Here is a 144,179-nt window from a genome sequence, read left to right on the forward strand (position 1 = left end):
TTATTAAGGACCTAATGGAATCATATTCAGAAGTCAAGGTAAGGGTCTGAGCACTGCCAGACAAGGTGATTAAATAACAAGGTGATCAAACAGGCATGGGTCAAAATAATGAGAAATCTCAAGGGAATATGAAACAAAAAGCTCAGAAACTGATAAAATACATCTACAAGACATTGAAATCAGACATAAAGTACATTCATTCATTTTCTACTGCTTATCCGAACTACCTCGGGTCACGGGGAGCCTGTGCCTATCTCAGGCGTCATTGGGCATCAAGGCAGGATACACCCTGTACGGAGTGCCAACCCATCGCAGGGCACACACACACACACTCTCATTCACTCACACAATCACACACTATGGACAATTTTTCCAGAGATGCCAATCAACCTACCATGCATGTCTTTGGACCGTTGGAGGAAACCCCCGAGGCACGGGGAGAACATGCAAACTCCACACACACAAGGCGGAGGCGGGAATCGAACCCCCAACCCTGGAGGTGTGAGGCAAACGTGCTAACCACTAAGCCACCGTGCCCCCCTACATAAAGTACATACTAAATCAAATACTTATGCACCATACTGCACCATTTTATAGTATAAATAGTCTGACTACAACGAGTGCAAGAATAAGTGATGATTCACTTATTTAACTAAAAAAAAAACAAGTGTGGAATGTTGGGCACTTCGTGGACTCAACGTTTGTAGATTTGCTTACGTAGTGGGAGAGGGGTGGGGCTACCTGGCGCTGGAATGCTATAAATGAACCCACACATTATGTGATTTATTTTTCAACATTTTAAATATTTAGTGTATTCTGCTAGAAGTTAACAAGCTTCGCATTACATGCATTTGACATTGACCAAACCGTTGTGACGGTGTTCCATCTGAGTTAATATGACCCTACAAATGGTGCGTAGTGTGTCGTACGCCATTTGGGATGCACACTTGGGTATAAGTAGACAATCCAGTCACAGACTAAAAACAGAACTGGTCCACACACTTTGAGAACAAACCAATGACAGGACAAAGGGCAGAGACAGGATCAAACTGGAAAAGAAAAAACATCTAATACTAAAACGATTGTTGTCATGTGAAGTGTGCCATATAGGTTAATAGGTGAGTAAGAACAAAGAATTTCCTATTAGACATTTATGTTATATAGTGCTTATGCTCTCTTTTAAATACTTTAGTACCTAGTGATTTGATTTGAATATCTGCATGTCAATTTTGCATGATATGGAATATAATATAATTTAATGGCTACTGGTTGAATGTGTTGAATATGTAACGCTGGTAATGGAGATAATTCATAGTTTTTGTAGTCAGCAGTCAATTGCGTAAAAGTCCAAATAGCGTTTTTTTTAGACACACAGATTTTCATGCACATGTCTATACCAAGATCTTATGAAGATTTTGTACCTTCATTGAGATATGGCAAACCCTGTGAGGATCCTGAGGCATCTAAAGCTGTACCAGCTCCAGTTGGACTCTGCTTCATGAAGTATTCTGACATTCTATGGCAACTCCATGTGGTCTACTCCATGTGGAGTTTGCATGTTCTCCCCGTGCCTCGGGGGTTTCCTCCGGGTACTCCGGTTTCCTCCCCCGGTCCAAAGACATGCATGGTAGGTTGATTGGCATCTCTGGAAAATTGTCCGTAGTGTGTGATTGCGTGAGTGAATGAGAGTGTGTGTGTGTGCCCTGTGATGGGTTGGCACTCCTCCAGGGTGTATCCTGCCTTGATGCCCAATGACGCCTGAGATAGGCACAGGCTCCCCGTGACCCGAGGTAGTTCGGATAAGCGGTAGAAAATGAGTGAATGAATTAATTAATCTTCGTTTAATATTAAATTTTTCTGTGTTGTTATGTTATGTTCAGTAAAGCTGCTTTGAGACAATGTTCATTGTTAAAAGCGCTATACAAATAAATTGGAATTGAATTGAACTTAGAAAGTCTAGAAGATAGTTGTATAGAATTACAATTAGCATTTGTGCACTCTGAGTTTTTAAATATCTTTTGTGCCTTGATGTAAATCACATTCTATTTGTACTGGATTAGTTTCACATGTGAAGGTGAGATAATGTAATCATCCCAGTATCTTTACCACAGTATAAACATCAGAAATCAAAGTGTCTTCAAAATGTATCCTTGGTCATTATAGCAAAATTCCCTAAGCGCCACAAACACCTCATATTTATTAGAAAATGTTTATTTTGACCTTTATCATAGACCCTTTTTGTAGGGCTTCTAGCTGGATGAGTTGTGGTTGATCATTAAAGACTAAACTAAACTAAACTGAACCCCCAGAAGCATCACTTTTCTGACAAGTCCATTTAACTGTAGTCTATAATATACTGCTCTGAATTTGGGTTCTGATCGATTTATTATCTGTGGGAGGAGAAAGAAAAGAACAAGCAATTCATGTCTTTATACTGAACGAAAAAAGCATATGAAGAATAAAATTTCTTTCCCTACAGGATATAACAGAATCTTTACCAATATGTCAGTTCAGGGCTTTTTTTTTTTAAGTACTTTTGTAGAAAGATATTTTCATGTTGTAAAAAATAGTTGTAAATTCTGCTTTATTTCATATGACACTGCCTTAAAGTTTATGTTGCATGCATGTACCCCATGTTTGGAAATGTTCATATAAATCAGCCCATGACAGAATTATACTGATAAAAAAAGAGAACATAAGTATAGCTATAAGTAATATTTATAATCTTTAGCGGCCCCCATTATAAGACTCCATAAAGGGGTCTCGTCTCTACACCACTTCAATTTGAGACAGATTTATTTATATAGCGGTTTTACCAATGCTTGTTGTCATAAAGGGGTTTTATGGGAATCAAATATAGATTTAGATTTATCATTACCATGAGGAAGAACACTTGGGAGGAATCAGATTCAAAAGAGAAAACATCCTCATCTTCTCATCTACAAACATTAATCTGTTCTTGTCTATGGGGGCCATATGGGGTAACAACACCCGATGAAGTACACAAACACTTGGTCAAGAAACAAACCTACAGTAAATTCCACAATACACATAAATAACATCTTTTTTTTTTTTTTCAAAACTAAACCTTATTAATAAGCATCATTCCCACTACCCTTAGCAACACCCTTAACAACATTATAAACACTTTTTCTCAAAGAACAGTGAAAGAACCAACAAGACAGTAAGCACTAGCTATAAAAAAATATTACAAAAGTGTAACATTAAATGATTGCTATTCCTATGTACTGTATTTAGAATGAGGCAATCTTGATCTTTTTATTTCAAATAGTATTTGTATAATGATTTCAACAATGGACGTTGTCTCAAAGCAGCTTTACAGAACATAAATACAATACAAAATGTTTAATATAAAGATTAATATAATACAAAAATTCAAGATTAATATTAGACTTATATTTAAATGTGTTTGTATTTATCCCCAATGAACAAGCCTGAGGTGACTGAGGTGACTGTGGTGAGGAAAAACTCCCTTTGATGGAAGAGGAAGAAACCTTGAGAGGAACCAGACTCAAAAGTGAACCTCATCCTCATTTGGGTGACACTGGAGGGTGTGATTATCAATATACAGTCTGACAATTGTGTATTGATTGATATTTCATGAGTCAGGATCCTCAGAGGGTTGCTCTCGTCTCAATGAAGGTCCAAAAACTTCATGATACAGAATACAAGTGGAGCTGGTACAATCTCTGGATGCCTCGGGATGAGTAGAAAGAGAGAAGCAGTGGAGAGGAATTAACGTAGCTGCCGTTTATAATATTAGCAAGCACTAGATGATAATGTGCATGTACTAGAGCACCAGATTATGTGACGTATTATGTGTACGCCTGACTAAAGTGTTAGGTTTGTGATCTACATTTAAACTGGGAAAGTGTGTCTCAGTCTTCTATCCCTTGTGGATTTGTGCCACATAGGAAGGTTTTTTATACAATCCGAGAGATTTTAGCAGTACTTCCTTTGATTGTTTTAATCATCTGACCTTTGTTGTAGTCAATCAAGATGGTTTCATGTGGGATCCTTCATTTCTTTTTAGACAAGCGAGCACCTTACCAGAGTGAGCAAACTGCACCTACAATGGCATGTACATATCACCTTTAGCACTTACGAACAGATTATATGTTAGTTAAGGTTACCTAAGTCATCAAATCACAAAATTTCTTGTTCAGTAATTCAATAAAAAGACTCAGAAGGAGGATAGGAGGACCGGGAAAGTGAATTCCTTTCCATTAACAAACAGCTCATGAATCTTCAACTACATGGGTGTTCAATTACCTGGATATTGAAAATCCTCAATCTAGTAAGTACAATGCAGCAGTTATTCAAAACTCTTTAGCCTGTGTCCATTGTCTTGCTATCCATGAAGAACTATTCACCAGCTTACCTGATTCATTTCCTTTTCCCTTTTCCTTTTCACTTGTCCGTGTCAAGTTAAGCCATAGCTATACTTGAAGAGCCACTGAAATGTTTGGTGAAGAAAGTCCCAGCCTGAGTGTTGCGGGAATCATGCCCAGATGCCCAGAGTCTGGATGTTCAATTAAAAAGGTGTTTGTTATGCCCTTGATTAGAGAGACAGTATGCTCTCAGTGAATCTACTACAAGAGACTTGTCACTTTATACGTTTTATAATTCTCACACATGATTGGTTTTGGAGAAAAAGAGGATCAACATCTTTAAATGAAAGAACACATCAGTTAAGGGGGCACGGTGGCTTAGTGGTTAGCACGTTCGCCTCACACCTCCAGGGTCGGGGTTCGATTCCCACCTCCGCCTTGTGTGTGTGGAGTTTGCATGTTCTCCCCGTGCCTCGGGGGTTTCCTCCGGGTACTCCGGTTTCCTCCCCCGGTCCAAAGATGGCATGGTAGGTTGATTGGCATCTCTGGAAAAATTGTCCGTAGTGTGTGATTGTGTGAGTGAATGAGAGTGTGTGTGTGCCCTGCGATGGGTTGGCACTCCGTCCAGGGTGTATCCTGCCTTGATGCCCGATGACGCCTGAGATAGGCACAGGCTCCCCGTGACCTGAGGTAGTTCGGATAAGCGGTAGAAAATGAATGAATGAACACATCAGTTAATGAAAAGAGGAGATAAGATAAGGCTATGTGAAGATACTAGACTGTAAGTGCAACATAAAAATGTTCCGCCACAGTTCAGAGAAATCAGAGATGAAAACCTTGAGCATGGATTAAAAGGACATCACATCACGGACAGGGTCACTGTGACCTCCGAAATACGACAGAGACTAAATCGTGAGGTAAATAAGCGCAAACTTTAGTCAAAACAAATCGAACGTACAAAACATTCAGGTTCGTAACAATACTATAGGTTTTAAAATTTCGCTTCACAATATGTTAACGTTTAGCAAGGAGAAATATGATGAAGAAATGGATATTGATCTAGGATTTCTCATAAATTAATATAAACACATTAGCATGATTAAGTATATTAATAGACAATTTTACTTGATAGCTTGAAATGGTTTTATTCTACTGGCAGATTTTAAAAGAATGAGATATGGAGAGGGGGAAGAGATAGAGTAAAAAATTAAACAAAGAGAGGAGGTTAAATGGAAGATATGGAGAAGGCAAATGAGTCCAACTGGGATAATCCAACAGATACAGAGAGAGAAAGAGAGAAAGGGAGTGATGGATGATGAGTGCTGTGGAGGGGTGAACAGAGTAATGTGGAAAGGAGGAAGAAAGAAAACAAGAAGGATGGAGAAAGCGTGAAGAATGGAAGGAGGTGTTGTTGAATGTCATTGTGCTGTTCAGCAGACTCAGCATGGAATGTTATTGTGTGTGTGGGGGTGGTGGTGGTGGTGTGTGTGTGCATGTGTGTGTGTGTGTGTATTTGGGTATAAACAGGACTTGCTGAATGTAGACATGGATGCCATGTATGAGTGCTCTCTGGCAAAAGGGAATTTAATCTCAATGGGGCTCACCTTGAAAAATAAACAATAGATTATACACAAACACAAACAGAAACACACACACACACACATATTAATATATTATCTCTCATATATAAATATTACTCTCTTTCTCTTGTATTCCCTTGTGGTGCTTTTTCAACTGACATTATAGTTCATTATGATTATTAATGTCAGACAGTAACCTGCTGAGACTCCCAAGGGAAACCAAATGTGCTAATACTTGAATCTAAATGCAAATAGAAAGAATGTTAACATTAAATACATTGTTAAACAACATTGAAGTACAACCAACATACAAGGAGTTTCATTTGAGGCTTCAGTTGTTGTGTTTGTAGATGTTCTTGTGCTTGTAGTGTCTTACTGCATCATGTTATTTCTTATGTAATGAACATATCTAGTGAACAGAAATCCATTTGTTGAAGGTTCATGGGTGACTCTGTGGCATGTAAATCTTTCTTGCATAAAGTTTTGTGGGTGGAATTTGGATTGGTTTGGTTTGTCTGGGCAATGCTTTTCTATAAAATTCTACCAATTCCAACATTGCAAATACCCACACAACCTATAAAATAACAAGATTCACTATCTTGTCGAAATGAAATACCATCAAAATTCACCATCAAAAAACAACATTTATCATTAAACATCATGAGCCAACATTGTCCATAAAACACTTCACCATTTTTTTCATTTATAAAACATAAAACATCTACATTTTCTATTAAACATCTATATTAACCACCAAGCACCTTTTTCTATAAATATCAATATCCACGATTAAACATTTATATTCATCACCAAACACTACATTCACCATTAAACACCAAGATGTTCTGTAAAACACCAACAAATACCAAGCTTCACTACCTACCATTGCGTTCACCATCAAACACAAACATTTTCAATAAATGCTAACATTCACTGGCAAAAAATCACCATTAAACATTTTAATTTTTTATATAAAACCATCAAAGACCAATATTCCCCATAAAACATCCACATTCAACAGTAGATTCAACACCAAAGACCAAAATGAATCATTAAACACCGTGATTTTATATAATTCACCACCAAATACCAGATTCACCATTGAACACCAAGATTTTTTTAAACACCATCAAACGCCAACTTTAACATTGAAAACGAAGATATTCTATAAAACAGTATCAAACAACAACATATCCAGTCCTTATTCACCATCACCAGCCTGAAGCTCCTGTAGTGCATGAGGGAATTATACGCTGTCCCACTCAGGGGATTGATAGATCAGACTAATCTCAAAGCAAAACATGACTCTAGGCCAGTTTGAGCCACAGCAATTAGTGAGGATGTGAATTCACTGTAATGTAATTTAAATTGCCATTTTGAGGGAAGCAGTAGGATGTAAATCAGTGGTTTGTGTTTCCAGTGAGCTGGGCCTGTATATGTGTGTGTTCTGGGGGTCTGTCTGTCTGTCTGCCTGTGTCTGCATTCTAAATTACATGAAAAATAGAACATTTTTACATTGAAACATTTATTTTTGCAACATTCTCAATGGGCAGCATTTTAACTGAAGAGGAAGCTGGCCTTGTGTTCAGGGATTCGTTTAATCTCTTTTAGCATATTGAGGATGTCTGCTCTCAGAAAAAATACCAAGCCACTTACTTTAAGAAACATACAGTAGCTCTAGGAGAGTGATGTAATTACAACATAACCACAATGTAACCACAGGAACAATAATTATAATCTAGAATACCAAATATAACACAATCTTTACCACAATAACACCGCAACCTCATCCACTGTGAATACGGAAATGTTTCAAACACACATATGGTTTCCTCTAAAAATGGAAATCTGTCAGAAAAAATACTTTCGAAAAAAAAAAAAGCACAGAGCTAGACTGCAAAAATTTTTCTGACCAAGTAAAAAATCTATTTTTTAAAAAGTTTATTCACCCTGATTTTATATGCTGTTACATATTTAAAATGTTAAGCTTTAAATGTCTTCTTTAAAGAAGCATGGATAGTAATGTGAACAGAGTAAATTTATTAACAGAACTGCAGGAACATTACAAACAAGAAAACCCTAAAACATGAAGCCAAAAACAAGAGACAAAAGACGCTAGGACTCAACAAAAACACACAAGAGAACAGGTAGGTGAGATACTACGGCATAACAAGCAATCTAGTTATTATAACTTAATCTGCTTCCCTCTGGCTGTCAGACTGATTGGATAATTGAGAATCCATCTGTTGAAAACAGGGACGTCGTGTCATAATTTCAACCGAATGTGTCTTTATTTCAAGACATTCTCGTGTTATTCTGAAAGATATAATTTTGAGACCTGTCTTATTTCTTTTGAGATATAAAACGTGCTCAATTTTGTTTGTTCATTCACTAATCTCAAATAAGTATGTAACAATTTCCCTGTTACTTATGTACCTGGAGTACTCTTAATGCAGTTATGTAATTACCTACCGGAGCAGTAGGGGGCGATCTGTCCAGGTGATACAGAAGACCCCTATTTAAGGTAACCAAGAAGGCGTCAGGCAGGAAGTAAGTCTCTATCTCATTTGGAGTAGCTTACCTCATGGTGGTTTGGGCCTTTGTACCCTGGTTGAGGAACTTAATAGTTCTAGACTCAATCGTAAGTATGTTTAATGTGTAAATATTAATTTTCTTGTGGCACATGGTAAGGGTTTTGTTTATACAGTATGAATGTTTTGTTTGCAGAGGGTTTGTGTTCGGAGCATGGTGGAGTTAATACTAGCTTAAACATCTGACAAGTGTGAAAAAAGAAGTTGAGTTACATCATTTGCTTAACAACCACAACGTTGGACTTCAAAGTTCGATACGGACACTCTTTCTGGCTGAATGGTTATCGTGAAACGTCGGATTATTCAAGTATTGTTTCTATCACACACTTGGTGACCATGGATGTTTATTGCCTTACAAAGACTACGCAAAGAATACATTTATAGAATGGGGGGGGTTGTTGCTTTATTGTAAACTGTGGGATTTTTGTTGTGGGGATTATTGGTGAAGTGTAGGATTTGCATATGCAGGTTAAGTCGTTATTACACTTGACTCATGAGTAAAATTGGTCTGCTGAGTCCTTTCATTTATTGTAATACTTAAACTAATATCAACGGAATAGGTGTTAATAATTTGGCGCCCAAACAGGGACTTGAGAAAAATCTAAAACCAAATAGTAGAATTTGAATGAGTTTGTAAGGGTTTTAAAGGGGTCAATTTTGCTTATTAGTCATCATATAGATTGTGTAGAAGTCTAAGTGAATTTTATGCTTGGGTGAGAGTATTAGCATTCTGCACTACTATTAAACCTTTTTGGTGTAAGAGTTTAGGAATTTATATATAATGGCTAGCCCAGGTGATGGGACAGAGCGTGAGAATCCTACGGAGCCAGAGTATTCCACTTCACCTTTCCAAACCAGACAAGAACCAATGCAAGAGCTTATCCAATCACTCAGACATTTGTATTTGGATAACGAGGTAGATCTGGAAGAGTATGAAGAGAGTTCTCAGTACTTGCCTTTGCCACCACCACCCCCTCCTCAAGAGGAAGATAAAACCACTACCAGTTTTGACTCATGAGTAAAATTGGTCTGCTGAGTCCTTTCATTTATTGTAATACTTAAACTAATATCAACGGAATAGGTGTTACATAATTTAACTTGATCCTGGACAGGACCATGGTGGATCAGGAATCTGACAGAACATTGGACATGAAGCAGGAATACTTCCTAAATAGGATGCCAGTCCATCACGGGGAATCTTACACACTTGTTCTAGTAGGAGCAACTTGATGTCACCAATCAATCTACTTGTATATGTGATTGAAGTGTGAGGAAAATGAAAAACCTGAAAGAAAGAAATGTAGACATGGGGAGGCCATTAAAGGTGAAGATCAATTTCATAAACATTGATATTATCATTTCATTCAGTGTCTTCATCCAGGTTGATGATTGGATCACAGAGAAGCCATATGATGAAAAATAGACATAGGTTTCCTGTAAATAAAGTTTATTAGAATGCTGACAGGTAAAATAACGGCAAAAACCGACTTGCCTACTGTAGGTTTTTTTATGAAAAGGTATAAAGAACTTCTGTGATAAAGTTCTTCATACTTATCGTCATATGCCGCTGTCAGTCATCTAGCTATTTACCAGTACATGGTTTCTTGTGCAGGAGCTAATTACTCATGGCTGCATAACACTGTGCCCTTCATGATGCTGAAATGCACAGCGTGTAAGGACCTTAAGTGGAATAAATTCAGCCTGCTGTGTTCCATCTAATGCGGCGTATCTCTGCACACAGCAGTGGTGTGTGTAGGACTGAGTGAGCACCAGAGTATTGCACTTCTTCCTCCAAGGAAGCAAATGTTGATTGCATTTAAAAAGCTTCCTGTCTGCAATTACATCTCTCTCTCTCTCTCTCTCTCTCTCTCTCTCTCTCTCTCTCTCTCTCTCTCTCTCTCTCTTTCTTTCTTTCCTCCCATACACCACTTGCTGAAAATAAATATTGACTTCCCCTGTTTCCTCCCTGTCTCCTACTCTCACGCTCTATATCTCTTTATCTTGCCGTCTTTTTCTTTTTGCTCAAACACACATACACGCACACGCTGTAGGGAACGAGACTAAAGGGAATAATGGATGCTGAGTGAAAGAGATCAGTGCTGAGCATTAGAGCTAATAGCTAAAAGCTTTTCTATTTTTTAGAATGCAGTACATGATAAAGTGTTTATAAAAGAAAAAAAAAATGCATGTCATACACAGACACAATAACCTGTACAGTGTAAACTGGATGCAGTTAATCACACTATAGCCCACATAAAACGTGGGTGCAAATTATACAGGGGTTTGGGGAAATATCTGATAAAATATTAGCTAAACAAGCAGTTCTTTAAAAACGCTGTGTTTTGTGTAAAATATTCCTCTGTGCTACTTTATTACATTTAATCCTAATGAATTTTCAAGATACATCTCAAATTTTCATTTAAAGGTCAAAAGATTCTTATAGACACTAGACCAGTAATCTAGTCTTGTGCTTTAGACATTAGACCACAAAGTTAACATGCTAGCTAGCAAGCCACTAATTTGCTAGGTAGCTGTATAATGGTCAATTTATTTGTGCATAGAATTTTATTTAAATAGCAGTTTAATTAAATAAAATATCAGTGCTACCAGGAACATTTTAACTTTTTTTTATCACAGGCGAAAATGCAATTTTTCCCTGTTTTGTTGTCTCCGTGTCGATCATTGAATGTTTTTTGTCACGTCTCACTCCACAATGATGGTATTTCATGAGTATTGCTGTTTTTCTCTAGCATACTAAGGGCAATATGTTCAAAGAAATGTTAAAAAAAAAAAAAAAAACAATATATATATTTTTCACACAAATGTTTCATGTTTGTTCATAAGCATCTAAAATTTGTAGGCGTTATCTTCGACCACTAAAGTTCTGTGTAAGGTTATCTCAACGCAGGGAAATATTTTCAGGCTGAAAGCCAACAGAGTTATTTTATACCAGTTTTGTGGCAAGAAAATTATTCATTTGTTTATACAGATAAAAAATGTGTGTTAACGTCTACCAGTGTCGGAGTGAAACGATTAATAAGGATATTTATTTACGTTTTATTATTGCTGACTTGTTTTTCTTTGAAATGGAAAAGCATTTGCTTTTGACCTACATTTCTTTGATTACCTACATTAACATTGATAAACATTTGTGGTTGATTTTATGATTAAGTTAATGACTATTTTATCGTTTCTATGGTAACAGCGCATTCGGTTCACAGGGACTTTTACGACGGATGCTCATTGTAAACAAATAATCGAAAATGTTACAAACAAATAAGTTTGTATCTTCAAAGTAAAAGGTGATATCAAACCAATTTAATGCACCGAGTTCTTGTTCATAAGCACCTGAAATTTGAAGCAGTTATCTTCAACCACTAAAATTCTAATACTTAAAGTGCAGATAAATGTATAGAGAAATAGATAATCCTAATTATAACATTAAGATCCACATCCACATTATATAAGGCATTAGAAGGATTCAAGAGAATTATCTTTTTCCCCTAATGGGTTGGCTGTAAATGGGCTCTGAACTAAAATAGGCCAAGAAAGACTTAACATTTTGGATTGGTTCGTGTTGTGGGGTGAGGTTGGTCTCGATGAATAGCTTCATGTTCTTTGGCCTAGTATTTATTAATCCATCCCTGAGTGTTCCATTATTATGTAGCTTTGTAGAAGCCAACATTCTGTTTTCCTATTTAAGCTTAGACAAAAATTTATAAAATTTAATGCGGCCTAGGGCTTTCGAGCCACATGCACCAAATACGGATATGTTGTAGACCCTGGTCTGAAGTTTGTTGCTATTACTTTTATAAGCGATCCGAGTACCAGTACTTCCGGTACCGGGTCTCAAAATGGCCTTTTTTCCCATAGACTCCCATTATAAACTTTGGAGGTTTATAACTCGGCACGCTTTCGAACTATCTACACCAAACTCGGCCAGCTCCTTTAGGGTGATACTCTGAACAAACTTTTAAATTGGTGTACAGACTGGCCTTTCGGTTGTCCCGCAGCCCCGCCCCCAAAATATGCAAAATCAAAAAACTTTTTACAACATGGACATGTGACATATCAAAAAACTCATTACAATGAGGGGAACTTCCTCACATGTATTCTGACGTGAATATTCGTCACGTGACGTCACGTGAAAATAAAAATTTTTGCACAACATGGGCATGTGACATCAAAACACTCAGCCCAAGGAGGGGAACTTCCTCAGGAGAATTCGGATGATGTCACATGCTCGTCTCCACTTGCCTCCAAATGTTTTGGCACCCTATCTTTCAGTCCACTTGCCTCCAAAAGTAACACTGACCCTTATGTCCACTCGCCTCCAAAAAGCACCAGCCTTTGCGAATACTTGCCTTGTCAAAGCCAACATCAAAGTTTGTCGCGACGAACTTTACAAATCTAGTTATTATTGTTTTACCTCATTAGTTGTTCTTTTTTTTATAAGTTGGCCACTCTGCATGGCTTGTCTTGTGTTATCCTGCAATTGAACCCCAACTGGTTTATTTAATGGTTTAAAAAGTGACCAGTATTCATGCATTTCAGAATCTGTGCATCTTGCATCTTGAACAGACTCGTAAGAATGGGCCTTGAGAGATTTTGAACAAAATGGGAGATCCCACGTTCCCACCTAGATATGGGAATGCTTAAAGGGGACACAAGATCCATGTACTAGAGGCATTTTTCAATCGGAGCAAGTCATGCTGTCACTAACACATTGCAACGTTTTAGAACTGGTAAAAAGAACTTGATGGACCATCTTCAGATCTGGCTGGTTGATGTGTTCTGATTTTAGAGGGCAGAAACCCTGATCCAGAGTGATTTACATTTGATCTCATTTATATACCTGAGCAATTAAGGGTTAAGGGCTATGCTCAGGGGCCGGGCAGTGGTAGCTTGGTGGACCTTGGAATCAGTATTACTACATTTTAATTATTGAGCCTAATGGTGTTTTGAACAAATCCATGTATTTTAACAGGAAAATTTTAGGGAAAAGTACAAGTAAAGACTCAATGATTCAGCCTATTGTTAGTATTTTACAATAATAATGAAGACATTAATACTATGAAATTACACATATGGTATTGTCCACAATAGAAAGTTATGTAATATTGTTTTTCCAGCATATCTTACATGCAGTTTGACTACCATCTTAATGACTGAAAGTAATATTACCATGCATCTAATATTTTCATGAAATCCTGCTCTCCCTAATAAAAATGCAGAACATTTCATACATCTTTTTAGAACAGGGAGTTGCATCATCAAGGTCGTTTTTACCATCAGACCTGAGAGATGATTCAATTTTCTCACTTCATTTTCAGTATTTTTATAGAAATTTCAGCATCAGTTGAATTTGTCATACTCAACCATCTATCCCTGTTAGTAAAATTGTGTCACAGTGGGAATAATGACATGCCAGATATGATAACATCCCAGTCTGTGATGTTTCTGTGAACTCTCTGTGTGCAGTTGGTGTGGTATGAGCATTTAGGGAGTTTAGTGTAATGAACTATATTTTCCTGTTTCTGATAAGATTAAGGCTAAATTAAGGTTGAGGAAGTGGAAAGATTTCTTTGGTGTGAAAAGCAAGCTGTAGGCGCTTTTTGCTTAGCGTGAAAAAGCTTCTAATATATTAATCTGCTTAGAGTGGAAAAGAGTAAAAGTCCATAAAACCATTGGTCTGTTTTCATAAAAATAAGAAAAACTCAAGTAAACTGTTAAATATGAGATTTTTTACAGGTCTAATTTAGTTTTACTGTCCTTGTGTAATTCAGATTAGTCACAGTTTATATGAAGATCTTTCTCTTTTTCTCTTACTTTATTTTTCATGCCACCATAATTGCTTATCCAATTACCTGTATGTACCGATATATAGGTAAAAAATGGGAGCACACTTTGGACAGGCTACCAATCTCTCACTAACACACTAACACCACAGGGCACTTATGAGAAAGCTAATCCATCTGCAGACATGTAAAGAGCTCAGAATCAAAACCAGAACCCTGGAGCTGTGAGGCTGCAACACTACCTGCTGTGTCTCCATGCCTCTCTTTCAGTGCATTTTAGGTTACCTAATAATAGTTCAGAAACCTGACATGTATACCTTAATACATGACTATGGCATAGAGGACTCAATATTAAAGCTGCTGGATGTGGTATCTGATGGGATTTTTACACCTGGTCACTTCATGCATTTTCTGTGATCAGATAGCTATCCGATGGTAAAAAGACCAGGTCTAAATGCCCTCCGAAACGTTTTCGAGACGGATATAAATCAGATCGTTCAAACCACTTCAGGAGGTGGTCTGGGACGCATTTCAGATGAAACTGGACAGGTGCAAATGAAAGTGGTTGTTCAAGCCACATACGTCAGCGCTATACTCCTCCCAAACAGAAGTACATCACTCGCAAATGATCTTTCACCCAGGCGTCTCGTTGGGTCTTAAAATGCACTGCTGCTGCCAGCGAAAATGCAGCAAACAGTAAATGCTGTTTTTTGTAACATAACCGTCGTAACAAGTTTTTTTGTCTTCTTTTTGATTGCATTCTGAAAACCGCATACACCAAAGTATGTTCCATTTCAATTACCCCGGAAATGAGGTAAAATATATTTGCATTTTGGGCGGGAGTAGAAAGATTGGATTGATATCCGATTCGTCAAGACACATTTATGTGGCCTAATGTAAATGGAACAGTTTTAACAAATCAGATAGCTATCGGATCAGAGAAAACACATGAAGTGACCAGGTGTAAAAAGGCCCTGAGATAGTTGAAGCTCCTCCTGGTTTATTGCTCTGGTGAAAAGAAAAAATGGAAACTGTTAGAAACTTGTATAAACTGTTTTGCATCCATGTGACATGAGTATAAAGTCGGTAGAATTCAATATTATTACATATTAGATAGTAGGTCTAAATAATTGTGTGGGTCTTTGAAGAGTCACATGTACCATGTGTGTTCTGAATCACCTGGATACATTACAATATGATACGGTTTGTGCAGTAAATACCATAGTCATAAATCGGTCCTTCTCTAGATCCTTTTAGCCAAGAGCTCATCAGGTTGCGCCTAGACCTGGTGGTCATCTGGGACTCACAGAACCACAGGTACGTACATAACTAGCATGCTATTCAACCCTTTCTAATTTCTATGGTTGATGAGGATCATCTGAATAACATATACCATCAAGAATGAACAGACCTATCCACAATTTCTGCTGAACTCTCACTAGGCAGTACAAGAATTACGTTGAAGAATAACATTGGAGAAAGTGTGCAGTGACCCCAGCACATCAGGAGCGCAGACCTCCTGGAGTGATAAGTCACTAAATCATGGCCAGAAGGTAGAGATACTCCTAATAGTGTGGCATGCCACAGTAGGGGCTGGTTGTCCAGCCTGTCTGTAAGCCATGGTGATGACATCCATTACACAGTGGGCCAGACTCTGTTTACACAAGGGAGCCCTTTGTGTCTTGTGTCTGAGGATTAGATGGCTGCTGTATGGTCTAAATAATACTATAGAATGCAAACAGCTCTGAGGGTTTGCTCTAATGAAATGCTGCAAGGTCAACTGGCTGATTTACAAAATTGGGTAATACAATCTAGGGCATGAAACCCATATTAAACCACAAGGCATTTCTCCCACAACTTTCTCCAAGTGTTTCTCCTGAATTAATCATTAACCAAAAAGGCATTTTCCAGAAAGGCATATAGGCCTGCATAAGGATTGGCCTTGAGAGATTCTGAACAAAATTGGAGATGGACTGTTCAAGAAATGTGATGGATGGAGACAATTCTCCCCTTTGAAAGGTTGTCATAGGTTTTTGAAACAATCGTGACATGGTGAACAAATACCCCTTTTCCACCAAAAAGAACCGGGTGCTGGTTCAGAGCTAGCGCTGATGCTGGTTCATAGTTGGTTCCACTGGCGAACCTTCTAAGAACCGGTTTGCCTTTCCATCGGTTAGAGAGCATCACAGAGCCGAGTCTGACGTCACCGTATACGAGTCACGTTTCCCAGCAATGTTAGCGCAGCAGCGGCAAACACAAACAAAACAACAATGGCGGATGTTGCTTTACTGTTTAATGCTCATGGCTTTGTGAACCTACATTAACATCCAAACGCGGTGAATCCAACATGTATGTGCAGCTCCATGTAATCTGTATAAACAGAGGTTGTAATCGAGAAAGTACATAACGTTATTTTATCATTAACACAGAAAAAAAGTTAGCCTTAGCATGTAGCTACCTACTATCGTGTGCTGACAATGTATCATATTGCGGTAAAGTAAAAGTGTATTAAACATTAGTATACTTAAGGTACATTATTAAATGCGCTAACAGTAGCACTGCCCACAGCCCCGCCCACAGCCCTGCCCACAAGCGGTTCTTAAGTCTAGATCAGCAACGTTTTGGTGCTACTTAAGAACCACTTTTCCTGGTTCAGAGCCGGTGCTTTGGCTGTTGAAAAAGAAAGAACTGGTTCTAAATTAGGCTCTGGCTCCGAACCAGCACTCAAACTGCCTCGGTGGAAAAGGGGCATAAGATTACTGTCTAGTAATATGAGAATGCTTAAGGGGACACAAAATCCATGTACTATAGGCATTTGCATTCAGAGCAAGTCATACTGTCACCAACATTTTGCAACATTTTTGAACTGGTAAATAGAACTTGATGGACCATTCTCAGAGCTGGCTTTTTGATGTGTTCTGATTTTAGAGGGGCCACATTTACATTATGGCATTTGGTAGACAGATTTATCTAGAGTGACCTATATTTCATCTTATTTATACAACTGAGCAATTAAGGGTTGAGGGCTTTGCTCAGGGTCCCAGCATTGGTAACTTGGTGGACCTTCCAATCAACCCCCGACACATGGTCCCTGTACCTCTCTGTTGTACCACACTTCTCCCCAGCATGTAAGCCAATGATCTATGCTGACTATCTGTCTCCAGTCCCATTTGATTGGAAAAGCTTTGTATCACTCCTTAAAAAACATATCGTCGCTGTCGGGCGGAAACCTCGTATGTCCAAATTTGGTCAATTTCATATTTTTCACATATCGATGCTATTGGTCAGTCCCCACATGGGTCTGTTATTTTTACAAGTTATTAACCAATCTAAAGTCTTGAAAATAGCTTGAGCGCAAATCTCATAACTCCATTGGACACTTCAACTGTCCACCTCTTCCTCACTCCGCGGGAGAGCTTCACGGCATATTTCTCCTTAATAAGAGTTGCAACGAATCAACACGTCTTCTGAGGTAAATGTCTTCAAAACACTGGGCTCAAAGAAAAAAAAAATCTTGACCCCTGCTAGTTCTGGTGCTCCTCTGAGGACAGGAATTTAGCACAAGACAATCCAGTGCAACGCGGACTAAACCCTGTGCACTGCAGATAAGGTACGGCGTTTTTTTCATTTCCTGAAAAATAACGGTTTTGGAGATACGAGGATTCCTCCGTTTGATGGTCCAGCTGAAGGATGATAAACCACTTCTAAACATAGCTGTCTAACTTTGGTAATATCCTTATGCCTCTGTGTAGATATGGGCAAATGAATGCATATCAAAATGCCCATGGTGCTAGATAGAGCTTAAAAAGTAAAAAGTTCAACTTTAGAAACAATGTGTACTCTGAGAATTAGCACCATGCTGGTCCGCCTGTTCTGTGGTACAACTTAATTCTCCTGAAGTCATTTATTTACTGCACAGTAAACGATACAGTTTCAACTGTAATGTATCCAGTCACCAAGGATTCAACCCGCAAGTCGACAGCCGCAACATGCCTGAGAGCAGAACTCTCCCAGCCTAAGGCTTGTGCTCAGGAAGCAGGTTGTTTTAGGTGCTGAACCATAGAACCACGGATTTTATGAACAGGCCCTAAGAGCACCCCTTGTACACAGGACAGATTACAGAAGCTTAATTTGCACAAAACTGGCAGAACATGCATAGACCAAGCTTGTTGAGACGTGCCCAACATCCTGGCTTAGGTGTCCCTCTGCTAGGATCAAGTTGTTGAGAAGTTCCCTCAATGAAGTATCATTGTCTCTAGATTTGAGTAAACAATTTGACATTTTCTTTTGGTTTCTTTTCTAGGTTTTTTCTTTTAATCTGAGAAAAACCCAAATCCTACTGGAACATTTACACAGACAAAGATTTTGTCACTCGTTCCTTTGTTGTTCTTTGTTGTATGCATATTCAATGTGGCATATTTATTATAACTAGGATGCCTGCACAAGACATGGGTAAAGATGAACATGACAGGGGTTTATTATCCAAAACAATGACAAGAGTTCAAACACTTAAATGTTCCAATAAGGAACCTCAATATCAAAAGGATTTGAAGGTTTGAATGTGTACAAAAGGCTTTGTGCTTCTGATGACAGATGTAAAGATTTGAACTTGACATATTGTGAATTAAATAACGCAGCTTTGATGACAGAAATTTAAACATTTCAAGATGTGAAAAATGCTTTGGTGCCGCGGTTTTGCCAATTGTTTTGCTTTGCAGCTGTGCAGCCAATTAAGTTTGAACATTTGAATAATTATCTTTGGTGGTGACCAAATCTGAAGGTGTATCTGATGAGATATTTCACATTTAAAATGTGAATATTTACTTATTGAGTTTGAACATTCAGTACCAAATTTCAATGATGAGCCAGATGTAAAAATAGACATAATATTTTCCAGATCCAGATGTTCTACTGCTGCTCAGGACCTTCAACAGCATGTACACAGTCAATGCAACTGAACAATAAAGTGTAGATTTCTGTAACATTTAGTATTTACTGTATAGTTTGTAAAATGTATCACTATATTTTATAGTTCATTGTGTGTATTTGAGATACAGTACATACTGTATAATCATTACTTTCAGAATCTGCAATCAGACTGAATTCGTTTGACATGTGAACCTAACTAACAATAGACATGTGTTTTGTTATTATTTGCATCATTTCTTCCATTTGAAATATTTTGACAGATTATAAAACAGAATCATTCAGTATATTCTACTACTACTATATTTTACTACTTCGCTTATAACCTAAAATCAACAGAAAAGGCCATTAAACTACTAATCATAAATGTGTGTACTTTTACAGGTCTACACACAACTTATGTTGAAATAATTTTAGGTTAGCATGATGATAAAATTTTTAAAGATCCATTTGAGTACTAAAACAAAAATTGAACAAAAACTCTAATGGCAGAGGTATCTGAATGCTTAACTTGCTCACATTTACATTTACAGTATTTGGCAGATGCCCTTATCCAAAGAGATGTACACAAGTGCTTCTCTATCATTGAATACATTAACTCTGGTTCACTAGGTTACAGACTTAAGATACCATGAGCCAAAGTCACTATTCAAAGTTGTGTTTTTTTTGTTAATACACACATACAACAAACAGGGAAGAAAGTGTTAGTTGAAGTGTTTCATAAATAAGTAGGTCTTGAACTGTCGTTTGAAAATAGCCAGTGACTCAGCTATCTGGACCTCTAGGGGAAGTTCATTCCACCACCTTGTTGCCAGAACAGAAAAGAGTCTTGTAGTATACTTATCTCTTACCCTGAGAGATGGTTGGACCAGTTGAGCAGTGCTGGTAGCTCTGAGGGTGCGAGGTGCAGAGCGAGGAGTGATGAGGGCTTTGAGGTAAAAGGGAGCTGCTTCATTTTTGGCTTTGAAGGCAAGCATCAGTGTTTTGAATCTGAAGTGTGCAGCTAAAGGATGCCACTGGAGGGTTTGCAGCAACGGGGTGGTATGGGAGAACTTGAAAACAAGCCATGCAGCTGCATTTTAGATCATTTGCAGAGGATGAATTGTGTTCATAGGTAGACCTGACAGCAGTGAGTTGCAGTAGTCCATTCTTGAGACTGAACAAGTACCTGAGAAGCCTGTGTGGACAAAAATGGCCGAATCCCTCTAATGTTGTAGAGAAGGAACCGACATTAGCAACATGAGAGGAAAAAGACAGTTGAGTGTCCATGGTTACCTCAAGGATGCGAGCTGTGACTAAAGGGGAGATCAGATCGTTATGCAGGGATATTGCAAGATCATGATCTGGGGATAAATCACCTGGGATGATCAGCAGTTCAGTTTTGCTAGGATAAAGCTGCAATTGATGAACCGTCATCCATGATGATATGGCTGCCAGATATGCTGAGATCCGAAAAGAAGCTGTGGTATCTGAGGATGTGAAAGAAAAGATAAGTTGTGTATCATCAGCATAGCAGTGGTAAGAGAACCCTTGTGAGGAAATAGCTTTATCAAGAGAGTGACTATAAAGAGAGAAAAGAAGAGGACCAATACTGAGCCCTGTGGGACACCAGTGGAGAGTCTGTGTGGAGCAGATGTCACTCCCCTCCATGTTACCTAATATGAGGTAGGTAGCAAAACATTCCCACGCTGATCCTCAAATCCCAAGACTCCTGAGGGTGGAAAAGAGAGTCTTGTTTTTGACCGTATCTGAAAAATTTGAGGGCAATGAAGACGGCTTAACTGATCTAGCAGCATGTATTTTCTCAGAGACATCCAAAAGGGCTGTCTCTGTCAAATGTGCTGCTTTAACTACCATTCTGTAGTTACTGATGCCTGATGGATCCAGAGCAGGTTTCTTCAGGATGGCAATAACACCTGCTCTCTTGACGGTAGTTGGTACATTACCAAATGTTATGGATCCATTGATAATAGTGGTAATGAAGGGCAGAAGGTTTTGCAAGATGGTCTGGAGCATAGTGGAAGGGAGTGGATCCAATGGCCAGGTGATAGCATTGCAAGACCGGATGAGTTGTAAAATCACTTCTGCTGCTATAGTTGAAAAATGGACAATGAAGGAGTAGGAGAATCCTGACTGTCAGATGTAAGTGCAGTCGGGGCAAAGGTGAAGGTCCTGCATATTTTCCTAATCTTCTGGTAAAAAGAACCAAAGTCTTCTGCAGTCAGGGAGAATGAAACAGGTGGAGCCGGTAGGTTCAGTAGAGAAGAGAAGATGTTGTGGAGCTTCTGAGGGTCTTGTGCCAAAGCTTCAAGCTTTTCCTTGTAGAAGAAAGTCTTGGCAGACGTCACATCTGAGGAGTCAAGAGCTGCATCAAGTTCTTCCACTTTCTCTCAGATGATCTCTCAGAGTTCTCTTCAATTGTTGCGCAACACATCTGAAAGCCAAGGAGAAGAACAAAAAGTTTTCCTGGGTTTAGTGGATGGAGGGCAGAGAAAGTCCATGAAATTGTCTGTGGCTGAGACCAAGAGTAGTGGGGAAAAGGACTCAGGATCAGGAAGAGATGAAAGAGTGCCAGAAGCTACAGAAGAAGGGGAGACAGAGTGGAGGTTGGGGCGGGTAAGATGGAGGAGGTGAGCGTCAGTTTTAGGTACTGTAGGATAGGGAGAGTGATGGTGAAGGATACCAGGTGATGATCGGAGATGTGATGAGGGGTAGCAGTCATGTGTGTAGCTGGGGAAGGATGGGTGAAAACCAGGTCCAGGATATTGCCTCCTTTGTGTGTGGGGAGGTATCTGTCAGGGCAAATGAGTCCAGAAGAGTCAGGAGAAGACAAAGTATTTCAGATTAAGTCAAACTGCACCTAAACATATAGATGTGTAGTGCTTTAGCAAAAGTTTGTGTCACAAAGCAGTTGTGTGGTTATCAAATTTGGTTAGTAATGAATAATCTAAAAAACATAATAACTCCCTGAAATAACATCATGGGAAAGAACCCTTGAAAAAAAAAATAATAATAAAAAGCGCACACACATTCACTGCTGAGTTCTTAGGTACATGTTATTTTAGAATTAAGAATTAGAGATGATGATAATAAAAATAATAAAAATAATAATGTTCCTGGAGCACATTAGTACTGAACATTATTTTGCTCTCATTTAATTCACCAGCTGTTCAGTTATGTCCTTGTCATTTGTCCTGTGTTTAGATCAGATGTGTCTTTAGTCAGCTATTATTACTTCTTTTGCCGTGAGGGAAATGTGGACTGCGGTTCCTGCTGTGATTACAGGGAACCATAATGAGCACTTAAAGGTGGGAAATGGTGGTGTGTTTTCTGTGTGCTCCGTTGTGCATTACAAGTTTGCAGGTTGTGTGATAATTTTCAGAAGTATTCTCAGTGGAATTGTGCTTTGTTGTTCTTTCGTTTTGCTTAACTCATAAGCTCTTTTGTGTCTGGGGCAGCTTAGTTGTGTGTTTGATTTAGCAGAAGACAAACAGAGAAAGCCTTTAGAGACAAACAGACAAAAAGATATGATAAAATCTGCTTAATGGAGAAATAGAGTAAGATAGAGAGAGAGAGAGAGAGAGAGAGAGAGAGACAGAGAGACAGAGAGAGAGACAGAGACACAGACAGAGAGAGAGGCCAGTGAAAGATCCTAACTGAGTCTCAGTCTAGCCATATAAACGGCCAGCAAAGATAAACATCCAGCTGCTAAAAGAGAGGTTTGTCATACAAATTGACATCAAAATTATAAACCTTTAAAATCCTCTTGCTGGGTGAAGCTCTAGATTTTCCCTTGAGAGTCTGCTACCAGTTTGTCTCTAAATATTACCAATTACAAATAGAAGACTTCTTTGGAATTTGTTGGACAATTTTGGAAATTTTACATGAAAAAGTTACAGCAATGACATTGAAGACACTTTCTAATTATGCAAATCATGCACAAAACCTGGGCTCATCTCTGGGTGAATGACTAGATGAATGGATGGATGGATGGATGGATGGATGAATGGTTGAATTAACAGATAAATGATGGATGGACAGAATAAACAAATGAAAATGAATAAACAAATGGATGGATGAATGAACTGACTGATGGACGAGCGAACGAATGAATGATAGATGAACAGATGGACAAATGGATGGATGGGTAGATGAACAAATAAATGAATGAATGAATGAATGAACAGACGGATGGATACATGAACAGATAGATGAATGAATGAATGAATGAATGAATGAATGAATGAACAGGTGAATGGATGAACACATGGGTGAACCTATGGACGAATGAATAAATGGATGAATGAATGAACAGATGCATGGATGGATGGATGGATGAATGGTTGAATTAACAGATAAATGATGGATGGACAGAATAAACAAATGAAAATGAATAAACAAATGGATGGATGAATGAACTGACTGATGGACAAGCGAACGAATGAATGATAGATGAACAGATGGACAAATGGATGGATGGGTAGATGAACAAATAAATGAATTAATGAATGAATGAACAGATGGATGGATACATGAACAGATAGATGAATGAATGAATGAATGAATGAATGAATGAATGAATGAATGAATTGACAAATGAATAACAGGTGAATTGATGAACACATGGGTGAACCTACGGACGAATGAATAAATGGATGAATGAATGAACAGATGGCTGGTTGGATGGAAGGATGGATGAACGGATGGAATTCATGACTAAGGCTGAATGTGAAGTTTGGTATTTAGACCCAATGTGGTAACATTTGATATGAAATGTATTGTATGATTATTTACATGGGGTAATATTTTGTATGAGGATACGCATTAGATAAAGTTCTATATATGTGTGCTTGTTAAACAGTTGAGATCAGTGTCACTACAGCAGTGTTACTGTCACTCTACTGCTCTGTGTATGATCATGAGCAGTGGGTTGTGAAATTATAAGGACAGGCTGTAAAACTGATGTTCCTTTGCAGGGTTGCTGGGTTTCCTTTCCATGATGGAGTGAGGAGCACGATAATTTGGGATAGTGTACGGAGCACAGGCTCGTCTTTATATTGACATCTAGTATCTGGCTGGATGGAAACCTTGGAGTGTACCCAGGACCTGACAAAGTGATTATATCTGTCTTTGGATCCTCTTAGCCTGTTGTCATAGCGATCCAAATCAGGGAACGTGAAAGGAGAGTGAGTGAACAAATGAATGAATGAATGAATGGATGGATGGATGGATGGATGGATGGATTCATGGATGTATAGATGGATGGATGGATGGATGGATGGATGGATGGATGGATAAGTGTTGATTATTGTGTTGTTTTAACATTATGTTACGGCAATGTTGAAGTTTTATTTTTTATTATATTATTTTATTGTGTTTTCACATAAATCATAGGATGATTTTAAATGGATGCTTTGTGAAGCTCTGCCCAGATTACCAGTTACATCTTTAGTCATGGATTCGGATTTGAAGAATGTAAAATTTTTAAGTGTATTTTTAATGCTTTGCTAACACTGTGCACACACAGTCATGGCAATAAAGCCATACTGGATTGAACTGAACTGTACTGAATGGTACGACTGCAAACTGTGGAATGAAAGAGAGAAAAAGATTAAGAAAAAAATAGCCTGAGAGAGAGAGAGAGAGAGAGAGAGATCCTCCTGGGTGTGGTGGCAGGGGGGAGGGTGGTGGTGGGGGGGTGCGACAGATTGTATGAAATATTTATAAATGTGAAGTCGAGTGGATCGGAGACGCTGGGGTGAGAATTAATTTCATTGTGCTGAACCGCTGCAGGAGAACAGCTCTCACACACACACACACACACACACACACACACCTTGAGTTTAGGTCTCAGAGGAGAAACTTAACCGAGTGAACAGAAACATTTATCCTCTCAGGAGACATGAACATTTATAGAACAGGAAGCTCTTAGTTTGGCATGTAGTGATATGAAAGTCTAACATAATAAAACATAACAGGACATGACAAGATATAACACATACCTGATTTCATGCTTCATATTATTAGGTCATTTGTCTTTTTTTTTCTTTTTCCTTTCTTTCTTTCTTTCTTTCTTTCTTTCTTTCTTTCTTTCTTTCTTTCTTTCTTTCACACTGTATCTCAGCTTGTATTGTCTTGTATTGTCTTTTTATGATGTTTTTCATAATATCATAATAGTCATGTCACACTAACCTGGAAGTAAATTTTATATTTAATACATTTCTTTTGTGTCATGTGTGTTGATATTCTGATAGATAGATAGATAGATAGATAGATAGATAGATAGATAGATAGATAGATAGATAGATAGATGGACAGATGGACAGATCAGATTGGGTATTTATACTCATGTCACAGCACAGTCAAATTCTCAATTCTGATTGGTCAAAATGTGTTTATTTATTTATTTATCTATCTATATTAGACGCAGCTCTGGCATTAGTTTACTTGTAACTTGAAATTTGTAACAAGTTCCACCACAACATATATATATATATATATATATATATATATATATATATATATATATATATATATATATATATATATATATATATATATATATATATATATATATGGTATAGAAAGTATAGAGGACACTCCCACATAAACATAAAATAAGGTGTCATCATTAATGTTGTGAAGTTTTCTGCCAGACACTTATTCAGCATTTAAGGAAGGAGTCTCCATTGTCAGCATTTACAGTCTGTACATGAGCTGGGAAGACACTCATTACACCTAAACTACGAGTCGTCAGTCTATGTACATATATTTGTTTGAGTGGTGACTTCTTCATATGATTTCTGCAGCTCTTGTATAAGACTGTTTGGTCGTGTAATGTTTCTAGAAGCTTGCGAGTTCAAATCCCAGTACTGTTGTACCCTTGAGCAAAGCTTTTAACCTTCAACTGTTTAGCTTTTTTTCCTTTTGTTTTGCTAGGACTGGATATTGGCATGCTGGTAAGTTGGTTTGGATGAAAAATGTCAGCCAAATGAGTGTCCATTTTGCCAAATACAAAACATCCGGTTTGACAGATGCCTCTGAATGAACGCTTTTGCTTGCTGTTCTCTGTGAACAATGGCGTCCTGTTTACTGCGCATAAGTGTCATGGATTAGGACTCAAGTTGACTCATAGTGTCCCCTTTAATCTAAATTTTACCAGCTTAAAATGGACATCTGTGTGAATAAGCTTGCTATGTAGCAGCCAGGTCGAGGTGATTACGCCACTGTCCTTTACCAAACACTACACTTACACACACAGCCAGGAAACTCCGTCATTGCAGGGATACACTCCATAATGCAGCCATTGTTAAAGAAGCCAAATGTACAGTAGGCTGAGTAGTCTGTGAGCCAAACGGACATCTGTGGGTGTGTGGCATCAAGGGCTCCCGAAAGGACTGGCGTCAGATGGATGGATGCTTTCTGCTCTTATGAAATATTTATTTCATCCAGCTGGTGAGGAGGGAATGATTTCAAACATGAGGGAACATTATGTTATAAGTTAATAAGCTTACAAATTGCATTGCTCAGTTGAGAAATATTAATACGTATCTTACGTGGCATAACGGCTCTAATAGTTTCATTAATCCAGAGATGGTTTAGTGTTTTATAAAATAACCCATTAATCAAATAAAGCATCAATCAATATATTTTTTAATTTTAATCAATTTATTTAAGTATATAATCAGAATAATGTCCTATAAACATATCCGTAGACTACACTTCCCAGACCAAATAGATTTCTCTACAAGAAATAATAGAAGGGAAAAAATATATTTTTTTCTATTATAGATTGTTGAGTTTTTTTTTAACTGTATTAGTATTTTGTCTTTACTAAAAGCAGATTCAGGGAGTATTCATAAATTTATACAATCATAGATTTTAGTATTAGGAAGAGGATTATTACAATATAGATGAATGCAAAGGCATTTTAAACTGGAGTGCTGGAATTTTAAGTAGCATGCATATGTATTATTTTATATTCATATATATACAGGGGCAGTTCTAGAGGCCCTGGCCCCTGCTGAAATCTGATTGGCCCCTGATTGGCCCCCATTCCATCAATCATCGATGAGAAGAGCAACCGGAGAATTTTTCACAACGATCACAGATGCAATTCCACTCCTGAACAATTGGCGGCACTCAAATGTATTTGCACCGGACTGAATAAATTATTTTGTGTGCTTGAATGTACCCTGTACTCGGCCCCTGAATGTAACATGTGGCCCATATATATATATATACATATATAGGCGGATCTAGGATTTTTCTGTAACAGGGGCCATTGAGGGGCCACATGTTACATTCAGGGGCCGAGTACAGGGTACATTCAAGCACACAAAATAATTTATTACTACATATATTATTTATATATATATATATATATATATATATATATATATATATATATATATATATATATATATATATATAGTAATATTTAGTAGACATCATGTTCCATATTGGATTTATCAATTTTATGTAATGTAAATATTGTTAGCACTAAGACACTAAACTATATTTCCCATCAGCCACATCACGTCTAACAACATTATCCTTCACCTCTGTTTCCTAACACTTTTATCAGCTTTGCCTGTGATAGTCTGTTCATTTTGCTGTTTGGTGTATATTTTATATCACTTTAGTTATTTTAACACATTACACATTAAAGGTCTGGACTTGAATCCACTGCATCTGTGAACCACAGACGACTGATGCTGAACAACGCTGGAAAACAGGGAGTGAAATACATCCCCAGATCTGAATCATCCAGTTGTTCCACCCTTACTAAGCACTTTACCACAAACACTTCAGTAGAAACGTATTAATTATTTATGCTTTAGTTTGGAGCTTTTCTTTTGAAGAAGTTATGTGTTGTTATAGTCGTGGTTTCATTTCAGTGGCTACGGTTCTCTTGACGTGATAAATGTGATTTCAAACCTCTGGACTTACGGAGAGAGCCACTTCTGGACTCATGAGCAAGACCTCTAACACTTTACTGTATGCTCAGATTATATTCAGCCTCGGTTGTAATTTGTCTCAGATAAAAATGTTTTCTACACTCTGAAAGGAATGTCTGTAATGCTGCGGATCACCGATCCTAAAGATAGACACCACAACTCCCATATTCCCAGATAGAAGACAGTTTTGGGCCAAACATGACTGAATTTAGACACATAAAGTTCAGTTATGGGCAAAGACAACTGTATTCTGGGTAAAAAGTGGATTGACTGGATGGAGCCACGCTGATGGCTTGAAAACTGATGCGAATATATTTAGCCTGTATGTCGAGCTTGTGTAAAATTGGCCTGACTGCAAGATATAACGTCATCACCGCTGTGTTCTGGAAACTAGATTTGGATGAGTTCCTTAAAATTGTCCAATTGTGATGTGAGCCAGATGAGATAAGTACAGAACCATACATCAATTGATGTATTAAATCATTCCAGACAGAAGCCTATATCATTTAATGATATAAGTGTCTGTCTTACTTTTTACACAAATGAGCATACAGTATAAGGGTTAAAAGCCATTGCTTAAGGGCCCAGCGGTGGCAGCTTGGTGGACCTGAGATTTGAACTCACAACCTTCCAATCAGTAGTCCAACACTTTTAACATTAAACTACAACATCCCTGACACCATCAATGCCCCAAATTCTCATTTCTTACTCTCCATTCTTCTTGTGTTTTCTGCTTTTATACTTTTACACATGAACAAAAGGTCAACATGTTCAACATAGTGAGTGCACTAATATCCAGATATAGGAATGCATTTTTTATACAGAGTATGTTTTCAAGGTGGATAGTGACATAGAGTTTAGGATGTCTGCCCAACAACTCCATGGTTGGGGGTTTGATTCCTACCTCCACCCGGATTGTGTGGAGTTTGGATGTTCCTATGGATGTGGTATCTTAAGCTTAAGGTGTTAGACTACCGATCACGAAGTCAAATCCTGGCTGCCACTCCTGGGCCCCTGTGCAAGGCCCTTAACCCTAAATTGCTCAGTCGTATAAATATGTAAGTTGCTCTGGATATGTAAATGTTGAGCGTGCAGGTGGTCGCTTTCATGCCTACTGTCCATACCTATGTACAGCAGGTCTTCTGTGCTAGGGAATGTTCCTATTACCTATAGGGGTTCTTCTGGGTATTCCAGTTTACGGAAATTAGATGGATGTTGTTTTTTTACAGTATGTATGCATGGAATAATCTGAAAACTGCAAAACAGAATCAGATTACCATTATACTGATGTAGTAATGAATTAAAGGTGCGGTCAGGGATTTTAAACCTCAACATTCAAACTGTTAAAATAATAACCTTAGTTATATTAAAAAGTTATAATAATAAGACTATTTAATAAGACTTGTTACAGCCCGGGGCTTTACAGACACAGAGATTTCAACAATCGTTAAACCCACTTGTAAATGTTGAGCGAATAATCCAATTGTTGTTGTTAAATCCAGGGGCTTTTTCAGGTTCACTCAAATTCTTGTTTCATTTTATTTTTTTTATATTTTTTTTTCTAAAAAGAAACTCTAGGCTCAATGGCACCCCATACTGGAAACTAAAGAAATAATGAACGATGTACACCGACATCCAACCAATAAGGAAGCTTGCTTTAAGTCATTTAGGAAAGCTCCGCCTCTTTCCACTGTCATGTCACAAGGTTTGTGGGCGTGGCTTTAAAGAAGCTACATTTCTTTAGATTTTGATTTTTAAAGACGCTTCAGTACCCTAAAAGTACTGAATATTTATCCCTTAGAATAAAGACCAGAGGAAATGTGAAAACGTGAGCCATCCAGGTAGGTTTTAAGGTAAGAGAAGATGGATTAAGAATATCGTCCCTGTCGGGCGGAAACCTCGTATGTCCAAATTTTGTCAATTTCATATTTTTTCACATATCGATGCTATTGGTCAGTCCCCACGTGGGTCTGTTATTTTTACAAGTTATTAACCAATCTAAAGTCTTGAAAATAGCTTGAGCGCAAATCTCTTAACTCCATTGGACACTTCAACTGTCCACCTCTTCCTCACTCTGCGGGAGAGCTTCACGGCATATTTCTCCTCAAGAAGAGTCGCAACGAATCAACACGTCTTCTGAGGTAAATGTCTTCAAAACACTGGGCTCAAAGAAAAAAAAATCTTGACCCCCGCTAGATCTGGTGCTCGTCTGAGGACAGGAATTTAGCGCAAGACAATCCACTGCAACGCGGACTAAACCCTGTGCACTGCAGATAAGGTACGGCGTTTTTTTAATTTCCTGAAAAATAACGGTTTTGGAGATACGAGGATTCCGCCTGACAGCGACGATATATATTTGACTTGTGAATGGATTCTCTGTAACAGTTTACAGAAACAGAAGGAACAGAAATGAATGAGCAAAGTAAATAAGCAAAGTTATTAAAAGTACACAACAGAAGAAACAATACAATATATATTAGCCATAACATTAAATCAACCTGATTAATATCGTGTGGATTTACTTGTGTTGCCAAATCGGCTCTGACCCGTAAACCCATGGACCTCCACGAGACCTCTGAAGGTGTTTTGTGGTATCTGACACCAAGATGTTAGCAGCAGATAAGTCCTGGAAGTTGTGAGGTGGAGCCTCCAGGGATCAGACTTATTTGTCCAGCACATCCCACAGAAGATCGATCGGTTTAATGTTATGTTAATGATTGGCTCATTGTGTGTGTGTGGAGAGAGAGAGAGAGAGAGAGAGAGAGATGCATTGTGGTTCTGGACTAAAAGGGATACTCTGGAAGATCTAAGGAAGTTCCAACTGCCCGTAGTGTGACGTCCCCTGTGGATGTGTTGGCTTGTTGGAATTCAAGAGTTCTGAGGTAAAGAAAGAGAATCTCTTCCTCATACCGACGCATAGAGAGATAGAGAGCTAGAAAGAGAGAGAGAAAGAGAAGCAGTTTTTAATTATTATTCTCTGAATGCTTACAGAATTTAAAGCCCCCTGTCTAATCCCTCTCTTGCCAAGGGTGCTCAAGATGAGAATCATTATTCACCTTGCTTTTTCATCTCTCTCTCTCTCTCTCTCTCTCTCTCTCTCTCTCTCTCTCTCTCTCTCTCTCTCTCTCTCTCTCTCTCTCTCTCTCTCTCTCTCTCTCTCTCTCTCTCTCTCTCCTTCTCACTCTCTCTCTCTCTCTCTCTCTCTCTCTCTCTCTCTCCTTCTCACTCTCTCTCCTTCTCTCTCTCTCTCTCTCCTTCTCTCTCTCTCTCCTTCTCTCTCTCTCTCTCTCTCTCTCCTTCTCTCTCTCTCTCCTTCTCACTCTCTCTCCTTCTCTCTCTCTCTCTCTCTCTCTCTCTATCTCTCTCTCTCTCTCTCTCTCTCTCTCTCTCTCCTTCTCTCTCTCTCCTTCTCACTCTCTCTCTCTCTCTCTCTCTCTCTCTCTCTCTCTCTCTCTCTCTCTCTCTCTCTCTCTCTCTCTCACTCTCTCTCTCTCTCTCTTCCACTGCACACTCCAATGTTAAGCTCAACACTACGTTTATATTACAAGCCACTCTGATTTATCCAAAGATTCCCGTTTCTATCTATTTCAATATTCTTTTCTAAAATGCTTGAAAGAAACATTTACAGTCGCAACAACGATTTTAATAAACCCACTGAGACACAAATTCCCACCTAGAGAAAGGGGGTTGTTTTAGATGAGATGCCGTATATAGCGTATGATGCCTCAGTAGAATTAAGATGATGAATTACAGTATCTCGAGAAGGAGGACAGCAGAGACGACACGTCTGGTGTTTTTGCAGCTCAAGCTGGAGAGCCATACATGAGCACCCTGTGATTATGTGATCTTCTGGCCTTTTGTGTTTATAAGCTGTGAACCGTGGCTCGGCTCAATGTTCTTAGACACATTTTCAGTTCCTGTGGTGCCGCTCAGTCACGGCTGAATGTGTTTTCAGGTTTACAGCCATGCTGCATCAGGACTCCGAGGTGGCACAAAATGTGTCTTTATTCAGTTTTATTTATTTATTTATTTTACCGATCCCGGTCAGATGGTGTATTCATTTATGTATTTGAACATGCGAAGGCAAACACCCACTGTTCAGGCGATCGAGAACAGTGTTGCTTGGCAACCAGGAAACATGAACGCTGAGCATTAGCTAATCAGTAATTGAAGCTAACACTGTAGCTAGCATGAATAAAACACCAGACACCAAGCTCTTCAGGAGAATCAATTCTGTAATTTTCCTTAATGTTCGGTGTTCTATAGAACACTTAACTAATATCATCATTAATCCAGCTGGGAGGAAGCAACAACACCAGAAAAAAAATCCTGCACGTTGTGTAAGGCTCCGCTTTTTTGGTCCATCCAAGATATTGAAAGGTTTATTTGTTTTTTGTGGAAAACTATTGTGTGAACTGGTGAAGCTACAAGCAGAGGATTGTTCGAACCACCAGTAAAGACACATACTGTATGTACTGACTTACTAAGAAAGCTGTTGTAACGGATCTCACTTCGGTGCTCCGTCCGTCCGTCCGACCTGAGGCCGCCGTCACGCGGGTATTGAAGTGACACTTCTGGGATTTTAGAATTTATAAGCCATGCTGGAGGTTGGCGTGAAGTATTGTGAGTTACTTACATCCCAAGCCGCTCTCTTGTTCTTTGTTTTTGTATTCTTGTGTTCAGACCTGGCTGAAGGAGCCAAATCGAGCTTTGTGATAATTCCATGTTTCTTTCCTGTGAATAGTAGTGAGTGAATGATTACACGACCATAGGGCTGTCTACCCCACCTAAAGGACAGTTGGGAGGCTGAAGGTGAAGCCCAAGGGAAAAGGCTTTAAAGACAGGAAGTCACAGCATCTGGGCGTGGCTGAGAGGGCAAACAGTCTTTTGACCGTGTGGTGGTGTGCCATATAAGAGACTGCTTTAATTTAATTGTATATTTTATTTTACTTCAAGTTTTCTGTAACATTATAACAACATCAATAAATGGTCATTGGACAAACTGGATCAACCTCTATTCCTCATCTACACAACTGCACGCATCAAGATATATCCAGCTCAGCCACTAGTATTAGCAATTCAGGGAGCAAAGGAATGACCAGAAAAGGCTGATACACTGGCCATTGTGTTTTCTGATCAATGAGTTTGTTTCTGCCTTTTGATTTGGATTTGTTTGCAACATGGGATGTCTTTTCTGAGTTCTGGTGTTTAATAAAGTGCTTTAGACCCATTATTACAGCTATACTTATGTTTGATGCATGCGAATCGAAGAGGGTTTTGGCTGAACGAGTGTTGTTATCACGTCACACTACGCATCTCGGCCCAGTCATTTTAAAATCCTGTGAAATCCTGCGCTCTAATAATTTCATGTGTTAATTTTATATATATCACTTTAGAGAGGGATAAATGTTAGAGATATATAGTATATTAACATTTAAATGAATATTTTAAAATTAATTTTAAACATGAAATGTATGTATGTATGTATGTATGTATGTATGTATGTATGTATTTATTTATTTATTTATTTATTTATTTTCTGTTTATATACTTAATGTAAAGCTGCTTTGAGTATGTGAATTACTAGATTACTATACAAATAAATTGAATTGAAAAATAGATGTAGAGTATGTGAGGTGTGAGCAGAACTATTCTCCTTTAAAGCTAAATGAAATTGAAATAAATTCAAAAACAGCTTAGAAGCTACCACTCCTGGGCCCCTGAGCAAGGCCCTTAACCCTAAATTGCTCAGTTATATAAAATGTAAGCCGCTCTGAATAAGAGCATCTGCCAAATGCTGTAAATGTTGAGCGTGCAGGTGGTAGCTTTCGTGCCTACTGTCCATACCTATGTACAGCAGGTCTTCTGTGCTAGGGAATGTTCCTATTACCTATAGGGGTTCTTCTGGGTATTCCAGCGTACAGAAAAGAGATGGATGTTGTTTTTTACAGTATGTATGCATGGTCCAAATGCTATAAATGTAAGCCAGTTGCAATCCTGCTAGCGGCGTTAGAGCTTTTGTGAGAACAGGGTTAAACACCATGTAAAAACCTCCCCGACACAAAGAATGGCTGGTTATGTCGATATAAAGACATGAGCATGAGAATTAAGAATTTCTACATCCATAAATATCATATGAGACACAGATTTCTGACTACACATTTGTTGCACTTATTTATTTCTTTACCTACCTACCTACCCATTTATGTCACCATTTGAGCCTCACTCATTTTGAGTAACACACTCTTTTCTCACTCACTCATTTTCTACCGCTTATCCGAACTATCTCAGGTCACGGGGAGCCTGTGCCTATCTCAGGCGTCATTGGGCATCAAGGCAGGATACACCCTGGATGGAGTGCCAACCCATCACAGGGCACACACACACACACTCTCATTCACTCACGCAATCACACACTACGGAAAATTTTCCAGAGATGCCAATCAACCTACCATGCATGTCTTTGGACCGGGGGAGGAAACCGGAGGACCCGGAGGAAACCCCCGAGGCACGGGGAGAACATGCAAACTCCACACACACAAGGCGGAGGTGGGAATCGAACCCCTAACCCTGGAGGTGTGAGGCGAACGTGCTAACCACTAAGCCACTGTGCCCCCCCTCAAGTAACATTGAACCTGGAAATTGCTGGAAAAGCTGTTTATTTATTTCTTTTTTTCATACAGTATGTTACAGGTATAATAAAACTGTGTATTTAATCAATACACAGAATTTTGGTGACAAAATTAGTTCAGAAAATGTTGCAAGAGTAAAATATTTATTTCACTGAATGTAGTTTCCCCACAAAAAAAGCAAACAGGAATATAACAGGACTTTTTCATTTGTATCAGACAGAATAACTGATAGATAAACAAGAGCTACTTTTGTAATAAATAGCAGATTTCAGTCGCCTTGACAGACGCTACTAGACATTCCTGTGTTGAATACGGTATTAAAGCTTGAAGCATTTCAGCATTCGTGGATCTCAAACGTTTCCTTCGTCATCATTAATGCAGCCTGAGGCATCGTTTTTCAGAGCTGTTTAATGAGCAGTGCGATCCTCTGCTCCTGCTGTTTCACCATTAGGCTCCTTACAGGACAAAACAACCCATTTTACATTTGTGCTTAAAAACACACATGACTTTTGCTCGACTCGCTTTTCCTAATGAGCATAAAAGGTTATTTTTGTGTAATAATATTTAGATTAGACACTATAGTTAAGACTGAACAGTGTGTGTGTGTGTGTGTGTGTATTTTTGTGTTGCCTGCCATCCAATCCAGCATGTATCATGTATACTCACCTCATGCCCACTGTATTCCTGGGATAAGCTGCTGATCCACCGCCTTGACCAGGAATAAGTGCTTACTGAATTACTTAACAAGGTGAAATAAATACATGCTGATAAAGTCTTATAAGAACCTACACACACACACACACACACACACACACACACACACATACAGTATATATATATAAACCTTGACCCTATATATACTCTCTCTCTGCCCTATATATAATCTCTCTCTCTCTCTCTCTCTCTCTCTCTCTCTCTCTCTCTCTCTCTCTCTCTCTCTCTCTCTCTCTCTCTAAACCCTGATCCTAAATATAATTTCTCTCTCTCTCTCTCTCTAGCTAATATATAATCTCTCTCTCTCTCTCTCTCTCTCTCTCTCTCTCTCTCTCTCTCTCTCTCTCTAAACCGTGATCCTAAATATAATTTCTCTCTCTCTCTCTCTAGCTAATATATAATCTCTCTCTCTCTCTCTCTCTCTCTCTCTCTCTCTCTCTCTCTCTCTCTCTCTCTCTCTAAACCCTGATCCTAAATATAACTTCTCTCTCTCTCTCTCTCTCTCTCTCTCTCTCTCTCTCTCTCTAAACCCTGAACCCATATATAATCTCTCTCACACTCTCTAGCCTATATATAATCTCTCTCTTTCTCTAAACCCTGACCCTATATATAATCTCTATCTCTCTCTAGTTTATATATAATCTCTCTCTCTCTCTAGCCTATATACTGTATAATCTCTCTCTCTTTCTCTCTCTCTCTCTCTCTCTCTCTCTCTCTCTCTCTCTCTCTCTCTCTCTCTAAACCCTGATACTAAATATAATTTCTCTCTCTCTCTCTCTCTCTCTCTCTCTCACTCTCTCTCTCTCTCTCTCTCTCTCTCTAAACCCTGACCCTATATATAAGTTCTCTCTTCTCTCTAGACTATATACATTTTCTCTCTCTCTCTCTCTCTCTCTCTCTCTCTCTCTCTCTCTCTCTCTCTCTCTCTCTAAACCCTGAACCCATATATAATCTCTCTCTTTCTCTAAACCCTGACCCTATATATAATCTCTATCTCTCTCTAGTTTATATATAATCTCTCTCTCTCTCTAGCCTATATACTGTATAATCTCTCTCTCTTTCTCTCTCTCAACCCTGACCCTATATATATTCTCTCTCTCTCTCTCTCTCTCTCTCTCTCTCTCTCTCTCTCTCTCAACCCTGACCCAATATATAATCTCTCTCTCTCTCTCTAACCTATATATAAAATCTCTCTCTTTCTCTAAACCCTGACCCTATATATAATATCTCTCTTTCTCTCTCTCTCATGCCTTCTCTTTTTATCTCTATTTGCACAGTAACATACTTACATACATAACATTTCACCACATTCATTTTCATCAGTTTTATGGATAAAATTTATTTTGGTGGTTGTTTATTTAAAGAAAGATATGACTTTGTATTGTCACAGTGTGGGACTTTTGGAAACTTGGAAAATTGGAAAATTTGGAAGCTGACTGTCGCTTCTCGAAGGATTTTAGGAGATCCCGGGTAAATGAGTGGCGTTGCGGCTGCTCCTCTCATTCACGCTGGGGAACTTGGTGAAGCACAGATGTGTTTCTCCCATCTCTTTCTTTTCTTCTGTTTTAAGAGGGCTAGTAATGTGTCTACCTGCCCTTCTGACCTGTAACACTACTCCACCCAAAATGAAACCGCTGGTTGTATTGCCATAAAATCTAACACAATAACCACAGTAATTTGACGTCTTTAATAAGTGAACCAATCGTTCTCTTCACTCACTGCTCAGCAAATAAGTCATAGAGCTGAGTGAGTTACACATCACTGTGTCAAATACAGCTATAAATCACCAGCTTGTTTTTTTTTTCTTCACTCAGTCATTTTATATAGAAAATGCAGAGCCAGGAACAGCTACTGGGGACAATCATTCAAATGAAACATACCAGTGTGCATTTATTCAGAGCAGCAGGCTGACAGCTGCAAGTTTTAATGCTGTTAATATTAAATAACCGTGATTTACCGAGGCCTACGCACACACAAATCGTAAGAACGGAGTTGAGAGGAAAAGACGGATTAGAGACATTTCTAGATTCTAACTGCATAGATAGATAGTGTTAATTTCGTTACCTATTTTTAATTTAGTCTTAGTCTTAGTCTTGTGCCAAATGTCCTTGTTAGTTTTAGTCATATTTAGTCATTCACATATCTTTTTTTGTTAGTCAAGTTTTAGTCGACTAAAAGTCTCGTCATTGTAGTCTAGTTTTAGTCAAAAGAAAACTCAAGGTATCTTAGTCACGTTTTAGTCGACTAAAAGTCTTTTAATTTTAGTCTAGTTTTAGTCAAAAAATTGTAGTCTTTTTTTTAAAATAACACATTATTACTGAGATTATTACTGATAAACATTTCAGTAAAAAAAGTGTTTCACACATGTTTCACTCAAACTTGACTGCACATCACATTTTTTACATTATTGATGCTGCTTTTAATTGTAATGCAAAGACCGGTCATCGGGACATAAGCTGTCATGTACAATAAAAGAGCCTGCGCAGCGACAGGAAATGTAATTTAACACAAAAAGCCTGTTGTAGACGAAAATGAAGAGAGATTTTATCTAAGTTTTTATTTTATACAAAACATTTTCGTCTCGTCTTTTTTCGTCAACAATAATGCATGTTAATTTAGTCTTAGTCAGCGTTTTTGCACAGTGGTGCAGTCTTGTCATCGTCTCGACTTAGTCATGAAAAAAAAAAGGTTGTTGACGATCATATTTCATTTCGTCTCGTCTGATGAAATTAACACCAATAGATTCTATTGCTAGTGTTTGGACTTAAACCAGAAGTGGGTGTGGGTTTATTTATTTATTTATTTAAATTAACTGAATTTTATGATGCTTGGACAATTTCCTGCGTGGGGCGTTCTGGGAACATGTGTTTTGCACCCTACACCTGGTTGGAGGCTTGTCGCCTGGTGTTCACTATGCTGGGGTTTGATCTGCATGGACAGCCAGTGACTCATGGGGTTGATGTGGATGGTGCTGACTGGAGATTGTCATGCCTTCTTTAAACCACTGTTGCGTCAGTCAGCTTTATGGTCGGGTCTTTACCAGTGATCATTTGAAGACTTTGAAAGGAAGGAATTATTGCTGGGTCTGTGGTGAACTCGAAAATTGCAAATGAGGATGAGGATAAGGTTCAAATGAGGATGAGTTTCCCTTCTGAGTCTGGTTCCTCTCAAGGTTTCTTCCTCATATCATCTCAGGAAACTCCCTGAGAAAATTGCGAATGAGGATGAGGATAAGGTTCAGATGAGGATGAGGTTCAAATGAGGATGAGGTTCCTTTACAAGTCTGGTTCCTCTCAAGGTTTCTTCCTCATATCATCTCAGGACACTCCCTGAGAAAATTGCGAATGAGGATGAGGATAAGATTCAGATGAGGATGAGGTTCAAATGAGGATGAGGTTCCCTTACGAGTCTGGTTCCTCTCAAGGTTTCTTCCTCATATCATCTCAGGAAACTCCCTGAGAAAATTGCGAATGAGGATGAGGATAAGGTTCAGATGAGGATGAGGTTCCCTTACGAGTCTGGTTCCTCTCAAGGTTTCTTCCTCATATCATCTCAGGAAACTGGACAGGAAATAATGTCAATGTAAATAATGTCCTTTCTACAACAGTTTATAATATTGCAACCAAGAGCTCCTGAGGAACTTAACCCTAACCTAACCTAACACTAATTCCTACCTATCTTCAAATGATTGCTACAAATGTCACTGGTTATTCATAAAATGAATTTAGAACGTGAATGGCGTTCAAGGAATTCAACATCATTATAAAAATCTAATAATAATATTTTATCAGAATTTATTCATTTTGGGGGATTTGTTACATATTAGAAAGATCAGAAATGTTTATTGGACACATGATTCTATAACAAAGTGCTGATGTGAGTAAAACTTGAGTTCTTCCTATTTGTTTTCTGGGAATTTTTTTATTTATTAATGATGAAGAATGATGGCGAACATAAGAGCTATAAATAAAACCAGGATTCTTTTTGTGAATACTGGGCCGGTTTATAAATATGGTTTATTTTTGGAGCTCTATAAGGCAGTGGGTTGTGTCTCGATCAGCTCTCTAGCTCCCTGAGACACTGAAGACTTTTTCTGGATTTCTGGTGACATTCCACTTGCTTCTCTTTTTGTTCTGCCCATACCGAGGCATCTAAAGATCTACCAACTCCAGTTGTGTTCTGCTTTATGAAGATTTCAAACCTTCAGGGAGAATTTGGAACCCTGTGAGGACTTCAGGGAGAACAACCTCTTAATCAATACACAAAATAACATTGTACAAAGGCTGTATCTCCATCATTGAGCATTTGAAGACCTGGGCACAGAGTTAGTGTTGAATCTATAATGAACTCAGATGTGGAGTTAATTTATGAGTTGCACAGGAGCTCCTGGCTACACAACGACTGTTGACTATATATGACTGTAGAAAGGACATTATTTATGATCACACTCTCTGGTGTTAATAATAATTTATAATCATTCTCTGCTTTTTGTAATAATTTATATTTACACTATCTGGTGTAACCCAAAGGTTCCTCTCATGGTATTTTCCTCATACCATTTATCAATGGGGATAAATATGGATAAATTAAAATAAATTTTAATATTCGTATTCGGAGGGAGTCCGGTTTGGGGACCACAGGATTTCGTCTCTGCTTTTTGCAGATGATGTTGTCCTGTTGGCTTCCTCAAATCAGGACCTTCAGCGTGCACTGGGACGGTTTGCAGCCGAGTGTGAAGCGGCGGGGATGAGAATCAGCACCTCAAAGTCCGAGGCCATGGTTCTCAACCGGAAAAGGGTGGCTTGTCCCCTTCAGGTTGGTGGAGAGCTCCTGCCTCAAGTGGAGGAGTTTAAGTATCTTGGGGTCTTGTTCACGAGTGAGGGAAGGATGGAGCGGGAGATCGACAGGCGGATCGCTGAATCTTCTGCAGTGATGCGGTCGATATACCGGTCTGTTGTGGTGAAGAAAGAGCTGAGCCGCAAGGCGAAGCTCTCTATTTACCAGTCGATCTACGCCCTACGCTCACCTATGGTCATGAGCTTTGGGTCATGACCAAAAGGACAAGATCCCGGATACAGGCAGCCGAAATGAGTTTCCTCCGCAGGGTGGCTGGGCGCTCCCTTAGAGATAGGGTGAGGAGCTCGGTCACTCGGGAGGAGCTCAGAGTAGAGCCGCTGCTCCTCCACATCGAGAGGAGTCAGCTGAGGTGGCTCGGGCATCTGTCTCGGATGCCTCCTGTATGCCTCCCTGGGGAGGTGTTCCGGGCATGTCCAACCGGGAGGAGGCCCCGGGGAAGACCTAGGACACGCTGGAGGGACTATGTCTCTCGGCTGGCCTGGGAATGCCTCTGTATTCCCCCGGAAGAGCTGGAGGAAGTGTCTGGGGAGAGGGAAGTCTGGGCGTCCCTGCTTAGACTGCTGCCCCCGCGACCCGGCCCTGGATAAGCGGTAGAAAATGGATGGATGGATGGATGGATGGATATTTGTATAATATTAATCTTTTTGTATTATAATTATACCCCATGTAGAATCAAATAAAGTTAAAAATTTAAGTAATTATTTGATAGTAATAATATTTTTGAATTTCTCACAGTAAACTGCCAGCGGAATGGATATTAATTTAAGATTAGCCTGATTAGTTGTTGTTAAGTGTTCGGTTTCTGTATGCAGAGTATCGTGACACTGCATTTAGCTGACTGTGAGCAAGAGGATGGGAAAGAAATCTCTACTGTAAGTAATTATTTGCAACATTACAGAAATTTCTAACAATTTCATCTAACAATGCCTCAAAAGGGACATTAATTTTACTCTGATTCTAAGCAACAACTGAAAAAAATTCTGCCTGTCAAGAACTCGCACATCCAATTACACACGGCTCTGACAGATTTGGTCATTATATCCACCTGGTCGTCACAGTAGAAGTGGAAATTACAATGCATTGTGGGTTGAGAGAAAATCAGTAGCTAAATGAACCCACCTATGACAGATCTGTACTCATGTAGGATCAAAAAGAAGCCATAAAATCTGTGCTTGATATTACAAACTTCAGTTGCTCTCTCATCCAAGGCTTCCTCTTTCAGCTGAGACCAGGAGGCTGGGAAAAACCTTCAGAGCCTGAAACCTTTCTCAAGAAGCTACTGTTGTAGAGGTCGTTGCTGTGTAAGTTGTTAATCATTAGTAGGTTACAGGCGGTGGCATTGTGGGAGTGGGCCTTCCAGGGCTTAATCTCCTCATGTACTCCTCAAAGCGCCTTGTCTTTTAAAGACTGAAAACATTTTGCATCACAAATAAAATACAAGGCTTACCAGGACAAGAAACCCCTCTCTCTATTAGCGCTTATTTTACACGTTCTGTTCGCCATTTGCAGTTTTAAAACGTACATGTTGAGATGTTAAACAGTACAGTATCTATTCTGGTCAGCAGGTGGCTCGGTTGTTAGTATCCGGCTATTGGACCGTCATTCATTCATTCAGTGGAAGAGTTGGTGAGGTAATAATAATGCAGCTGTTGGTGAGTCATAGTTTCAGGGTGCTAAGCCCAACATCCCTTACAACCCTAAAATGCCCCTGGTTACATGCCATAACATACTAGGTAGCTCATGCATGCTAGTAGCTCAATAATATTTTCTTCTCTAACAACTCTATTAAATTCAGCCAAGGGGTGCATTGCATATCAATGGTTCGTGTTAAGCGCTTTTGTCTTGCACCTTAGGTTTAAAAAATTTGTGTGTCCAGTTCCAGCCTTCTGTGTGTGCAGAGATTGCTGGGTCTCCTTGTGTTCATCTATGTTCATCCCTATTTCAAAAACAACATTCATTGTAGGCATGTAGAAATACACCATAGTGTGTGAATGGGTATGTACTGTAAGTGTGTGATTGTACCCTGTGATGGACTGACACTATGTCCATGGTGTCCCCAATCTTGTGCCTCAAGTGCACAGGGATAGATTCCAGGCTTCATTTGTACCAGAAATTTGGAAGGATATAAGGAAATTTTGCCAGTTGCTTTCAATTTAGTTTTCACAGGAGATGATAAAAATAGCACTTCCTGGTGTGACACTGAAGAAACAGAGTTTATCTGGTATTTTTATATTATGGACACAGTGGATCTGGCGCATGTGGTTTCCTAGTGGTTACACTGTTGGACGGTAATCAATCAGAAGGTTGTGAGTTTAAATTCCAAGTCCAACTAGCTACCAATGAAGGGCCCATGAACAAGGCGCTTAACCCTCAGTTGTATGAATTGAGATCAATTTAAGTCGCTCTGGATAAGTACATAAATTGGGATTTACCACTTTCTCTCTGGTAGCACAATGGACACCAACTTATCAAACATTTTCAAATAGTATAAATAAGTTTGTTATTTTATCACTGTAAGTTTGTTACAAGATTAGTCAGGACACTGGTGGGTTTCTGTACATAGAGTATCATGACTGCGTTTACCTGCTTACGAGCAGGACGACGGGAAAGAAAGACAAATTCAAACATTTCAATTCCCTTTCAAATAATTCACACTTTTCCACAATAAAAGTGGTACAGAAATGAAACGGATAGCACAACTCAAGATTTTTTGATAGCTCAGCAACATATACGACTGCTAGGCTGGGAAAACTTAAGTTCAGCAAAATTTTGAGTGACTATTTTCATATTCTTAAAAATAGTCGTTAACTCTCTGTGGAGTGTGAACATGTGCACCCCAAAACAGGTGGACCCCTTTTTTTAACCTTAATTAAAAAATAAAGGCTGAGACTAACTGAGACAGTTAAAGACTGGTTGTAAAGTTGTAAATTTAAATAAAATATAAGCTTTGCTTTTACGCAACTTTAGTAATCCATAGAATATCAGATGTGTAAAAAAGGCAGTGCATCAACACACACGCACACACACACACACACACACACATACACACACACACACAAACACACAATAATGCTCTTCCCTGTCCATTACGGCCTCTGTACCCTCAATCTTACATAACAGTTAGAAACAATTATTATTATTAATTAGGAGCACAGCATGGGGTGTAGCTCAGCCAAGGCCCTGTACGGTGCTGCAGGTTATTGTCCATGTTTTGATTTTCCCCTCTAACTGCCGAAGCTGAGAGATAATTTGAGTGTGTGCTGGACTGAGGCCAACTACGCAGCGCTTGTGTTTAACCAGCTGTGGCTGGACATCATGTTTGAACAGGGTGTCTCCTTCTATTAGAGATAGAAGGATCAGAGGAAGCTTCACAATGCAAACAGGCGTCTGTTTTTTATGCTCCTCTTTTTAGCCACATTTGCTGCATTTGCACTTAATCACAAATGAAATGGAAAAGAAACAGTGGACTGACCCCGACCAACAAAGTTGGGATATGTAGAGGAAGTATTTCACTAAGCTGTAATGCATATGTGACAAAATAAAGGCTTCTATTCTACCAACTTCTCCTTTGTCTTTTTTTTTTAATTCATTCATTCATTCATTCATTTTCTACCGCTTATCCGAACTACCTCGGGTCACGGGGAGCCTGTGCCTATCTCAGGTGTCATCGGGCATCAAGGCAGGATACACCCTGGACAGAGTGCCAACCCATCGCAGGGCACACACACACACACACTCTCATTCACTCACGCAATCACACACTACGGACAATTTTCCAGAGATGCCAATCAACCTACCATGCATGTCTTTGGACCGGGGGAGGAAACCGGAGTACCTGGAGGAAACCCCCAAGGCACGGGGAGGCGGGAATCGAACCCCCAACCCTGGAGGTGTGAGGCGAACGTGCTAACCACTAAGCCACCGTGCTCCCCTTCAAACATTGTATTGTAATTTATTTATTTATTTATTTTACATTTTTTCCTCCCAACTCTTGATTAATTTTATTAACTACTATTAACCAAAATTCAGCATCCTGGGCAAAAAATGGATTAATAAGAGAAGTAACAAAGAGGCCAATAGTACTGACTGTAATGTCAATACAGTAGTTGGTAATGCTACCGACATCATGTTTCTCTGTGTTTATGGTGTTCTGAAGGACTGGTTTCAGCCAAACATAGTGCTTTGTGCTAAACTAATCAGACCAGAGATCCTTTTTTTCTCCATGTTTTCTTGTTTAATCTCCAACATGCTTTTTGTTATGTGACAAATCTTCTCTAACACCCTGTTATCCTGTAAACAGCTTCACATTAATCCCTGGCCTCTTGATTGCATCTTTGTCTACTATCATCTCTAATTGGTCCCCAAGATCTACATGAACATTTAGTCTTAATCCAGTACTTTTTCGACTCATATTCTGGTGTCTTCTGGTTTTAACCTCTGCATGTACGATGCATGGCTTGATCATAATTATGTTAACTCTAGCTATTGAAGACCAACGTTCTCAACAATGAACAGGGTCAGAAGAAATATTCTTGGTGAAGGACAAATGGTGGAAAAAACAGCCAGTCATTTGTTTCAATGGTGGTGAGTTATTCAGGAGCCTTAAATCCCCCGTTCGAGCGTCTCCGGTTTGATTTACGAGTCCGCTCATCGAGCACGATCATCTATCATGCCGCTTCATCATAAGTGGATTAAACGTTCTGTTCCGAGTCATTAGTGCTATTATTCAAACCTAATGAAATCTACACTCAGATTACTGTAATGCCTCTGAAGCTGAATTTACTGACATGAAATAACCTCACTGTCACAGTACGAGTCTTGACTGTCGTGTTAATTAGGGTAATAGATAGCAGGCTAATGCACTTTGAATGTGCTCAGTGTGTGTGTTAAGGCTAAGGCTGGCCCTACTGATTGCTTGTCTGATGAGGATGATTAACAAGTAGATGATGCAGCCGAAAACATTTCAATCACACATAATAATTGGTCAGACAACGTAATAACTGCTGTTATGCAACACTCTGTAGTGACTCAACTGAATTGGGATTGATGATCAATAGCTTAACAGGCAATAGCTTTAATTAACCACAAAGATTTCAAAAGAAATGGGAAATAAATCAGCTATGAGCAGTCAGGGAGATAAAACAAGACATCGTCCACCAATTAATTAAAGTCATTACATAATTGATCTATTATATTTTGAAGAGAGAATAAGAAGGAACAATTATTTGGCTGTTACACTACATTTAATAAAAAAACGACATTTTTTTTACAAATGCAAATGAAATAAAAACACTCGTGCTTGCGGAACATTAACTGAAACATGCAGAACATTTTATTTTGTTTCTAGATTGATTAGAAATCTATCTCAGGGCAAGAATAAGGACTACAACCTCTCTCTGTCCCTCTCTCTCTCTCTCTCTCTCTCTCTCTCTCTCTCTCTCTGAAGGAGTCATAACCATTTCCTTGAGGTAATATCAGTAATAAAGTTGAAATAGAGGCTCCATAATTTTACTACACTTGTACAGTAGGTGTGAAGAGTGCCTCATAAACGGAATATCAGAAGTCAACTTTAAAGATGAAGGTTACATATTTCACTGTTAACTTTTTATAGTTTGCAACGTGCAGCTCGGCAGTTACGGTTTCTAAAAGTTCGTTTCGAGTCTTTATTGCCAACGTGAGCAAAAACAGACAGCGTAGTGTTAATAGTGCTTGAGAAGAAACCATCTTTACAGAGTTTTATTACAAAGTGTAATGAAATAAAATAATCAACTACAGAGTGGTGGGAGGAAGACTGACAAAGAGCAACACCATAGTTGAATATTTTCCAACAAACATGGTTTATTCCTCTTATACTATAAGAAAATGTGCTATATCATTCATTCATTCATTCATTCATTCACTCATTTTCTACCGCTTATCCGAACTACCTCGGGTCACGGGTAGCCTGTGCCTATCTCAGGCGTCATCGGGCATCAAGGCAGGATACACCCTGGACGGAGTGAGAACCTATCGCAGGGCACACACACACTCTCATTCACTCACGCAATCACTCACTACGGACAATTCCAGAGATGCCAATCAACCTACCATGCATGTCTTTGGACCGGGGGAGGAAACCGGAGTACCCGGAGGAAACCCCCGAGGCACGGGGAGAACATGCAAACTCCACACACACAAGGTGGAGGCGGGAATCGAACCCCCAACCCTGGAGGTGTATGTGCTATATAATTTTTTTTTATTTTAATGAACTAGATATGAGTTTCAGTCATTTATGGTGACATTTGATGTTGCGGAAGGTCGAAATAAACAGTCATTACTTCATCAGCTTCTTTTCAACATTTCTCTTGAACTTGATATAAGCGTGAAGACCAATCTCTCGTGCAAACACTTTTTGTATATTTACTGTATACACTGTATATTTATATATTGACAAAAACAACACCCCTGAACATAATTCTAGGTTGATGGTATCCTAAATGTGTAACCTAGTGAACTAGTGTTAATTTATTCATTGACTTAAAAGCACTTTTGTACGCCGCTTTGGATAAGAGTGCCAGCCGAATGTCGTAATGTAAATATAAAGAAACCAGAAAGTTCAGGAAAGTGCTAAATCTCAAAGCCATTGCTGGAAAACCTGAAGTTACAGCTCTACCCCTGACACTGGAGACTTCTAAACACATCTTTAAATCTGGTTGTTATGTGAAGCATCATTCATACAAGTCCCTGTGGATGAGCTGTTACTATAGAAACAATATGTTTATCCTATCATGATAAAAAAATGTATTTTAATTTTTTTGTTTACTGACTTGTGTAATTGTTCATTTTTTGTGTTCTTATGTTGTGTTTTCCTCTCATGTTGCTAATCTGACATCATCTCATCAGAAGGTTTCATCCATTTTTAGCCACACAGGCCACTCCTGCTCATTTTAAAACTGCACTACTGCAACCCAGTCTCCCACACTACCCCATTGCTACTCTACTTCCACTGGCGTCCCGTTGCTGCCTGAATCAGATATAAAACACTGATGTTTGGATCCAAAGCCAAAAACAGACCTGCACCTACTTACCACAAAGCTCTTATCACTCCCCCTACTGCACCACACTCCCTCTGATCCTCCAACACTGCTTGACTGATCCCACCATCTCTCAGGGTAAGAGGAAGGATTGCATCAAGACTCTGTTCTAGCACCTGGGTGGAGGAATAAACTTTCTCTAGAGGTCTGAACAGTCAAGTGACTGTCTGTCTTCAAACTTCTAAAGACCTACCTCTTCCTGAAGTACTTAAAGTAACCCTTTAATTTAAAAAAGTGTTGACTGTGTGCTTTTCTTACTATATTATCTCCCAACAGAGCATTTATGCCCCTTTTCCACCAAAAAGAACCGGGTGCTGGTTCAGAGCTAGTGCTGGTGCTGGTTCAAAGTTGGTTCCACTGGCGAACCTTCTAAGAACCGGTTTGCCTTTCCATCAGAGAGCCGTCACAGAGCCGAGTCTGACGTCACTGTATACGTGTCACGTTACACAGCAACGTTAGAGCAGCAGCGGCAAACACAAACACATCAACAACAATGGCGGATGTTGCTTTACTGTTAATGCTCATGGCTTTGTGAACCTACATTAACACCAAAACGCGGCGAATCCAACGTGTACGTGCAGCTCCATGTAATCTGTATAAACGGAGGTTGTAATGGAGAAAGTACATAACGTTATTTTATCATTAACACAGAAAAAAAGTTAGCGTTAGCATGTAGCTACCTACTATGATGTGTGCTGATAATTGATCATATTGCGGTAAAGTAAAAGTGTATTAAACATTAGTATACTTAAGGTACATTATCAAATGCAATAACAGTAGCCCCGCCCACAGCACTGCCCACAGCCCCTGACACAAGCAGTTCTTAAGTCTAGACCAGCAACGTTTTGGTGCTACTTAAGAACCACTTTTCATGGTTCAGAGCCGGTGCTTTGGCTGTCGAGAAAGAAAGAACTGGTTCTAAATTAGGCTCTGGCTCCGAACCAGCACTCAAACTGCCTCGGTGGAAAAAGGGCATTAGACTGGTATTCTTAGTCCATTATCTAGTGAACCAGTATTCACTGATATAATCACTACTGTAATGAAACTGGAAGTATTCAAATTATTTTAACCCACACAGGCTGCTCAGGTACTTGTTCAGTCTCTTGTCATTGCAAGACTGGACTACTGCACCTCACTGCTGACAGGTCTACTGTACGTATGAACGCAATTCGTCATCTGCAAATCTGCATCTTTTCAGCCTGCTTAGGTTTTCCCATACCACCTTCCAGTAGCTGCATGCATCAGATTCAAAAATGAACCAGCTCCCTCATACCTCAAAGCTCTTCTCAGTCCTCGCACTGCATCTTACTCCCTCTGAGCTACCAGCACTGCTTGACTGTTCCCACCACTCTCAGGGTAAGAGGTAGGTATACAGCAAGACCCTTTTTGTTCTGGCACAGAGGTGGTGAAATGAACTTCCACTAGGGGTCCAATGGCTGAAGACCTACCTCTTCCTGCAACACTTAAACTAGCACTTATCTTCCCTGTTTGTTTAATGTGTAAAATTAAAAAACAAAACAACCCTGAACAGAATTTTAGGTTGATGGTATCCCAAGCCTGTAACCTATTGAACCAGTGTTAATGTATTCATTTATAGAGTTCAAAGCACATAAGCTCCGGATTGCACATAAGCACGTTGCTCTGGATAAAGACGTATGCCAAATTCCGTAAATATAAATGTGATTATTAATATTAGGATAAAGCAAACTTTTTCTTCAAGGTGAGTTTTTACAGCTTTTTAAGGGAGCAGGTCAACTTTCCTTTCTAAGTTGAACCACCTTGAAATGTCTTACGGTGCGACAGGACAGTGTCATAAAAGAAAAATTAAATTTTGTGGAAGCAGAAGAGGTTTCAGGGGGACACGGTGGCTTAGTGGTTAGCACGTTCGCCTCACACCTCCAGGGTTGGGGGTTCGATTCCCGCTTCCGCCTTGTGTGTGTGGAGTTTGCATGTTCTCCCCGTGCCTCGGGGGTTTCCTCCGGGTACTCCGGTTTCCTCCCCCGGTCCAAAGACATGCATGGTAGGTTGATTGGCATCTCTGGAAAAATTGTCCGTAGTGTGTGATTGTGTGAGTGAATGAGAGTGTGTGTGTGCCCTGCGATGGGTTGGCACTCCGTGCAGGGTGTATCCTGCCTTGATGCCCGATGACGCCTGAGATAGGCACAGGCTCCCAGTGACCCGAGGTAGTTCGGATAAGCGGTAGAAAATGAGTGAGTGAGAGAAGAGGTTTCAGTCGGATTAGCAGTATGTTGTCAGAAAAGAGAAAAACGAAGAGACCTCGCAATAAAAAACAAATGTTTCCATTATATACCCCCAATAAAAAGTTTAGAACAATTATTTTCTCATCCAAAAATCTTTGCCATGAAAAATGTTGGATCTCAAAAATGCAGCAGTGGATATTTTTATGACATCATAGATGGCAAACTAATGCTTTCACACCCTTTATTTTCATCTAGACCCTCTGCTTTACAGATAATCCTTTATTGGGATGAAATCGAAATTTGCAATCCACTTGGGTCTCATGCTTCAAAGACTAAGTTGCTCATGTTTTACTAACTTTGGGTAACATTAATCCAAAGTACAGGTCAAAATTAGCTTACCCAGAATATTCCTTGGATAAACTTTAATACTCGTGTTAAGTGCTGTCTGTTTTGACAGCCCCAGGAATAAATAAATCTGTTACTGTTGTTGTAGATAAGAAATATAATAAATCAGAATAAAACCACTTTTTGACCAAGTGTTTATATTCACACAAGCAATTTGTCTTATGATTTTTCAAATACATGAACAGACACAAAATAAAGATCACTAAAACAACAAATACAAATCTTTGACCTTTCTTAATTAAGATTCTTGAAATTAGAGTTTTTAGGGGTGGTATTATTCTTAAAATTAGCACAACAATTTAATTGAACATGCACCAAAACTTGCACTTCATAGCTTTTACTTGTTTCTGGTAAAATCTACCTCAAAAGGAGTTAAAATTTACTTCATTTTAAGACCAATTTTCTTAAATTAAGATTTATGAGCTAGTATGCAATGTATTTTATAAGACTTTTTATCTTTTATGGCAAAAAACAAGACATATTTTCTAGAAATAAGATTTTTTTTTACTTTCTTAGATTTTGTTTTTTGCAGTGTAAATCTTTCAAATCTCTAATCTAATATTGAAATGAATGAATAGTTAAACTAAAATACTTGTTTTAAGCGGAATTTTTTGTTTGTTTTTGTTGATTATTTTTGTATAAATTAATTCTGTCTAAAGCAAAACTTCCACAAATTAATGCAGCTTGCAAAAATTAGCCGCAATCAAATTATTACAGTGGAGCTATAGTTGCATTTATGTTACTTGTGTAGATGTTTACACAAATCTGTTTGTATATAGTTATATTCTAATAGGCCACACCTTTCAAGGCTGGAAGTGATAACAGTTATCGATTGTCAGGTGAGCGGGACTGAGATGGACAATGTTATAGTTTTTCCAGAGTTTTAATGAGATCAACGCAAACAAAACCAACCCGTAAGACAATGTCAAGGTCAAAGTCAAGCTAAGGTCACGGGAGGAATAAACACGGGATCAATAAACACAGGGCAGGGAAGTCGTGGCCTAATGGTTAGAGAGTCTGACTCCTAACCCTAAGGTTGTGGGTTCAAGTCTCGGGCCAGCAATACCATGACTGATGAGCAAGGCACTAAACCCCCCCAACTGCTCCTCGGGCGCCGCAGCATAAATGGCTGCCCACTGCTCCGGGTGTGTGTTCATGGTGTGTGTGTGTGTTCACTGCTGTGTGTGTGCACTTTGGATGGGTTAAATGCAAAGAATGAATTCTGAGTATGGGTCACTGTACTTTGTCACTTTGTCACTGAGGCAAAAACCTGAGAATCAGGAAACAGGCAAACAGTCAAAACCATAGAGCATGTGGATATTTGTGTATTAGCTCAAGTTCAAATCCAAAGACACAGCCATCACACATCAAATATATCTTAGCTGTTTCACTACAGGGAGTTTGGGGGAGAATTGTGTATATTGTATTGCTCAGTGATGAGTTCTTTTAAAGTAGTGTGTGTTTGGTGCAATTTTGTCATGCTGAAACTTTGTGTAACTGTGCAAATTTTATTAAATTGCATTTTAATGAAAAGGTGCTGCTGCATGGCAGCCAAATGTGATTATGTAATTACAGCAAAAGTGAAGCAACAGCAGAGCCACACAACACAGTACGCACGCACACACACACACACACACACACACACACACACACTTCATTTTCATGAGAGAGAGAGAGAGAGAGAGAGAGAGAGATAGAAATAAATGCTGTGACCCTCAAACAAATAAAGGATTAATCATTTTTACACTGTTATTTTTTCCCCTCTTTATCTGTATTACTTGTTTTCTGCCATATCAGCCTTCATTTTTATTTGTTTTCTTTCTATATCAGTCTCTGTATCTTTCTCACTATTTTTTTGTCTTGTTATTATCGCTCCCTCGTTTTCTCTTGTTCTCCTTTTCCCACTATCTCTGTCTCTTTTTCTTTCTCAAGAGATCCTTCTCTCTCCCTAGACCTCTGTTGTATTTTTAATATATAAATGTTCTTTTATGTTTCTCTTTCAGTTCTCTGTCAGACGCTGTCTGTCTTACATTCTTTCATGTCTCTCTCTCTCTCTCTCTCTCTCTCTCTCTCTCCCTCTTGCTCTCTCTGTGTTCCCTACTTTCTCAGTAGCTTCATGTCATATCCAAATCAATTAAACTTTACTTGTATAAATATTTTACTTCAATTTGTCTCTAATAATCAAGCCAGAGGTGACAATATCAAGAAAAATCTATCTGAGATGGTGTGTCTCTTAAGAATCCTTAAGAGGAACCAGACTCAAAGGGGAACCCATCCTGACTGGAGGGACGTCAATATGAAGGTTATCCAAGAAAGATCATCTACAACCATCTTTATGTGTCTGTGGGGTAAGGGTCTGGAATTGAGTCAGGATCACTGGTATCTCTGGAGGAACATGTGCAGCAGAAAGGAGCAGAAGATGTATGGTATGGTGATGTACTACAGTATTTTACTGTAATGCTTTAAGGTAATGCACAGAATGCAAGCAAGGAGTCTGCAAGCAAAAAGCACTATCTATGCCAGCATAAATAAAAGCTTCCTTCAGTCACAGACGCTAACCCAGACACAAGGACACCCGCTTACATAAAGCAGCCAGCCACTTCACTGTTAACTCACCACCATAACCAATTCTTACAGTGGGTTTATGTATGAATTATCAGTGAATTCATCAGCTCAATGTCATTTTCTACATTTAATGCAAATTGAAGGCTTGATGTTTGAGGTTTTTTCATAACTACTTAACTACAAAAAAAATTATTCATAGAAAAAGAATTATCCACCTCCATACCTCCACAACATCATAGCACCTCATCACAACACCACAACATCCAAGAATTTCAGCACCTCCCACCCCAACATCCCAACACTAGAGAACCCCAAAACCTCTAAAAAACAAAAACACCTCCACCTAACATTCAAAAACCAAAACTTTCCATCCCAATGTCCCAACAACATACGCCAAATGCCGCACAAGAAAAATAGACCACAACGTGCTCCTAAACCACTCACTCCAATACCTCAACAATGTTTACCCAAAAACCTCAACATTACAACCTCCACCATTGCAACAGCTCCTCCAACAGCACTACAGTTTAAAACACTCCTACAACCCTTAATACTGCAACACACCAACACCGCATCACCCCAATAATTCTACAGATGTATGTTGTAGTGCAGCTATAGGATTTCAGTCTTGCTTGTTCTTGTAGATGGTCATTTATTTACAGTACAGTAGGTGTATGCATGGTGCCTGGGCAGAAACATTTTCTTTATATTTACAGCATTTGGCAGATGCCAGTATCCAGAGCCACTTACATTTATGTCTTTTGTATATCTGAGCAGTTAAGGGTTAAGGGCCTTGCTCAAGGTCCCAACAATGGCAGCTGGTGGACTTGGGATTTGAACATAGAACCTTTTGATCAGTAGTTCAACACCTTATCCACCTTAACCTTATCAAATTCCACCATTTTATTCTGAATCTGCTATATACAAAATGTTTCTAGTAAGAAAGATTGATGGTATTCTTTGATTTCCAGTTTCAGAGAATAGCTATCTTGGTGAGGGTTATTGCTGTAAGCAGTCTGTGTTTTGTCCCTGCAGAGCAGATGAGGTGATGCCTGCTCTGATGTGTTTAGGCTAAATGATCCTCTGTGTGCTGTTTATGCAGGATGCTTTGAGTAAATTCTTTGTTAAAAAAAAAAAAGTCTTCTGAGTGATGAAAGAGATTCCAGCAGGCTTTTTTTTACTTGGATTTGAATGTGTTATTCAGATCACCAGAAACCCCAACAAACATACGTTTGTTGACCACCCCAAAACTTTTCACCCATACAGCCCATCTCAGTACCTGTACATGCCAAGAAACACACACCCTACCCCAAAACTTCCCACTACAACACCCCTCACCAAAACACAACACCTCATCTCCCACCTCAATAACCATATACCCTCTCAACACCCCCAGTGAACGCTTCACAGACAACCCGAGGAAGCAATATACTATGCAAACAATATTTCCAATAAAGTCTTTCGAAATCGATTGGAAATTGCTCCCTTAGTGAAAAGGTTTGAACCCTGCTTACAGAAAAAATTTAACATTCGGTAGTAAAAAACATGCATCCCAAACCAAACAACAGACTTACAGCTGTACAGCTGATATGTACAACCACAAGACTCTCTTGTCCACCCTCAGGAGTCTTGGGATTTGCGGATCAGCTTGGGAATTGTTCGCTTCCTACCTGGAAGGACGCTCATATCAGTTAACATGGAGGGGAGTGACATCTGCTCCACGCAGACTCTCTGCTGGTGTCCCACAAGGCTCAGTACTTGGTCCTCTTCTTTTCTCCCAGTATACTCACTCTCTTGGTGAAGTTATTTCCTCACATGGGTTCTCTTACCACTGCTACGCTGATGGTACGCAACTTATCTTCTCTTTCCCACCCTCAGATACCAGAAACTTTTGAAACTTTTTCATTGTAACTTTGAACAATGTTTTAAACTTATGGTATCTTAAGTATGTAACCTAGTGAACCAACATGAATGTATCCAATGAGAGAGATTTAAGCACTTATGTACTTCGCTCTGGATAAGGGCATCTGCCAAATGCTGTAAATGTGAATGTAAATTTGTATGTTGCAAACAAAGAGGCCAGTTTCGTAATGTTCTGGTAACCTCATAGGGTACAGCTGCAATGGCCGAGAGGTTAAGGCGTTGGACTCGAAATCCAATGGGGTTTCCCCGCGCAGGTTCGAACCCTGCTTGCAGCGTGAGAAGGTGTTTTAAAGTCCTTCAAAATTCATTAGAAGTTCCTCCCTTAGTAAAAAAGGCCTTAGTTATAACCCCAGTGATTTTTTGTATGCCACAACCAGGTCTTAGTTATAACCCCAGTGATTCTTTGTATGCCACAAACATTTAGTACCAATCTTGGCACAGCCGTAATGGCTGAAAGGTTAAGGTGTTGGACTCAAAGTCCAATGGAAGTCAAGTGAGTTTCCCCATGTAGGTTTGAACCCTGCTTTGAGGAGGTTTGTGATTCCTTCACAGACAACCCAAGGAAGTGATATTCTATGCAAACAATATTTCCAATAAAGTCTTTCAAAATTGATTAGAAGTTGCTCCCTTAGTAAAAAGGTTTAAACCTTGGTCACAGCAGGATTTTAACACTCTGTAGGAAAAAACATGCATCCCAAACCAAACAACTGACTTACAGCTGATATAGTACAAACACACCTGAAATAGTTTTAAACAGCTGTTAATTGTTTAAGGTGTTTAATGCAAAATCTAATCGGGTTTCCCAGCACAGTTTTGAACATTCTTTACAGTGAGAGGAGCAGCTTCAATGCTCTATAAATAAGACGTTGTACCCATAAAACAGATTCTTAGTTGTGGCCTCATAAAAATCAAGCGTAACATTAGTTCTCCATTTCCACCAGTGGATCTCCATATCAAAAGAGCAAAGGCTTGTCATTAAAATTGAATGAGCAGCTGTGATTAACTGTGTAAACAGGTCTTGAACGGGATTTCCCACTGCAAGTTCGAATAGCAAGAGAAGTTTTGGCACCCATTTACCCCAACAAGGGGTCTACTCTGGAACCATTCTGTGCATATCTATTTCTAAGAAAAGGATCTCACCAGTAAAACCGGTTGAGGTCCAGCAGAAGACTCTGAACTACTCTATATTTAGCATCAAATTTATTCTAGTGTAGCAGCAGATACTGTAAGGAAAAAAAAATGAGTTTTGCTGAAACAAAATACCACAGTACAGTACGTCCAAATGAACAATACATATGTGGAGAAGGAAGGAACCAGGAAGAGGAAATACAATCTGCTTAAAATTTACATTATTTAAATGAGTAAAGTTAGGTTTATTAGCCAATAGCTTGGATTGATACTGTGTTTAGATCAAAAACGCATTCTAAGCATTTACAAGTAGCTGTGATGGCCGAGTGGTTAAGGCGTTGGATTTGAAATCCAATGGAATTTCCCACGCAGGTTCGAGCCCTGCTCACAGCGTCAGAGCCTCCAAGGGATGTCATTTAATTGAACAAAATTAGATAAGTATATAAATAAGTTCTCAAAATTCATTAGAAGTTCCTCCCTTAGTAAAAAGGGCCTTAGTTATAACCCCAGTGATTCTTTGTATGCCACAAACAAAATGTCCATTTTAGTACAGTTCAGGTACCACATCTGAGCACAGCTGCTATGGCTGCAAGGTTAAAGTGTTGGAGTTTCCCCATGCAGGTTTGAACGCTATGTAAACACTTCCCAGACAACCCGAGGAACCAATATACTATGTAGGGATGAGCGAGTACAGCATTATCTGTATCTGTATCCGTATCTGTTAACCATATGAATTATCCGTATCTGTATCTGTACTCGGAGTGGGTGGGGCCTAACCCGGAAGTAGGCGGGCTTGTCTTTAAATGGGCGGGGCTTTAACTGTTAATAATTAATTTCTAATGTTTATAACACTAGCTTACTACCTTTATGTTTTACGTTTCAGCCGAGTATCCGGCTCATCTCTAATACTATGCAAACAATATTTCCAGTAAAGTCTTTCAAAATTGATTAGAAATTGCTCCCTTAGTAAAAAGGTTCAAACCCTGCTCACAGAAAAATTTTAACACTCGGGAGGAAAAAACATGCATCCCAAACCAAACAACAGACTTACAGCTGTACAGCATATATGTACAACCACAAGACTCTCTTGTCCACCCTCAGGAGTCTTGGGATTTGCAGATCACCTTGGGAATTGTTCGCTTCCTACCTGGAAGGACGCTCATATCAGTTAACATGGAGGGGAGTGACATCTGCTCCACGCAGACTCTCCACCGGTGTCCCACAAGGCTCAGTACTTGGTCCTCTTCTTTTCTCCCAGTATACTCACTCTCTTGGTGAAGTTATTTCCTCACATGGGTTCTCTTACCACTGCTACGCTCATGATACGCAACTTATCTTCTCTTTCCCACCCTCAGATACCACAGCTTCTGATCGGGCAGAAATATGGCAGAAATATCATCATGGATGACTACTCATCAGTTAACGCTCAATCCTAGCAAAACTAAACTGCTGTTCATCCCAGGTGATTCATCCCCAGGTCATGACCTTGCTATGTCCCTGCACAACGATCTGTTTATCCACAGACTGTTTATGACTCATTGTCAATTGTGATGACATACAGTCACGTCATTCAGCTGCAGGAAGCTATATTCAGTACTAAATTTATTCTAGTGTAGCAGCAGATACTGTAAGGAAAAAAAACTGGGTTTTGCTGAAACAAAATACCACAGTACGTCCAAATGAACAATACATGTGTGGAGAAGGAGGGAAACAGGAAGAGGAAATACAATCTGCTTAAAATTTACATTATTTAAATGAGTAAAGTTAAGTTTACACTGTCGCTGCCCACATGAGCGTTGAAGTCCCCCAGTAGAACAATGGAGTCCCCGGTTGGAGCACTTTCCAGCACCCCTTCCAGAGACGCCAAGAAGGTCGGGTACTCTACACTGCCATTTGGCCCGTAAGCACAAATAACAGTGAGAGACCTATCCCCGACCCGCAGGCGCAGGGAAACGACCCTCTCGTTCACCGGGGTGAACTCCAACACATGGCTGCTGAGCTGGGGGGCTATGAGCAAGCCCACACCAGCCCGCCGCCTCTCACCGCGGGCAACTCCAGAGTAGTAAAGAGTCCAGCCTCTCTCAAGGAGTTGGGTTCCAGAGCCCAAGCTGTGTGTGGAGGCGAGCCCAACTATCTCTAGTCGGTATCTCTCAACCTCCCGCACCAGCTCAGGCTCCTTTCCCCCCAGCGAGGTGACATTCCATGTCCCTAGAGCCAGATTCCGTGTCCGGGGATTGGGTCGCCGAGGCCCCCGCCTTCGACTGCCACCCAATCCACATTGCACCAGCCCCTTACGGTCCCTCCTGCAGGTGGTGGGCCCACAGGAGATCGGCCCCACGTCGCTCCTTCGGGCTGAGCCCGGCCGGGCCCCGTGGGGTAAGACCCGGCCACCAGGCGCTCGCATGCGAGCCCCAACCCCGGGCCTGGCTCCAGAGTGGGGCCCCGGTTGCGCCATACCGGGCGACGTCACGGACCTTGTTTTTAAACCACTCATAAGGGGTATTTGAACCGCTCTTGGTCTGGCCTGTCACCCAGGACCTGTTTGCCTTGGGAGACCCTACCAGGGGCAGAAAGCCCCAGACAACATAGCTCCTAGGATCATTCAGGCACGCAAACCCCTCCACCACAATAAGGTGGCGGTTCGAGGAGGGGTCAAGCTGAAGAAGGAGTCCTATCAAGCCTGGTTGGCTCGGGGGACTCCGGAGGCAGCTGATAGGTACCGGAGGGCCAAGCGAGCTTCAGCCCGGGTGGTTGCGGAGGCAAAAACTCGGGTCTGGGAGGAGTTTGGTGAGGCCATGGAGAAGGACTATCGGTTGGCCTCGAAGAAATTCTGGCAAACCGTCCGGCGCCTCAGGAGGGGGAAGCAGTGCCCTGCTCACACTGTTTACAGTGGGAGTGGGAATCTGCTGACTTCGACTGGGGACATCCTCGGACGGTGGAAGGAGTACTTCGAGGTTCTCCTCAACCCCACCGACATGTCTTCCATTGAGGAAGCAGAGGCCGAGGGCTCGGTTGTGGACTCGTCGATCCCCCAAGCTGAGGTCACTGAGGTAGTTGAGAAGCTCCTCAGTGGCAAGGCACCGGGGGCTGGATGAGATCCGCCCTGAGTACCTCAAGTCTCTGGATGTTGTGGGGCTGTCTTGGTTGACGCGCCTCTGCAACGTCGCATGGAGGCTGGGGACAGTGCCTCTGGACTGGCAGACTGGGGTGGTGGTCCCTCTGTTTAAGAAGGGGGACCGGAGGGTGTGTTCCAACTACAGGGGGATCACACTCCTCAGCCTCCCCGGAAAAGTCTATGCCAGGGTACTGGAGAGGAGAATTCGGCCGATAGTCGAACCTCGGATTCAGGAGGAACAATGCGGGTTTCGTCCCGGTCGTGGAACACTGGACCATCTCTATACCCTCGCCAGGTTGCTGGAGGGTTCATGGGAGTTTGCCCAACCAGTCCACATGTGCTTTGTGGATCTGGAGAAGGCATTCGACTGTGTCCCTCGTGGTGACCTGTGGGGGGTGCTCTGGGAGTATGGGGTCCGGGACCCTCTGCTAAGGGCTGTCCGGTCCCTATATGACCGGAGCAGGAGTTTGGTTCGCATTGCCGGCAGTAAGTCAGACTTGTTCCCGGTGCATGTTGGACTCCGGCAGGGCTGCCCTTTGTCACCGGTCCTGTTCATTATCTATATGGACAGGATTTCTAGGCACAGTCGGGGGCCGGAGGGAGTCCGGTTTGGGGACCACAGGATTTCGTCTATGCTTTTTGCAGACGATGTTGTCCTGTTGGCTTCCTCAAATCAGGACCTTCAGCGTGCACTGGGACGGTTTGCAGCCGAGTGTGAAGCGGCGGGGATGAGAATCAGCACCTCCAAGTCCGAGGCCATGGTTCTCAACCGGAAAAGGTGGCTTGCCCCCTTCAGGTTGGTGGGGAGCTCCTGCCTCAGGTGGAGGAGTTTAAGTATCTTGGGGTCTTGTTCACGAGTGAGGGAAGGATGGGGCGGGAGATCGACAGGCGGATCGGTGCATCTTCTGCAGTGATGCGGTCGATGTACCGGTCTGTTGTGGTGAAGAAGGAGCTGAGCCGCAAGGCGAAGCTCTCTATTTACCAGTCGATCTACGTTCCTACCCTCACCTATGGTCATGAGCTTTGGGTCATGACCGAAAGGACAAGATCCCGGATACAGGCGGCCGAAATGAGTTTCCTCCGCAAGGTGGCTGGGCGCTCCCTTAGAGACAAGGTGAGGAGCTCGGTCACCCGGGAGGAGCTCAGAGTAGAGCCGCTGCTCCTCCACATCGAGAGGAGTCAGCTAAGGTGGCTCGGGCATCTGTTTCGGATGCCTCCTGGACGCCTCCCTGGGGAGGTGTTCCGGGCATGTCCAACCGGGAGGAGGCCCCGGGGAAGACCTAGGACACGCTGGAGGGACTATGTCTCTCGGCTGGCCTGGGAACGCCTCAGTATTCCCCCGGAAGAGCTGGAGGAAGTGTCTGGGGAGAAGGAAGTCTGGGCATCCCTGCTTAGACTGCTGCCCCCGCGACCCGGCCCCGGATAAGCGGTTGAAAATGGATGGATGGATAAGTTTATTAGCCAATAGCTTGGATTGACACTGTGTTTGGATCAAAAACGCATTCTAAGCATTTACAAGTAGCTGTGATGGCCGAGTGGTTAAGGCGTTGGATTTGAAATCCAATGGGATTTCCCGCGCAGGTTCGAACCCTGCTCACAGCGTCAAAGCCTTCAAGGGATGTCATTTAATTGAACAAAATTAGATAAGTATATAAATAAGTTCTCAAAATTCATTAGAAGTTCCTCCCTTAGTCAAAAGGGCCTTAGTTATAACCCCAGTGATTCTTTGTATGCCACAAACAAAATGTCGAGTTTAGTACCGTTCAGGTACCACATCTGAGCACAGCTGCGATGGCTGCAAGGTTAAAGTGTTGGAGTTTACTAGTTACTTCATTTAAAAAATAACTCAATTACTTTGTTGATTACTTACACCAAAAAGTAACACGTTACTGTTAAAAATAACTTTTTAATTACCCTTTTAACACATAATGTTCCCATTAATGCCCTTTTATGCGTTATGGTCTATACAAATCTGTCCCTGGCTAACAGTCCGGTTAAAATCTAGTCGCTGTTGTTTGGCTGGAGGGGCTTGACTCACTTTGAGTGTGTCCACCGACACCGGGTTAGCTTCTAGCTTCGTCAAGGCATGTAGTTACTACCTCCAGATTGGAGTTGCTGTTTATCACAGTAGATAGGACCTTCGAACCAGAAAGACACAGCTTACATTTGACTAAAAGTTTTTTGTCTTTATGCTCAACTAAAGTGAAATAATGAGCATATTTCCACTTTGAGAAACTCGTCTTGCTCTCACCTTGACTCGCCATTACTGCCGCATATAGTTGAATAAACAGAAACATGCCCACAGTGAGGCGTCTTCGTGTTTACAGTGTTTGGCATCCACCAATCCTACAATGCGTCGCTGCTGTAAACAGGTTAGGCTGTAGGCTACACTTCAGCTAAAATTAATTAATTTAAAAAAGTAACGGACAAACACACCGTATGGTAACAGAGTTACTTTAAATAGTAATGCGTTAGAGTATTAGTTACTTTCAAAAGTAACTGCGTTACAGTAACACCTTACTGCCCAACACTGACAATCACACACTCCACCTCAACACCCCAATGTTTCCTACCCCAATAAACACGCAGCCCATCTCAGCATCCCCTACTCCAGTAAACCATCTACCACCTCAATACACAAACACTCCATCTAAGTACCCCAAATTGAATAGTCCACCTCACACCAAACACTCCAAAACTCCATCATGCCTCAACACAACATCCAAACCACCCCACCACAAAGACTCCAGCATACCTCCCCCCACAACAATATTTTGTTTATTTACTGTCAGATTTTTATTTAGCCTAAGGTAATGTCTTTTTTCTCTGACACAAACCAATTAGCATCCCATAATAGTTCATGTAGTGTATCAGCTTCCACCCTGTTGTATTCTTGTATGTCTCTCTATCTGCTGTGCAATATCTCCTGAACATTGGTTTCTTCAAGAAAGCAGAAAGATTGATTATTTAAATTCATAATTAGTCATCTTCAGCGCACCGCCGGGAATCCTTTGATAAATCTCTCTTTGTGTGTTTTCCCACAGATCAAATAACTTGTCACTTCAAAGCATTTTTTTCCTCTGGCCTTTGTGTATTGATTTATTGCATTCACAGATAAACAGAAAACCATTAGCACAAAATGTTCCGTGTGCACCGCCACTGTGTTAAATTTGGCTACTGAATGACTAAGACCCCCCCTTCTGACATCCAATTATCTGCTATTCTACCCCTTTACCATTTATTTAGACTAAAACATCAAGAAACTGTGCAGAAAAAAAACAAATGCATTTAAATGACACGAGAGTGTTTTATTAGAGCGTTTTTGTTTCTGGCACACTCACCTCATCTTTGGGTTCGGGTCGATGAAAAGTTAGCGAGGTTTGTCACGTTACTTGTTTTTTATACAAGGGAGTTTTTTATTAATGCGTATGAGAGAATGAGTCAGACATCTAATCTTAGCCATTACGTTCACTCATCACCTCTTTCACCCTGTCTCCCTCTAATTTCTTTTCATGTGTGTTTAAAGTTCTGAGAAATATTGCAGTTATTAACTTCTGTTGCTAATAATTAAGAAATTCTTTATACCCGAACAGTTTTTTCTGGTGAATAACGACATTATTCAAAGCATTGACGGATTTTTGATAACTGCAGTGACTGGAAATACATTCTCATTCAGTACAATTAAGTACATTTAAGGCTGGCATGATTTTTTTTTAAGGGACAAGTTAATTAACACGGGTAAATACAATATAAACGCTTTTAGGTAAAATGCACTTTCAAAGACAAATTGATCTCAGGAGAAATATCTACTTTGGAATGATCGTTGTAACGGCGAGGACATATGACTTTGTGCAAAATGTAAGAAATTTGAGTCCTTGAAAGATAAATGCTATGTAGACATTAAAAGGACAATGACGCAATGATTCAGAAACAGTCATGAGATCTTGCGTGCCAGTTGACAGCCCTCTGGTCTAGCTGATTGATGTGTTCTGATTTTACACCAGGGGGCCGCATACCCTTTGTGCCCTTATGGCAACATGCTGGTCCCTAGCCTGTGAGGGAGTGACCTTGAGGTCTATTGCTTTTTCCGACAAGGCACCATCCATAAGTGAATATTTTTGTCTCCCCAACAAGCTAGAATCTGTGGAACTCTTGTCAAGGTGAAGACAGTGCGGTTTGGGATCCAGACAAAGACTGTTCATTTACTTGTAAAAGGCTTGTATTTTGAAGCAAAATACCACTGTAGTTACTGCAGTGAGTCCTTACTGTACATCCTAAACAGAAGGCAAAGGCTTTTTTATATGACAGTGAATCTATGACACCCCAGAATACTAACACCACAACAACTACACCCCTAACACCTCAACACCTTCTCCCCAACACCACAGCACACCTATTACAACACCAAAAAACCCCACCAAAACAACCCAACACCCCTTCTTACATTACCCAGGTTTTTTAATACCCCATTACAACACACTTACACTCCAAAATACCAAGACTTTCACCCTAACACAACAATACCACCAAACTACCCCGACAGTCCATAACCCCACCCTAGAAGCCCAACTAAAATACACCCTAACCCAACACCTACACCACAAGGTGCATAAATCAGGTTAAAGAGTTTCCCATATTCTTGCCTTGGTGTCCCAACACTACAAGCACAGTGTAGGTTCTTTAAAGAGGGATCAGATAGTATATTTGCAGTGCATGCTCCAAGCAATGCAGAACTCTTAGCTCCTGTGTCTTAGCTCCTGTGAGTTCATATTAAGATGTAGCTGAGACTTAAACATGGCGGTTCTGCTGCTAGATTATTACCAGCCTAGAAGAAGCTCAAGGATCCAACCGTAAAAAATGTATCTTCATGCTACTCTGACAAAGGATAGGTTGAAAATTACTTAACAATGCTAGCAGCACATAGCCACAAGCACCAAATTGTAGTTTTGGTGGCGGTTTGTTCTGTCCCAAGCCAAGCATCACTCTTATGTTGTATAACATTAAACATGTTTTTCATGGCTTTGGGATAATGCAAATGCAAGGCATAAATAAAACAAGAGGCAGATTGCTTGAGGTAGGTTTTCAAGATAGTCCAATACAATACATCCCTCGACAATGATGGCACGGACTCGGATAACGATTTATCTCTATAAGATTTGTCGAGAGAGGTACATCATCAACGACAGTCAGCAACCCAGCAGATATAGTACATGTTCCCAGGTCACATCAACATCAGATGTCTGTATAAAACATAAAAAACGATGTTTACAACAAGTAAATGTTGATAGGCATGATCATCTGTCACTGTTAACTGCCTACACATGGCTTTTCAATGCCTTTAAAACGAAGGCATTTTTTGACTCATGTTATGTATGCTGTGTGTTTGTGTGGTGGTATTTTTCTGTGTGTTTATGGTTCCATTGGTTTACCAGTCAGTCAGACGTCATCAACAAAGAGGACGCCACCGTTCGTGTAGCCAATCACCTCTTATCAGCCTGTTAAAAATCCTTTGTCCATAAATTTTTTTTTAGTAAACTCAACGTTTTTGTTAAAATCAAGTAAACATACTAGGTTTACTATAGAGGAGAAAGGATTGGACACTGTCATCAGGTTTAATGGCACGAGTCCTGTAGCTCGGATCTTTTTACATGAGATGGATCATTGGTTCCATGAGTTTGGGAACACTGCACATGAGGTGATGTGTATTGTGTACGGTTTGAGTTGGGGATATACTCTATCTGTGCACGTCTATTCCACCACTATTTATGCTTACATAGTTTCAGTTTTCTGTCCTGCACCCTGTTTCCTGGAGAACTATATTTTAGCTTTCAGACAGTAAAATGCTTCGATACGATGGAATGGACATGTCTTTATTCTCTCTCTCTCTCTCTCTCTCTCTCTCTCTCTCTCTCTATGTATATATATTTATATATATATATATATATATATATATATTTTCTTTTTCTCTCTTCCTCTAAGCTGTGATCACTGGAGCGTGCTCTGTATCCACAGGTCAATGAAAGAGGAACTCTCAGTTATGATCACCATGTTCTGTTCATTCTAGCTCTTCCATCAGAGGGGAAAAAAGCCATCCAACAAGATCAGACGAATCATTCAGCCTTATAGACCTTTGAAGAGGGAGTGTTGGAAAAACATATTGTGAGATAAAAATCTACCAATTTGCTGAAGGTATTTTGATGCCTACCCTGAATTTAGTTTAGTAGTATACCTACAATATATAATTGTGTGCAGAAGGTTGCATAGCCCTAGAATAGCACTAGCAAAAGAAGATTTAGTGTGGTATTTTTTTAGAGGTTTATTTTGAAAAGTAACATAAACGGCAGTGAAAATGACCAACCTTGGTGAATGTGATATAAAGATTGTGAAATAGCAAATATGACCAGAATTTTCCTTTCTAAACCAAAGCCTGGAACATAGACAAACATATCAATGGCTAAACACAGAATATATGAAACGATTAACAGTAAGTAACAACCCATTGAACCAGGACTAATACAGATACAACGGAACATAGAAATGTAAAAAAAAAAAAAAAAAAGAATAAAAGGAAATGATGTGAAGAAATTCATAATAGCTTCTCCCTGTAAGATTCATTCATTCATCTTCTACCGCTTATCCGAACTACCTCGGGTCACAGGGAGCCTGTGCCTATCTCAGGCGTCATCGGGCATCAAGGCAGGATACACCCTGGACGGAGTGCCAACCCATCGCAGGGCACACACACACACTCGCATTCACTCACACAATCACACACTAGGGACAATTTTCCAGAGATGCCAATCAACCTACTATGCATGTCTTTGGACCAGAGGAGGAAACCGGAGTACCCGGAGGAACCCCCCCAGGCACGGGGAGAACATGCAAACTCCACACACACAAGGCGGAGGCGGGAATCGAACCCCCAACCCTGGAGGTGTGAGGCGAACGTGCTAACCACTAAGCCACCATGTCCCCCCAATTTCTGAAGTTCTATATATATTTTTTTCTTTACTTGTATCGATAATTCTAATTTTATTTTTATTGTAACATTTAAATTTGATATTTTATTTTATTTTAATTCTATTTTTATTTTCATTGTAACATTTTTTTTCGTATTCTATTTTCTTATTCTACTTTTTTATGACATGGAAACCATTAAAAAGCATTTCATCAAATCATGACAAATAAACTTTTGAATGTCCCTAATTTTGATTCCAAAGTAGGTTCTAAGTGTCTAAGAACACATTGTGGATATTTCTCTGGATCAGTAGATGGCAGTGTTGTCTTATAAAAGTGGTTATAATGGCTTGTTATAACCCCTGCTATTTTTTAAGGGAGATTCTGGGTGATGCATTGATGATGTCATAACACAGAATACACATCAGCATTAATTATTGACCTCATACTGCTCACCTTTAGTCAGTGCTGATTACATCGTCAGAGCTTGTGAATTCATTCGTGCATATTTTGTTGTTTTCTGGATTATAATAATATTAAACCTAGTCGTAAGCAGATATCATCAGGGTCCGAGCACATTTAGCAAATATGAAGAATGCCTTTTATTACACAAGCGGTCCACAGTTACAGCTGTAAACTGTAAAATCTTGAATGAATATTTAATAAGTGGGCCAATCTCTGTTGTTTGCAAATGTCAACAATATTTATAGTGATAATGAGAATTAGAAGCAACGTGAAACCAATTTTGTGACATAGGCCAAAACTCAAAAATATATCCAGTAAATTATGCATATTTTTGTTTTTCAATTTGAGTCAGTGTGGCTCAAGCGGTTAAGGCTCTGGGTTGTTGATTGGAGGATCAGGGTTCAAGCTGCCACTGTTGGGCCATTGAGCAAGGCCCTTAACCCTCACTGCTCCAATGGTGCTGTATCATGGCTGACCCTGGGCTCTGACCCAAACCTTCAAACTATAAGAAGATAAGAATTTCACTGTGCTTTAATGTGACAAGTAAAGGCTTCATCTTCTTCTTCTTCTTCTTCTTCTTCTTCTTCTTCATCTTCTTCTTCTTCTTCTTCTTCTTCTTCTTCTTCTTCTTCTTCTTCTTCGTCCAAAAGGTTCCATTATTATCTTTCATTATCCAGATCTATCTTGTTTTTGTGTGAGGAATATCATGAACAGTGGCCCCCATTGCCGACTTCCTAGTGTGTATACAGAGGAATGTCGTGTTTAATATTTATGACAGTATGTCAGCGTATATAACCTTGTTAAACACCTGCTAAAAGCTGATTGACTGATGACTACATACATATTCATATTAGCACAGATATAAGATAAGATAAGATAAGATAAGATAAGATATACCTTTATTTGTCCCACAATGGGGAAATTTCACTGTTACAGCAGCCAAGAGTAATAAAATGCAAATATATAAAAGAGAATGGAGACATAATATAATATACAGTATGTACAAAACAAAATGTATAAAAAGATGTATATTGCACACAGGTAATATTGCACTTTTTTCAAAATTTCTGTTATTGCACATGTTTAAAATACTTTGTTATTGTTATTGAGTTTGCATGTTCTCCCCGTGCCTCGGGGGTTTCCTCTGGTTTCCTCCCCCGGTCCAAAGACATGCATGGTAGGTTGATTGGCATCTCTGGAAAATTGTCCGTAGTGTGTGAGTGAATGAGAGCGTGTGTGCCCTGTGATGGGTTGGCACTCCGTATCCTGCCTTGATGCCCGATGACGCCTGAGATAGGCACAGGCTCCCCGTGACCTGAGGTAGTTCGGATAAGCGGTAGAAAATGAATGAATGTTATTGTTTATTATTGCAGTGAAACAGTAATAACAGTGTGTATTATGGTGACTGGTTCAGTGGGAGCAGCTTTGATTGTAAAGTCTAATAGCAGCAGGGAGAAAAGAGCGTCTGTATCACTCCTACAGACACTTAGGATGTAACAGTCTGTCACTGAAGGAGCTGCTCAGAGCTGAAACCGTTCCATACAGGGTGTGAGAGTCGTTCTCCAGCAATGATGATAGTTTTGCACCCATCCTCCTTTCTCCCACCTCCTGTACAGTGTCCAGAGGAATCCACAGGACTGAGCTGGCCAGTCTCTTCCTTTCTGCAGTAGAGATGCTGCTACACCAGCATACCACACCATAGAATATGTCTGAGGCCATTACAGAGCAATGAAGCTTCATATGCACTCTTTCAGTGTAAATCAATAGGAATTGTGATTCCTGAGAAAAAGCTCTGCCCTCTAAGACCCCAGACTTTGCATTTGGCCTCACTGGAACAGAACGGTTAAACCTTTATTAGCCTTTACAGGTGTATAAACTACATGCAACCTCAATGAGTTAAAACTCTTTAAATCAGTTAGGGTCATGACAAGAGCTCAGTGAAATGCCTGCTGAAAACCGACTGGCCAACAGTCATCAACGGTCAACGTGGTTTTACGTCATTAGGTCATAATCAAAAATCCACTCACAGATAAGCACGTAGATGGACTATAGCAAATCTGAGCTCGAAAATACTGAGCTGATGTATGATACCTGAGAAACAGTTATCTGGCTATAGTTCCATGCTCTTTGTACGACTTTCTTATGAAGCTTCATGTGAATATATGCAAGCACTCGTGCGTTATAGCTGGTAGTAAATTATTACAATTATTAGAATTGAGTAAATTATTAGAATCTATTCACCTGTGGTGGCCATATCGCATACAAACATGTTTTTGATTATTATTGATTTGTTAAAGAGTCTGACACCAAATTATTGAAGATTGCTGAAAAATCCTATGACTAGTTTGCAAAAGTGGGTTTCGCATATTATGTGCGTAATTAACAAATGTAAGTGGGTGGAGCTACATGGGTTTGAGGGTTTTTTTTGTTTAACAATACCTAAGAAATCAGCGGGGGAAAAATTTGTTTGTATGTTTACAGAGTTGATGATATATGATGAGATATTGTCCATAAAGAAAAGAAGAAAGAAGAAGAAAAATATAAAAATATAAAATAATATTTTATATAATACAAATGACAGTACAGTTATGGATCCAGCACTTGTGGTGCTTAGACCCCTAAAAAAATCCTAACAAAAATGGTCGGAGGAAGAGGGATTCTAAGCATTACATGATTTGCCTCCTATTTCATTCATTCATTCATCTTCTACCGCTTATCCGAACTACCTCGGGTCACGGGGAGCCTGTGCCTATCTCAGGCATCATTGGGCATCAAAGCAGGATACACCCTGGATGGAGTGCCAACCCATCACAGGGCACACACACACACACACACTCTCATTCACTCACGCACTCACACACTACGGACAATTTTCCAGAGATGGCAATCAACCTACCATGCATGTCTTTGGACCAGAGAGGAAACCGGAGTACCCGGAGGAAACCCCTGAGGCACCACTGACCCTGGCGGTGTGAGGCGAACGTGCTAACCACTAAGCCACCGTCCCCCCCCGCCTCCTATTTATTATTATTAAATCAGTTAATGGTATTAAGTTATGAAATCTCAAACGACAATGTTTCGCCATTTTATAGTTCAAGCTATGAAAATACATAGATGTTATAAATGAAATATGTGCATATGCAAAACTAAGGCTATAACCCTAAATATGATAAAGGTGAAGGATTTGCTATGCCTCTTCTCAGTCTCCAGGTCTGGTTTAAAAAAAAAAAAAAAAAAGGATATGATATCTGACAGATTTATAACAGCTGTGAAGAAAAATGAAAAAAGTGTGAGGAGAGGAACATTATAACTCAGAGGATCTGAAAGTGGTTCAGGGGATATGAATGAGGTTTAGAGGTACAAAGGCAAAGGGGGAGAAGGTATTTGTATGCTGTACAGCTCAAACCCTGCTCCAGCATGACAATTCTCCTGTGCACAAAACACAGAGCTCCATGGAGACATGGTGTGTGAAGGTTAAGGTTGGAGTGGATGAACTCCAGGGTCCTGTACAGAGCCCTGACTCTGACTCAACCCCACTGAACACCTTTGGGATAAACTGGAACATTGAATGAACCCCAAACCTTCTCACTCTTACAACATCAGTGTCTCACTAATTTCACTAATGCTCTTATGTCTAAATGAACACAAATCCCCACAACCACATTCCAGCATCTAATAGAAGCAATGAGTATCTATCTATCTATCTATCTATCTATCTATCTATCTATCTATCTATCTATCTATCTATCTATCTATCTATTGGAAGTATGAAAGTGTATGAATGCATTATTCATATTAAACCAATGCAATGTTCAAAATAAATATAGGTCTTGAGCTGTTTTATATTTATAGAGCAGGTGTCACCCCTTAAGAGGGTTGCCAGGTTTGGAATATATAAGTAAATAACAATCAAATAATTAAAGAATGAAAAAATGTCTCCTTTTTCCAACTAGCTAGCTATCAATATTCACACAGGATTCATACATTCACACAAATTAACATTTGCCTATTTTGAGCCCTTTAGCATCGGCTTTGATCAGCTGTTCTCTTTGTGTATTGTTTAATGAAATCGTTGTACGTCATCATCTCGATGAAATATTGCATGCTTTTTCTTTCTGCAGCTGACATACGAATGTCTGATCTGTCACGTCTCAAAGTGAAGCGTCATCTGAAAACTGCCTCTGTGTGTGTGTGTGTGTGTGTGTGTGTGTGTGTGTGTGTGTGTGTGTGTGTAAACAAATCAGAAGTAGGTGTGTGTGGTTTGTTTGCTGCTTGATGACTCAGTGTGGAGGCATCGTGTTTGTGTTAATCAGCCAGCTTTTAGAAATGCACTTCTGTTCTGTTTTTAATTTCACCAAAGTGCAGGAGGAAATAAGGAAATGCATCTCAGGAATGCAGAGTATACACCAATATTTTTGTCAACTAAAAGCTTTTTTTCTCATAATAACTCAAATGCAAAGTAAGCAGACAAAGAAAGTGACATATAATAAAAATAATAGTCACAATGAATTTCAGAATTCAGGGCTGGTTAAGAAATAATGGTGGTCGGGTTAAATGTGTATAAAAATCTGATTCAAATGAATTATATTTAATAATAATAATATTACTACTACTACTACTAATAATAATAATAATATTATTAATACAGTGATACCTCGAGATACGAGTTTAATTCGTTCCGTGACTTTGCTCGTATCTTAAATTGCTCGTAACTCAAAGCAATTTTCCCCATTTAAATTAATTGAAATCCCATTAATCCGTTCCAGCTCGCAAAATTCCACTCCAGTTGTTTTGTTTGTGTTTTGAATATGAAAAATGTACAGTACCTGTATTTATAAATGACAAACGTTGTATAAAAACATACAGTAATAAAAGAGAAAGTTAAAAAAATAAACTGGTTTTACTTTACGGAAGATGCGCAAGGTTGAGGGAGGAGTAAACAGGCGGAGGAGTTAGGAGGAATTACACTTTCACTTTCGTTCACTTACTCGCACTCTTAATGCTACTTTACACTTAAATGGAACTTAACTAGTTCTTCATTTAGAGCGGGGAGAGCAGCAACTAGAAAATAGAATAGACCCCCGTATAACAGAACCATTAATCATGCATAGAGTTACAAATAGGAAAGGAAAATAATAAATGAATAAATGGATAAATAAATAATTAAATAATTAGAGAGAGAGAGGGAGAGAGAGAGAAAAATATGTGGAGATTTATGACGTAAACTGGTACAACGAACACAGGTTCCGGCATGGTGGAGTCGGGGTTGGAGGAGGGAGTTTAGATCACAGCAGCAGCGAAGCGCTAGAGCGGCTCAATGAATGGGAATTTAAATGGTCGGGTAATATGGATGTCGTAACCGGATTGGTGCGCGTCGTGGACAGCTGATTAACAGCTGATGCACGCTTGACGACGTGGCCTGCCAGAACTAACGCGATGCTTGATTTCTCTTAACTTAACTGAACTTAATTGCTACAATTTCTGTTTTCCTTACATTAATTTTGTGTAATTTTCTTCATCGCTTTTCTCTTCACTTGTTTTTGCCTTTTTTGTCACTCTTTCCTCACTAACATCTGCCGGTCGTTTTGATAAAAACCTGTCCAGTCGTCATATCAGATGCGGTGTAGTCGCACAAGTTAAAAATTTTTTAACGGATCCAACACTCAAAACGGATACGAAAATTACGGATCCGCAGATGGTCGGCACCTCACCTTTGCGACTCTCCATAGGAAATGAATGACTTCCGGTTTATCGGCCGTCGTTTGTCGAGTTTGACGTCGACGTTGGAAGCTGAGGCGGGGGAAACAGAGCACACGTGGTTGTTGGGGATCTTTGTTTCGGTGGCTCGGATGCTCGTATCTCAAAAATTTGTTCGTATCTCAAGGCAAAAATTTGGTCGAATCACAGCTCGTATCTCAAAAAATTCGTATGTCAAAGCACTCGTATCTCGAGGTATCAATGTAATAATAAAAACAGGCAGACAGGCAGATTTATGTACCTGAAAATACCATGAAAACATGAAAGTTATGGGATCATAAGAAGCTTAATCTTATGATACATGTGTTTAATTTACCAAAGTGTTAAACGTGATTTAATTATTTTCACCTCATAGGCTCCAGAATATCTTCACACTCTGTATGAGTAGTTCAGTGTCTCAAATGTTTTCTGATATAGTTTATGACAACACATAGAAATGCACAAGAACAACTTTCTTCTTCTTCTTCTTCTTCTTCTTCTACTGTTATCTTTTCCAGCGAATCATCAGTTTCCACCTAACTCTATCCTCATCATCCTCTACTCTCGCACCAATTACCTTCATGTCCTCATTTAACACATCCATATATCTCCTCTTTGTCCTTCCTCTTGACCTCTTACCTGCAGCTCCATCTCCATCCTTCTACCAATATAACCATCTCCCTCCTCTGTACATGTCCAAACCATCTCAATCTATCCTCTCTGACCTTGTCCCCAAAACAGCCAACCTGAGCTGACCCTCTGATGTGCTCCTTCCTAATCCTGTCCATCCTCGTCACTCTTAAAGAGAACCTGAACATCCTCATCTCTGACACAGCATTGCTTTTTTTTTTTTCTTTTTGCACACGCTGTCTCACATTTCATTCAATTGCTGTTTTGCACAATACTTTACAATACCTCAGGTAACTGCTGCTATAACACTGTGTTCATTCCAGTATTACTGCACATGCAATATTGTTTGAACATACAGTATTTACACTGGTCAGCGCTGTTTCTGTTCATTGTCTTTTGTGTATTGTCTTGTTTTTTTTTTTTTGTTTGCACTGTCTTTTGTCCCGCACTGTCTTGTTTACCTTGTTTGTCTTTTGTCTTGCACTGTTTGCACCAGGTCACACAGTTGCACTTTATGTAGAGTATCTTTGTTCTATGTAGCATCATGGTAGCGGAGAAACGTTGTCTCATTTCACTGTGTACTGCAACAGCTATATATGCTTAAAATGACAATAAAAGCTTCTTAACTTGACTTGGTCTCACTAGAGAGAGATAATCACAATCAGGTTTATTGGCTAAGTGTGCTGATGCTAACACACACAAGGAATTTGGTTCCAGCTGTTTGTGACTCTCAAAAGTATAGACATAAATAACACTATACTATACATTTAGCTTGGACTATACAAGACAAAACACACAAGACAAGACAAAACAGAACAGACAAGACAATACAAAACAGACAAGACAAAACAAAACATACAAGACAGGACAATACAAAACAGAAAAGACAAGACAAAACAGACAAGACAAAACAAAACATACAAGACAGGACAATACAAAACAGACAAGACAAGACAAAACAGACAAGACAAGACAAAACAGACAAGACAAAACAAAACATACAAGACAAGACAAAACAGACGACGAGATACAATACAGACAGCATGAGTATTAAATATCAATACAGAATATATGACTGATCAGTTATGTACAACATACATAAAGTGTGAGTGTGCATGGTAGTGCAAATAACAATATCGTGTAACATTATGCTTTTTGTACAATATACCGCAGCAGTAGTGTGTGTAACATGTACAGATGATGTGATGACTGACAGTTATGATAATGCAGCACTTATAGATATGAAGCAGGGAATATAATTATAATGGTGAGTTGTTAATCAGGGTGATTGTCTGTGGAAATGAACTGTTCCTGTAAATCTTTGTACAGTAAACATGTATAATGTGACTGCATTTGGTAAAGTAACGCGAGCTGTTTTGTGTATTCTGCACTTTTTAGTGTTTCTGACTAACTAGTATACTTGAACCAAAAGCGTTTCGCCTTTTTTTTTTTTTTTTTGAGGTACCTCGCCGGCTTCCGTAGCACCACTTCCGTAGCAGAACAGAAAGGAAGAAAGATGGCGGCGGAAAACGAAGCGGTTGTGGATTTGAATTCGCCTTTAAAAGACGAGGTACTGTGCCTGGGTATCGGGTTTTATCGGTTATATATCGTGAACGGGATACTAACGGCTCGTAGAGGTGTTAAATAATCTGTTAAAGTTGCTGCATGGTGTTGTTATGGGCCTTTGGCTAGTTAGCATTGAGCTAACACGCACGCGCACAGTGGGGATAATGGCGTCTAAGAAAGATCACTTTTTAGTAGAGTTTTAAATGTTTACATTGAATCGGCCACCTTTTATTGTTTTAGGTTAAATTTAGTTTATTGATTGTTTTGATATAAAGTACCGATATTACAAAGTTATAGCATTCGGATGATAGGATTAGCATTTAGCATTTAGCCTTAAAACAACATGTTTATCTGAGAATTATCTTTTGCTCAACTTCTTACCAGTTTGTGAGCGTTTGTATGTCTATTATTATTATTATTATTATTATTACTCATACTATACACATTTCCCTGTATCACATGTGCACACTGTTGTACAGCACTGATTACTGACCCTGACTGTATTACATACTGAAGCTTGTCCAACTTCTCTGGGGAAAGTAGTTAAGGGGATGTTGTAGTGATTAAGGTGTTGGACTACTGACCAGAAGGTCATGGGTTCGAATCCAGTGACGTGGTTAAGGTGTTGGACTAGTGCAGGGCTCTTAAGTTTTGAAGACAGGCAAGAGTGACATTTCCAACCTCCCAGCAAACCCCCCACCCACCACCACACCAAAAAACAAACTGTTTCACCAGGATTGATGGTGATGAGTTATTGGTCATTGAGATGAAATGGTGATGAGTGAGTGGTTGTGAGGAACACATTTGAAGAGTAATTGGCATTTGGAAATAACGATGTTGAGTGATTGGGCTTGATGGTGATTTCTGTTTGGAACTTATGGTGATGAGTTATTGGTCACGAGAGATAACGGTGTTAAGCGAGTGGTTGTTTGAAACAATGGTGATCAGTAATTGGCATTTGGGAATAATGGTGATGAACGATAGGTCGTAACTGGTGGTGATCACAGCTAGGGTTGCAAAATTCCGGGAATTTTCAAGGCTGGAAACTTTCCATGGGAATTAACGGGAATATATGGAAGTAAACTGGGAATTTAAAAAAAATGCAGAGTTGCCTATAACAAGGAACTTAAATGTAGTTAAAAAAAATCTTGCAGCATAATTTTGTTTAAAACAACAAGATTTAATGCAATTTAAGTTGACTTGTACCCTGCGTTCCTCAGTCACTTGCACACAGCACACTGTTTACTGGAGGGCCATCGAGGCCAAACCCCCTGCATGTACGTGCATTCTTCCATAACATGCACAGTAACACTTTATTTTAGGGTCATTTAACTTGTTGCTTATTAGCATGAATATTAATAGAATATTGGCTATTTATTAGTACTTATTAAGCACGTATTAATGCCTTATTCTGCATTACCTTATTCTACATTCTTAATGGTGCCCAATACCTAAACTTAATAACTACCTTACTAACTCTTATTAAGCAGTAAATTAGGAGTGTTACCACATGCAGATAATTTGATGACCCTTCCCCATGCACTCGAGAAAAAATGCTTCATTTTACATTTTGATCGGGACTTTTTTTTTTAGAAGGGCAAGGGTGGGGGATGCTTTAATTTTACAGCAATCATAGGGAAATATGTTTATTACAATTAAGTTTATTATGTTTATTACAATCATAATAATGTTTATTATGCTTTTGCATTACTCAATGAAATAATCAAAGTTCTACTTACAATTAAATCAGTCAAGACGTCATTTTAAAAATTTGTATTACCTTGCATGCATGTCAGCTTATGACCAAACAAAATGTTTGTTTGTATATGATGTAGTTTATATACATTTCCCTATATTTCCAAATAATTTCCATAAATTCCTGTAACTTCCCATAAATTCCCTTAAATATCCATAAATTCCCGTAATGTTTCCAATTTGGAATATTTCCAAAATTCCCCAGATTAAGTTCCAGTGGAAAGTTTCCGGAAATTTACCGGAAACTTTCCGCCCCTTTGCAACCCTAATCACAGCACATGTGATGTACACCGGACAGTGGTATCATATTTTATATATACAATTGATAACGCTAAATGGGTTTTAAAGTTTGCTAAATCTTGCAACAAAGCCCATAAGTCATGAACAGTGCATCTGGACCACAGTCTGCCTATTTAAGAGCACTGTGACCAAACACATCAGACTGAACCCAGCACTTACAAAATACTGCATCAGAACTGACTTTACCTCTCTCTCTTTTTTTTGTTTAACCTCCTTTATGTCCATGTTCTTTGTTTCTCCAGCACTCCAGTCCCAGCGGAACCCGTGATCCTGAGAGGACAACAAGGAGCTCCAGCTCTTCAAGTGACAGTGACAGTGATGGAGACAAGCGCTTGAGGAGCAGGGGTAGAGATGTGCTCAGATTCTTTACTTACTTACTTTAATGACTAAAACTTCTGAAGCCAAATTTGTTTGTTTGGTTTGTTCAAACTCAAAGCATTAGACAGCTATGAGAATATAGGATATGGCTCTTCTATATATTCTAATTCTAACAATTATTTTGTATGTTGTAGCTATACAGAATGCGCAAACATTACAGAACGGGAAGCGATGTTTTAAACGTGCTTTTCAACATGTAGTTACAGTAAAAGTGCGCTGTGCCGAACGACGACAGAGTAAACGATTCTTTATGGAATCTTCAGGGATCTGTATGATCTGTTCATCAGCTAGAACGAGTTTGTTTGTATCATCATTGTCATCATTCCTTCAGTCTTGTGAGACTTGTTCTGCAATCTGCTGGGTTGTTCATCAGGGTCGACTTTTGCTCTCACAGCAGACACCTGTGTCATTTCTTAGTTGCTCCTGATTACATTACTCTTCCTCCGACACGTGATTCCTCCTGACGCTTTATGAGGTTTCCACTCTGACTCGTACCACCACTGTTGGTGACACTCGTCAAATAATCTCTCACAGCAGGACCATGTTATCAAGTGATGTCAGTCAGATGAGATACCAATCAAATGCGGCATGCTGCGAATCATTACGGTAGGCACCGAATCGAATGTAGGAGGTAGTGAGTCAAATGCAATAGATACTGAATCAAATACAGTATATTCTGAATCCAATCCAGCAGCATATACAAAATTGAATGCAGGAAGTAGTGAGTCAAATGCAATAGATACTGAATCGAATGCAGCAGCATGTACAGAATTGAATGCAGGAGGTAGAGTCAAATGCAATAGATACTGAATCGAATGCAGCAGCATGTACAGAATTGAATGCAGGAGGTAGAGTCAAATGCAATATATACTGAATCGAATGCAGCAGCATGTACAGAATGCGGTAGGCACCAAATCAAATGTAGTAGGTATCGTCACAGTACGTGATTTCAGACTCATGCTCATATCTTGTCTGTCTTTCAAGCTCTGTTCCATTTCAACAAGACAAACACAAATGAATTTGATTAGCAGAAACTCTCACTATCTAATGGTCTCTGACAATGAATGAAGTTTGCTTCATTTTCAAGGTTTTCTTGGAAAACCTTCTGTCATGTATCGTAGAAATCCCTGCGAGAATGCCGATATGATCTTCTGGCATATCGCCCACACTCTTCTGGTGTCTCCCGACCTCTAGTTTCTCTGATCCTGATAGTCTTCTGGATCTGTTCCCTCAGTCAAAGCAAGCAAAATGTCGTTCGTATTTTTACGCTATGCCTACTCTAAGCTTTCTACTTTATACTATAGCTCCTTAAATCTCAGACGTTTAGGGTGATATCGGGTCCGTCATCCATTAAACCTGGTCATAATTTACGGTGACTCTGTCCCAAAAGAGCAGCGAAGCCTATAAATAAAGGTGTAAATCAGTGTCTCGGGTTTGTGTATGCGAGTGTCCGTTGTTAACATGTTATTCCTCCCCTACTCTGTTCATTACAGCATAAGGTGCTTCTATTCTGTTAAATACGGTACGGTGTGCCGGAGGTTTTTCAGCGCATGTGCAGCGCGGGTTGTTCAGTGTTTGTGAGTGACGGTGATGCCTGACACTGGAATAAAGTTGTGTAGACAATAAACGTCGTGTTTTTTCCAAATAACATCCGTGTGTTGGCGATTTCTTCCCAGCAGAAACGTTTTGCTCTTCATCACTATTTCATGCGGCTCTTTATGCGCCTCGGCTCAGAGTAACTGACCTTTCGCCGCTGTTCCAGGAACCTTCCTGCCTTTTCAGCTTCAAGACCATCTTCACCAGCCACCTGCAGTGTGTTTGCTCTTCCTCTGCAGCGTGCATCTTTTAAATTAAACCCACCAGCTCTTCAGGAAGGTGGATTATTTTTAACGAAGCTGCTTGTGCTCCTTGGTAACGCTCCCCAGCTGTGTTAGTAGACGTTTTTATGTTAATCATCTGGAAGACAGCGTGTAATCGTGTCCTCATGTGCAAATTGCCTGAACAGTCGGGTTGCATGCAGTAGGAAAGCGAGGGAAAAATACAGAAAAGAGGACAAACTGGTGGTCTTGTAATTTATGACCTGTTGAGTTAGAAATATTCATTGCCAATATTCTAGAATAGGAGGTGGATTCGATGTTCTAGTTCATCCCAAAGGTGTTCAGTGGGGTTGAGTCAGAGTCAGGGCCCTGTACAGGACACTTAAGTTCTTCTGCGCCGACCTTCACCTTTACATCTTCACCACACGTCTTGTTCGAGCTCAGAAGCTTTATGCATTGGAGCATTGTCATGCTGGAACAGTGTTTGAGCCTCTTAGTACCAGTCTGAAGGGAAATTGTGTTCTACCCAAATTAGGGATGCACTGAATATTCGGCCACGGAAAATATTCCTCGGCTGAAAGACTTTGATCACCGAAACAACACGGCCGAAACGGTTTGTTGTGATGACGCGAACAGAAACCACGGCCTGCACGTGCTTGTCTGAAGCAACATGTCTGCGGTGTGGACGTATTTCAGTATATCTGAGAAAGACCCACGGATGGCACGCAAGTACTTGTCTGCTCCGTGCACAAGCACTGACAGCGAGAGACTGTTCAGTGCAGCAGCCCATGTTCTCGATGAGAAGAGGAACAGACTTCACTGTGATAAAGCAGAGAAGCTACTCTTCATCAAGAAAAACCTGCCACTTTACCTCAAGAAGTAGAATGGGCTTGTCTAGTGTTTAAATATTTATTATCCACTTTGCACATCTGCAATTCTTGGTGCATTTGTTGTTGTTAAAGTTCTACAGTTAACATATGGGCTATGGCAGTCTTTGTTTTGATACACTATTATGTTGTAGGCCTACAGTGAAAATATTGTTGTATCTTTAAGCAGTTGCACTTGTTCTGAATGGACTTATATTTAGATTTTAAATTAAACTAGATTTGTAAAGTTCGTCGCGACAAACTTTGATGTTGGCTTTGACAAGGCAAGTATTCGCAAAGGCAGGTGCTTTTTAGAGGCGAGTGGACATAAGGGTCAGTGTTACTTTTGGAAGCAAGTGGACAGAAAGATAGGGTGCCAAAACATTTGGAGGCAAGTGGAGACGAGCATGTGTCGTCAGTCGAATACTCCTGAGGAAGTTCCCCTCATTGGGCTGAGTGTTTTGATATGTCACATGTTCATGTTGTGCTAATTTTTGATTTTCACGTGACATCACGTGACGTCATCAGAATACACATGAGGAAGTTCCTCTCATTGTTGTGAGTGTTTTGATATGTCACATGTCCATGTTGTAAAAAGTTTTTTGATTTTGCATATATTGGGGCTGCGGCACAACCGAAAGGCCAGTCGGTACGCCAATTTAAACCTTTGTTCACAGTATCACCCTAAAGGAGCTGGCCGAGTTTGGTGTAGCTAGCTCAAAAGCTTGCCGAGTTATAAACCTCCAAAATTTATAATGGGAGTCTATGGGAAAAAAGGCCACTTTGAGACCCAGTACCGGTACTCGGATCACTTAGAAAAGTAATGGCAACAAACTTCAGACCAGGGTCTACAACATATCCGAATTTGGTGCATGTGGCTCGAAAGCCCTAGGCCGCATTAAATTTTATAAATTTTTGTCTAAGCTTAAATAGGAAAACAGAATGTTGGCTTCTACAAAGCTACATAATTATGTTGGCTTTGTAGAAGCCAACTTCTGAAATCCGTTATAAGCTTATTATTATTATTAGGGCCTGAGCACCGAATGGTGCGAAGCCCTATTGTTTTTCCTCGGGAGTATTATTTTTTTTTTTTTTTTTTTTTTTTTTTTTTTTTTTTTTTTTTTATTTTTTCCCACACATTGGCCAATTGGGGTCCCTTAACATGCTCGAAAACTCTTGAAATTTGGCACACACGTCAGAGTCGCGCGACACTAGGATTGGACAAAGGTTGGAATACGGGCGTGGCAGGGGGGCTCTGTAGCGCCCCCTGTAATGCAAAAACAAACATTGGTGCACAGATCGGGCAATTATGTACGCACATGTACGAGAGTTGGTACGCATATAGATCTCATCGACCCGAACAACTTTCGCGCTCTAAACTATGAGCTCCGCCCAACAGGAAGTCGGCCATTTTGGATTGTTTTATAAGTGCATGCGGTGAACTTTTAAATACTCCTCCTAGGGAATTCATGCGATTGACATCAAACGTTGTGAACATGATGCCAAGACATTGCACTTGCTAAATTGCGAAGGGATTTTTGATATCTCGAACGGTGCTGCCATGGCGAGGCGACAAAGTTATGGCGAATTCAGAGAAACAGGAAGTGTCTAATATCTAAAGCAAAAAATATCTTATTGGGATGACACGCGGTGTGTATGTTCGGCCAAGGATTCCGATCGCATCGATGTGCTTATTGTGAATCTCGGACATAGCGCCACCAACAGGCGCCAGGAAGTGTGTCAGTCACAACAGTTGCATGTGGTGAACTTTTAAATACTCCTCCTAGGGAATTCATGCGATTGACACCAAAAGTGGTGAACATGATGCCAAGACATTGCACTTGCTAAATTGCGAAGGGATTTTTGATATCTCGAACGGTGCTGCCATGGCGAGGCGACAAAGTTATGGCGAATTCAGAGAAACAGAAAGTGTCTAATATCTAAAGCAAAAAATGTCTTATTGTGATGACACGCGGTGTGTATGTTCGGCCAAGGATTCCGATCGCATCGATGTGCTTATTGTGAGTCCCGGGTATAGCGCCACCAACAGGCCCCAGGAAGTGTGTCAGTCACAAAGGTGGATTTTTTCACAGTTGCATGCAATGAACTTTTAAATACTCCTCCTAGAGGATTCATGCGATTGACACCAAAAGTGGTGAACATGATGCCGAGACATTGCACTTGCTAAATTGCGAAGTGAGTTTCGATATCTCGAACGGTGCTGCCATGGCGAGGCGACAAAATTATGGCGAATTCAGAGAAACAGAAAGTGTCTAATATCTAAAGCAAAAAATGTCTTATTGTGATGACACGCGGTGTGTATGTTCGGCCAAGGATTCCGATCGCATCTATGTGCTTATTGTGAGTCCCAGGTATAGCGCCACCAACAGGCCCCAGGAAGTGTGTCAGTCACAAAGGTGGATTTTTTGTCAGCTTCATGCAGTAAACTTTTAAATACTCCTCCTAGGGGATTCATGCAATTGAGACCAGACTTGGCCAACATGGTGCAGAGATATTGCAGATGCGAAATTGCGAACGGATTTTTGATATCTCAAACACTGTTCTCATGGTAACGTGTCAAACTTTACTTTCTTTTTCAGGCATATTTAAGTCTTTTGGCGTGCTTAGATTAACTTGAAATTTGACACATACATCACATTTGTCGGCTGTTAAGTGTGGACAAAAAGGTCAGACAAAGGTGTGTCTCTTAAGTGGCTCACTAGCGCCCCCGTTTGTCTAAAATGTGGGGTTTCATTTACCTACAGTCCCCAAATGGGTCAGTAACAACATAAAATAGTCCACTGATATTTACCCACTTGATGCACTTGCCCACCGTGCATTGTTTTCTGGAAGGCACCGTATAGCGATGAACAAACGTGCGAAGGCCCGTCATCGCTGCTTGCAGCTATATTTATTATTATTATTATTATTATTATTATTATTATTATTATTATGTTGGCTTTGTAGAAGCCAACATTCTGTTTTCCTATTTAAGCTTAGACAAAAATTTATCAAGAGTAACTCCTCCTAGGGCTTTCAAGCCACATGCACCAAATTTGGATATGTTGTAGACCCTGTTCTGAAGTTTTTATGTTGGCTTTGTAGAAGCCAACATTCTGATTTCCTTTATAAGCTTATTATTATTATTAGGGCCTGAGCACCGAATGGTGCGAAGCCCTATTGTTTTTCCTCGGGTTTTTTTTTTTTTTTTTTTTTTTTTTTTTTTTTTTTCCCCACACATTGGCCAATTGGGGTCCCTTAACATGCTCGAAAACTCTTGAAATTTGGCACACACGTCAGAGTCGCGCGACACTAGGATTGGACAAAGGTTGGAATACGGGCGTGGCAGGGGGGCTCTGTAGCGCCCCCTGTAATGCAAAAACAAACATTGGTGCACAGATCGGGCAATTATGTACGCACATGTACGAGAGTTGGTACGCATATAGATCTCATCGACCCGAACAACTTTCGCGCTCTAAACTATGAGCTCCGCCCAACAGGAAGTCGGCCATTTTGGATTGTTTTATAAGTGCATGCGGTGAACTTTTAAATACTCCTCCTAGGGAATTCATGCGATTGACATCAAACGTTGTGAACATGATGCCAAGACATTGCACTTGCTAAATTGCGAAGGGATTTTTGATATCTCGAACGGTGCTGCCATGGCGAGGCGACAAAGTTATGGCGAATTCAGAGAAACAGGAAGTGTCTAATATCTAAAGCAAAAAATGTCTTATTGGGATGACACGCGGTGTGTATGTTCGGCCAAGGATTCCGATCGCATCGATGTGCTTATTGTGAATCTCGGACATAGCGCCACCAACAGGCGCCAGGAAGTGTGTCAGTCACAACAGTTGCATGTGGTGAACTTTTAAATACTCCTCCTAGGGAATTCATGCGATTGACACCAAAAGTGGTGAACATGATGCCAAGACATTGCACTTGCTAAATTGCGAAGGGATTTTTGATATCTCGAACGGTGCTGCCATGGCGAGGCGACAAAGTTATGGCGAATTCAGAGAAACAGAAAGTGTCTAATATCTAAAGCAAAAAATGTCTTATTGTGATGACACGCGGTGTGTATGTTCGGCCAAGGATTCCGATCGCATCGATGTGCTTATTGTGAGTCCCGGGTATAGCGCCACCAACAGGCCCCAGGAAGTGTGTCAGTCACAAAGGTGGATTTTTTCACAGTTGCATGCAATGAACTTTTAAATACTCCTCCTAGAGGATTCATGCGATTGACACCAAAAGTGGTGAACATGATGCCGAGACATTGCACTTGCTAAATTGCGAAGTGAGTTTCGATATCTCGAACGGTGCTGCCATGGCGAGGCGACAAAATTATGGCGAATTCAGAGAAACAGAAAGTGTCTAATATCTAAAGCAAAAAATGTCTTATTGTGATGACACGCGGTGTGTATGTTCGGCCAAGGATTCCGATCGCATCTATGTGCTTATTGTGAGTCCCAGGTATAGCGCCACCAACAGGCCCCAGGAAGTGTGTCAGTCACAAAGGTGGATTTTTTGTCAGCTTCATGCAGTAAACTTTTAAATACTCCTCCTAGGGGATTCATGCAATTGAGACCAGACTTGGCCAACATGGTGCAGAGATATTGCAGATGCGAAATTGCGAACGGATTTTTGATATCTCAAACACTGTTCTCATGGTAACGTGTCAAACTTTACTTTCTTTTTCAGGCATATTTAAGTCTTTTGGCGTGCTTAGATTAACTTGAAATTTGACACATACATCACATTTGTCGGCTGTTAAGTGTGGACAAAAAGGTCAGACAAAGGTGTGTCTCTTAAGTGGCTCACTAGCGCCCCCGTTTGTCTAAAATGTGGGGTTTCATTTACCTACAGTCCCCAAATGGGTCAGTAACAACATAAAATAGTCCACTGATATTTACCCACTTGATGCACTTGCCCACCGTGCATTGTTTTCTGGAAGGCACCGTATAGCGATGAACAAACGTGCGAAGGCCCGTCATCGCTGCTTGCAGCTATATTTATTATTATTATTATTATATTTTCTTCTTAGCCACAAATTTATCAAGAGTAACTCGTCCTAGGGCTTCCGAGCCACATGCACCAAATTCGGATATGTCGTAGACCCTGGTCTGAAGTTTGTTGCTATTACTTTTCTAAGCGATCGGAATTCCGGCATTCCCGGTACGGAAGCTCAAAGTGGCCTATTTTCGTATCCACTTCCATTATAAATTTTGGAGGTTTATAACTCGGCAAGTTTTCGAGCGATTTACACCAAACTCGGACAGGTTCTTCAGGACGTTACTCCGGACAAAGTTCCGGACTCGGCGTTCCGATGGAACTTTCGGTTTTCCCGTAGTCGACGATGGAACGTCCCATAGACTTGAATGGGGAATTCCTAAAATTCCTCTAAGCTTTCACACACGCAGCGTGCGCAGAGCTCAGGCACGGCTTCTCTCCTGTGTTCTATGCAGTATAATAATAAGTAGAATCCCATAATGACTGCAGTATTGACATGAAATGTCCAAACCCTCAGTAGACACTTTTTGCCAAAAGTATTGGCACCCCACCGGGTATACTGGTGACGTCACGTGTAGCCCCGCCCCCAGAATAAGCGAAATCAAAAATTTGCACAACATGGACATGTGACATATGCAAACACTCAGCACAATGAGGGGAACTGCCCCACGTGTATTTTGGTCACGTGACGTCACGTGTAGCCCCGCCCCCAAAATAAGCGAAATCAAAAATGATCACAACATGGACATGTCATATATCAAAACACTCAGCCCAATGAGGGGAAGTGCCTCACGTGTGTTATGGTCACGTCACGTCACGTGTCATCACGTGTCGTCACGTGAAAATAAAAAATTAGCACAACATGGACATGTGACATATCAAAACACTCAGCACAATGAGGGGAACTGCCCCACGTGTATTCGGATCACGTCACATGCTCATGTCCGCTTGCCTCCAAAAGTATTGGCACCCTAGCGGTCCAGTAGCTTTCACAATCTTTCTGTCCACTTGCCTCCAAAAATAACACTGACCCTTATGTCCACTCGCCTCCAAAAAGCACCGGCCTTTGCGAATACTTGCACCGTCAAAGCCAACATCAAAGTTTGTCTCGACGAACTTTACAAATCTAGTTATTATTATTCTTCTTAGCCACAAATTTATCAAGAGTAACTCGTCCTAGGGCTTTCGAGCCACATGCACCAAATTCGGATATGTCGTAGACCCTGGTCTGAAGTTTGTTGCTACTACTTTTCTAAGCGATCGGAATTCCGGCATTCCCGGTACGGAAGCTCAAAGTGGTCTTTTTTCGTATCCACTTCCATTATAAACTTTGGAGGTTTATAACTCAGCAAGTATTCGAGCGATTTACACCAAACTCGGACAGGTTCTTTAGGACGTTACTCCAGGACGAAGTTTTTGTCTCGGCGTTCCGACGGAACTTTCGGTTTTCCCGTAGTCGACGATGGAACGTCCCATAGACTTGAATGGGGAATTCCTAAAATTCCTCTAAGCTTTCACACACGCAGCGTGCGCAGAGCTCAGGCACGGCTTCTCTCCTGTGTTCTATGCAGTGTAATAATAAGTAGAATCCCATAATGACTGCAGTATTGACATGAAATGTCCAAACCCTCAGTAGCCACTTTTTGCCAAAAGTATTGGCACCCCACCGGGTATACTGGTGACGTCACGTGTAGCCCCGCCCCCAGAATAAGCGAAATCAAAAATGAGCACAATATGGACATGTCATATATCAAAACACTCAGCCCAATGAGGGGAAGTGCCTCACGTGTATTTTGGTCACGTCACGTGATGTCACGTGTATAGCCCCGCCCCCAAAATAAGCGAAATCCAAAATTTGCACAATATGGACATGTGACATATCAAAGCACTCAGCACAATGAGGGGAACTGCCCCATGTGTATTTTGGTCATGTGACGTCACGTGTAGCCCCACCCCCAAAATAAGCGAAATAAAAAATTTGCACAACATGGACATGTGACATATCAAAACACTCAGCACAATGAGGGGAACTGCCTCATGGGTATTCGGATCACGTCACGTGCTCATGTCCACTTGCCTCCAAAAGTATTGGCACCCTAGCGGTCCAGTAGCTTTCAGAATCTTTCTGTCCACTTGCCTCCAAAAGTAACACTGACCCTTATGTCCACTCTCCTCCAAAAAGCACCAGCCTTTGCGAATACTTGCACCGTCAAAGCCAACATCAAAGTTTGTCTCGACGAACTTTACAAATCTAGTTATATTTAATTTTACAACCTTTCAGCAGGCCAGAGGGCCTGTACATTATTATTTAATGTATACGAGTGCATTTAAGTTTGAATTGTAATTAATTTTATCCTGTGCATTGTTGCAATGTGTTATAAATAAATATTTTCATAATTTGTAATTGATTAATTCTTTGAAACTTTAATATTAATGTATGCAATTTAAATGCCTTGATTTTAGTAAGGTTAGTACACAGTCATAGCCGTAAATACAATGGAAATAATAATTGGCATAATTTCTTTCTGTGTTTCGGTTTTCGACTTTGCTTTCCTCTTTTTCGGTTTTCGGGTTTCGGCCAAGAATTTTCATTTCGGTGCATCGCTAACCCAAGTGTATCCTTCTAACTTGTTGGCCGGACATCATGGGTCATGCAGTGGCATGCAGCACCACTGGAGTTTGGCTACCTGAGGGGAAAAAATCTGTAGAATAGCATTTTGCACAAAAGAGACTTCTGGAATTAAGGAAGATGGAAGAAAACTGAAAGCAAACATTACAGTTACAAGCCCGAAACCCCAAAACTAAGTTGTCACAAAATGTATCTTCATTTTCTGTCTCCGTTATAGCTACAGAGACAAAGACACACACCTTTCTCATCACCAGAGTTACACCAATCCAAATTGTTTTCATTTGAGTCACTGATGATGACGATGATGATGATGATGATGATAAGAAAACGTCATCTTGCTAGCATGCTGTACGAGTTAGTTACCTGATATGCGCCATCCTTAAATCACTTGACAATTTTGCTGATCTACAGCTGTAACGTCTGTGTTTGTTTTGCAGACGAAGCGCGCCGCAGCCCTTCTCCAGTGAGCAGAGATGGCGCCGAAGAGCAAACCGAGCAAGACGCAGTGCCGAGACGCTCATCTGCGTCCCGAAGTTCAGACGACGACAGCAGCAGTGAGGAGGACAGTGATGACGGTGTGATGCACAGGATGAAGAGCAGTGTGGCACACATCAGGGTCAGCACAGCATTTAATTGGCCATGACTTTTACACACACACACACACACACTACACCTCTTGCTGTTCTGTTCTGAATTGTCACACGTTCCTCTCTGATGCATGTTTTTCCTGTTGTAGCGTGATGTTCAGGACGAGAGCAGCAGACCCCGACGCAGGAGTTCCTCTGCAGACAGGTAGAAATGGAGCATGTTTAAACGCATCAGTGTGTCATGTGGTTTTTCAGGGGAGAAAGTAAAAGTTACTCTGTCCTTCCTGCTTTCTCAGGAACGGCAGTGGAAGGTCGTATTCCCGCTCTCGCTCCAGATCTCCGTCCCCACAGAGACGCACAGACAGAGCACGCAGGTGAGGGTGAACGAGGTGTTCGACACGCAGCTCCGTTCTACGATCTGCTTTACTTCCTGGTCATACGTTTGGGGGAATGGGGTGTGAATATGGATGTTGGATGGATGTTAATAAGGGCTTGTAGGGTCAAATGGCAGCATTTTTGGGCTGATGAAGCTTGTCTGGGTGAGGGTGTCTTTTGGGGCAATGGGGTGGGTCTCTGGGGACAATGGGGTGGGTTTGTGGGGGTAATGGGGTGGGTCTGTGGGGGTAATGGGGTGGGTCTGTGGGGGTAATGGGGTGGGTCTGTGGGGACAATGCGGTGGGTCTGTGGGGACAATGGGGTGGGTCTCTGAGGGCAGTGGGGTGGGTCTTTGAGGGCAGTGGGGTGGGTCTCTGAGGGCAATGGGGTGGGTCTCTGGGGGTAATGGGGTGGGTCACTGAGGGTAGTGGGGTGGGTCTCTGAAGGTGTGTGGGGGTATGGGGTGTCTGGGCAGATGAGACATGTAGATGGGTCAAACTAGTCTCTGTACATGGCAGGTGAGGTGGGTGTGTCGAGGCAAATAGGGACTTGAAAGTAAGAGAGAGAGGCTTCCTGACACACTGACTTTATACTGAAACATATTTAGAGACTCAGACTCCATAACCAGTGACATTGGAGGAAGCTGTTAAGCCGTCTCACATAGATAATCATGACACTTTTAACAATCAGGTGACTTGATTACATTGATCATAATTACCACTACTCTTCTCTCAGTAGCGCTGACTTCCTCTTGCCATTCCTCCTCGTCAGGTCTCGAGATCGGGACGGACACTGGCGTTCCGACCGGCGCTCCAGCCATGAGCGAGATGGAGATCGAGAGAGGTTCAGGCCCAGGAGGGGAAGATCTTCATCTCCGTCACAGAGAGACAAAACCCCAGCTGATGAGCCTCCGGTTAAGAAGAGGAAGGAGGAGCTGGACCCCATCTTGACTCGCACCGGAGGAGCGTACATCCCTCCGGCCAAGCTGCGCATGATGCAGGCTCAAATCACTGACAAGAGCAGGTCAGGAATAAACCTTTATTGTTACTCCCTTGTGAGTAAGAATGTCTTATTGGTCTTTAAACTGAAACTCTTTCCAGGGTCCAGCCCATTGACGTTAGTTTAATGGTAATGTGGCTGGTTGGCTACAATGACTTTGACACCCTTGGGCTAAAACGATTTTGTCCCAAATGTTTTTTTGAATTTTATGACATATTGCTTTAAGCTTTGGTCTCTTGCTTTATTTATTTATTTTTTATTTTTTTGCCTCTCCAGAGCCAGAATATGTAATATAATTTCAAACTCAAGTCAAGTCTGTCCCTCAAATAATTTAGTCGATGTGGTTTAAAAAAAAAACGCAGGACTTCGGATACAGGCAGGACTCCATCAGATGACTCGAGGCATTTCAGAGGCTGGGGAAATGGAGTGCGACATTTACACTGAGGTGTTATTAGGAGTTCATTGAAGGGGTTGATTGGAATCGGGACACGAAGAGCTTCTCCCGGGACCGGGTGGGTTTTTATAGCAGCAGCGGAGTCCTCGAACTCTAGCCTGAGGACTTGTTGGTGATAATTAGCTAGAGATAGTTTAAATCCCACGAGCGGTGAAGGACAACGACAGCATAGGGCCTAATTTCACACTGTACTGCGTGTGGGATGGTTTGAAGTGACATAACGGTTTACACTAATTATTATGGAAACGATTGGAGTCATCAGGATTAACGTAACAACCTGGTTATTCTTTTTTTTTTTTTTTTTAGATAAAGTTGAGTAGAAATGCTTGCGGAAGCCTAAAGAAACTAAACGTTTCTATCGGATTATCTTGGAAATTATAGTTAATCCAGAAAGTATAGTTACTATAGTAACAGGGTAGTGTGGTACACATCGAGGGGAAACGATCCAATTTGTAGCATTCATTCTGCTTCATTTGATTCTGCCTGAGTGTCGAGGAGGTCTGATACGCGAGTCAAGTCGAAATGGTGAACGTTTTGGTCGTCACCTCTCAGATTCGTGCGATCTCCGAGTGCTTACGATGTAAACTCCACATCATCTACGCTTAAAAGGGATTAGAATAGAATATTTTCGTGTTTTCTAGAACACAAGCTGCATTTTTTTTTAATGCCTTATTCATTTCAAAATGCTTGGCTTTGATAGCTGCTCTTCTAACAGATGTTCTGCAACAACATTCATAGAAAATTTTTTTTTTTTTTACGAAGCAAATTAATGCCATATGGCCGGGAAACGCTAATTATATGCAAAATCACAATAAATTACACATTTAATGACTACCAGCTTATGAAAATGTTTTTTTTATGATGTTATTTTATCACCTCTTTATTTATTCTTTATCGGAAGTCGTTTATCTGTAGCCTTAAAGTAATGACGCACTCTCTCCAGCCAATCACGGGCGTCCATGAGCTTGTATGCGGAAGAGGGCAGATGGCATTTTCCTCTGTGGGACTTAGGCTATGTTCATACATACAGCAAGTCCCAAAGACTAAGAGAACAGAGATCGTTCTTTTTTTTTTTCCCGCTGAGAGATTTCAACTACTAGAGACTAGATGTGGGTGTTTCCGGATCAGAGACGTGACAAAGTTAAACTTTACGCAAATACGGACGTGAAATGGTAGTGAAGATCACCACGTGATCCATGGTGTACAGTTCTTCTCCTTCTGATGTGATGTAGATCTACACTGTTGAATTTTATACACAAGCACCAAATCTCTCTTCACAATGTTTTATTTTAGTCACAAGAACAGCATATTGTAGTCACAATTAGGGATGTAAATTCATATCTTCTTCTTCTACTATCGTCTTTTCTCGTTAGATGTCACCACAGCGAATCATCAGTTTCCACCTAACTCTATCCTCTTCATCCTCTTCTCTCACACCAGTTACCTTCATGTCCTCAATTAACACATCCATAAATCTCCTCTTTGTCCTTCCTCTTGTCCTCTTACCTGCAGCTCCATCTCCAACATCCTTCTCCCAATATAACCATCTCCCTCCTCTGTACATGTCCAAACCATCTCAATCTATCCTCTCTGTCCTTGTCCCCAAAACAGCCGACCTGAGCCGTCCCTCTGATGTGCTCCTTCCTAATCCTGTTCATCCTCGTCACTCCTAAAGAGAACCTCAACATCCTCATCTCTGCTACCTCCATCTCTGCCTCATGTCTCTTCCTCACTGCTAGAATCTCTAACCCACACAGTAGAGCTGGACTCACTACTGTCTTGTACATGTAAATGTATGTATGTGTCTCACCCGGCTTATGATTTTCTTTCCCCATGCAGTCTAGCGTACCAGAGGATGAGCTGGGAAGCGCTGAAGAAGTCCATCAATGGTCTGATTAACAAAGTAAACGTGTCCAACATCGGCAACATCATCCAGGAGCTGCTGCAGGAGAACATCGTCCGCGGCAGGTAACACGGCTACACCGAGCCTGACTGGAGTGCTAAAGTTCACCGTTTTGTCTGTAGTTGTATAGGTTTTAGAATGTAGCTGTGTAAACCTGGATTAAGCTAATTTAAGGTTTTATATTTAACGTTTTTAAATGCTTGCAACATCTTGGAGACTTGCATAAAGAAGGCTTTGTTTACTGATTTTTTTTATTTATTTATTTTTTTTAAATACTTTTATTTCAGTGTATAAGAAGCGTGTTTGTATTTCAGAGGTCTGCTGGCGAGGTCTGTGCTCCAGGCTCAGAGCGCTTCTCCCACCTTTACCCACGTCTACGCCGCCGTGGTTGCCATCATCAACACCAAATTCCCTCAGATCGGAGAGCTCATCCTCAAGAGGCTCATCCTCAACTTCCGCAAAGGCTTCAGGAGAAACGACAAAGTAAACATCTCTCATCACAATTAGCTTGTGGTTTTTGTTCCTCACGCACTACTTTAATGTAATCTTTATAATACTGTAACTACAGAACTGTCTTCGATTAGAATCCAGTCGCATTTATGTATAAATCCAGCTGTGAGCGTCTGAAGTTCCTGCATTAAATTTTACAGCTTCTAAAAGAAAAGTTTGTTTATTTTTCAAATTGTTTTTTTGTCTTTTTTGTCTTTTTTTTTTTTCTTTTATAGCAACAATGTCTCACAGCCTCCAAATTTGTGGCTCATCTCATCAATCAGAACGTGGTACGTAACCCCCAGCTTTAACTTTTCACACAGACGTGATTTTGTGTGTTTCACTGCCTGAAGGTCAAGAAGCTAGAAGCTAATTTAATCATCAGTGGACAGTTTTAGAACATGCGGAGCACAGTGAGGAGCGGAGGTCAGTAGGGACTCTGGAGTAAAGACGGACATGAATGGCAACAGAGAGAGAGGCAGCGACTGATACAGAAAAACATGCAAAGGCTGAGAGATGCAGACAGACATGGACCGCGGCAGGCAGGAAGACGGACATACAGACGGAGACAGAAAAATCCAAAAATGGAGAGATACAGACAAACATGGACACGGGCCGACGCGGGCAGATGGGCGACAAACCCTACAAAAATGGACAGACAGACAGATCAGACATTTGCATACAGACAGTTGGGTAGCTGCAGAGACAGACGCATGCACGCAGACAGACAGATCCTTAGTCTCAAGGTGGACATGTTAATGTGGACAGATGATTAGACAGATCTTTTGATTTTTTTTCTCTCTCTCTCTCTCTCTGTGTGTGGGGGGGGTTAAAAAGGCTCACGAAGTGCTGTGTCTGGAGATTCTGACTCTGCTCTTGGAGCGGCCCACTGATGACAGCGTGGAGGTGGCCATCAGCTTCCTGAAGGAGTGTGGCCTCAAACTTACAGAGGTTTCCCCCCGCGGCATTAACGGTACCTTCCCAAACCAAGAAGAGAGCTATATTTAAACTCATCCCACCAGATATGTGCACTATTTATTGCTGTATAGAGGTGTTGAGAGTAGGTGCTTTGTGTCGACTTGATTCTGAAATCCTTCAAGGGATTTTAAGAAAGATTAAGATAGGATTTTCTTTAAGTATAATACACGCACCCTGTCTATTCCCCTCTAATCGGGACTACCATAGACAAACAAGTGGTGCTACTAGTGTGAAAAGTAGGACAATTGAGTTTGACCTTCATTTTAGGTGCTGATTACGCTGACAGAACTAACGTGAATAATTTATTGCATAATTTACAGGCTGCTAGCTCTGATGCAAAAGCCTCATTAATCTCTCTGATGTAAGAGCTTTCAGACGTGTTGATTGTGAACTTAATGAGACGTAACACTGCTACTCAGACTTTCATAAAAAGGAATCTGCTAGCTTGTAATGTAACAGTCTTCCTCCACGCTTTAGAGTCACAGAGTCGAGTGGATTTCACAAGGCGTGCGAAGACGAGTTCAGATCAGCATGGCGTAGCATAGCTAGTGGGACGTCTTGCAATGGACCTGATTGGAGTTTCTGTAAATAAACTAGTTGCTGACAAATTTTTTTTGTATTATTTTCTTAGCCATCTTCGAGCGCCTGAGGAACGTCCTGCACGAATCAGAGATAGATAAACGCGTGCAGTACATGATTGAGGTGATGTTTGCCATCAGGAAGGATGGCTTTAAGGACCATCCCATAATTCCTGAAGGCCTGGACCTGGTGGAGGAAGAGGACCAGTTCACTCACATGCTTCCTCTAGAGGACGACTACAACACGGAGGACATTCTCAGTAAGAACGTTTACACTCAAACCAAAAGAACGAGAAACACTGAGTTCCTGATCAGTCAGAGCTGAGCGATTACCACCCATAAAATGCCCCTTTAACCAATCTGACTGCAATTCCTGACCAACTAATGCCTCTGTAAATAAGCTGACCTTTATTCCTGCCTTAATAAATGCCCCTATATTCAAAGTGTCCTAGATTACCACTTTAAATTGCCCCTTTAACTTGCCACAAATGTTTATCACCACAAGAAAATGTCTTTCTAGGCAATTTGATGTAGAATCATGTTTAAAAATAGCCCCTGCAACTGGTCTGCCATTGATTACCACCCAAATCCACCTCTCTAACCAGTCTGCCATTGATTACTACCCAAATCCAACTCTCTAACCAGTCTGCCATAGATTACCACCCAAATCCACCTCTCTAACCAGTCTGCCATTGATTACCACCCAAATCCACCTCTCTAACCAGTCTGCCATTGATTACCACCCAAATCCACCTCTCTAACCAGTCTGCTATTGATTACCACCCAAATCCACCTCTCTAACCAGTCTGCCATTGATTACCACCCAAATCCACCTCTCTAACCAGTCTGCTATTGATTACCACCCAAATCCACCCCTCTAACCAGTCTGCCATTGATTACCACCCAAATCCACCCCTCTAACCAGTCTGCTATAGATTACCACCCAAATCCACCTCTCTAACCAGTCTGCTATTGATTACCACCCAAATCCACCTCTCTAACCAGTCTGCCATTGATTACCACCCAAATCCACCCCTCTAACCAGTCTGCTATAGATTACCACCCAAATCCACCCCTCTAACCAGTCTGCCATTGATTACCACCCAAATCCACCTCTCTAACCAGTCTGCTATAGATTACCACCCAAGTCCACCTCTCTAACCAGTCTGCCATGGTTTATCACTCCTGTAATCAAATGAAAATGCCCCTCTACCCGATTGGTCATAGATTAAAACTCACAAAATGCCCTTATAACTAATGACATACGATCTTGCCCAAAAATGCCCCTGTTACCAATCAGTAGTTTGGAAATAAAGCACATGTTTGGGCATGTTGTCGGACACAGGATCTTTACTCAGACTAAAATGTACATTGAGGAAGATTTATAAATCCACAAGTAAACGCCCTTCGTCTATTTGCGTCGCAGCGATCCACAGATTATTTAAATCTAATGATGAATTACACCCAACAAGAGCAGAACTCACCTGGTCCGAACGTATGCCGTGTTCAGTAGCCGATTTCCCTCCTGACTTACCGCGGAGTAAAATCTGCGCTTCACGCGGCGCGTTTTTTTTTTACGCCTGACCTTTTACGCCTCTCTCGCTGCATATTTCTGTTTGGCTGGTGTCAGCATGCTGTTTTCCTTCGGAGACAATAGAGCGTAATTGAAAAGGCGTACGATGCAGGCCTTCAGGGTGCAGAAACAGCCATTATCACATTAAGGTCTTTTTATGAATCACGCCTCATACGCACACAATTCTTTGTGGGTAATTACCTCTGATTACTCCAAGCTGGCGAGAGACTTCATTCCTTTGAAATGTTAAATTGTAAATGAATTGCGTTAAAACACAACACATGGTTTGGTTTGTTTCGTTTCACAGATGTCTTCAAGATGGATCCAGACTTCCTGGAGAATGAGGAGAAGTACAAGACGATTAGAAAGGGTAAGCCACATGCGGGATTAGTTAAAATGTTCAGATTTGGTCAGTTTTATTAGAACTTGGATTGTTTTTCCAGAACAGTGTTTGTTTTAATTGCGTAACATTTGTGTAGAACATTTTACAAAGCATCGTACAGAGTTCTACTCTGCTGGCGATAGATCTGCATTGACAGCCCGGGACTCGTGGAATTGCTATGGAGAGATCCACTTGTAGACTATCACAATGTCTTTAAGCTGCCGTGGCGTCGGTCAGCTTTGTTCTTGGGTCTTCATCAGTGAACATTTCAAGACTTCAGCAGGAAGGAATTAGTGTTCGGTCTGTAATGATCTCTGACCTGTTAGTTCCTCAATAGCTTTGTTTCTTAAATCCACTTGTCTACAAACTGTTGTAGAAAGGACATTATTTACATTTACGTTTCCTGCCCCATGTCACCTAAATGAGGATGAGGTTCACTTCTGAGTCTGGTTCAGGGTTCCCACGTGTCCTGGAAATCAGAGAAAACACATTGTCCTGGAAAAAATCTTGTTGTCCTGGAAAATTTTTATTTTTAAATGTTCTTGATCATTTAAAGAACAGTTTACAACTCTGGTCAAAACAATTTACGTTAGTAACAGAAAGCGTTCTGTTCAGGGACGCTGAGTTTTGACGGGTTTTTTGTTATGCTGTTTAATCTCGCTGTGACGGATGACGCTGTCTTGTGTCGGCGGTTTCAGGCGCTAGGAATGGTTTAAGTGCTCGAATGTTTTCAGCAAATGGTGACGGGTCAGCAGGTTATATTAACCTTGTTAATCTGAACATCATGTGCAAGGGGAATGTACAGCAAACTAAAGCATGCATGACGGCATTGGTCTGAGAAAGGAAAGGGTATTAATATGTGCCGTCTTTTTATTTTATAAATGTTGAAATTTCATTCACATGACAAATTGTCTTTAAAAGTGTAGTTAAGTAATAGCCATAAAGTGTCCGTTGTATTTAAGACTTCTGGAGAGAAGAACATATTTCTTTAGGCCGTGAATCTGTGAGCCTTGTCTTTTTTTTTTGCTAAATTTGAAATGTCCTGGAAAATGATCTCTGAAAAAGAGTGGGAACTCTGTGGTTCCTCGGGTAGATTTTAGAAATAAATAGTTACTTAATTTTGTACTTAATTTTTAACTTCTGTTAAACTTCTTTTCTATCATTTTTCTTGTTAAAAGTGCTAAACAAATGAATAGAATTATACAAAAATGAATTAATATAAGCTAAATATTTTTTATGGTCATGGTATAAAGGTTTAATTGTTTTTCCAATTAAACCTTTATACCATGATCATAAAAAATAATATTATTTTAATATTATTTTATATTATAATAATAATATTAATCAAGAGAATTGAGTGCTGTAGCTGGACTGAAATCTTCACTGACACCGATGTTTGTTTAAATGTCAGTTATGGAGGTTTTCATAACTATCATTGTAGTTCAATGCAGCAGCAGCAACCAGTGAACATTTGCAAATATCTATATAATATAGTAGCAGTAGATTTCATGCATCTCGTTTAATATGTAAATGCTCCCTTAAGCCCCGCCTACTGTCATTTTATACCGATTGCACTCAATTTAAAGCTTAAGTGTGCGATTACATTTGCTTAAAGGCTCGGTGCACGATGTTTGAAAGACAATGTTGACATTTGAAATCACCAAAACAAACTAATCCAAATGGGTGTCGCCCCTGTTTTGATAGCTCCGCCCCTCACATACATACGTAACCAAGGCAACTATTATGGAGGAACCTGCTGGGGCAGCTGGCCGAGGGGATATTTTTATCAATAAATGAACTCAATGAGTAATACTATGGTAAAACAAATGTGTTTTATGTGGTTTTATGTTTATATGGTAAAACAAATGTGTTTTCACTGGCGCATTTTGAGAAGACACGCCCCTTTCTGCTCATTGGCTACACGTTTGTTTTGTTAGTCGGCCCGACTCAGTTTTCTGAAGCGTTTCTCAAACGTCGTGCACCCCACCTTTAATGTTGGTCATGTGGTCAATACAAAGCCCGAGTAAGTGGTTTTGTTCTAATAGTTATAAACTTTATAGCAAATTTAGCCTTTTAATATTCAGTGGAAAAGCGAATGTCCACTTTTATCAGTTCTGTGGTTGATGCCTGACCTGTCTGGACCTTCTTCAGGTTTCACTTTGAGTTGTGTTTTTAGATCGTTTAGGTTTAGATCGTGTTTAAGCGTCTCTTGTTCATTGAGTGTTATTTCCCATACTTTACTCTTTATCATTTATTTAGCATATGTTTAGAAAGGGACAGAAATTTGATGAGAGCTGCATGTTTGCCTTTTTTTTATTATTTTTTTAATGAAACAGAAATTCTGGATGAGGGGAGTAGCGATTCAGATGGCGATGCAGAAGGCAGCGACGATGAAGACGGCGACAAAGAAGACGAAGATGCAGAAGCCGGAGAAGGTATTTGTTGACCTCGGCTTGCTTTTGGGATTGAGGTTTAGCGCTAGTGCTCAGCTAGCACATACATTGCAGAAGTCATACAGTCATGTTAGGCTTTTCAGACAATTCCCCGATGCCTGATTTGTGTTACGTTGTATAGGATTACAAATAACTTAAATGGTGCTTTATTTAACATCTACAAAAATAACACCCAAAGCTGCTCTCAGGGGTGTTAGGTTAATTTTTGATCTCAGGAAAGTATGTTGTAACATAAGCTCTATTCGGACGGGATTAGTTTTACGTGGGGACGTGGAGTAATGTAATTTTACCTCAGGACGTCTGTAATATAAATTGGCCAATTCGCACGGGACAAGACATCTCAGTAAAACTAGCAGAAGTGGGAGGGGTAACTCGCTTTACTCACCACAGTAACCTCCTTGTCATGTGCGTATGATGTTACTTCCTGTTATCACGTGCGCAAACAGACAACATGGCGCCTCCATGCTTGCAAATTGCGCCAAAAACTACTTTTAAACAGGAAATGATGGAATTTTACCGTACATATTTACAGCGGGTTTATTCAGACGGGATTAGTATCACCTGAGGTAATTTTTCCGGATCTTTTTACAGAAAGTAAAAGTCGCCCCGTAAAACTAATCCAGTCCGAATAGGGCTATAGACTAGAACATTTATTCCTAAATATAACAGTTCGAATTTAAAAAATAAATAAATTTCAGACGAACCTCCTGGAACATTTCGGGTCTCTTTCGGGGCTTTACAGATTACAGACAGCTACTCTCATAACTTTAGTGTGTTGTGTCCCTCAGTGACCTTAAGGGGTCAGCAAAACAACTCTAATCTGCGATGCACCCACCACCAGGCTTCACCGTTCTTTCTCACAAATTGCCAAATCTAATCAACAGCTACAGGAAACATTTAGTGGTAGTTATTGCTGGTAGATTAGGATCGATCATACACGATTTCAAATGCTTCTGACTAACCTGGATTGTTGTTGGTTATTTTTTTCTGTTGACGTAATCCATTAGTCATTAATCACACAATGCAGGTAATACAGTTAAATGTTGTGTAAACAGGATATTCGGGTCAATTGGCTTAGTTAAATAATATTCTTCCTCAGTTTGATATAATGATTAACTGCGAAATCTCAGAGGAAGTATTTGGTAGCGCTGCGTGCAGGAAGTATTTTCCGAGGCTGAGCATCAGTCTGAACGATGAACGTTTACATTAAAGTTTTAAAGCGTCCTGTGGATAATGTTCGTATAGATGACTACAGTATTTATATCCATGTTGAGTGGTTTAATGCCCTATAAAATGCACTTGAGGCTGTCTGAGCTCAGTCTTATTTGCTTCTCTAGGGAAAATGGTCTTTGGTTGTGGTTTAAGTGATGTAAATGTATAAGAACAAGCTCAGTGATCGAGCGCTGTTGACCTCTGCAGAGGAGAACGGGTCACATGACTGGTCACGGCTTTGTCGGTATTGACCTCGTGTCTCTGTTTATCCTCAAGTTCTTGGTTTGTGTTCTCAGATGAAGACAAAATCACCATTTTCGATAAGACCGAGGTGAACCTGGTATCATTCCGCCGCACCATTTATCTGGCCATTCAGTCAAGGTGAGAACAAATACACACACAGCACAAATTGCATACACTGCAGGGCCCAAAGAGGAGGTGTGGGGGTAAGGCGGGTGTCCGAGAGTGTGGGGGTAAGGCGGGTGTCCGAGAGTGTGGGGGTAAGGCGGGTGTGCGAGAGTGTGGGGGTAAGGCGGGTGTGTGAGAGTGCGGGGGAAAGGCGGGTGTCCGAGAGTGTGGGGGTAAGGCGGGTGTGCGAGAGTGCGGGGGTAAGGCGAGAGTGCGGGGGTAAGGCGGGTGTCCGAGAGTGTGGGGGTAAGGCGAGAGTGCGGGGGTAAGGCGGGTGTGCGAGAGTGCGGGGTAAGGCGGGTGTGCGAGAGTGCGGGGGTAAGGCGGGTGTGCGAGAGTGCGGGGGTAAGGCGGGTGTCCGAGAGTGCGGGGGTAAGGCGGGTGTGCGAGAGTGCGGGGGTAAGGCGGGTGTGCGAGAGTGAGGGGGTAAGGCGGGTGTGCGAGAGTGCGGGGGTAAGGCGGGTGTGCGAGAGTGCGGGGGTAAGGCGGGTGTGCGAGAGTGCGGGGTAAGGCGGGTGTGCGAGAGTGCGGGGGTAAGGCGGGTGTGCGAGTGTGGGGGGGTAAGGCGGGTGTGCGAGAGTGTGGGGGTAAGGCGGTTGTGCGAGTGTGGGGGGTAAGGCGGTTGTGCGAGTGTGGGGGGAGGAGGGGGTGCGAGAGTGTGGGGGGGAGGCGGGGGTGCGAGAGTGTGGGAGGGTGCGAGAGGGGGTGCGAGAGTGTGGGAGGGTGCGAGAGTGTGGGGGTGGGAGGGTGTGAGAGGGGGTGCGAGAGTGTGGGAGGGTGCGAGAGAATTTTCTGTAGTGAAATTTCGATGTATCCCACACTAAGGCTGATCTGCAGAGCAGCAGTGGCCTGATTCTAACCTTCCTCTGAAACAGAACTGCTCTTTGAGCTTGTCAAGCCTTTGAAGGCCCCCTGAGGTGCGACCCAGTGATCACATGATCAGCTTCAGTAAGCCCAGTCTCTCAGGAAATCTCAATCAACTTCTTGCTTAACCTGGTTTTTTCTCCCATTGCTCTTTGATGATTTCTGTCAGTACACTCCGATCAGCTACAGGAACCCTGTGTCCAGCCTGAGTTTTACTGAACTCCTGCTATAAACTGTGGGACTGCTGGTTCACAGGATGGGACTGTCATAAGGAATATTATAAGGGTTCCCGCGGGGTCTTAAAAAGTCTTAAAAGCATTGAATTTATTAATTTGGAAATAATACCTTAAAAAGTCTTTAAAAAGTCTTGAATTTTGATGTTTGGGTCTTAAAAATTGTGCTGTATGTAACTTCTCCATATTGTAATTTCCCTCAAAAGTTTCATTTGTCAACCACGATTATTTTGATTAAATGACGTAGTATAAAAGAGTGGCGGAACCAATAATTGAGAACGCAACGCAGCCCCGGGTCACCGTACAAAATACTGCGAACACGCGATGCCTTTAGTAAAGGAAGATCACGCGCTACGACACCACAGCCATAGACTACAACACAACATAACAAGCAAAGGAGAAGCGCGAGAAATCAATGAAAATCTCAGCATTCCACAGGAAAGGTTGACTGATGTAGTGTTAATTTTGTCAGACGAGAGGAGACGAAATATGTTCAACAACCTTTTTTTATGACTAAGACGAGACGATGACAAGACTGCACCACTGTCCAAAAACGCTGACTAAGACTAAATTAACATGCATTATTGTTGACGAAAAAAGACGAGACGAAAATGTTTTGTATAAAATAAAAACTAAGATAAAATCTCTCTTCATTTTCGTCTACAATTGTCTCTGCTTTTTCATCAGTTGTTACGCCTTTAAAATATTCACAACGAGTTTGCGGTTTTGCGCTGTTGCTCAAGTTACAGGTCCGCGAAGCGGATCACGCTTATTATATCGCTACCTACCAAATAAATCGCTAATTTGGCACAAAATGATGATTTAAAAATGAGTTTATTGATTTAAAAACGATTGTATTGTTTCCTCTAAAGAAAATAGTGCGCTCCGTCTCTACGGAGGTTAGAATCCTGTGTCCATGGCAACGCTCTGTTTTTCATGGCAACGGTGTGTTATAGTTCGCAGCGGTTTGTTATCAAGAAATAAAAGTGTGTGTGCGTAGAAAGAATTCGTCCACACGCCGCTCAAATAAATAAATAAATAAATAAATGAAATCTCCTTAGCGCAAGTCCACCCTAGGTCTAGGCAGGCTTTTTGTGTTAAATTATATTTCCTGTCGCTGCGCAGGCTCTTTTATTGTACATGACAGCTTATGTCCCGATGACCGGTCTTTGCATTACGATTAAAAGCAGTATCGATAAAGTATAAAATGTGATGTGCAGTCAAGATCGAGTGTATGCACTGTTTAAATGTGTGTTCTCAACTTCTCACTGATACTTTTGTGATTCGCGGAGTTTTGACCAGTTTTATAGCCTTGATATTGTTTCTTATTCAAAAGTGGTGACAGAAAAAACTCAGCACCCCCCAACCTGAAACCTCTTCCCACCCCCCTGTCACAATCACATCATAATCAACATGAATAATTAGGCTTAAAAACAAATGTATATGTAAGGGAATCAAGTTTAACAATTACATGTAATATTGCTCCAAATATCAATAACGGTGTGTGCAATACCATGTATAACTTACATTAAGTTGGTAATTTATATGTATAATGTGTGTGTGTGTGTGTATATATATATATATATATATATGTATATATACACACACCTACAGTTTTGATCTTAGGCTTTTCATTAAGTTATTTATTTCCACTATAACACTTGTGTTCCTGATATTATTGCATTTAATGAGGCCTCGTTGTATTTATTCTTACAATAGATTCCAGATGTGGTCAAGCTACAATTTTTTGACTAAAACTAGACTAAAATGACGAGACTTTTAGTCGACTAAAACTTGACTAACAAAAAAAGATATGTGAATGACTAAATATGACTAAAACTAACAAGGACATTTGGCACAAGACTAAGACTAAATTAAAAATAGGTGAATTTTTTTTTAAAAACTCTTTTCGTCATTGGTTAAAACCAGTGGACAACAACGTTTTTGAGGCCTTTTGCACCATATGCAAAAAAAGGATTCAGCTAGGTACAATGGGAATGAATGCATTAGAGTCTCATGCCTAGTCGTCCAAGCACATTAACGTTCTCAATGGACAAAAACAAACTCCTTCCATCGCTTGCGTGTTTCAACCAACTAATGTTAGCCAGCTATCTGCTAATGTGCCTTAAGTGGCAACAGGAGCTAATGTTAGTCAGCTTGCTGCTAGCGCTGCAGACCCTCCAGCTATGGCCGCAACTAGAGTGGATTTGCTTACAACTTTTGGGTCCACACCAACACTGACCTGATCTCCAGGTCCAACCTCTTGCGGAGAGGCCATAAGGAGTAGTTGACGGAACTGGCTGTCCTTGATAAAGACATTGCTGTCCTGAGTGAAGCGCTAAGGAGTTGACTGTGTTTCTTAATTTAATTTATTGTTGAGTTCTGATTTTCGATGTTTATTGTTCAGGGGTCTCTCAGTTCCCCATATTCCCAGCATGGAATAAGTAGCTAGCTCATGTTAAAAAACAACTTAACATTGTTCAGCAAACTTTCTTGTGGCCTACTGAAATGTTTTTATTTTTCACACTGCTTGGCTTATCTTTTACCCATTCCACATTTGAAAAATAAATGAACACAAGTTCAAGGATTTTGTTTTTCTTTGCTCTTAGGGACGTGAAATGGGTATTAATTTTTTTATATAAATGGTCTTAAAAAGGTCTTAAAAAGACTTGAATTTAACTTGAAGAAACCTGTAGGAACCCTGTATTATGTTTTTGGTTTATAAAGTTTTATTTCCTGGAAATGATTAAAAAAAAATAAATAAATAAAGTTTCTATTGTCACAATTATAATATAGACAGATTTATTGTATGAACAAAACAGTAGCTTCCTCACACTGGAAAACTATACATAGAAAATGTGGACCATTTACTTTTATGGCATTTGGAAGAAGCTTTTATTAAGAGCAACTTTCTTTTATCTTGTTTACGCAACTTACCAGTTGAGGGTCAGTAGTGGCAGCTCGGTGGTTGGTTTGTACTCTCAACCCTTTTGGGACATTATAGGTTCAAGGGTTGTTGATCAGAAGATCAGGGTTCAAGCCCCAGCACTTCTAAGCTGCAACTGTTGGGCCCTTGAGCAAGGCCCTTAACCCTTCCTGGTCCAGTATCATGTAATAGCTAGCGGTCCGGACAGCTGAATCACTGACTATTTTCATACGACAGTTGAAGAACTACTTATTTGGGAAACACTTCAACTAGCACGTCTTTCCCTATTTTTTGCATTTAAAAAAAAAACAAAAAAAAAAACTTAGAAACTTTTTCATTGTAACTTTGAACAATGTTTTAAACTCATGGTATCTTAAGTATGTAACCCAGTGAACCAGCATTAATGTATCCAATGATGGAGATTTAAGCACTTCTGTACGTCTCTCTGGATAAGGGGCATCTGCCAAATGTTGTAAATGTAATAGCTGCCCCTGTGCTTTACCCCCAACCTCTACAGTTGGTATATGCAACAACAACAAAAAAGAATTCCTTTGTGCTGTAATGTATATGTGGCAGTGATAAAGGCTTCTGTGCGCCAATTTCTTTTCATTTCAACCTTCCCATTCTACGTCCAAGGTCTTAAAATAAGTCCTGATTCATGCTCTTGCTGTTATTTCCAACCTCTCTCAGCACTTGCTATTTATTTAATGTATTTATTTATTTATTTGTTTATTTATCCATCATAAAACTTCTGACGTCTCAGCACCGAGAAGCATATGTTCCATGCTGCTAAGTTAACCCATAAAGAAGTGCTGAGATGTGATACTCTATCGGTCAGAGCAGCACAGCTGATCACCAGAGTCAGAATCTTCTCAGGTTCTCAGCAATTACGATTGGACTGTTGAAGTAGTTGTTGTGTTTTTTGGGCTGCTGTCGGTTCAGGGTCGCCAGTGGATCGTCCGTTTCACACATTTGAATTTATTCCATATAACCTTCCTGACAAACCCATCCATTTAAATCCAGACTTAGGACTGGGATTAGCTGGGTTGGTTTCCTGCCCGGGATTCGAACCCGGGTCTCACACCGTCGGTCAGTTTAATAATAAATTGGTAGTTCATGGCCATGTTTGAGTGATACAAAGGATTTAGGGTTTTAATACTCACACTGTAATTACAGGACGGATTTTAGTCTCTGAATCCGTCTCCTCTGCCGGTGTTTTGTGTCTGAAGGGGAATTTGCCAGCTCATTGATTGCCTAGTGGCTCTTGCAGACTTGCCGTGACCACAGAGAGAAAGAAAAGAGAGAGAGAGACAGGAGGGCCGTTTGTGTCCTTATGTCCCAAAGCACGAAGCAGTTTCACTGCCAAAACCAGCTAAACATCTGTTCTCTCTTCAGCAGTCTCTCACTCGTCGGACCCACACACCAAGGAGCTTATTTTAACCGCATGGTACCAGAAATAGTCTAATGAATATGTATGTATGGAGATTAGGAGAATTCAAATAGCTCCAGGTTCTGAAGTCGCTAAAGCTAAATATATTGTACAACAAAAATCAGGATAAAACAATGCATGAGTCTGGCTACTCTGAGAAGGAATGAAAACATTTCTGTAAGTAATAAATCTCATAAATATGTATTTTTTTATTGAACTAAGTGAGTACTGATGCTACTCGGTTTATTATTGTTTATCATAAGTGTTTGGATAAAAACAAAAACTCAACCCTTGAAACTTTCTCAAAGGGTCTGTTTTGTGTGTCTGGATCTTGTTACTAAATACTTTTGAATGTGCGTTTGGGGGATTAAGTTCCGGGGGACAGCAGAAGAGAAACAGATCTTGGGAGTGTTTAATGTCAATGTGTGTATGAAATCCTTAACTATTACAATTCGCCTGTCTGTGGAAATATGTCTGTGTTTAACCTCTGATGTGCCGTCTAGTGAGTGTTGCTTTTATTTCTCCTGGTGTATATAATACATTCAGGGGTGTGTGTTTGTGTGCATATTTGAGAGTGAGTGTTCTGGTGTGTGTGAGTATGGGGGTGTGTGTGAGTATTGGGGGTGGAGGGGTGAGGGATGTGAGTAGGGGGGGTGGGGGATGTGAGTATGGGGTGTGGGGGGTGAGGGATGTGAGTATGGGGTGTGGGAGGGTGAGGGATGAGAGTATGGGGGTGTGGGGGGGTGAGGGATGAGAGTATTGGAGTGTGTGGGAGGCATGAGAGTATGGGGGGTGTGTGGGAGGGATGAGAGTGTAGGGGGTGTGGGAGGGATGAGAGTGTAGGGGGTGTGTGGGAGGGATGTGAGTATGGGGTGTGTGTGGGAGGGATGAGAGTGTAGGGGGTGTGTGGGAGGGATGAGAGTGTAGGGGGTGTGTGGGAGGGATGAGAGTATGGGGTGTGTGTGGGAGGGATGTGAGTGTAGGGGGTGTGTGGGAGGGATGAGCGTTGGGGGGTGTGTGGGAGGGATGAGAGTGTAGGGGGTGTGTGGGAGGGGTGTGTGGGAGGGATGAGAGTGTAGGGGGTGTGTGGGAGGGATGCGAGTAGGGGGGGTGTGGGAGGGATGCGAGTATTGGGGGTGTGGGAGGGATGTGTGTGGGGGGGTGTGTGTGGGAGGGATGTGTGTGGGGGGGTGTGTGTGGGAGGGATGTGAGTATGGGGCAGGGATGTGAGTGGGTGGGTGTGGGAGGGGTGTGTGTGGGAGGGGTGTGAGTATGGGGGGGTGTTTGTGGGAGGGATGTGAGTGAGTGTGTTTGTAGGAGTGCATGTAAAGGTGTGTGTGTGGGAGGGAGAGAGAGAGAAAGACTAATATTTCTGTTCTTCTCTCTATTCTCCAGCTTGGACTTTGAGGAATGTGCTCACAAGCTGATCAAGATGAACTTCCCTGAAAACCAGACGGTACGTTCACCTCATTACTGAACCCTTTTACCTCAAATAAGAAGTTCCTCAGGAGCAGTTTAGATGTCATCATATCTGGTCCACAGCTGTTGTTTCACCCGTTTCCTGTACTATAACTGATCTCATGCTTTCCTCTACAAGTATTCTAGCTCCTAGTTGACTGGCACTGGAGCTGCTCGGGGAATTCAGACCCAGTTTAGTGTTCTATCTGGTTTGCAGAGAGGTGCAGACTGCGTTACAGCTCTCTCGCTGCTTTAGATCTTCATCATCGCTACACATAAATACAGGCTTTACATTCATCCCACATGTCCTTAGGAAGATGTCTCAGAGACGACCTTCTCGTTTTCTGTCTCTACCCAATATCAAATATCAAATAGACGTTTCATTAGGTGTCTTCAAACCTTGATATGTTTTGGGTTTTTCCAGTGACTGATAAGGAAGGACTCTGACCTGTTAGTTCCTCAGCTTTCACTATTCCACCGGACTACAAACTGTTATAAAAAAAAGGACATTATTTACATTGACATCATTTCCTTTCCAGTGTCACCCAAATGAGGACGAGGTTCACTTCTGAGTCTGGTTCCTCTCCAGGTTTCTTCCTCATATCATCTCAGGGACTATTTTCTCACTACCGTCCGTCACCTCACACTTGATCATTAGAGATGGATGTTAGAGATATCTAGTAACATTAAACATTACAGTTTTTATTGTTTATATGTTTCTGTAAAGCTGCTTTGAGACAATGGCAGTAGTTTAAAGCACTTTGCAATTGAATTGAAAAATGACCAGAGCCCCGGGTCATTTACACCACATACTGATTCCGAGTTAGAGAGCCGTTCGAGACGCACCCAGTGAGTAAAGTAAAGTGAGCCTCCATCTCGAGGACTCGTCGTTCCGGCGTTTCCACTGGAGGATAAAAAGAGCATTTGCTGAACATAACCAAAGGGCAAAGTAAGCGGGGGCTCAAGCGAAAAAAGGCAGCTATATATAGAGAGAATGGGTTAACAGCTGGTGAGAGAGATGCACAGCGAGAGAGTGTGTGTGTGAGAGAGAGAGAGAGATGGAGTCTATAAGGCTCTGAAATCCAGCTCAGAGATGTAATATAACCCACACTGGGAGGATTTCACAGTGATAAAGCACTGATGTTTACATACGTACGCTATAGTAATAAATTCATGAAGGCAATGCTAACACCCTACAGGACACTAGGGGGCGCCACTCACTGCATTGATACCCCAAAGTTTTACATGATGGTCATGTACATTATCGTTACAGACATCAGGAAGGTTTAAAGCACAGGATTCGTTTAACGATGTCGAACGAAGACGCATCTCTCTGAACCCCGCAGATTGTTCATGAACACGTCGAAGTTCGCCATCAGACGTTGAGACGTTTTTTAAACATGAAACAGAATTAATGAGACAATTTTCTCTCTCAGTATAAGTCATAATATATATATATATATATATATACACACACACAGTATTGATTTGTATAATGTCTTCAAACAGGTTTATTTTTAAGAATATTTTTATTTAGCAATTTTATAGTCTTTTTATTTAAGTAACGTAAGTAAAAACGAACCCTTACTTAGCCCTTAACAGCCTAAATAAATAAATATGAGTAAAAAATGCACAATTAATAAACAAAATTCAAAGGAAAATTCTTAATTGATGTAATTAATAATAAAATAAAATCCATACAGTTAGTAATCAGTGTAACGAACAAATCTGTCTAATTAAAAATGAAATTGAAATAATCCTCGATGATGGTCAAAACATTGTTGTTTATATTAATAATCTATACAAATAATAATGGCAAATCCCTAAATTATAGAGATTTTTATTTGTATTATTAAGGAAATGATTTAGCTTCATGTTATATTAGGGCATCGTGCTGGATTTGGTTTTTATTCATGAATATTCATATTCAGTATTTGTTTCACACTTTAGATGATTTTATTCATGTCGCACCCAAAACCCACCCCCCCACACACACACGCGCGCACACACACACACACTCCAGTCAGTCCGGCTTGTTTAAAACATCTTTAATTAAGAAAATTGCTTAAAAGTGGATTTGCTTTTTCCTTTTCTTTCTTTTTAAACCCTTCACGTTCATATAACAGTAATAATTTTGTTGACGGAGAATGAATAGGAACACACACACACACACACACACACACACACACACACACCCTCTCTCACCCCTAGCTTGTGTCAGTTGAAGTGTGCTGTGGATTTGAACAGCATTTCCTGTCAGCAGGATATGATTGATGAAGGGTTTTTTTTCCACATAGGAAGTAAATTCCCCAGGATCATTAAACTGTCATGCGATGCGTCAGGTCGTGGCGCGATCGAGACACAGCCGCTGTGTCAATCTGGCTGGGAAATCTCTGTTCGAGGATACCGAACCCAAGGCAGTCAGAAATCCCACACAGATACAGAGAAAAGTCAAGTCAAGAAGCTTTTATTGTAATTTCAGCCATATATAGCTGACGCAGTAGACTGTGAGATGAAACGACGTTTCTCCAGGACCGCGATGCTACATAAAACAACACAAAGCTTAACAACCAAGCACTTAACTCCTAGCCGCAACGTGTGCAAGCTAGTACAACAGTGCGAGACAAACGACAGGAACGCTTATGTCTACAAATAGAAATGAATCAGTACATTTGTCCAGTTATTAAAAAAAAATAAAATAATTCAGAGGACATTTGATTAGCGTTCAATATTTCTGCATTCGGAACAAATAAAGGTGGCCGCACGGTAAATCTTAGTGACACGTAATTAAGTAGCGTGTGTGTGTGCGCGTGTGTGTGTGCTTTTCTAAGTTGAAATACTGTGGTGTCCAAAGCATTTCCGCCTGATTCCAGACTCGCTCGGTGACCGACACCGTGTTAGTCAGCGACGGCTCACTGCCTCGCTGCCGGTTTGAGATTTTTATTAGATCTTTTGAAATGCCGACTCAGTCGTTTTCAGCATGTGGAGCCTCCAGTGGATCTGATGGTCTTGATGGACTCACTCTGTAATGTAGCATCAGAGGACAGTGGCTTCACTCATCACTCAGTACACTATAAAATACACCAGTCTCTCCCCAATCTCTCTCCCTTTGTTGTTTTCTTCCTTCCTGCATTCTTTTTCTTGCATTCTTCGTTTGTTCGTTCCTTCCTCCTTCCTTGGATTCGTGCTTGCTTTCATTCTTCCTTCCATGCATCATTTCTCACTTACTTTCCTTTCTCCCATTATTGCTTCCCCTTCCTATATTCCTTCCTCTTGTATCCTTTTTCCCTTCCTTCCTTTCTTCCTTCCTTCCTACCCCCCCCCAAACTTTTGTTCTCTCCCATCTTTCCTTCGTTGCTTAATTGCATTTTGCCTTTTTTTTCCTTTTCACTTACGTTCTCCCTTCCTTCCTTCCATTCTTACACTCCTTCCTCTCTTCCCTCTTTCCTTCCTTTACACATTTCCTTTCTAGTTTTCTTACTTTCTTAATTGTTGAAATAAAGTTTCTTTATTTCTTTCACTCCCATCCTTCCTTCCTTTCCACCTTTCCTTCCTTGCTTACTATTTGGCTTAATTGCAAAGAAGGTAATTCCTTATTTTCACTTCCCTTCCTTACTACCATCCTTTCTTACTTCCGTCCTTACATTCTTCCTTACTTATTTCCTTCCTTACTACCTTACTTCCCTCCTTCTTTACTTATTTCCTTCCTTACTACCTTACTTCCCTCCTTCTTTACTTATTTCCTTCCTTACTACCTTACTTCCCTCCTTCTTTACTTATTTCCTTCCTTCCTTCCTTCCTTACTTGCTTGAGAGGTCAAGGCACAGTGGAATGGAGCAGTGATGTGTATGTGCGCATGTTCGCTTAATGCCATGAATTTAGATCCAGGTGATATAAATAAATAAATAAATCCATCTGAATTCACGTGCTATAGTTCTAGCGGTCATTTGAATTATTTGTTCATTTATCTCATTCATTCATTCATTCATTTTCTACCGCTTATCCGAACTACCTCGGGTCACGGGGAGCCTCTCAGGCGTCATCTGGCATCAAGACAGGATACACCCTGGATGGAGTGCCAACCCATCGCAGGGCACACACACACACACACACACACACATTCACTCACGCAATCACACACTACGGACAATTTTCCAGAGATGCCAATCAACCTACCATGCATGTCTTTGGACCGGGGGAGGAAACCGGAGTACCCGGAGGAAACCCCCGAGGCACGGGGAGAACATGCAAACTCCACACACACAAGGTGGAGGTGGGAATCGAACCCCGACCCTGGAGGTGCGAGGCGAACGTGCTAACCACTAATCCACCGTGCCCCCCTTGATCATTTATCTGAGTAATGATTTTGTTCATTTATCACATTTGGAGCGCACACTGTACATCCACTTCAAATCTTTTTATCCCATATCCAGTCCCATAGTTTAACCGTGTATTTAAAAATACATGATCATAATATAGTCTAGCGGAGTGATTTCCTGTGATCAGCACCGGAGTGGAGGCTCACCTGCTCTTATTTCCTCTCACTGTATGTTGTTAGTAGGCAAGTGTCCGGTTTAGAGACGTTAAGGACTCCGGATTATTTCACACACGTCTTTCATGTTCTTTGTTTTTCCTGAATAATAGTTATAATGCTGTAGATACCATGTGGAGTTTGGCGAGCTGTCGTTCCTCAGATCCTCTCGGTGTGACGAGCGTCTGCTTCTGTTCTCATGGGCCGTTGGCCCGAGAGTTCAGGAGGAGAAAATGAAATGGTGGAGTTGGCAGAGAGAGGAATGATGGGCACTTATAAAGATCTAATGCACACTAATGGAAATGAGGGGAGCAGATGGTGATTTTTCTGCACACAAACACAACAAACACTTTTTCTTCTTTTACTCTCTTATTGATATCCAGCTCTTTTTCCAATAATGGTACTCTCTTTCTTTCTTTTCTGCTCTTTCCTGGGTTTGTCCATCTGTCTGTCCTTCCTCACGTTTTCTTGGTCCCCTTTTTCATTCCTCTCATCCTTCCTTCCTCCTTCCCTTTTATTTTTTTCGGTCCCTTCCTTCCTTCCTTCCTTCCTTCCTTCCTTCCTTCCTTTCTCTTGTTTTCTTGGTCCCTTTCTTCCTTTTTTCCTTTCCTTCCTTTCTTCCTTCCTTCCTTCCTTCCTTCCTTCTGTTTTCTTGGTTCCTTCCTTCTTTTCTTCAGCCCTTTCTTTTGTTGCCCCTTTCTTCTTTCCTTACTTCTTTCCATTGCTTCCTCCCCTCCTTGGTTCCGTCCTCTCTTTCTTCTTTTCTTCCTTGTGTTGCTCCTTCCTTCCTCTCTCCCTTTGTTGATTACCTTCTTCCTTTGCTTATTTACTACTTTCCCCTCTGTATTGCTTCGTCCCTTCCCCCTTTTCTTCTAACCTTTCTTCCTTCCTACCTTTCTTGGTGCTGTGCACCGAGGTCAGTGACCCTGGACATCCAATTCTTTGCTGTATCAGATCTAATCTCATATCTATATATAAAGTCCAGACTCTGCTCAGGCCCAGTGTGCAGCATCATGTAGCTTTTACAGATCAAGCCTCTTTAGTGATAAACACATTTTAAGATTTATTTTAGTGTCATTTTTGAATATTTGAATGAAAAATAAAGTCCCAAAGGGGTTCAAACGATCATTTGGACATCAGTAATATGTGCATTGATGGTTCAACACTTTTGGTACTGAAGGTCAAATTAAGGTCTCTCATCTTAGAGATACCCCTTTTCTTTCTCCTCCCTGGGGCAGATTTCTCCTCTTCGCTTCCACATGCCTGGAGATGGATGAAGCATTAGGGCGGATAATGAGGGAATCGGTGACCTGTTCACAGGCAGAGAAAAGCTTGTGTGTGTTCAGGGATGATTTAATTAGCCAGGATGTTTCTCTGAGCGTCTGAGAGCCAAACGGCTACAATAACATCAGTCGTGAAGCTTTATTAATTACCGTGTTATCTTTAAGAAGACGTTGGGAAACCTTGGAAGTGTTTCCACTTAAAAGAAGCGTGTAAACAATTAGACGAGTAAAAAATATATATATATATATGACCCACATGTGTGCGCGTGCGTGCATGTGGGGGGGGAATGGTCTCCCTCAGGTCCAGTATGCACTTGTTTAGTTCAGACTTTAAGATCTTGAGTCTGAATGTATTTTATAATATAGACTCGTGTGGAGCTGAGAGACTGTAAATCTGTATCTACAGGACTACAACACGGCTCCAGTCTCGTCAATGTTTATTATTTTATGTCTTTTTTTTTTTTTGTCTTTCACATCATGTTTATAATCTTCAGGCCCTGCACACTTGGTGTCTTAATGCTTTAACCCTTCCTCATTTATTTCATCCTTCTCCTCTCCCTTAATTTCTAACTTTATTGTTTCTTCCTTTTTTCCTTTCCTTCCTTTGTTTTTCCCTCCCTCCCTTTTGCTCTTTATTGCATCTTCCTTCCTTCCTTCCTTCCTTCCTTTCTTCCTTCCTTCCTTTTTCCCTCCCTCCCTCCCTCCTTCCCTTCATTTTGCTCTTCCTTTCTTCTTCCCCCCCATTTTGCTCTTCCTTCCTTCCTTTCTCCCTTCCTTCATTTTTCTCTCCCTCCCTTCCTCCCTCCCTTCCTTTACTTCCCTCCCTTAATTCCTTCCTTCCTCCCTTCCTTCCTTCCTTCCCATCCATTTCATTAGAGATTCATCTACATTGATCTTCTGGTCCCATGCTCGTTCCATGTCTGAATGTTTCATCATCTCACTAATCCAGCCCTGCAGTGAATTCCTCATCATCTGATTTGATGATGCGTGATGTTAGAAGTTCTCACTTCTGTGTGGAGTCCATAAGCTGACAGTGTTGTCATGTAGATGTCTTGTGGGAGCAGGTTTACAGTTGCCCAGCTCACTGCATCCAAAGATTTCTATTTGTGCATAAAATAAATGAAATGCAGATCTGAACAACTGATTAATCAAAAGTAGGGAAAAACTAAACAATGCTTCAGCAGTGTGGAAACGTGTGGCTTTTTCCCCCTGTTCCCAAAATACCTCAATGTTCCAGTATCTATGTACTAATGTCATTTTTGACTTCTTTTCACAGCTGGATATGAGTGCAGCATAACATCTGTCCTGTTAGTTGAATTCAGGCTGGTGTTAATGTCTGAAGGTTCGGATGGTATGTGAGGGTGTGATAACAGTACTGATCTGTGTTTACTGTGTCTCTGCAGAAGGAGCTGTGTAACATGATCCTGGACTGCTGCGCCCAACAGAGAACCTACGAGAAGTTCTTTGGTCTTCTGGCTGGGGTGAGGCTCGTCTCTACACACTCACCTGCATCTCCATTTACCATCATGTTTGTTTATTTACCTATCTGCCATTTTACAAGTCTGTTTACTGCCCTGTCTAGCTATCTATCTGTATAACTGTCTGATTGCCTACCTGTCTATTGACCTACTTCTCTACCCGTCTGTGTTTTCATCTCCCTCTAAATACCTACTTATCTACCTATCTGTTTATTTATCTACCTGCTTAAATACCTACTTATCTCCGGCTGTTTGTCTGTATCTCCATCTTTGTATCTGTTTTTCTGTTTGTTTATCTCCGTCTGTTTGTTTTCGCTGTTGCTTTATTTATCTCCATCGGGTTATTTATCTCCCTGTCTGTTTATTTATTTCCCTTTCTGTTTGTTTATCTCGTTGTCGGTCTGTTTACTTACCATCTCTCCACTCACTCCTCCTATGTGCCCATCTTCTTTCCTACCTCTTTATTTCACCCAGCTGTCTATCCTGCCCATACCCCTGTCTCTGTACCTGTCTATTTCTCTGTCCATTGACCTCCTTGTCTGTCTGCATGTTTGCCCATGTTTTGTGTTTCCCGCTAGCTGGTTTCATCTTTCTCTTCCTCTCTGTGTGTCTATAAAAATCTCATCACTCACAGGGGGGAAAAATTTGAAACTAGAACTCATTGTGTTCTTCGATCTTCCCTTCTGTAGGTTTCCCTTTCAAGAAAGATTAAATGTGTGCTTTCTTTAGAAAGCCTGAACCTTAAACCATCACACACTCGCAGGAAAATCTTCCTCTCGGAGTCTATTTATACCTTACAGTTGCTAATTGGTGATTTTATTTCTGTCTGGTTCGTCAGTATCGTCAGAACTTATTGCATGTCTAAGTTTAAAGTGTTTTTTCTCTGCTTAAAACACAAAGCTGCTAGAAACTTAGTGCCTGGAGGTGTGTTTTAGCACTTAGGAGACATGCAGATTTTTTTTATTACCGACTCCTAACTGAGAAACAGCAGGCTTCATGTTTCCCTTTTTTCCCCCCCTCTCCTCCTTTGCCTGTGTCTGCATCTGTCCATGAGCTTCACTTTCCAGTCCTCCGTCTCTTCTTCCTTCCGCTCGGCTGAACGGCTCCAGCCTGCGATTCGTCTCGTTACCTATTTTATTTCCTGCTGTCTGTGTCTGATGTTTATTTCTCCCTTTGTGAATCTCTGCAGCGCTTCTGCTTGTTGAAGAAGGACTACATGGAGAGTTTTGAGGCCATCTTCCAGGAGCAGTACGAAACCATTCACAGGCTGGAGACCAACAAACTCCGCAACGTGGCTCGAATGTTCGCACACCTCCTCTATACAGACTCCGTCCCGTGGAGCGTGAGTGACGTGGATCGTTTTCAGCATCGGTCCTGCTTAATAATCAAATAATACACGTCCCCTCGAGCTAGTGATATGACTCATCACTTAGTCACAAAGATAGGATTGCTTTTCTGCATAGAAACCTTTAACAGCCCTTTTTTTTAACATCATAATTATATTGCCTTAAAGAAGAAGCAAAATTTGGTTGCTATACTGAAGCTTTTATTTTATTTTATTAGTGAAGTCTTTTATTTATTTATTTATTTTATTTTTTATATATAATTTATAATTTTTTTTATAATTATAAAATTTTTATAAAAATATTGTATACATTTTTTAATAATTTTTAATTAATTAAATTATTTTTAATTTATTATTATTGTTATCGTTGTTTTTTTTAATGCCGTGCTATGAACTGGTTGGTCTGCAATTCCCTGCAGGTTCTAGAGTGCATTCGAATGAGTGAAGAGACGACGACGTCCTCAAGCCGTATTTTCGTCAAGATCCTCTTCCAGGAGCTGTGTGCCTACATGGGACTTCCGAAGCTCAACGAGAGACTCAAGGACATGTGAGTTGCCCCCTTGATTGAATTGTGCATTATAAACTCCCCTCTGAGGAAAACACACACATTGCATGTAAACGGTGCTGTTTTGACTGCAGGACACTGCAGCCCTACTTCGAAGGCCTGTTCCCTCGCGACAACCCGAGGAACACCAGATTCGCCATCAATTTCTTCACCTCCATCGGTCTCGGAGGCCTCACGTAAGAAACGCCTCTTTTTCCTCTGTAGGCCATGTGCGCACATATTACATCTCTTTATAGTACGATAATGGTAACCTTTTACAGGGCACTCCCATTCAAATGTCAAGCTTAGAATAAGGAAATCTAAGGTTAAGGGTTTAGCCATTGTGAATAAATGTCATCAGTTTCCATGCAAACATGCAGCCTAATAAGGTGTTAATAATCTGACTGAATGCAGTGGAGTTGAATTTAAATAATGAGGCTAATCAAAAGGTGGGACTTTAAATTAAACTGGAGCCTTGGGTGCATCTCAGTCAGCTCTGTAGTGAATTAAATGTTTAATCATTATATTGCAAATTGTGGCGCTGTAAAGAAATTTCTGGCATCACCGCTGGCATTGATCAGTAACATGCAGGACTGATAACTCTGACATATCCTTCTAGCTAGTGTTTTTTTTTTATAGAACGTCAAAGTTTAAAAAACTGCTAACGAACAACAGTAGTAATTACAACAATGATGATAAGCCTACAACCGTTATAACAAGCTACTTACATTTGTAGACAAAGTCTCCACTCCCTGTTATTACGACATATATTTTAGATCATGGTCTAATATATCAAGCCATGAGCTTCTGCTATTACTAGGGGTTCTGGTACCTAAACGTCTCTCTCTCTCTTAAACAGAGATGAGCTAAGAGAGCATCTAAAGAACGCCCCAAAGATGATCATGACCCAGAACCAGGACGTCGAGTCTTCTGACTCTTCCTCCTCCTCATCCTCATCATCAAACTCGTCGTCCTCGGGCAGTGACTCGGACTCCAGCGACTCGGATGACTCGTCTGACAGCTCCAGCTCTTCAGGTACGCGCCCTCGCTCATTCTTCAGTGTACTAATCCCTCTCGCAGTATCCTCGTATATAGCCTTTCGTGTACTAATCCCCCTCTCAGTACATTCGCTAATCTCTCAGTATACTAAATCCTCTTTCAGTATGTTAAGTCATCTGAGTATTCCAATCCCTCTCTCAGAACATTCGCTAATCTTGGTATACTAATCCCTTTGAGTACACTCGCTCATGTCTCAGAATACTAATCCCTCTCTCAGTACATTTTTCCCATCTCCCAATATACTAATCTCTCTCAGTACGCTTATTCCTCCTTCAGTGCATTAGTCCGTTCCTTTGTACACTAGCCTGTCTGTCCTCATCAGTGTGTGTGTGGGGGTGGAGAGAGAGAAAGGGAGAGATATCATCTCATTTTTCCTGTTTCCTGATATGATCTTATCATTTCCTTCTTATCATTTACACCCTGTCAGGTGCTCAGATATGAGGGCAGGCACTTTGTAATTTAGAGCTTAAAATAAACAGCAAGGGGCAATAAGTGAAGTGATGCTGAATCAGCTGTAGCCTGTGTATTATAGCGTGTGTGTGTAATTGCTTTAATTGGCTTCTTGTATATCATTTAATTGGCTTATTGTGCTAGTTAAGGGTGTGTTATTGTCTAAATGACATCAGGTCACCCACACATGTCTCGTTCCTGACTAAGCATTAGCCGTTAGCATTGAGATAATGAGGATGAAAGTTACTCAGAAATTTACAAAAGACAGAAACACACACACACACAAAGCTTTATGGTGGTGACCTGGTTTGAGGCTGTCAGAACTCTCTGGTGTAATTCTTAAGGGTATTCAGTAGCAGGCTTGGTAACCACACACAGCCTGAAACGAGTTGCAGTCATGTCCTAATTCATAATGTTTATTGAGTCCCCTTGTTTTCCCCCCTTGAATTCCCTCTTAGTTTCTCCCAACATAATTTATAATGCATGAGTGACTGACAGATCCATTCGGATTCCATCCCTGCAGCATCAGTGCGGTGCTGGGAAGTTACAGCTCCTTTAAATCTTACTTACACAAATTCAGAATTAAAGCCCCTGACAACTCTTTTCTCCATAATTAGCTACACCACACAATAACTTGACTGAAGCACTGTCTGCTTTCCTCGTGCTAATTGTTTCCTCTATTTCTGCTTTTCCACAGATTCAGACTCAGACAAGAAGCAGAAAAAGATTTCCCAACATGGAAAGAAGCATAAGGAGAAGAGCTCTAAACACAGCTGTCCTGCAGAAGAGAGGCAAAGTAAAAGAAACCAGAAACTAGACAAAAGTGCGGAGGACCCTCTAAGACAACGGGACAAATCCCATAAGGATATGCGAGAACGTGGGCGAAGGGACTCGCCTGTGCAAGCTCGTGGACGAAAAGAATCTCCTGATTTGCAAGAGCGTGGGCAAATGCACTCTCCTGACTTGCAAGCACGTGCGAGAAGGGACTCTCCTGATGTACGGCCTCGTGGAAGAAGAGACTCGCCTGATAAACGCAGGCGAAAGGACTCTCCTGATGTACCACCTCGTGGGAAAAGAGACTCACCCGATAAACACAGGCGAAAGGACTCTCCTGATGTACCACCTCGTGGGAAAAGAGACTCACCCGATAAACACAGGCGAAAGGACTCTCCTGATGTACCACCTCGTGGGAAAAGAGACTCACCTGATAAACGCAGGCGAAAGGACTCTCCTGATGTACGTCCTCATGGAAGAAGAGACTCACCTGATAAGCGCAGGGGAAAGGGTTCTCCTGATGTACGACCTCGTGGGAAAAGAGACTCACCTGATGAGCGTGGGCGCGACAGAAGGGACTCGCCTGTTGCGAGAGAGAAAGAGAGAAAGGACTCGCCGGTTGCACGAGGCAGAAGGGAGTCGCCGGTTGCACGAGGCAGAAGGGATTCGCCGGTTGCGCGCAGCAGAAGGGATTCGCCGGTTGCGCGCGGCAGAAGGGATTCGCCGGTTGCACGCGGCAGAAGGGAGTCGCCGGTTGCACGCGGCAGAAGGGAGTCGCCGGTTGAGCGCGGCAGAAGGGAGTCACCGGTTGAGCGCGGCAGAAACGAGTCGCCTGTTGCACGCGAACGCGGGAGAAGGGAGTCGCCTTTTGCCCGCGAACGCGGGAGAAGGGAGTCGCCTTTTGCCCGCGAACGCAGGAGACGGGAGTCGCCTGATGCGCGCGGGAGACGGGAGTCGCCTGATGCGCGTGGGAGACGGGAGTCGCCTGATGCGCGCGGGAGACGGGAGTCGCCTGATGCGCGCGGGAGACGGGAGTCGCCTGATGCGCGCGGGAGACGGGAGTCGCCTGATGCGCGCGGGAGACGGGAGTCGCCTGATGCGCGCGGGAGACGGGAGTCGCCTGATGCGCGCGGGAGACGGGAGTCGCCTGATGCGCGCGGGAGACGGGAGTCGCCTGATGCGCGCGGGAGACGGGAGTCGCCTGATGCGCGCGGGAGACGGGAGTCGCCTGATGCGCGCGGGAGACGGGAGTCGCCTGATGCGCGCCACCGCAGCTGGCAATACAAAACCCGAGATAATGAGGACTCACGTAAATACAAGGACACCAAGATAAACAGAGAGTGCAGACGCAGCCAAGAGCAAGAGAGGTCAAAGTCAAAATCTCAGGAGAGAAGCAGCAGAGACTCGTATAGGAACGGAACGGAGCGTGACGACAAGGAGAACCGGTACAGAGAGTCCAGGAGGAGAGAGGACAGAAGTGTAGAGAGATCACCCAGAAGACGCAGATAGCCCACAGCACGGGACAAACCAGTTAATACATTGCAAACTTTGAACCATGAAATGCAGTGTTTCTGTACAAACTAGCAGTGCATTGTGGGAAATATGGACAGTTTTAGATTCCCATTGGACAGTAGAAATTTGAGTAGTGTTGGTAACCTGGAGGATATTTTGTATTTTCTGAATTCCCTAAAATGTTTTGTGTTTATATGACCATTAAAAGAACCAATTAAATGACTGGCTTCAGTGTTGCATTTGAAATGTGGACTGGATTTAATAATTAGTTTCACCAGCTAGTTTTACATTCTACAGAGGAATAATCAGCATCTTTTTTTGCATAAAAAAGTGGATATTTGTACCACTTATGTGATTAACACTGTTAGATGTATTGTGCACATTGTAAAAGGTTAAATGTGGGACAAACTACAAAAAAAATCCTTGGGACCTGATTTCTTCTGTTCACTGAGGATATTTTAAAGAGTTGCTGAAACTGATATTTCAAGTCTTTATTTTTCTCTTTTTTCTCTCTCTTTTTTTTTTTTTTTTTTTTGAGAATTTTGAGCGTTGTCACCATAGTTGCAAAAGGGTTTGTCTATGGAGCAATGCTTTACTTTTTAACAATATCTTCAATTGTTCTCTTAAAATACAAACATCAAGCTAGAAATGTGCGCAAACAGATTTATGAATTAGCTGAAAACTGGAACTTGGCTAAATTAGTTAGCTAGTTAGATTTCACACTCATAGGTTTGCTATGACATCTGGTTAGAAGTGCACTCATTCAGATCATGCCTACCTAGATAGAAACATTTCCTCAGTGGAGAAGAAATGTGAGGCATATTGTATTGTACTGTATTGAGAACCTTTCCTTTAAAATAAAATATGCAAATAAAATGCTGTAGTGCGTTAAATATATTGGTATGTTTATTCTCTTTTTCTTTGTGACAGGAAAAGTAATGTTCAGTCAGCCAGACATCCCGTCTCTACAGTTCTTGGTCATTCTGGAAAGAAACTAACACACAAACCAATACTGTCACTTCTAATCTGACAAACGCTGACGCTGATGCGTCCTTTCTGCCCTCCAGGAACTCGGGAAAAGAACCAGGCTGCACTTTAATAAAGCCACCATTCACCCCTCAGAGGGTAAACAGCGAATACCTAACCTAGAAACGTGTCCTGCCTTTGTAGGGGTATGTAATGTGTAGATTGTCCTTCGTGACCATGTAGCAGCCAATCACAAGCTAGAGTGCTGGATGTAGAAAGGGATGAAAGGAAACTACTGGAACTGAAAAGGGATAGGTGGATGGATGATATAAACTGATGGAACTGACAATATGGGGGATGGTTAAATGACCAGATTGGTGGAAGGATGGATAGAATTGAGTAACTGATAACAGGAAGAATAGATGGATGATAAACTTGGAACTGAAAAAGGAATAGAAGGATGATAAATTGATAGAACAGTAAAGGATTGATGGAAGGATGTTATGTCAATTGCTAAAACCAATATCGATTGTATTAGAGTTGGATGGAAATACGATTGATAAACTGATATAACTACAAATAGAGTGTAATATTGCATTAAAGATGAACTGGTTGAACTAATAAAAAATGGATGAAGAAAAGAATGGATGGAAATATTTTTAGTAATGTGTTTAATCTGCATCAATCCTGTTTAGAATCAATACAGATTCTGGCCTGAAGTCCGTCAAGTGGTTTTATCGGGTGATGAAGGGAGAAAGAGAGAATTATTTACCTCAGGACTGGAGGACTCCGACGGCTCGACTTAAAGGAGAAACACAGCCTCTTCGTCATTTGTCAAACACGAAATCATCCATCGTTTTTAGAGCCCTAACTTCCAAGAAAATTCAAAGATAAATAGAGGAGTAGATGCTATTGATCCCCATGGCGAAATTTTTTGTAATACAGAGTGTAAAGTGCATAAAACAAGAGTAGCGTGTGCCAGCAGGAGAGGAGGCATGATTGCCAACTCGAGTTTTTCACATAAACAGAGGGAAAGAAGGATAAACAGGCTTTTCTGGGTGGAGAAAGTAGAACATAAAGTAAGACACTGAATATATATAGAAACGTGTACACAGTAAATAACGTGTGCTGTAGACAGCAGGGATGGATGGAGGGATGGAAGATTTATGGCAGGACAAGGACTATGAGAATGATGGTAGAAAAGAGGAACTAATGGATGGAGGAGATGGTGATAAATAGATGTAAAGCTGGATAAATGGAGAACGGAATGTGGACAGATAGAAGGGTTAAGGAGAGGAAGAATCAGAGGATGAAATATGAAAGGAAGAGTAAAGTAACAGAAGAGGGCATGATTATTATGAGTAGGTTTTATGATAATGTATGAACAGGTGAAAGTTCATTGTAAATTAATATATAGATGAAGAGTTTATGATAAACTAAGTGATCAGTTGATGGGTTTACAATAAATGGAAGGAAGAAGGGATGAGTTTACTTTTGCTCACATTATGGAGTCTTCTCACATATTTGGATGAATGGATGTATGATGGAATCTTCTCCCATGGATGCGCAGAATCCTGCATATTGGATAGATGGACATACGGAAGGATGGAATCTTCCTAAATCCATTTGAATGGATGGATGAATGGAATCCCGCACTTTGGATGGAATGATGTATGATGGAATCTTCTTACACATTTGGATGAACTGATGGATGATGGAATCTTATCACATAGATGCACAGAATCCTGCACTTTGGATGGAAGGACAGACAAATGGATGGTAATCTTCCCAAACATTTGTATGGATGGATGGATGGATAGAAGGAAGGAAGGAATCCTGCAGTTTGGATGGAAGGACAGACGAATGGATAGAATCTTTCCAAACATTTGGATGGAGGGATGGATGGATAGATGGTTCAAATTCAAATGTATTTGCATAGCGCTTTTAACAATTGACGTTGTCTCAAAGCAGCTTTACAGAACATCAACATAAAGAAAAACGTTAATATAAAGATTAATATAATACAAAAAAAATCAAGATTGATATCAGATATATTTAAATGTATTTGTATTTATCCCCAATGAGCAAGCCTGAGGTGACTGGAAGGCACACTGGATAGACTGATGGATGCTGATAATCTCTCACATTAGATGGATGGATTATGAAATCTTCTTACACATTAAATGGGTAGATAAATGGAACAAATGATATACAAATAACGCATGAATAATGAAATGTCATTTGTATCTGCAACATTACACTGAATATACACAGAATGAAATGCACATAAATAAACACATAAATAAATCCAGACCCATAATAATAAAAGAAATGAATCAATAGATAGACATCATACATGTATGTGTTTCTGTTATGTTTTATATAAACCTGTGAAAGCTGCTCTGTCTTTGGACTCCAATGGGAAGTTTCTGTGTTGCTAACTAACATATTAACGGATGCAGGATAATGATGCAGTCTGACGTGTTCTACCGCTTGGAGGTCAGTGCTGACCTAAGCGATTTATTCCCATAACCTACCCTCAACAAGGAGAATTTTATTTATAGCAGGGGACGATGCCGTGCTCCCATTTTAGCTAGTATTAACAGTAGTATTGACAGCGGCTAGCTGACAGGTGTTTGCGTAGTGTCCATTGTACAGGTGTATATAAAGATCTATTTAGTATCATATAAAGTTTGGTAATGTCTGAAATGGTTACTATAGAAACCATAACATATGAGCATTAATGTGAATGTATATATTACTATAAATGATTTGCCTTGCGGGGGGCACGGTGGCTTAGTGGTTAGCACGTTCGCCTCACACCTACAGGGTTGGGTTAGGGTTAGGGTTAGGGTTAGCATAGCATGGAGTTTGCATGTTCTCCCCGTGCCTCGGGGGTTTCCTCCGGGTACTCCGGTTTCCTCCCCCGGTCCAAAGACATGCATGGTAGGTTGATTGGCATCACTTGAAAATTGTCCATAGTGTGTGATTGCGTGAGTGAATGAGAGTGTGTGTGTGCCCTGTGATGGGTTGGCACTCCGTCCAGGGTGTATCCTGCCTTGATGCCCGATGACGCCTGAGATAGGCACAGGCTCCCCGTGACCCGAGGTAGTTCGGATAAGCGGTAGAAAATGAGTGAGTGAGAGAGATTTGCCTTGCAGCTGCAGCTACTATCAGATCTGCTGTTCTAGAAAACGATCACCTTCTAACCAATCGGATCGGAGAATTCAGAAACATTGGAGTATGCTTTTATTTGGATGATAGCTCGGTATTTTTATAAAATCTCTATTTTATTTATTCACTGATTTGTGTTGTGATGCATGCTTGGGCAGTGGTGTATGTCTACAAGAGTTTTCAGATTTTGTTTTTCTTAGAACAGACTAGTAGAATGGAGACTTAGATGATAAATGGGTGATGGGGTAGATGGGAGAACAGATGGAGAGTTTGTGGAAAGATGGATGGATTGGAGAATATAAAGATGACTGGATGGATGGAAGGAAGAGTGGATGATGAATGGGTGGATGGAATATAAACTGAGACTAGCAATGGAAGGATGGAAAGTAGAACAAAGTACAACGCTGAAGATAAAGTTGATGGGATGGATGTGAGATGGGAGATAAATGGGAGGACGAATCGCCGTGTGGATGGATGATGACGGAAATGGTGGAAAATGAATGGCTAGGAGAATAGATCATAAAGTGATTTATATTGTGAATAGACTGAATAGATGGGTGAATGGATTATGAAGGGATTGAAGGAAGGATGGATGAAAGGAGGGGGCTGCTTGGATGTACAGTAACTTGATAGTGTAATAGCTAGAAGGATGGAATGAGGAGTGCATGAATGGTTAAAGGTGGAACGGTAGAAAGATAGATGAGATCTAAAAGATAGGTGGATTAATGAGAAACTGAAAGAACTGACTAATAAAATGATTGGTGGATGGATAATAAAGTGAAAATGGGTGGACAGATGGAAGAAAACAAAAAATTAAGAATAGATTGTATATTGATAACTGATGGATGGATGGATGGATGGATGGATGAGAAACTCAGAACTAAAAAGGATGAATTGTTAATAAACTGACTAGCAACAGGATTGGTGGAAGGAGGATGGATAGATGAATGAGTAACTGATAGTTGGATGATAAACTATTTGAACTGGAAAAAGGAATGGAAGGATGATAAAAATTATAGAACAGAAATGGATGGCTGCCTGGATCAGATGGATGGATGGATGGCTGACAGTCTGGCTGGCTGTCTGGATGGATGGATGGATCAGATGGATGGGTGAGTGGATGGATGGATGGATGGATAGATATTATGCATGTTATGCAAATGGGTAGAACCAAAATGGATGGTATTATGGGTGGATGGATAGATGATTGATAAACTAATAGAACTACAAAAATAGTGTAATAATGGATAGAAGATATACTGGTTAAACTAATAGGAAATGGATGAATGGATGGAATAAATGTGTTTATTAATGTGATTAATCAGCATTAATCCTGTTTAGAATCAAAGCAGATTTTGGCTTAAAGTCCGTCGTGGTTTATTATGTGATGGAGAGGGAAAGAGAATGAGAATTATTTACCTCAGGACTGGAGGACAAACACATCTATCCCTCACGTAACTCACTCTTAGCTACTGATTCTTTATTTCTTTTTGTGCAGACGTTAGCGTTTACATTTCGACCAGTTGTGTTGAGAATTTCTCATCTGAGTGCTGAATGTAGCACTCCATTAGCAGAGACTCGCATAGCATTCGCAGCTATGTGGCGGTGTGTGCATCTGTCTCGCGCATCTTTTTCAGTGCTCTATTTAGGACACAGCCCTGTTCAGTCTAGCTTTCTGTTTTAAGCCTAAGCCTAATTAATAAATAAACACAGTGGTCATAAAGTTCTTGGATGTTCCGCTGACGAACGAGTCATGTTGAAAACATCCTGTTTCTCATGATACGCGATCGTTTTTCTTGGGTCATGGGAGATTTATGTGAAGCAGTGACAACACACAATATAAACAGGGGCAACAAATCCTGAAGGCTTTTTCCGCTGCAATCCTTTAGGGGTTTAACAAAATGGATCTGGATCTGGATCCTGATGTCTGTGTCTGTATTCAGATTTCAGTGTGGAAGTGAATGTGGTCTAAAAGAAAAGAAAACTACTCTGACCTCTGGGAGAAACCCAGAGCGCTGGAGTGGGACTGATTTTCATCCTCTTTATGCAGCCCACACACTCATATGGGATGTCCATGACACCAAATCCACAGTTTAAACTCTTGATTATTTATTTTCATAGATATTGCTCAATAGGCACCGACTACAACGTACGTTATTTAAATATATGCATGTAAAAACAGGAAGAAATGATCCTGCAAATGTAAAAGAATTCCTTCCTTTTGGCTGCTGAATTGCAAGTTAAAGCCAAAAAGATATTCATTCATTCATTCATTTTCTACCGCTTATCTGAACTACCTCGGGTCACGGGGAGCCTGTGCCTATCTCAGGCGTCATCGGGCATCAAGGCAGGATACACCCTGGACGGAGTGCCAACCCATCGCAGGGCACACACACACTCTCATTCACTCACGCAATCACACATTACGGACAATTTTCCAGAGATGCCAATCAACCTACCATGCATGTCTTTGGACCGGGGGAGGAAACCGGAGTACCCGGAGTGAACCCCCGAGGCACGGGGAGAACATGCAAACTCCACACACAAGGCGGAGGTGGGAATCGAACCCCCAAACCTGGAGGTATGAGGCGAACGTGTTAACCACTAAGCCACCGTGCCCCAGAATCAAATCAGTCATTCATAAATATCCCAGAATGCAATGCCTTGATGCTAAAAATGACTAAACAGTAAGCTGAAAGTAACTTGAAGATTAAGGAAAGATGGATTAACATTTTTATCTTCTCATTATTTAAAGCGGAATGGGAGTGGCTTAGTGGTTAGCTCTCCAGGGTTGAGGGCTGATTCCTATCACCGCTCTATGTGCACAGAGCTTGCATGATCTCCCTGAGGTTCCCACCCCAGTCCAAAGGCATGCACTATAAGCTGACTGACATCTCTGAATTATCCATAGTGTCTGAATGAATATGTGTGTGTGTGTGTAAGATTGTGCTCTGTGACGAGTTGGTATCCTGCCCAAGGTGTCCCCCACCTTATACCACCAGTCCCCTGGGACTCCATGTTCCCCATGACCCTGTGTAAGATCTGCAGAACATGAATTGATGTATGGATAGATGGGATTTGTGTGGACTTTGTAGGTAATTATAAATAATAAAGTAGCTTTATATTATTTGATGCACAACATATGTATTTTGAAGTAGATACCTGTCTCAGCAGTTGCATCATCTGGGTTTGTTCCTGTCATTTACCTACAATTTCCTCCAACACTTTTCTTTTGGCCTTTTCCGCTCACCCTTTTCTCTGTCCATATGGACCACAGGCTCAAAGGGCTCTCAGGTCTCACTGCAAAGCTGTACATTTTTCATGTGACTAGGTGGAAATCGATCAACTAATTAGGTGTCTTAGAGGGTCACTGTAATTGTCTCATTGTCTCCTCTGTGGGGAGGCAGGGGTGTGATCGATAGGTTAACTCTGTGTGTGTGTGTGTGTGTGTGTGTTTGAGTTTGTGTAATTCGCCTGATTAGCCACCCCACCATTGGTGTCAGCATAGTTTGTGAATTCTGGCTCTAACAGTTCATCGACCTCAGCTACGTCTCTCCAGTTCATGATCTCATTTACATTAGGCAAAGTTTTATTGCCTTGCTAATGGGTCCAGCAGTGGTGGGATTTGAACTCATAACATTTGGATCCAAAGGTCAGTTTCTTAACAACTGAGCTAGCGCCACACAGTAATTGGACTCCACTTGAGATGTGTACATATTTTTTATATTCCTGCTCACATAATTATTATGTTTATACTCACCTGCATTATTGTATGACAAGCTTAGCTGCTTCTCTTTGTAATATAATCTAACAAACTAGCCTAAGTGAAACTAATAAATGAATGAGCACTGTAAATGCATCACAAAGTACCGTATCATGTTCATGAACATAGTCTTTCTTAGTCCCCTGAGCATATCTGATCACACGTGCATGAAATGAAAAACTTTTCAGTCCCTATTCATTTTTATCTTTCTGAATAACGGATTGGGGGCACGGTGGCTTAGTGGTTAGCACGTTCGCCTCACACCTCCAGGGTTGGGGGTTCGATTCCCGCCTCCGCCTTGTGTATGTGGAGTTTGCATGTTCTCCCCGTGCCTCGGGGGTTTCCTCCGGGTACTCCGGTTTCCTCCCCCGGTCCAAAGACATGCATGGTAGGTTGATTGGCATCTCTGGAAAATTGTCCGTAGTGTGTGATTGTGTGAGTGAATGACAGTGTGTGTGTGTGTGTGTGTGCCCTGTGATGGGTTGGCACTCCGTCCAGGGTGTATCCTGCCTTGATGCCCGATGACGCCTGAGATAGGCACAGGCTCCCTGTGACCTGAGATAGTTCGGATAAGCGGTAGAAAATGAATGAGTGATTGAGTGAATAACGGATTCACATTTCATCCATCCATCCATCCATCCATCTATCTGTCCATCCAAGAATTCTGAAGGAAGGCCTCAGTTAATTGAGTTCTCTAGAACACAGGTGACTGGAGTCATATCATAAATCTTTTATTCTATAGTAAAGTATTAAAACTGAAGACGTTTAATACAGTTCTGTTGTTCCCTTCTGTAATAAGTGAAACCACCATTTTCAGAATAGACTTCATGACTTTTAGACTTCATGATCAGGATAAAGTGCTTAAGGAAATGAAGTGAGTATGTTTTTCAGAATACTGCAAGTCTTAACTTCTCACTTTTCTGGCCTGGGGTCATCAACATATTTGGGAGATGTTCAAATTTTGATCCACGTTGTCTGGTGCTGATGGATTCAGACTTCCTGGTTTAATTTTGATCTCAGGATACTGTCTATGTTGAGTTTCACCTGTGTGTGTATGTGTGTGTGTGTGTGTGTGTGTGTGTGTGTGTGTGTGTGTGTGTGCATGTGTTCATGGTGCACTGCAATAGACTGCCATCCATTATGTGCTAAAGGTCACCACAAATCTTTATTTCATGTCTCATGATGTTTCCATTACTTTGGCAGAATTCAGCTCACTGGTCCTTGAATATAAGTAGTCTAACTTGTTTATTTTTCCAGGCTGCATGAAGATGGATGGATTTGTGTGTGTGTATGTGTTTGTGTGTGTGTGTGTGTGTGTGTGTGTGTGTGCCATCCTTCGTGTCCTTGGCCCGTCCCTCACAAGAGGTCTTTGCGCTACGGTAATGATGCTATTCATCACTGACGTAGTTGGTGGGATTTTGGATTAACCCGTGCTCGGTTAATGGAGAGATCATAATTACAGAAGTATGAAAAAGTGTCTTACTGTGAGCTGCACTTATAGAATTTTTGCACTGAATGAGAGCAATCAGTTTCTCCTCCATCTTTCTTAAACTTGATATGTATGACTGCCCCAGGCTGTCTCTTAGGGCCTGATGCAGGTACAAATCAGTGTATATTCAGTGAAAAGTCCTCTTTTTTTTATTACAAATCAAATTATATATGGTAGTGGTGAAAAATATGCTAGTGGTGTATTTTTGATGGACGTCAAGTTCTTGAGAAACTTAAAGCCCAAACATAATCCTGAAGTCCAACCATAAAAACCAAATCCAAGCTTAAACCTCACCTTACCTCTAACTAGCTCCAATCATAAACCCCATTTAACTCTAAATGCCAACCCTAAACCAATAATATCCAATAATAAGGGCTACTCCTAAACCATAAGTGCAAATCTACAGTATGGTAATCACAAACTATAATCATAAACCCCAATCCATTCAAAACTTTTCAAAACTAAACTAAGATTACACTTGCTTTTTTAAGTATTAGACTTAAAATAAGGACTTACAAAAAGTCTTACTTAAGACTTACTTAAAATAAGGACAACTACAAAAAAGGGGGGCACGGTGGCTTAGTGGTTAGCACGTTCGCCTCACACCTCCAGGGTTGGGGTTCGATTCCCACCTCCGCCTTGTGTGTGTGGAGTTATCATGTTCTCCCCGTGCCTCAGGGGTTTCCTCCGGGTACTCCGGTTTCCTCCCCGGTCCAAAGACATGCATGGTAGGTTGATTGGCATCTCTGGAAAAATTGTCCGTAATGTGTGAGTATGTGAGTGAATGAGAGTGTGTGTGTGTGTGCCCTGCGATGGGTTGGCACTCCGTCCAGGGTGTATCCTGCCTTGATGCCCGATGACGCCTGAGATAGGCACAGGCTCCCAGTGACCCGAGGTAGTTCGGATAAGTGGTAGAAGATGAATGAATGAATTACAAAAAACTACAAAAAATGCATGCAGTCTATGGACATGTACCAGGCCCAACATGAACAGCGGGGGCAGTATGTGAAATATACATATATCTGTTTAACAATCTGATGTGCCAGTGCTACTGTTCCACCATTTTTATTGCTTACCTTACCTTATTTGAAAACAGAGGTACGTTCAACGACGATATCTTGGTACTGGTGACTGATATTTCGACTCTTATCTGCCCCCTAATGGACAAACTAGATAGTCTTCCACAGGAAACTAACCCTCCATCTCTTTTGGTCATAATTTTTGAAAAAGATCCGAAAAGGCTTCAAACCATATTTTTTTCTCTATGATGCTAATATTTTTCACACCACTACCTCTACATCTGTCCTCACTAGGCTGTTTCTGAGAATTAGATGGGTTCCTGTTATGAGGAAGCTGATCAGAATTGCCAGATTCAATAATTCCCTACTCACTTGGGCTCATTTTAATCACACTGAGCTGAAAAAAATGTCCTTGGGCTGATGGATCTAATTTGGCAAAGTAACTGTTTGGGATGGTTTTAGACCATGAACGGTTGGCATGAGAAAATCCAATCTGGCAAATGTGCTTCTGATTTGTGAGTCCCTTCGCTGTGTGGAAGATTAAAATGAATTTAGCTGAACGAGTGTCTGCAGTCACGGTTTAGTGATTTTTCCACTCTAATACCTAACTTACTAAAAGCCGATCACGGACAGATTATTCGAATTAGGTGTTTTAGACACAGCAGGGTAAAAATATGTCATGTTCTAATTGCCACAGTTTTTGTCTACTTAGTGTTTTTAATAGCGCATGAGCAATGTATTGTCATTTTTCTTTTAAGATCACCTTGCTCCATCAACTTTCTTTGTTTTCCTCATTCATTCATTTAGTTTGGATAAAATTAGCATTAAAGGCTTAACAACCTAGAAACCTTCTTCTAGCTATAATTAGTGAGCCTATTAACATTTAGTAACATTTATCTGTAGCTGAGATCATTAAAATTAAATAGCTTTTCCAGTTACTAGCCACTTATATTAATTAGCTACTGTAGATATTTCCAGTTAAAACTAACTGAGCCAATATCAATATCTTTTGCTAGTTTGATAATGGTTACTTTACGGTTACTTAATGTTTATTGCTTCTTGCTATGAGTGATTTAAGACCTTTATAATAGAATACCCTATAGTACCTTGTAGAATAACTAGCAACTGCATCAAAAGGATAATTTTGTTGAAACATAGCTACTGTCAAAGATAATCGGCTTGTACTGTATCTTGAGAAGTTACAACTATAAAGCAGCTTCCCAGATACTGCTCACTTCTCACATGAATAATTCTGTCTTCTACACTAATAGTCATATTTAGCCATTGTTCATACTAGCAAGTCAGACAATTTAGGAAATTTCACGTTTGTAATGATAGAATTAGTTCTAACAACTTCTGATAGGTGTTCATTCCAAACGATTATATGATCTTACTTCCAGTTACCTGATTCTGTGTTCTGTAGATGAATAGTAAAGAAAATATTCATTAATATGCAGCATTACATCCTTGAAGCTGGTTTTACAACCTATAAAACTCCCTTACAGTGCTTTGGATTAGCTAGTCTTATGTAGCCAGACCTTCAAACTGACACCAGAAGGTCTGGATTCCATAGGCCAAGAACCACCCAAGAGGGTATGTGACTGACATATAACCCTAACCGATCACAGATCATTTTGTTCAGCATCACGTATAGGGGTGTGAAAATGTAAAGTCAATACCCCTACAAAAATATACCGTCATACAGTCATTGTTCAATTAATTAAGACTTGCATATCAATGAGCCTGTACCGTGAACTTCACATCATTTGGAAACTCCTGTCTTAACCGATCCTAATAAGCGCTCATTGTCAACACATCAGCTTCCTTCTTCCACAAGGGAACTAGCGGGTCTTGACGGCTTTGTTTCCAGGCGGACCGTTAAAAAACCAGACACACACTTCTCCCTGAAACACTGTAGAATACAACCAACCAGATGACGACTTTGAAACGCCTGAAGTGTTTCCAGTTTTGTTTGCTGGCGATATTGCTATCTTAAATACATTTTTTAGTAGTAAGCAGCATCTGAATTATTTTCAAAATAATGTGCTTTTTCAAGTCGCCACCTACTTTTTTTATACAGTTGAGTAAGGTTAATAGCAAGCTAGTGTACCATCCCATTGCTCTATTAGAGCATTGTCTTGTCAGAATGCATGTTAATCAGTAAGAGGATACCGAGCTGAGATTTGGCTACCATTTCTCAATAGTACTTGTTGAGTGAGGGTGGAGTTCAGGCTGCGTCCTTGAAAGCCTGTGTTTAAACTCTAAAATAGAGCTTTAGTGGATGACCACGACTGCAGCGTGCAATTAGGAGGCCGTACACCTACCGAGGAAGAAGCTCACCATGGCATCACACACTACTCTGATTTGGTGAAATAGCAATTTTTAGATGAAAGCAAATTAAATAACTGTAAAGAAAAGCAAATGTATCAGTTTTATCAGTGTTGCTTGCATGGGGATTGTACAAACTGAAGTGTTGGATTAGTGCTGGTTGGCATCTCATTCATCATTTGATGAATCATATCAAGAGTAGTGTGATGTTGTGTGTGTGTGTTTACGCGTGTGTGCACAGCTTGTTGTGATACTAGATGAAAGACTAATGCATTATATTCTGAGGTCTCCTTGGTAGTATAATAAGAACGACGACGGAGAGACGCAGACACTTAAAGACTATAATATCTAGCTGTATTTGTGATTACGTGTTTCAAATCTGTAATGATCTACTGGGGTGATTCTGTTTTCTTTTGAATGACACACAAATTCAAGTGTAAAATACCCTGTATAGTTCTCATAGTAATAGTATCTACTTTTAGTTTCTTCTCCAAAAAGGATTTTCTGTGAAGGAAGGACTATAGAGTAAATAAAAAACACACCTTGCACCCGTTCATCACGTCCACAAATGTATTTCACTGCCTCACAGCTTCCTGATTTGATCTTGAGTTTGAGTTCTCCTCAAGGGTGTCCTCTGGGTCCTCTCATTTTTGGTGTACGCCTAGTGTACGTGAAGGACTGGCATCCAATCCCGTCGTCCCTGAACTGTTAAGCGTTTTCAGCACGGAAAACAGGAAAATTACAAACCAAAAATAGAAAAGTTTTATAAAAGTATTCATATTTCATATGTGTATTGGGAAGTAGGCTAATTGATCATGATAGTGATGTTACACTACAGTATCACCCAGCTATATTAAATCTTATATGGTGGCCTAATGAATACAATATAAACGTAATTTCACCATTGAGATGTCTGTTCTTTCAAAATGTATATATTATACTGCCCTAATATTGTCAGGCTATGTTGGAGTCAGGCGCGTTCACGCGGCGCGCTGCCGCTTAAAGGCGCAAGCACGAATGCGCGCGCGTGTCAAACCTCGCTGAGAAAAGCTTCCGCGCGCCGTCCGACCTGCTGCAGGAACTTTAGTACATCAGCTCGTATCCCTACAAGGTCAGTAACTGTCACCAGGTTTAATCAAAGAGAACTGCTGGAAGGTTGTATTGTTATTATTATCATTTATTATTATTTTCTGTATATTTGAATGTTATTCCCGGCTTCAGTAGTTTTATTATGGTGTGTTGAATGATGCGCGCGCGCTGAAGAAGGATCTTTTTTGGGGATGTGCGCGAGCTGTAAAAGGTGCACAGGATAAAACACAGGTATAAGGTGTGCACATATCTCTGGATATTTATGATGGAAAAAAAGTTAAAAAAAAATATATAATAATAATGTTCTGCCCATTTTTGCACGTTATGTTGTACTTGTTATGTTGTTATGATCCTAATGATCCAGGTTACTTAGTGCTTAGGGATATCTGTGTATATAAAAGTGCGTTCTCACCTGTACCTGGGTGGGTTTATCATTGCATCGTCTCACAGACAACAAGGAAATGCATTACTGCCTTATCCTTTAAAGTGCAATGGCACAGTGCAATGCAGTGGATAAAAAGGCATGGAGTTTCAATCTGCCATCAGCAGGAGAGAAGTTCACAGATCCGATGTGTGGAGTTTATGTGATATTTACGCACAGTTCTTTCCAGGAGAAAGTAGCTCACGCATGCTCAGAAAGGTCTCAAGAAGCCTATAACGCACTAGACTAACCTGCATATGTATTTCATTGCATCTAAACGTGCAGCATGGGGATTTCTAAGAGTTATATCAGATGATATTAGATTATGATGTCTTGCTTATAAAAAAAAAAGAGATGTTTTCTCTTCAAACACAGATTGAAAGAGGCAGTGGGAAATAGGTATGAAGGAATCTGTTATGGATGGATTAACTTAATTTTATTGCTCTAAATATGGTCAAGAATGGATTTTTAAATGACGACCATTAAAACATGGAAGTAAGATCAGGTGATCGTGATCTTACATCGTGATTGTTATTAGTTGGGGAAAAAATGGTGATCAGTGATTAGTCTTTGTGAACAACAGTGATCAGTGATTAGTCTTTGTGAACAACAGTGATTAGTGATTAGTCTTTGTGAACAACAGTGATCAGTGATTAGTCTTTGTGAACAACAGTGATTAGTCCTTTGGAACAACAGTGATCAGTGGTTAGTCATTTGGAACAACAGTGATCAGTGATTAGTCCTTGGGAACAACAGTGATTAGTCCTTGGGAACAACAGTGATCAGTGATTAGTCCTTGGGAAGAACAGTGATCAGTGATTGGTCCTTGGTAACAGCAGTGATCAGTGATTAGTCCTTGGGAACAACAGTGATTAGTCCTTGGGAACAGCAGTGATCAGTGATTAGTCCTTGGGAACAACAGTGATTAGTCCTTGGGAACAGCAGTGATCAGTGATTAGTCCTTGGGAACAACAGTGATCAGTGATTGGTCCTTGGTAACAGCAGTGATCAGTGATTAGTCCTTGGGAACAACAGTGATCAGTGATTAGTCCTTGTGATTGTTGTTGATTGATTGGTTGTTCTGGACCATAGTAATTTATCCTTAGTCACTAGGAACAACTATGATTGGTGATTAGTCATTGGGAACAATGGTGCCACATGATTAGTTGCTGGAGACAAGGGTGATCAGTGATTGGTCAATAGAAAGAAAAGTGTTCATTGATTGGTCCATGGGAACTTTGACACACACGCAAATGCATAAAAATCTAGCGACAGCCACAAAGCCAACAGTGAGACTGATGATGTGACCCCAAATGCCACAGTCTAAATCAAAATCCCTCCCGAAAGCTAGAGCTCGTGAACCAGAACCCTTTTAAAATAAAAGCACATTTGTCTATATAAAGGTTATAAAGGTTGCATTTGCACATTGACACATTGAGGCTACCGCTGCTCCACTTACCTTTTCCCACAAGGAGGAGTGGAATAATTTATTGAACTGGAGTATTATACACTAGTCCAGAATTCTGGGGTGGAATCAGGTAATATGTCTCATAAGGAATTGGTGAATATTGGACATGCAAATTTTACACCCTGAATGAAGAAAATAGCTCACGGTAGCCTGAATGGAAATAATGATGGTTCATAAATCAGGCGTATCGCGGATGTCTTAAGTGATGTGCAGTTGTCATGTTTTTCTCTTGCTTGGTAATGTTTTAGAATTTCCAATTGCTTTATAGAATTGGGCAACAACACAGTGAAGAAAATTGACTGAGTGTGTCTGAGATAGGTGTGTGTGTGTGTGTGTGTGTGTGTGTGTGTGTGTGTGTGTGTGTGTGTGTGTGGATGGATATCTTTCCAGCACATTTTTGTGAATTTGATTCCTCTTTAAAGAACCACTTGTAGTGTCAGCACTTGTCTTATTGTCTATTGAGACTACAGTGAAACAGGAACTAATCTATCAACTTTTATATCAAACTCCAAAAAAAGTACTGAACTATTTTAATACATGTTTAAATGTCGAAGATTGACAGATAAATAAATTGCAGCTTTATGACTGCATGTCGTCCCATTGCCGGTTGTTCCACTGTTACTTGTGTAGCTTGTTCTTTATTGGTTTTTGTGTAAAATGCTTTATTTATGGGAACTTGTAATGAGCTGTAACCAGAATTCCAATATATTTAACCAGAAACTGATCTATTATTAATAATGTTTCCTTAGAATCACTGACCTTCACAATGACATTGACTCACCTTCACATCGACACCGTATCTCTCGTGGTTAACACGCTGTATATCTCCATGCCGTGAAGTGAGCGAGCTGCTGATGTGAACACACGCTCTACTGAAATCTCAGAGGAGACCTCAACATTTCCTGTATTTCAAACAGAAGTCTGAAACCGGCTTGTTTATTATGCAGAACGGTGAACGGGGTAATTTTATTATTTGCGTCCGTATGCGATACATCAAAGCATAACTCGGAGGCTCTGCACATTCTCAGGGAAATCCATTCGCACAGCAGTGTCTCCTCTGCCGAGAGCTGTAGTCGGGGTCTGAAATGAATTTTCACTTCCACTGTGGGAGCTAAATGAGTCATTTTCCACCTGTCACTTCCGAAACACATCTGCAAAATGTTAGAATTATAAACAAACCAATATTATGGTTTTATTAGCTGTTATTATTCCCACAGTCTTGTTCTTTCTGTCTGACTTGAGCCAGACTAAACAATTCTATATTATATAAGGCATTTTTAAAAATAATATTAAGTATTAGTATCTGAATTTATCACATGAGCAACCAGGAATAAATCAACCAGGAATCGAGGTACCTCCGAGGAGTTTTCTCACCGTCTCATTTTCTTCTGTAAATCCTAAATTCTAGCTCAAACATTTCCTCAATCTCATCTCCATCACTCCAGTTCATAAATGCATTCCCATTCATGGTATTTTTAGAGCCACTTTTATTCAGAGTGACTCACATTACTCTCATTTATACAACTGAGGGTTAAGGGCCTTGCTCAAGGGCCCAGCAGTAGCAGATTGGTGGTTTTTACCAAGCAGTAGTGCAATATCTTAACCACTGAGCTGAGACTTTACAGTATATCAGCATGCTGGTACGACGTGTAACATTGCCACCTCTGGGGTTTGAGCCTGAGCATGTGATACTGTCTACACATGTTCATCCTGGTTCTCTGGTGTCCTGTCACTGGTGGATCCATCGGCTTGGCAAGGCAACTCTACAGTAAATTGTATGTAGGTATTAATGAGTGTGTGAATGTGCGCATGATGTCCTAGGTGTATTCCCACCTCACACTCAGTATTACCCAGTATTCCTAGGACAGGCTTTGGAATTACTGGTTAAACTGCTTACAGAAGATGAATGAATGAACAATGTGCTGATTCATTTGACCTGCTAGACTCAGGACATGCCAACATGAGCAAACACCCCGTCCTTGGGTAGGGTAATGACTGAAGGTAAACACCCCCGACACTAACTAGGAATTTACTCAGAAGAAATGCTTGGGATTCCGTGAATAAACGAAACTTGTAGAATGTAGGAAACATTGTAGTGCTTCCACGTTTACCTTGATATCTCTTTTTGTCTTTGTTCACTGTGTCAATTTACAGATTATTCAGATTCTTGGAATTGAAAGAAAATCTGCGCTGATTATTTTACTGGAAATATCTATCAATTTTCTGACACCGAGTAGCAAGGATCCCAGAGTCTATCTAAAAGACCTGAGGGATAATCACATACAGGGCACAATCACACACACACTCACACACTCATTCACACACACTACAGACAATTTAGAGACACCAGTTAGCCCAGAACTCATGTTTTTGAACCGTAGTACCAGGATGAAACCCCGAAAGCACAGGGACAGCAACATGCAAACTCAATACAAAGTGATGGTTAATATGAAGCTCATATGAAAGTAGACACCCACAAAAGTAGGCTTTTTAAGTTTTTTGTCCACACAAAGATTTCTATCTTCAAAGTAACTGGTGATATCAAACCCATTTCTGCTCTCTGAGATGCCCCAAGTGTTTGTTCAAACGAGGCTAAAATCTGAAGGTGTTCTCGATAACCATTCTGTGTAAGGTTATCAACAGAGGGAAAAACCCATGTCTCACACTAAACAGAGCCTTGACACATTTAAGATCAGACTTGTAGCCTGAAAATAATTTGTTTGTTTATACTAACTGAAAATGTCCGATAAGACATTTCTATTCCACCGGCAGAATGGAACACAGGTTTATTGCTAAAAAGGTAGTGAACTTTTGGACCTGTGGTGAATCTGTAGTATCTTGAAAGCAGTGTTTTCTATTTTTCTCATGACAACAGGCACTGTCTCTTCCTCTAAAATGGCATTTGTGGCTTTGTATCAGTTGTACGGCCGAGCCAGGATCCGCTAACGGCTGTTAATCAGAGATTTACGAGCTGCATCGCTGATCAATTCTGTTCTGCAGGAGGCCGCTGGTGTGTGATAGTGCCACGGAGGCTATCGGGTGTCCGGTGTGTAAATAAGCTGATGGACGCTTTGGCTGCGGCTCCACAGCTTTTGGCAAGGCGAGCTCAGCCGAGTTGTGTTCATACGCTGTCTTGATTTATACGACGCCAATAAAACACACAGCCTGGTTTTATTGGATGCAATAAAGTGAGCTAAATAGTGGATTTGTAGCAGGGCGTGTCTAGAAATAAACCCACCATTATGATGCTCATCAACCCTCAATTGTTGTAAAATATTAAGTGAATGGCCTTGTTGTAAAACTTGCAGTGATTTCTGATGGATTCATCCAAATATGTAGGAGATATTTAGTGATTTAAAAAAACAGAAAAGGGACCTTGGAGCTTAGGGGAACTAAAAGGACATCAAATTAGCGCTAACCAAACACACACAGACGTGCTCCGTCTTCCAGTACCATTTAATGCGACCTTGTCAGATTCCTTTCATGCCCTAAAAATGTTACAAGGGAAGGGTGAGAGTGTGTAGCTGACAGCTGATAAGCTCTTTGGGGATTTACAAGCAGCATTTCAAAAACTGTGTGGAAAATCATATTTCTTCGCTAACTTGCTAGTTTGCTAACAAAATGCTTGTGCTTAAAGGTGGGGTCTCCGTTGTTTCAAAGCCAGTGTTGACATTTGAAATCACCCACACAAACACGCCCCTAACCCAAATGGGTCCCACCCCTGTTTTGATAGCTCCACCGCCACACATACACCAGACAAGTATAACCCAAGTATAACCCAGACAACTATTATGGCGGAACCTGTTGGGGCAGCTGACCGAGGGTATATTTTTATCAATAAATGAACTCAATGAGTAATACTATGGTAATACAAATGTGTTTTTGTAGTACTGTGTGTTGTACCGTGAAAGGTTTATCTCCGTTTCACACGGAAGACATTAATTCTCTCCTGCGCTGGAAAGCTGATCCTATATTAACACGGGTCCTGCTTCTTGCCTTATCGTAAGCCTTTCTTCGCTTTCTTTATTTGTTTTTATCTTCCATGTCAATGTTAAAACTGCTTTCTGCTCACACATGTGCACTGAACGCTCTATCCACCCATATTGAGAAGACACGGCCCATTCTGCTCATTGGCTACACGTTTGTTTTGTTTTTGTTTTGTTTGGCGGCCCAACGCAGTTTTCTGAAGCATTTCTCAAACAACGGAGACCCCACCTTTAAAATGTGTGTGATTATATCTAAAGGTCATTGAAAAACCCCCAAGAAATCCAGTCATTGTGCTAGTACCCTGTTACTAACAGGTCAAAATAGCAAGTTAGCATGAGCGAGTAATCGCTACATAAAAGCAATAATAAATAAACTGGTGCATTTAAAAGTCATGTAAATAAAAGTCATTTAAAGTGTAAATAATAATGTTTTAGTTTTAATACATTAATGTTTCTCTAAGATGTTTTCACAACATTTTTTAATGCAGTCTCCATTTTACAGCTTTGTAACAGTGCAGCATTCAGACGAAAAGCCGCAATTTAAATTTTTTCAGAGTTTGTGACAGATTTCATGCTAACATGACATGCTACGTCTTAACTCCAAATGAGAGACAAAGAGAGACTGGTGAGGGAGTAAGATGTTCTTTATTTAATGAAGTGTTTAATTGTTGACAGATTGCTGTGGTATTAGAGGAATAAAACCCACAGGATATGTGATTTAAAGATGGTAACAGTTACATTATTGATTTTATTCCCTCAACAGTGTTTTATTCTTCAAACAGTTTACTGATTTTAAAAGCATTCTAAAGCTAGAGGAACTTTTCTCACTTGTAATTATATCGCACAGCTTTTTACCTGGGGTTATGAAACTCTTATCTGAAGCAGGGTTAGAACGATTTTGCAGCGTTGAAATTGAGCGGCACCTCTGTGCCACATATGAAATAAAAAAAGGATGTTGCGACACTTAATAAACACAGCTCGGTAGCGTCAGGCGGCAAAACCCTGAACATTCCGGAAGTGTGCGTCATAGCGAGAAAGAAATATGTGACACTGAAAAATTGGCTGAATTTGGATATCACTCACTCATCTTCTACCGCTTATCCGAACTACCTCGGGTCACGGGGAGCCTGTGCCTATCTCAGGCGTCATCGGGCATCGAGGCAGGATACACCCTGGACGGAGTGCCAACACATCACAGGGCACACACACACTCTCATTCACTCATGCAATCACACACTACGGACAATTTTCCAGAGAGGCCAACCAACCTACCATGCATGTCTTTGGACCGGGGGAGAAAACCGGAGTACCCGGAGGAAACCCCCGAGGCACGGGGAGAACATGCAAACTCCACACACACAAGGTGGAGGCGGGAATCGAACCCCCAACCCTGGAGGTGTGAGGCGAACGTGCTAACCACTAAGCCACCGTGCCCCCCAATTTGGATATCAATGAAAGAGAAAAAAGTTTAGAAAGCTGTGATTGATAATGAATTGTTAATTAAAAGAAGTGTGAAATATCGAAAAGAAAACCCAGGATTCTGTTTAATGGGGTTTTACAGTATTTCACGTGTGAAAAGACCTACTATGTCCTGCAAATACATACAAATGTGATCCCCAGATGCTGGTATAGAATTTACAGTGTCTCATCCAGGTTTTTATTCATCATGTTAATCTACATATATTATTTGACTAACTTAGTGATGCTTAATCTTTTCAGAATTGTATCATGTGCATGTTTGTTTAAAGAGGAAGAGAGTTAATCTGAGCTTGAGCACACGTCTAACTCTGTCCTTTCCTTCATCATTTACACATGGTTGCTTAAAGACCTTGTCAATTTCACAGCTGGATTATAACAGCAGGTCACGTATTGACTTTAACTCACTGCTCAGTTCAATCTCTGTGCATTCAACTCGGCAACTAACCTCAAAGCGGACTAAGATACGGCTTTGTGAGATGAGGTTCCTGCAGGGTCAAATGCCAGAAACAAGTCCAATTCCAGTCAGGGCTGGATGATAAGGAAAAGAACGCAATGTTGTATTCAAATACGTTGATATCAGCAGATTTAGGAATTAATTTTCTTATCTAACACTTTAACACTCAATAGCCATAGAGAGAGAAGGGTGTGTCACTGAGTGGGGACAGATGGAGAGAAGGGCGTGCCTCTGAGTGGGGACAGATGGAGAGAACGGTGTGTCTTTGAGTGGGGACTGGTGGTGAGATGGGCTTGTCTCTGTGTGGGACAGATGGAAAGAAGTGTGTGTCTCTTAGTGGGGACAGATGGGTGTGTCAAGAGTGGGGACTGGTGGTGAGATGGGCTTGTCTCTGTGTGGGACAAATGGAAAGAAGGGTGTGTCTCTTAGTGGGGACAGATGGAAAGAAGGGTGTGTCTCAGAGTGGGGACAGATGGAAAGAAGGGTGTGAGAGGGACAGAATGAGAAATGGGAATCTGTGTGAGGGACAGAATGAGAGATGGGCCGGTCTCTGACTGGGGACTGATGGAGAGATGGGCATGTCTCTGAGCGGGGACAGATGGAGAGATGAACGTGTGTCTGAGTGGGGACAGATGGAGAGATTGGCGTGTCTATGAGTGGGGACAGATGGAGAGATTGGCGTGTCTATGAGTGGGGACCGGTGTGTCTCTGAGCGAGGACAGATGGAGAGATGAACATATGTCTGAGTGGGGACAGATGGAGAGATAGGCATGTCTATGAGTGGGGACATGCGTGTCTCTGAGTGGGGACAGACGGGTGTGTCTCTCAGTTGGGACAGATGGACATAGGGGCGTGTCTCTGAGTGGGCATTGATGGAGAGATGGTAATGTTTTTGAATATAGACAGATGGAGAGATGGCAGTGTCTCTGAGTGGGACAGAATGAGAGATGGGCATGTCTCTGAGTAGGACAGGATGTATGAGTTGTGAGAACAGATAGCCACAATGTTCCATTTATCTCCTCTAGAGAAACTGAGTAATAATCCACAGTCTCCTGTTTGTCTTTGCAGATCAGATGCCGTGTCTCGCTGCAGAATTTCAGTAAAGGGCATTTTCTGACATACTGTACAATTTTCTCTCCTCCCATAAAAAGCTTTGCCAGGGTGGTGCAGGTGAGCAGTGGTTATTGGTCTCATTCTGTCTGTGGTGATTTATAGCCCTCTTGGCTGAGGGGGAAAGTGATCTATGGCTTTAGGCAGAGGTTCTGCTTCAGCATTGCACCTGTAATGTTATGATCTTGTATTTTTAGAAAAGATAATTTTATTATTCGCCTCTCTGTGTGGAAATATCGCAGTGGCGGTTCTTTTCACAGCTATATATAAAGCATGTGTGTGTTACAATTGTTGATGCATGACAATGTTATGACACACTGACAGCTCCTCGTGTGAAAATGTACATCATGTGGCTTTTTCAGGTCTATTTTTATCCCTTTCTTCTCTGAGCGTTCTTCACCTTGTTCTACCAACTTGTTCCTGAGCCCTTTTTTGTCACACGCTTGCTTTGTGCAAATTTAAAGTGTTGAGGCAAATTTAACAACCTACAAGCGATAAGTTGCTAAACTAGAAGCATTAAGGGTTTCAAATTTATTAGGGTTGTAACTCTAGAGCAGAGTTAAAGAAGCGAGGGATAATGTGTGTGTACATTTCATTTTTAGCCCATCTGTCACTTTAAAGTTGAGAATTTGTTTCCTTTCCCTTTTGTTACTACTATTACAGAGCAGCAATGTGCAGCATTGCTTTTATATACGCAGCGTTCAGTCTTTTTACACGCAATATAGGACACACACCTCCATCACTCGGTGGACCTCCCGTATGTTTTGTCCGTTGAACGAGTATGAGGTGGCTGCTGGGGAGAGGGGAAGAAATAAATTGCCTCCATGTCTCGAACGTCTCTGGAGCTTAACACGCGATAACCTGAGCTGGGAAAGTAGGATATGGGGAAGGTCAACTAGTTCGAGTAATTAGCATGAGAGAAAGCATGCTGCGAGAAAGGGGGAGAGAGAAAGAGAGAGAGAGAGAGAGAGAGAGAGAGAGAAAGAAGGGTAATGAATCACTCCACCAGCACTCATGCTGACAGTACTGGGACTCAGAGAAAGAGAAAAGAACATGGTAGCCATGTAGAGCAATCTGCATAAAACATCAATCTGCAGTTAAAACATGTCCTTTTTAAATATTTGATTTCCTCCTCCTCTTAACGCTCCATCCTGAGTAATTTGAGTTTTTAGACATGATCTTGTCATCACACCTTGTGCATTAATACAGACAAAGTGTAACAAGCTATACTATTATGGCATCATCCATTTTAAACATTGTTATTATAATTTTACCACATAATGTTTGCACCTTTGTAAAAAAAAAATGTAACTACTAGATTTTGTGTTTTATTGTGTATTGTGCTCCGTTAATTGCATATAAAAATAATGATTTTCATTTTGCAAGCCTAGCATTTAGCGCCTTTATTATTGTCTACGTTTAACTGTGAATTTGACTTAGTGGTACAGTATATGGCGGCTTTGTCTCGCTTTATTCGGTGCAGCGTGTGGTGGGATGTGGGATGAGTCGCTAGTTATTGAAGGGTAGAGTGTCGCACTTTGGTGTTTCATGCATTCTGTTTAAACATAACTACGTAAGATATAAAAACCTTTTCGTTTTGCAAAAGCCTATAAGAGCTAGGATTCTGCTTGAATCTAAAAGAATAGACTTGACATCTGGTTATCAGCTTGTCCCAGGCACCTTGGCTCTCGGATAGTTTAGTGGTTAAGGTGTTGGACCTCTTATGTGAGTTTGTAATCCAAGGTCCACCAAGTGTCCACTGCTGGGTCCTTGAGCAAGGTCCTTAACGCTCAGTTGTATAAAAATGAGATCAAATGTAAGCTACTTTGGATAAGGGCATGTGCCAAATGCTGTAAAATGTAATGGGCTGTTGCTTTATCCACCCCTGTACCAGTTACATGCTAATTATATAGTCATTTAAAAGAAAAGTTGAGAGGATTCAGCTGAAAGGAACGACACCTGTCTACCTGGATGAAGACATAAGTAATTTCAGAAGATTCCCAAGTCAAAGCGAGCAGACATTTTCTAGGAAACCAGTGTTTTGTGACATGTTTCAAACCTGAGCCGAAAACTGCTCATGTTGACACATCAAAACTATGATATATTTGTACTTGTACAATTATTGATGTCCTGAGGGAAAACAAATCTGTTCTGTAACCATGAGAAAGGTAAAATCCCTGGGGTTGTTCTCCTTGCACAATATAGAGTACACCTCCAGCATCCACTG

General features: G+C 40.8%; 1 protein-coding gene and 3 non-coding genes across 4 annotated transcripts; all 4 read left to right on the forward strand.

Moving 5' to 3' along the window:
- Nucleotides 1-54,770: 54,770 nt before the first annotated feature.
- On the forward strand, nt 54,771-54,852 carry trnas-cga (transfer RNA serine (anticodon CGA)). Its single transcript has one exon. It is a non-coding gene; the product is annotated as a tRNA-Ser (tRNA).
- Nucleotides 54,853-56,017: 1,165 nt separating this feature from the next.
- trnas-uga (transfer RNA serine (anticodon UGA)) lies at nt 56,018-56,098 on the forward strand. Its single transcript has one exon. It is a non-coding gene; the product is annotated as a tRNA-Ser (tRNA).
- Nucleotides 56,099-60,341: 4,243 nt separating this feature from the next.
- trnas-uga (transfer RNA serine (anticodon UGA)) lies at nt 60,342-60,422 on the forward strand. Its single transcript has one exon. It is a non-coding gene; the product is annotated as a tRNA-Ser (tRNA).
- A 13,661-nt stretch (nt 60,423-74,083) lies between these two features.
- Nucleotides 74,084-119,425, forward strand: cwc22 (CWC22 spliceosome associated protein homolog). The gene is made up of 21 exons (XM_060877036.1): nt 74,084-74,178; nt 76,472-76,574; nt 87,367-87,545; nt 87,666-87,721; nt 87,813-87,890; nt 88,663-88,914; nt 91,184-91,312; nt 91,562-91,730; nt 91,973-92,026; nt 92,574-92,709; nt 93,346-93,552; nt 95,173-95,235; nt 97,584-97,682; nt 99,209-99,293; nt 106,168-106,228; nt 113,448-113,525; nt 114,712-114,864; nt 115,287-115,414; nt 115,507-115,608; nt 116,271-116,446; nt 117,618-119,425. The coding sequence occupies exons 1-21, from the start codon at nt 74,125-74,127 to the stop codon at nt 119,201-119,203; spliced, it is 3,948 nt and encodes a 1,315-aa protein (XP_060733019.1). The 5' UTR covers nt 74,084-74,124; the 3' UTR covers nt 119,204-119,425.
- Nucleotides 119,426-144,179: the final 24,754 nt, after the last annotated feature.

Source organism: Tachysurus vachellii, chromosome 8 (assembly GCF_030014155.1).
Source record: "Tachysurus vachellii isolate PV-2020 chromosome 8, HZAU_Pvac_v1, whole genome shotgun sequence".
In the NCBI taxonomy this organism is placed as follows: domain Eukaryota; kingdom Metazoa; phylum Chordata; class Actinopteri; order Siluriformes; family Bagridae; genus Tachysurus; species Tachysurus vachellii.

Coding starts and splice junctions, on each gene's coding strand:
- cwc22 (XM_060877036.1), top strand. CDS start 74,125: ATGGCGGCGGAAAACGAAGCGGTTGTGGATTTGAATTCGCCTTTAAAA. Junction 87,722..87,812: donor AGGAGTTCCTCTGCAGACAG/GTAGAAATGGAG, acceptor CTGCTTTCTCAG/GAACGGCAGTGGAAGGTCGT. Junction 97,683..99,208: donor AGATGCAGAAGCCGGAGAAG/GTATTTGTTGAC, acceptor TTGTGTTCTCAG/ATGAAGACAAAATCACCATT.